The following is a 144,179-nucleotide window of genomic DNA, read 5'->3' on the forward strand; positions in this document are numbered from 1 at the left end:
TCAGTGTTCTAGCAGATGCTTAGTTGCTTCAAATCTAAAGGAAAGACTGTGTTGATAGTGGCAATTCAATGCCAGTTGGAGGCAAATAAAATTGTTATAGTTATTCAATTTACCAACTGACATTTCATCCATTTCCTGTTCAAACCATAAAGGAATCTCTAGTGTTAGGGAGCTATCAGATTCTCAATTATTATGTCATGCTACCAGCTTAGCTTTCCCAAGAAATTTTAAAATATGTTATCTAAAATTTTAAATACAAGCATTTCTATTTGATTTAGAATATATATGCTGAGACATTTTAGTTCAAAACAATCTGAAATTTCAAATTTCCCCTTTACCAGATTTATCAATGTTATACACTCTAATCAAATGTTATCAGCAAAGCATAAAATGAAATTTAAGATATCAACAACAAAAATATCTGAAACTTGTAAGAGTACCTCCCCTTTTAACATTTACAAATTTCAAAATGGAAAATTTTTACTAAAATGGTTTTTGTTGAATATTGGCCAGAAATTTGAAGAGTTGTGCCTTGGAAAGAGATTTGGTCAAAATTATTATTTTGATATGCTATTCACCATTTAGTTAAAATCAAACAGCATTATTGAGAACCTTCCTTTTACTATAATAAAACAGAATGTATATTATATTTTATAAAAGAATTTCTGTGTGTATCAGTATTGCTTCAAATATAGTTTTGTAAACTTTATTTTATACCTTTGTGAAACCAATGCTTGAGAATGTTATAGTACTATAATTTTGATTATCTGTTATTGCTTTAAAATTTACTTATATGGGTGAAATGGTCATTTTTTCCATTCATTTATTGTTTATAGCCATTGTCTATATTCCCACTAAACTAGGGTTTTGATTTTTTATGCCTTTTATTTGTTAAACTTATTCAGTGAAGTATTAAGCCTTTTTACTATAATGTAAATTTAGAATATTTTATCTAAAAAACTAAAAGAAGAGAAAGAAGTGGAGAAGGATGGGGAGTAAGAGAGAGAGGGATAGGGAGGTGATATTATTACATTCTTAGGGTTGTATCTAGAAAGCACACTGCACACTGATTCTGATAAAAACTAATAAAAAGTAAAATCATTATTAATTTATTTCAAAAGCAGAGAGAGGGAGGGGAGAGAGAGAGAGAGTGAGATTTTCCTTCTGATGATTCACTCCCTAAATCTCCACAACAGACAGGGCAGGGCCAGGCTGAAGACAGGAACCAGGAACTCCATCCTGTTCTCCCACTTGGGTGGCAGGGACCCAAGTACTTGGGCCATCAATGCAACCCTCCCAGTCTCATTAGCAGGGAGCTGGATTGAAAGCAAAATATCTAGTACTCAACTATAAGATGTGGGTGAGGTGAGTAACAGCTTAACTAGCTGAGCCACAATGCCAGCCCCATAGATGTCATTTTTTAAATCTGGATTTGCACATGAATAACAATCCTTGCTGTACTCATAGGTGGATTTCTATCAAAACTATCTCATCTTTTTTTTTTTTTAAGATTTATTTATTTTTTGAAAGGCAGAATTACAGAGATGCAGAGGCAGAGAGAGAGGGACAAGTTTTCCATTCACTGGTTCACTTCTCTAATGGTCTGAACAACAAGAGTTGAGCCAATCCAAAGCCAGGAGCCAAGAGCTTCTTCTGGATTTCCCACGCAGATACAGGAGCTCAAGCACTTGGGCCATCATCCACTACTTTCCCAGGTCATAAGCAAAGAGCTAGATCTGAAGAGGAGCAGCCTAGATAGGAATGAAGTCCCTGCAGCACTGGCATTACCCACTGTATCACAACACTGGCCCCCCGTCTCATCTTTTCGTGTTTTGTCTCCACTGACCTTGACAACCAAAGTTAGAGTCGTTTACATACACCGACACACACATAGTTTACATGAAGAAATAAACTCATTATTTTAAAATTAGTTTCATCTTTGGTCCCAAGATACCTATGATTGCTCTTTTAAAATATTTTTGATGTTGTGTTATGTTAATCAATATAATCTTTTGAGGAAATACTATAATAACTTTAACAGGTTATAAACAATAGTCAACATCACAAGAATACTTAAAAATGAAATTTAAAGGAATATGTTCACAAAACAGATTTAAGCAAAGATTTTTAGGAAAATGCCAAAAAAATCACCAATCAAAAAACACTATTTGGATTTATTCAGGATCAAATTCTATGCAACACAATAAACATCATATAAAAATGAAATTGCTCAACAAAATGAGTTGCCTGAGGAAATTAGTTTTCAAATTGAAATCATGTAAATGACTAATAGAGAAATCAAAGGGAATCAAGTGTTGTGAAGGCAGTACTACTGGAAATCTCATAATTTTATGGAGAATTAGCAAAATTGTATAATCATCTTAGGAAACTATTAGTTTCTTACATAACTAAATATGCACCTAATTTCTCCAGTTTTACTCTTTTTTTAATTTTTTTTTTTATTTTGACAGGCAGAGTGGATAGTGAGAGAGAGAGACAGAGAGAAAGGTCTTCCTTTTGCCATTGGTTCACCCTCCAATGGCCGCTGCGGCCGGCGCATCTGATCCGAAGCCTGGAGCCAGGTACCTCTCCTGGTCTCCCATGCGGGTGCAGGGCCCAAGGACTTGGGCCATCCTCCACTGCCTTCCTGGGCCATAGCAGAGAGCTGGCCTGGAAGAGGGGCAACCGGGATAGAATCCGGCGCCCCAACCGGGACTAGAACCCGGTGTGCCGGCGCCGCAAGGTGGAGGATTAGCCTGTTAAGCCATGGCGCCGGCCTCCAGTTTTACTCTAAAGTACTTATTCGGTATATATGAACATATAATTTCAAACAAAAAAGACTTACATATGAATACTTATACCAGCTTAATTTATAACAGAAAAAAAAACCTAAATGATTAAATTTTCACTAACTTACATATGAAAAAAGTTGGTATATTCAGTCTATTGAATTCTACTTGATAGGGGCCGGTGCCATGGCTCATTTGGTAAATCCTCTGCCTGTGGCACAGGCATCCTATATGAGCACTGGGTTCTAGCCCTGGTTGCTCCAATTCCAGTCCAGCTCTCTGCTGTGGCCCAGGAGGGCACTAGAGGATGGCCCAAGTGCTTGGGCCCTGTACTCGCATGGGAGACCAGGATGAAGCACCAGGCTCCTGACTTCGGATCAGCGCAGTGCCAGCCATAGCGGCCATTTGGGGGGTGAACCAGTGGCAGGACGACCTTTCTCTCTGTCTCTCTGTCACTAACTCTGTCAGATTAAAAGAAAAAAAAAGAAGTTACTATCATTTAAAAAATAAAAATATAAAAAACTAATAAAAAAGAATAAAATAAATGAATTCTACTTAATAAAACAAATAATTAAGTACTGACATTCACAATGTAAATGAATCTTAAAAATCTTATATTGAATAAAAAATGAAAAAAAATTATGAATTATTTCAATTATAGGAATTTCAAGAACAGGCAAAACTAATTTATTGTGAAATAAATCAGTTTTTTAAGGATTTATTTATTATTTCTTCCATCCTCTGGTTCACTTCCTAAATGACAGCAACAGCTGGACCTGCGCCGATCCGAAGCCAGGTGCCAGGAGCCTCCTCTGGGTCTCCCGTGTGGGTGCAGGGGCCCAAGGATCTGGGCCATCTTCTGCTTTCCCAGGCCATAGCAGAGAGCTGGATCGGAAGTGGAGCAGTCAGGATTCCAACAGACGGGAATATGTGATGTTGGCACTGCAGGAGACAGCTTTACCACCTATGCCACAGCACTGGCCCCAGAATTTTTTTTAATGCAGAGGTAAAGCATAGCATGAGTAGTCTGAGTGGAATTCTTTGGGGTTACTGAAATACTAGGTATCTTTTCTGACATTTTTTCTTTTAAAACTTGATATACAATGCACATACCATAAATTTCTGCCTTCAAAAACAGAATTTTTATTGAGTATAATTAATATATTTACAATATTACACAAACATAATCATTACCTAAATCTCTCATCCACTATAAAGTCTATTTCAGTTTCTGTTTCCAGCCCCTTGAAATCACTAAGTCTACATTCAGTCCCTATGAATTCCTTCATGGAGCTTATGTTTTAATGAGGGACTGTACAGGGGGAGGTTCAGTAAATAAGCGCTGAATTGCACTGTATCGTAGAAGGCATTGTGACAGTGATGGAAAAGAGAAGCAGAGCAGGGCACAAACCATCAGAATAGAGGAAGCAGATTTTGGTGGTCAATAGGTGGGTTAGGATCATTGTTTTTAAAGGTGACATCGCAAGTCCAGACCTCAGGAAGGAGAAGTCATCACCATAGTCCTTCAGAAATTATCTTGATTCTCATTTTTTACTTGTGAATGGATTAAACATCCCTCATACTTGGTGGACATTTGAATTTGGGGTCTTAAGAATAATGCTGCTGTGGACATTTACATTCAAGATTGTGAATATATTTAGGAGCGGCTTTGTGGGGCACACGGAAAGTTAATAGATTTTAGAAAAATTTTCTTAACATTTTATAGTCATATGCATTTATGACGCACATGTGATCATCTGACACATTTTTATAATGTATCATGATTAAATCAAGACTATTAGCGTTTCTGAGTTATTGAATATTTATCATTTATTTTATTGGGAGTTTGAACTCTCTTTTAACTCTATAAAATGTACAATATATCGTTTTGACGGTAGTCATTCTACAGAGCTATACAACACTAGAACTTATTTCTCCTTTGCAAGTCTATTGTGGCAGCTGTTTTCCATCTTGATTCAGATATTGATTACATGAGTGTGTGAATGTGGAAGATGTTCGGATTATGCGCTGAAGATGTATTCATTTCAGTATATTGAATTTTTTAATTAATTTATTTGAAAAGCCCAGAAGCAGAAAGGGAGTGGAGAGAGAGTGAGAGAGAGAAAAAGAGAGAGAGAGGGATGGAGAGAGAGAGAGGAGATCAAGCTTCCACCTACTAGCTCACTCTCCAAATGGCCACAGCAGCCAGGTCTAGGCCAAGTGGAAGTCATCAGCCAGAAACTCTATTCTAGTCTCCCAGCAGGAAGCTGGATCAGAAGTGGAACATCCAGGATCCAAGCATGGCTTTAACCTGCTGTGCCATTTATTGCACCCTGATTTTTAAAAATACACTATAGTGAAAAGTAGGTGTGAAATAATTGCAAATCTAATAAAACCAATAACATCCAAACTCTTTACAAACTTTTAATTTTTTCTTCTTTGAATCTTCAAAAATTTCAGATTATGTTTTTCAGTAAACTAGAATCTTGTTATATCATCTCATTAACTGCATCTCTGCTATAACTACAATTGTGTAGGAGCTTTATAGTTATGTTTAAATAAATGCTAAGTAAGTGAATATTACTTGTTCATCATAGCATATGTGTGTTATACATATATATATATATATATATAATTTATGGTTTCATCTTTTCAATAAAATTTCTTTCATGTCAGATACATGTTGTCAATTAAGAATATAACACACCGGGACGAGGTGATTTCCACAATATTTAAGCCACCATTTGGGATGCCTGCATCCCATATTAGAGTGGCTGTGTGGAAGTCCTGCTCCTCTTCAAATTCCAACTTCTTGTTAATGCGGACTCCTTAGGTAGCAGGTGATGGCCCAGGTACTTGGGTCCCTCCTACCCATCTGAGAGAACCTGATTGAGTTCCCAACCCCTAGCTTCAGCCTGGCTCACTCTAGCCCCAGTTGCTATTTGGGACTGAATCAGCACATGGGAGCTATCTCTTTCTCAGAGTAGCCTTTTAAAATAAAACAAATGAATAAAAGTCTTTTTTGAAAGATGTAGCAGCACAATAATGGAAATCCAAATTCACAAAATTTTCAGTTGTTACAATTGTTAATTTAAAAATTGTACAAATATTTTTGGTTAATATAAGCCATCTCAACTAAAATTTAGCTAAATTTAGATTAGAACAACTTGTATACAATCTTTATATCACATGAGCAATTGATAAGAGTTAAATAGTAATAAGATCATAGTGAATGAGCATTCTGCAAGTCATAAAAATAATATAGTGCAATAAATTGTGGAAATGTGTGATGCAAAGATTCAGCTGTTTTGTTTTCTTCTGAAGTTGTCAAAAGTCCTTAAGTTCTCTTGACTGAATGCCATAACCATCAAATGTGCACAAAGCCCATTTTTAATGAAATGTCACTCTAGCCCAATATGTACTCCATACCAGCACTGTTCTGTTCTCATCCAATCCATTCAAGCACTTTCTGAGCAGTATGCATTTTATCTTTCATCTGTTTCTCCATGAATTTTATTGTGACTTGTCTCATTTTAATCTTGCCAAAAAATTCTCTACTATGTGCCAAATTTAAAGGCCCATTTCAATGCCCTCATTTTAAATAGGCCACTTTCCAGTGTTAGTCACAGTTGTTGTGTACTTCCTTCTTGAAAATTGATTTTGTAGGACTATGTGGTGCCTCGCTCTTAGATTATCTCTCATCTTGTATAAACAATTCTTTTGGGAATCCATAAAGCTGGCTTATATGCTCCTTTTCTGTGCTCTCCAATAAATTCATACAACAATAGAAAACTGAATTATTGTATTTGCATTTTCATCTATTCTCCATTTGATTATCAGGTCTATGAGGAAAAAAATTGTCTTATTCATCTTTTCCTTCCTAGTTTTTGACACTACTTTAATGCTTACTAAACATGTTCCTAATTTATAAATGAATATATGAAAACTAATAATATATACCAGTTTTTAACAGTTTTATTATTTAAAAATTTATTTCTTTATTTAAAAAACAGACTCAGAGAGAACATGGAGGAGTACAGGAGTTGGGGAGATAACGTCTATCTGCTAGTTTATTCTGCAAATGACCACAATAGCTAGGTCTGAGTTAGGCAAAAACCAGGAGCTAGAAACTCCATCCTGGTCCTCCACATGGGTGGAGGGGCCGTCTTCAGCTGCTTTCCCATGTGCATTAACAAAAAAAATGGATCTGAAACAGACTAGCCAGGACTTGAACCAGAACTCCACTGCTGTACCACAATCCTGAAACCAGTATATATCATTTTTAGTAGGGTTTAACTATAATAACTTGATAAAGGAGTGATTTTAGATATGGAAAAGATTTCTTTTAGAGGTTACATTTTTATCCTGGTTTTTAAGAAAGCCATGCAAATGAAAATGAAAGTAACAGAGAAGGGGGACACTTACTTTTATTTTTTAATTAAAAATTTTAACAGATACATAAACATTGTGCATATTTGTGGATACCCTGTGGTATTTTTATGTATATATACATTGTATAATGTCCAATAAGGATAAATATATTTATCTTTTGATACATTTAATATTTACTTTGGTCGATAACATTCAAAATTCTGTCTTCCATTTTTATGGAAAATATACAGTACAATAATATTATCTATAGTCATCTTACTGGCTGAAGAGAATCCAGAACCTCATACTCATAACTTTAGATTAGTGCCCATTATTCAAAATTTTCCCAAATATGCAAAGCATGAATTTGTAAAACAATTAAGAGAAATACAAACAGCATATTGTTTCTAAAACAGTTATTATATTTTTCTCCTGTGCAATGGTGAATTTTATGTGTCACCTTGGATAGGCTCATAGTACCCAGATATTTGGTAAATATGGGTATTTCAGTTAAATATTTTATTTTTAAAGATTCTGGGGCCCATGCTTTGGTGTAGCTAACAAAGCCATTACCTCTAATGCCAGCATCCCATATGGGCTCTGGTTCAAGTCCTGGCTGCTCCACTTATGATCTAGCTCTCTGCTAGAGTCTGGGAAAGCAGTACAAGATGGTCCAAGTCCTTGGTTCCCTGCACCCACATGAGAGACCTAGAAGAATTTCCTGGATCCTGGCTTCAGATCAGTGCAGCTCTGGCCTTTGCAGCCCTCTGGGGAGTGAACCAGCAGATGGAAGACTTCTTTTCTCTGCCTCTCCTTCTCTCTGTGTAACTCTGACGTTCAAATAAATAAATAAATATTTTAAAAGATTCTATTTATTTGAAAGAGAGAGTTAAGACAGAAAGGGAGAGATATATATGTAGAGAGATCTTATATCTGCTGATTCACTCCCCACATGGCCACAACATTCAAGGCTGGGCCAGGCCAAAGCCAGGAGCCAGGAACTTTTTCTGGGTCTCCTATGTGTGTTTAGAGGCCCACACACTTGTGCCATCTTCCACTGCTTTTCCAAGACACATTAGCAGGGAGCTGGATCAGAATTAGAGCAGCAAGGACTCGAACTGGTCCCCATATGAGATGCCAGTCTTGCAGGCTTGTGACTTAAACCATTATGCCACAGTGCTGGCACCCAGTGAAAGTACTTTAAATATTATTTAACACCCAAATAAGAAGACATTGAATAAAGCAAATTACCTTCCATAATATGAGTGAAATTTATTTAATCACCACCACCCCCAAATTTGGGACTAAAACTTATCAAACACATGAGCCAATTTCTCTCTCTCTCTCTCTCTCTCTCTCTGTGTGTGTGTGTGTGTGTGTGTGTGTAGTACTGAGTCTATGGAAAACCTTCACTGCTTAACTATGCTTGAAAGTTTCTACTTACCCATGCCTGTTTGAAAGACATTAGTTCTTTCTATAGTCATAAAACTAGGTTTACATGTAATTAAACTGGATTTTGTTAATATAGCTGAACATCTGAGTTTAGAACTATATGTCACAGGTTTTTATATTTTTAAATGATATCTGATAAATTGAAGAGAATGTGGCTTAAGAGGAAAACTATTCATTTCTAATAATATGAAAGAGTGGGAAGGAAAAAAAGAATTTTGAGGGAATAGTGTTGTGGCACAATAGGTTAATCCACCACCTGGGATGCCTACATCCTGTATGAGGTTGTCTTATTTGAGTGCAGGGTTCATTGTGCTTCTGATTCATGCAATAGTGACCTTATTCAATTGAATTTTTATACAGCTATTATAATATTTTGGAAGCCTCAAGACACTACATTGTTAGAATATATAGTTATAGATATATAATATTTATCAATGAAAAATTTAATATTATCTTTACATTCCTTGGCAGCAAGAAAATACCTGGAAATCAGGTAATTTAGAGAAGTAATTCTTAGCACCCTCAAGTCCTGTATTGAAATTCACTTGAGTAATATAGTAACATAATAATAAAAAAAAAACCCAGAAACCCTAATAAGCAACTTATTTTAAGAATAAAATATAATTACTAGGTTAATAAAAAAAAACTCTATGGAATGTTATACAGCAGTAAAAAACAATGAAATCTGGTCATTTGCAACAAAATGGAGGAATCTGGAACACATCATGCTGAGTGAAATAAGCCAATTCCAAAGGGATAAATATCATATGTTCTCCCTGATCGGTGACAACTAACCTAGCACCAAAAAGGAAACCTGTTAAAGTGAAATGGACATTATGAGAAATGGTGACTTGATCAACCCTTGCCCTGATTGTTAATGAACAGCTTAATACTTTATCTCTTTTAGTATTTTTTTTTTGGGGGGTTGTTCTACTTAATACTATTGGTTGAATTCTGTAATTAATACACAGTTATTCTTAAGTGTTGAAACTTAACTGAAAAGTGATCTCTGTTAAATTTAGTAGTGAGAATAAGAGAGGGAGGAGATGTACAATTTGGGACATGCTCAAGCTGACTTGCCACAAATGGTAGAGTTAGAAACATACCAGGGGATTCTAATTCAATCCCATCAAGGTGGCATGTACCAATGCCATCTCACTAGTCCAAGTGATCAATTGCTGTTCACAATTGATCATAATGATAGGACTAAGAGTCAAAGGGATCATATAAAGAAGACTAGTGTCTGAGAATACTAAACAATAGAATAAAAAAAGGGAGAGAAAGATCCAACATGGGAAGCGGGATACACAGCAGACTCATAGAATGGCAGATGTCCTAAACAGCACTCTGGCCTCAGAATCAGCCTTTAGGCATTCGGATCCTGCTGAAAAGTCCATGAGAGTATTTCAAGCATGGAAAGCCAAGACACTCTGGCCAAAAAATAAATAAATAAATAAATAAAAAAACCTAAATGAAAGATCTCTGCGAGTGAGATCCCAGTGGAAAGAACAGGTCATCAAAGAAGGAGGTACCTTTCTCTAAAGGGAGGAGAGAACTTCCACTTTGACTGTGACTTTGTCTAAATATCATCAGAGTTGGTGAACTCAAAAGGCTTCCATAGCCTTGGCAACTCATGACAAGAGCCTAGGGAGATTACTGACGCCATAATCAAGAGTGTCAATTTGTTAAATCAACAACAGGAGTCACTGTGCACTTACTCCTCATGTAGGATCTCTGTCCTTAATGTGCTGTACATTGTGATTTAATGCTATAACTAGTACTCAAACAGTATGTTTCACTTTGTGTTGCTATGTGGGTGCAAACTGTTGAAATCTTTACTTAATATATGCTAAATTGATCTTCTGTATATAAAGAGAATTGAAAATGAATCTTGATGTGAATAGAAGGGGAGAGAGAGCGGGAGAGGGGAGGGTTGTGGGTGGGAGGGAAGTTATGGGGGGAGAAAAAACCATTGTAATCCATAAACTGTGCTTTGGAAATTTATATTCATTAAATAAAAGTTTAAAAAAAAGGTTTTTTAAAAGCGTCAATGAGTTGAGATAATAAGGCAATAGTTAATGATTCATATTCAAAAGAAAATAGTAAATGACAATTCCAAATTAATCCAGTTTTAAAAGTTAGTTCTACAGGGTAGTGTTTTCGCAGTTAAGATGCTACCTGAGACAGCCACAAACCATCTGTGTGATTTGCTCTCAGTTCCAGCTTCCTGCTATTCCCTGTTCTGCAAGGCAAAGGGTTCAAGTGGTTGGGTCTCTGCCTCCCATTTTGGAGACCTGGGTTGATTTCCTGGTTCCTGGTTTTGACTTGTCCCATCCCTGGCTACTGCAGGCTTTTGAGGAGTAAATCAATGGATTAAAGAGCTCTCCCTCTCCCTCTCTCTCTTTTTCTCTTTCTCTCTTCCTCTCTCTCCCCCACCTCCATTTCGAATAAATGAAAATGAATATCTGTTAGATAGACCTCCAAAAAGTTTGTGAAAAATACATATTACAAAAAAACTATGCCTGCATTTCAAATTTATTTTGTATAAAAATAAACCTTTATATTCCATTTTCCATGTCTTCCTGAAGTATCCCCATATACATCTCTGCCATTCCACATACCTCATCCCCCTTCTTTCTCTACTTCTTTGAATTAAGAATATTGGTTAGGATTGTTTTGACATTTATCTCATAGATTGTTAGAGATCCTTAGAAGATATATAAGATGGTTATTTCACTTGGAAAAATTAAACTGGGAATAGAATCAAGATTACCAAGATTTCTCCTAGATAAGGAGTTTAAGGCCCTTTCCTTACATGAACAATAGTTCTCTCTCTTATTATACAAAAGTATGTAGATATTCAAAGGTAATTAAGGAAACAGAGAGAGAGAAGAGGAAATGAAAATGAACAGAGTAGAAAAGGGATGGATTCTTACTACAGAGGACTTTTTTGTTTGACATTCTTCTGCTCTAACCTTTACTGCAGGGCATCTGACCGCATGGAAGACATTTCCCAGAGTTCTTTTGACAGTTGACTTCCAGCTTACTTTTTTTGGGTGGGGAGGCATGGGTGTGTTACACTGGAAGAGAGGCTCTGGTTGGAGCAGCATGGTCCACTCTCTGTGTTGCTCAGATCCACTTGCCACCATACTTGGGCATGTCTTCTGTAGCATTCTGGTTTGTCTCATTTCCTGGGTAATTTACAAGAAAACGTTGGTGCAATGAACTATAGCCCTACAAGCAATCTGAACCTTTTGCCTAATACTCATGAATTCATGTATATTTTCACCTCAGATCACTCCTGCCTCCATGTAAAGTAGATGACCAGATGCACTGTCCAGAGTTCTGTTCACTTGGAGGATTCGTCATCTTGGGGCCACCCCCGGATGGGGTTATGCCTTAGCAGCAGTCCATTATTAGCTTATGCTGACATCCTGGGCCAACACATACATGGATCAAGCTTAGCCCCCTCCTCAACTGGTCTTAAGGGACTTCTTTCATAGTCATAGGCAAGCCGAAAAAGAAACACTGGCACAACAATGATGAACAGCATAACTTATGTATATCCCTATACCTGCTTATGCCTGGTGCCATTTTCATTTGACAATGGGTTGTCTCTAGACCTTCCTGGCATTAATACAGAATGCACTGATGGAAGAGCAGGCCCGGCCATTTGGTCACTTGATGTTATATGGACAAATGATCTGTTGAACACAGTTGAGTAACATTCCAGGATCTGCTTTCCATATGGAGTAAGGTCTTCAGTTCAGATGACATGGCCTTGCTTCACGACCCCGGCGTTTGACATTGTATTTCTCCCACTGGGGTCTGCCAAACATTCACATGGATTCTTTATATTATGGGTCCACAGAAGGTGGTCAATTTAGGCTGACAGATAAGAGACAACAACCCACTGAAAGGCTGGCACGAATTCCAGCCCACCTAGACCCAACTAACTCCCTGCCTATTCACATCACACCATAGAACTCCGTGGCCTATTAAGGGAGAAAGCAGTGGAAGCCTGGAAGTCACTATGTGCCACTCTATATGTGGGGCAGCATCTATGGCAGTGACTGAATCTTCCACATGGAACCTGGTTTCAACAGGTAACAACAGCTTTTGGACTCCAATTCAAATAGCTCTTTCCTTTGGGCCAACCTTTCTACTGGTAGATGGTAACACATGGTTATGTGCTGCTGATTTCTGAGGTTTGTTTTTTTTTTTTTGTTTTTTTTTGTTTTTTTTTTTTTTACTGTTCGTTATTTGGATTATACATACCCCCATTACTTATGGAAGTATGTAAGTAGAATGTATGCCTTGAAACCTTTTTTTTAATTTTTTATCATATTAACTGCATTTGTTTCCCAATTAGACTCTATCCATATGGTAGTGCCTGGGTGCCATATACCCAGTATAAACATTTTGAGCATGCATCAAGTTAAATTACTTATAAAATAATACATAATCTGTTGAAGATATTACACACATTAAAAAGCACAAAAAAAAAGATATATCATGATTGCCTTACAATAATGAATTTGATTTAAGATTTGCTGTTTTCATAGTTTTCTAGGGAAATTATGCACTGAATCAGGCAAGTCTTTAAATGTAATTTAAAATAAACCTTTTCCAAATTTCCACAAATATGTTCTATTAGAATCTTACATGGTTTTTCTAAACCTGGAACTGTTAGTCTTGTCATGCAAATGATTTGTGATCTGGTTTTGGGCACTCCTCCAACTGGGTAGTTCATGACAAAAATCACAGTCTTATCACACTTTCATACATTCTAACACTTGTGGAACTCAGTAAAGTGTATATCAATATGCAATACAGTTTGAGTTGTACTTCTGTAGACAGCTATTAAAATGTGAATGCAGTACTCAACAAATTTCTTGGGGTGTATGGGATCCTGTTATGTGTATATATGGGCTTTATAATTGACAACTATGTGTCTGTAAATATACTAAGTAGAATAAGCCATGTTTCTTTATTTCAATTTTTAAGTATTTGTTTTGAAGTTATTTGCAAATGTGACCCTTCTTGATATTTTCCAAATTCTGAAGTCACACTCTTTGAATACTCAACTTAAGAAAAAAAAATTTGTTTTTGCTTTATGTGATAATAGAAAATCGTTTTTAATGTAATTCCTTATTTCCATGACTGAGGACTCACAATGGAAGGAATGACTAAAATTTATATTGAGAAAGTTGTCTTGGCACTCAAGTTCATATCATAGACCTTGATAATCAAAGCCATAAATAGATATCAAAGTGTCATTTTTATCTCTTAAAATAAAAAAAAAAGAAGCAACCAATTATGCTCACAGCTGAATTGAACAATGATTTTGATGATACTGTTCACTTCAGCTAGCCTGTTAGGTACTCCTCAGAGCTATGAAAAATAGGAGATCATTTTGTTCGTCTTGATTAGTTTTATCATTTTCCACCAACTATCTGGCACTATCTAGGCAGGATATTCTGTCTGTACTAAATGCCCTTCCCTTTTCACTAATATGTTTGCTGATTTTATATACAATGGAGTTATTTAAATAAAAATTCATATGTAGAAAATTTACTTCATCTTAGAGGGAGAGGGAAAAATATTTTACATGATATTACATACCATTTACCTGAAAATTTTCACATATAAAAATGTATGCAATCAGTTGGACTAGTAAGAAATAGCTCCATCTAAATATCTTCCATTTTATCTCTTGTGATATTTCCTAATAACTGCTTATAACTGGAATATAGTTGAACACATTTCTAAGACATTTTATTATAAATTATAACATTTGATTTTTTAAAGATTCATTAATCTATATGAAAGTCAGAGTTATACAGAGAGAGAAGGAGAGGCAGAGAGAGAGAGGCTTTCCATCCACTGGTTCACTCCCCAATTGGCCACAATGGCTGGAGCTGCACCAATATGAAGCCAGGAGCCAGGAGCTTCTTCTGGGTCTCTCATGTGGGTGCAGGAACCCAAGGACTTGGGCCATCCTCCATTGTCTTCCCAGTCCATAGCAGAGAGCTGGATTGGAAGTGGAGCAGCCTGGACTCAAACCAGCACCCATGTTGGATCCCGGTGCTGCAGGCAGTGGCTTAATCCGCTAGGCCACAGTGCTGGTCCCAATTGTAACGTATTTCTATAAGCTTCAACAAATTATTTTGAAGAGTTGGGGCCATGGTATCATCTGATCAGAATCCAGCATCTTTACTGCCAAGATGCAACAGAGGAAGAAGGATCTGACAATGAAGTTTGAAAATGACTGCAGTGGTCATTATCATAATAATGTGTTGGACACTGTGTTTTTCTAAAACAATGATTCTGACATCTAAAGTGTACTTTCATGAAATTGTTGGTTTTTTTAAATCATATTAGAGTAAAACAATAGACAAATAATTCTGATAAAATGAAATATACTATCAATATGAAGTTAAAATTTTATAAAACCAGGATGAGTTATTAACATAAATTTCCCCTCAAATATAAAAGTAATTATTCAATTATGGGAATAAATTGGAATTCATATCTTTAAATATAAAACAATCTTTAAGGTCTCCTTTAAATCAATGAAGTGTCAATCATGTAAATTATTGGCATATTCATTGTTAATTTATGCCTAGATTATAAAAAATAATAGCTTTTTAAAAAATAAACATAAATCATTATCTATTTAATATTACTCAAGAAACACTAAAATAAATACACCCTTAATGTGTCAAAATAAAATAATGATACAAGTAGGAAAATGTTCTTTATATTTTTAAAAAGAATAAAAATGTTAATTTGGTTTAAGGAGTCGTGGACTAAAATTCAATTTTAGATATAATTTGTTTCCTCTTATACAAAATACTGCATCATATTTTCTGGTTTTACCTCAAGTTTTCAAACATAAGGAAAGTAACATTCATTGGAAACCCACTAGCACTCCAAAATGATCACATTGTACATGTGCATATTAAACTGATACATTTTTCACCTATTAAAATTACTTTTAAAAACATCTTTTAGAGGAAATATAAAAAGCAAGTTAATAATACAAAGAGTGAAATTAATTTTTAAAAATTAGGATATATATGCAGGATATATATTTATTCATTAAAATACCACATAACGGTGTTGGTTCATTCTAGACAGTGGATATGCAGCAGTGAAAAACATAAAATGCTTATTCTGAAAAGCTTTCTTTAATGAAGGGATAACCAGGTATTAAATAATAAAAATATCCATATGTAATATGTTCTATAGTTATACGTGCATTAATACTATGAAACAAAACAGAGCAACAGAGAATTCTGAAGATAGGAAGGGGGACTCCTACTTTATAATAGAGGAAGTCTCTCTCAAAAAGTAAGCATGAATAAATAAGCTGCAGTTAATGTTGCAATCAGATGGTAGCACATTCTTGAGTGGAGATTAGAGAATACACAGGGATAACCATAAACACCAAAGAGGTCAATTTGGACCTATCACAAAAATCAAGAAGAAAAGCAATGGCTTGAAAATGTGTCACTATGATTCTGACTTTATATTAATACAAGAAATATATGTATATATAAGAATAATGTTAATTTTTATGTTCACATATTTCAGTATATGTATTGTTATTGATAGGAGCTTTCGCATGAGGTTGTTATTTACTGATCCAGAAAGATTGGAACATTATTGTTTGGGTCTCAATTTATGCTCTGAAGTTAATCAAACCAACTTAGCAATACTTTAACAATTCTAATGGAACAGAATATGATTTTCAAATGTTTTAAAAGACATATAAAGAAGAAAACTTGAAAATAACTTTCTATTAAGAAAAAATATGTATATAAATTAAATTATGAGGCATAAATGTTTTTGTGTATTTGGAGATATATTTTATAACATCAATTATAAAATAATCATTATTTATAGTCATTGATAAATTTTAGCTAGGGGAGTTTACTTTATAATACATGAAAAAGCGGCCGGCGCCGTGGCTCACTAGGCTAATCCTCCACCTTGCGGCGCCGGCACACCAGGTTCTAGTCCCCGTCGGGGCACCGATCCTGTCCCGGTTGCCCCTCTTCCAGGCCAGCTCTCTGCTGTGGCCCAGAGTGCAGTGGAGGATGGCCCAAGTGCTTGGGCCCTGCACCCCATGGGAGACCAGGAGAAGCACCTGGCTCCTGCCATCGGATCAGCGCGGTGCACCGGCCGCAGCACGCTACCGCGGCGGCCATTGGAGGGTGAACCAACGGCAAAAAGGAAGACCTTTCTCTCTGTCTCTCTCTCACTGTCCACTCTGCCTGTCAAAAAAAAAAAAAAAAGAAAGAAAGAATACATGAAAAAGCCAACAAATAAATTCAAAATAACTGCAAAAATTTTCTTTTAGTTTTGATAAATCTACAACAGACCTGAAGTATTTTTAAATGCATGCTTGAAATAAACAGAACATAATTTTGCTTTCTTTTGATTATTCCTTCAGAAACTCAATGTGGAAGGATTTGATTAAAATGCATTATTTGTTGCTATTTCAACATACATGTACAAGCCCACACAATCTCAATTATGCTAAAAGTTTTAAGGGATAATGGAAACAACATAAGCTTGTGGTTAGGGTTATGTTTAAATATTCTTCCAGGATTAAAGTATATTCACAGTATTGTAACTCTCTTAATTTTAACACCATTTGAAAAATGAGAATATTAAATACTTATGATAATTACTATCTTATACAAGTGATGCAAATGCTAGGGATAACATATATAATATAAATTAGGCATATATCAAACACATAATACATTTCAATTCAGATTCAATTTTAGTGTGTTAATTTTGTATTATTATGCTTTGAGAAATACATATATAGCTTCAAGGACTACAAAAACAAAGTTTGTCATTAATATACTTCTTTTGGGAAACTCCATATTTGTGAACATTATGGAAATAATATTTGCCACATTTTTGCAAGCTGATTAGAAAATAGTTTAGAGGATTTCTGATTTTCCTCTTCTACAATATTGAAAGATAAAGAATGTACCATTTTCCTTAATACCATGTTGCACTGAATGCTGAAGTACTTGGTATCAGCAATTGTTCAATAAATCATAAAGGAACAAATGAATTCAAATACTAATAAAAACCTGGGTGACTCTCTGAGATACGTGTAAAATATCTCTAAAGCAACATTAAATGCTTAACTTATGCAGCATGCATCACTGTCAGCTAAAAATTAAAATAATTCATTGTCTTTGTTTTCCTTTCTGCTTTGTGGAAGTGACCAGCAATATAAAGAATGCATTAGGCTTATAGTTCTGCTTTTATTGTTCTAAATCATTTTATATGTTTGGTTTTAAATAGACTCAGGCCCAAAGAGAGAAAAAACATGGTTCATTTTGAAACAAAAATATAAAGAAGATGTTCTGAATTATTAAAGGGTTGCATACCATAGCAATATATTATTAATGATTTACTGGATTTGGAAAGCATTTTAATGCCTTTCATTATATATTATCAAACTTCTATTTCTATACTTAAATTATTTCAAAGTGACATCAAGCTAAACAGAAATTAAAATGCAACTAATTTATTAAGCAAATTAAGAGTATGTCAGTTTGATTTTCAAAATAAAAAAAATGATTTGAAACACTTTTAATTTTTCTAAGCTCTCAGGTGTTTTCTTTTTCTCATTCTTTTGCTATGTCTATATAACACACACACACACATACACTATTTGGTCACTAAGCCCAGAATTAAAAATTGATTGTATCTTCTGAGGTTACCAGCAGTTTCTGCTGATAGCTGGGATACAATTATGACTAAGATTGCAGCATGGTTAATAGAGCACCAAGTACACAGCATGTGCTCAGGGAGAAATTCACCACTTAGTTTCTATTCTATAGTGATGGTGTGAGTATTTGCTTAAAAAAGAAAGATCTCAGTATCATTCAAAACACTGAAATATTGCCAGCACAGCTGCTCAATAGGCTAATCCTCCACTTGCGGTGCCGGCACCCAGGGTTCTAGTCCCAGTCTGGGCGCCGGATTCTGTCCCGGTTGCCCCTCTTCCAGTCCAGCTCTCTGCTGTGGCCCGGGAGTCCAGTGGAGGATGGCCCAGGTCCTTGGGCCCTGCACCTACATGGGAGACCAGGAGAAGCACCTGGTTCCTGTCTTCGGATCAGCATGGTACGCCGGCTGCAGTGCGCCAGCCGCAGTGGCCACTGGGGGGTGAACCAATGGAAAAGGAAGACCTTTCTCTCTGTCTCTCTCTCTCACTGTCCACTCTGCCTGTCAAAAAAAACAAAAAACAAAACACTGAAATATTTGTTGCTCATTACCTCTTTGAATATAATGAATAATGATAATAAGTTATTCAAAAGCAAGCTATATGTGTTTTAATATAAAAACAGAATTAATGTACTTCATAGATACCATTCTGAGAAAATAATGATACTTCCCTTCTTCCTTTCCTCTGACCTTCCCTCTTCCTTTCTTCTTTGTTCTGTGATAAAATATATTTAATTTTCTTAAAACTCAAAGCCTTAAAGCTCCACAAAATCAGGAGTTAAACAAGGAAAAACTAGAAAAACCACTGTTGAGCAGGATTATAGACAAAGGCTACAAACAATGATCATACCCAAAGATTGAATATTTATTTACTTGTTTGTTTGTTATTTATTTATTTCTTTATTTATTTGAAAGGCAGAGTGATAGAGAAGGGTACAGACAGAGATGAGGTTTTCCATCCACTGGTTCACCTCCAAATGGCCACTATAGATAAGGTTGGGTCAGGCAGAACCCAGGAGTCACGAATTCCACCCGAGTCTCCCTTGTGGGTGGCAAGCAGAACCTGGCATGATGTGGCCATGTGTAAAAACTGAAAACCATCATAAGAAGCTGGAAGAAGCAAAGAATGGATTATCCTCTAGAGCCTCCTTTACAAGGATGGCCCTTCTAACAGCTTAAGTTCGGTCCAGTAAAATGTATGGTGGTCATCTGTTCCTAAAACGGTAAGAATCAATTTTTGTTGTTTTAAGCAAACAAGTTGTGGGGATCAGTTGTCTTAGTCACAGGAAAATAACACATCTGCCTAGTTCATCTCAAATCTTACAAAGTGTATTGTATAATTAGCTGAGAGAAATGAAAAAAAAATCGTGGATATTGAAACGTGGATTTGGTTGGAAAATGAAAATGGTTAGTAGGTTGTATTACAGTTATGGTCAAGGGGTGATTATAATAGATAGAAGAAGGAGAAAATCTTGAGAGCTGTAAGTAAAACACTGTGTCACCCACTTTATGTGTAAAAAGTAGCCTAACTTTCAAATAAATAAATAAATCTTTAAAAAATAAAATAAAGTAAATATACATACCAATACCTATGCAAAGGCCAATGGCTTAGACATCTGATCATGGATTATAGAAAGTGATCATTATTAATATTGGAAACATGAAGCTCTGTGTAGAGATATTCCAGTGAATATGTGGGAATGAGCATGAGGTATGAAGATTTTTTGTAAGATTTATTCATTTGTTTGAAAGATAGAGTTACAGGGAGGGAGAGGCAGAGGCAATTTTTCCATCCACTGGTTCACTCCCCAAATTATGTAATAGCCAGATCTGGCCAGGCAGATGCTTGGAGACAAGAGCTTCATCTACATACAACATGGGTATAGGGACACAAAGAAGCAGGCCATCTTCCACTGCTTTCCCAGGTGCATTAGTGGGAACTGAATCAGAAGTGGAGCAGCTGCCCATATAAGGATGCCAGTGCTGCAGGTGGTGACTTAACCCACTACGCCATAGCACCAAGCCCCAGAGATTTTTATATCTGAACCTATCCACCATGGATCAGTCACTGAATAACCAAATGAACTAAATAACTCAATAACCAATGAACTAAATAACTGATTGCATCAACATGACAGATAAAAAAACAGAGTAGTCAAGGCAGCAGATGGAGGCTACATGTGAGACCAGCAGCACACACTCTGACATGCAAACACCATCTTACTGCTATATGTGAATGTGCCACTTGTAAACAAAAAGTAAATGCCAGTCCTCCAGGATGGGACTATTGTTTGCTGAAAAAGCTACTTGTTCAAAAATCAACTACATTGGGACCCTTCATTCTTTTAGGAGCTAATAGTTGCTTTATTTTCTTTTGTTTGTTTGCTTTTTGCTTTCTTATATAGAGATACTATTTCTCCATATGGAGTTCCTTTGCTTGCAAGCAGAGCCCAAGCCAACAGCTTTATCTGGAGGCTTGCAACATTTCTCATCCACAGACATGAAAAAAATTCCAAAAGAAAACAAAAACAAAAACACATCCAGCCAAGGAAATATATCACATAAAAAGAAAATGCAGAATAGGGTCCAATAGCCTTGAGTAAAGTTTAGTTGGTATTTACTGGTAGCTATTATCCTCAGCATTTGCCAAAGGTGCGCGCGCGCGCACACACACACACACACAGCACCAGAAAGGCATCCATTTGCATGAGTCACTTGGGCAACATCACTGTCAATGCTTAGCTTGTAGGCGTGATTTCAATGAAACATACAAAATGTGAAATTTTAAGGGCTTTAAAACAGATCCTAGGAGTGCACAGTACATGCAGAGGCTGCATATATAGATGTCTGAGAAGTCATGTAGGGAGGGAGGGAGGGAAGGAAAGAGAGGAGGAGAGAGAGAGAGAGACAAGAGACAGAGAGAGGGAAACTAGCAATATATTTAATGGAAATAAGTTGTGAGTCACTAGAAGTTTGCCAGAAAATTCATTATAGTCAATTTAAAGGAACTGCTGGCAAAGGAAGGAGCAGTCTGTGAAGAAGGACAGATGTCAATATGTTACTTTAACTTCTAAGTGACGAACCATTTGAGTGCAGTCTAGAACTGAAACTGTCAATGGTCACGAGAAAGCTACATCTGATTTCAAAAATAAATGACAAGCCAATATGAATTTTTATTTATTTACTTACTTAATTACTTTTTTGAGAGGGAGAGACAAGATGAGAGAGAATGTTCCCATCCTTTGGTTTATTCTACAAATGCCTGGATTAACCATGACTAGGTCAGGCCAGTTCCAGGATCTGTGAACTAGAAACTCAATCCAAGTGTTCCATGAAGGTTTTAGGAGTCCAATTACTTTATCCATCACTGTTGTCTTCTACAATTTGCACTGCAGAAATTTGGAGTCAAAATCCAGAGCAGAGAATTGAACCTGAACACTCTGATGTCAGATATTTCTTAACTGCTGAGCTAAATGCTACTGCTGAATATATGAAATTATAAGAATTCATGGCTGGTGCCGCAGTTCAATAGGCTAATCCTGCGCCTGTGGCACCGGCACACCAAGTTCTAGTCCCAGTCGGGGCGCTGGATTCTGTCCCGGTTGCTCCTCTTCCAGGTCAGCTCTCGGCTGTGGCCCAGGAGTGCAGTGGAGGATGGCCCAAGTCCTTGGGCCCTGCACCTACATGGGAGACCAGGAGAAGCACCTGGCTCCTGCCTTCGGATCAGCGCGCCGGCCACAGTCCCAGTTTTAGAAAGTCAATCATCTTTTTCAGGAGTGAAATATAAGAGTCCTTTTTACACAATGTAAGCAGATGAAGACTGGGGAGAAGACACAGATAGCCCAGTTAATAAACTTGTTATCTCTTGGCTTCCTCTTGCTGCATCATAGATTTGAATGCATGTGTGCAGCAGTCGTTATTGCGAAAAAGGTGTAATTTTTAGAGATTAGATCATCAAGAATGAAAGTTGAATGTATTATCTAGGACCCAATTGTAGCTAATATATTATTGAGTCATTGTGGTGATTTTTTTTTTCTTAATTGCAGTTTCTTAAAATATTATTTCACTCACTTTCTCTTTCCAAAGTGAATGTGTTGATATGCTTGATGGTGCTCTGCAGGTCACTGAAACTCATTTACTATTGCTTACCTTTGACAGTCAGAGTTAGAGAGAGAAGGAGAGGCAGAGAGAGAGAGAGAGAGAGAGAGAGAGAGAGAGAGAGAGGAGGTCTTCCATCCACTGGCTTATTCCCCAAGTGGCTGCAATGGCCGGAGCTGTGCAGATCCGAAGCCAGGAGCCAGGAGCCAGGAGCTTCCTCCAGGTCTCCCATGTGGGTACAGGGACCCAAGCACTTGGACCATCTTGTACCGCTTTCCCAAACCATAGCAGAGAGCTGGATCAGAAGTGGAACAGCCAAGACTTGAACCAGCGCCCCTATGGGATGCGGACACTGAAATGCAGTGACTTTATCTGCTATGCCACAGCGTTGGCTCCCAAAATTTCTTTATCCAGTCAACAACTGATAGATATCTAGGTTGATTTATATCTCCGCTATTGTGACTTGTGCTTCAATGAACATGGGAATACAGATAGCACTTTCATCTGCTGACTTATTTTGGTTTGAGTAAATTTCCTGGAGTGAGATGGCTGGATATTATGGTAATTTTATATTCAGATTCCTGAGGTATCTCCACACTGTCTTCCACAGTGTCTGCACTGGTTTATACTCCCAACAACAATGGATTAGGGTAACTTCTCCCCCACATCCTTGCCAGCATTTGTTGTTTGTTGATTTCTGTATGAGAGTAATTTTAACTGGAGTGAGGAGAAACCTCACTGTGGTTTTGATTTGCATTTCCCTGTTGGCTAGTGATCAGGACCATTTTTTCATGTGTCTGTTGGCCATTTGAACTTCTTCTCTTGGAAAAATGTCTTCTCAGGCCTTTTGCCCATTTCTTAACTAGGTTATTAAGAAATTTTCTTTTTTTTTTTTTTGACAGGCAGAGTGGACAGTGAGAGAGAGAGACAGAGAGAAAGGTCTTCCTTTGCTGTGGTTCACCCTCCAATGGCCGCCACGGCTGGCGCGCTGCATCCAGTGCACCGCGCTGATCCAAAGGCAAGAGCCAGGTGCTTATCCTGGTCTCCTATGGGGTGCAGGGCCCAAGCACTTGGGCCATCCTCCACTGCACTCTTGGGTCACAGCAGAGAGCTGGCCAGGAAGAGGGGCAACCGGGACAGAATCTAGTGCCCCTACCGGGACTAGAACCCCATGTGCCAGTGCCACTAGGTGGAGGATTAGCCTGTTGAGCCACTCTTGAGCACTTTATGGATGCTGGGTGCTAACCCTTTATCAGTTGTGTAGTTTGCAAATACTTTCTCCCGTTTGCTTGGTCGCCCTTCACTTTGCTGAGAATCTCTTTTTCAGTGCAGAAGCTTCAAAGCTGGTCAATTTTGGCTTTGATTACCTGTGCTTCTGCTGTCTTTTCTAAGAAGTCTTTGCTGATGGGAATGTCTTGAAGCGTTTCCCCAATGTTCTCTAGTAATTTGATGGTATCAGATCATAGATTTAGGTCTTTCATCAATTTTGAGTGGATGTTTGTGAAAGGTATACGGTATGGCTCTATTTTAATACTTCTGCACCTGGAGATCCAGTTTCCTCAGCACCATTAGAGAAGAGGCAGTCCTTGCTCCAGGGATTGATTTTTAGCTCCTTTGTCAAAGTTAAGTTGGTTGTAGTTGTGTGGATTAATTTCTGGAGTTTCTATTCTGTTTCACTGGTCTGGTATACAAGTCTGTTTTTATGCCAGTACCAGGTGTTTGGATAATAAGTGTCCCATAATATGTCTTGATATCAGGTATTGTGATGCCTCCAGCTTTGTTTTTGTTGCATGAGTTTGCTTTAGCTCTCTGTGGTCTCTTGTGTATCCATATGAATTTTAGCATCATTTTTTCTAGATCTGTGAAAAATGATGTTTATATTTTAATCAGGATAACATTAAGTCTATAAATTGCTTTTGGTAGTATAGACGTTTTGATGATGTTGATACTTCCAATTCATGAAAATGGAAGATTTTTTTTAACGTCTTTTATTTCTTGCTTTAGTGTTTTGCAATTTTCATCATAAATATCTTTGACATCCTTAATTAAATTTCTTCCAAGGTATTTAATTCTTTTTGGAGCTATTATGAATAGGAATAGCTATTATATGAATATGATTTCTTCATGTTGATTTTATATCCTGCCACTTTACCAAACTCTTTCGTGAATTCCAGTAGTCTGTCAGGGGAGTCTTCTGGATCTCTTATATATAAAAATCATGTCTGGGCCAGCACTGTGGCATAGCAGGTAAAGCCACCACCTACAGTTGCTGGCATTCCCTATAGGCACCCGTTCAAGTCCTGGCTGCTCCAATTCCAATCCATTTCTCAGTGATGGCCTAGCAAGGCAGTGAAAGATAGCCATGTTCTCGTGACCCTGCATCCACACTGGAGACCCAGAAGAATCTCCTGGCTCTTGGCTTCTGGCTCCTGACTTGGGATGACACAGCTCTAGTTATTTCAGCCATTTGGGGACTGAACCAGTGGATGGAAGACCTCTCTTTGTCTGCCTCTACCTCTCTGTTACTATGTCTTTCAAATAAATAAAGAAATGAGGTCTTTACTAATTACATACTGAAGTGATCTTCTGTATATAAAGAGAATTGGAAATGAAAAAAAAAAAACAACCTGGTGTTAAAAAGGAAATGGCATAGAAAATTAATTAATTTGAAAAAAAATTATGTAGGATCTCTGTCTTTAATGTGCTGTACATTGCTATTTAATGCTATAATTAGTAATCCAATGGTAGTTTTTTCACTTTATGTTGCTATATGGGCAAAATGTTGAAATCTTTACCTAATATATACTAAACTGATCTTCTGTATATAAAGAGAATTGAAAATGAATCTTTACATGAATGGAAGGGGAAAGGGAGCGGGAAAGGGGAGGGTTGCGGGCGGGAGGGAAGTTATGGGAGGGGGGAAGCCATTGTAACCCATAAGCTATACTTTGGAAATTTATATTCATTAAATAAAAGTAATAAAAAAAAAAGGATCATGTTGGCTGGTGCCGCGGCTCACTAGGCTAATCCTCCACCTGTGCTGCTGGCACTCTGGGTTCTAGTTGGGGTGCTGGTTGTGTCCCAGTTGCTCCTCTTCCAGTCCAGCTCTCTGCTGTGGCCTGGGAAGGCAGTGGAGGATGGCCCAGGTCCTTGGGCCCTGCAGCCGCATGGGAGACCAGGAGGAGGCACCTGGCTCCTGGCTTCGGATTGGCACAGCACTGGCTGTGGAGGCCATTTGGGGGGTGAACCAACAGAAAGAAGACCTTTCTCTCTATCTCTTCTCTCACTGTTTAACTCTCCCTGTCAAAAAAAAAAAAAAAAGAATCATGTCATCTGCAAATAGAGATAGTTTGATTTCCTCCTTTTCAATTTGTATCCCCTTGATTTCTTTATCTTGTCCAATGGCTCTGGCTAAAACTTCCAGGACAATATTAAATAGCAGTGGTGAGAATGGGCATTCTTTTCTGGTCATGAATCTTAGGGGAAAGGCTTCCAGCTTTTGTCCATTCAATAGGATTCTGGATGTGGATTTGTTATAATTTGCCTCTATTGTGTTGAGGAATATTCCTTCTACACTCAATTTGCTTGAGAATTTCAACATGAAAAAGTGTTGTATTTTATCAAATGCTTTCTCTCCATTTATGGGATAACCATATAGATTTGTTCTTCAGTTTGTTAATAAGATGTAGCACATTGATTGATTTGTAAATGTTGAACCATCTCTGCATACCAGGGATATATCTCACTTGTCCGGGTGAATGATTTTTCTGATATGTTGTTGGATTAGGTTATCTAATATTTTGTTGAGGATTTTTGCATCTATGTTCATCAGGGATATTGGTCTATTGTTCACTTTTCTCTGTTGAATCTTTCTCTGGCTTAGGACTTAATGATGCAGACTTCATAAAAGGAGTTTGGGAGGATTCCCTCCCTTTCAATTGTTTTGATTTGCTTGAAAATAATTGGATTTAGTTTTTCATTAAATATATGGTAGAATTCAGCAATGAAGCTGCTTGATCTCTTGTTTTTCTTTGTTGGAAGGGTCTTTATTAATGATTCAATTTCCATCTTGGTTACTGCTTTGTTTAGGTTTTTTTATGTCTTCATGATTCAATTTTTACAGATTGTATGTGTCTAGGAATATAGCCATTTATTCTAGGTTTCTCAGTTTGTTGGCATACAGCTGTTTGTAGTGAGTCCTGATTATACTTTTTATTCCTGTGGTATCTGTTGTTATATTTATTTTTGATCTCTGATTTTATTGTTTTGGGTCTCCTCCCTATTTTTTTTTAATATTGGGCCAATGGTGTATTAATTTTGTTTATTTTTTCAGAAAATCATCTTCATTTCACAGTTTTTTATTGTTTTGTCTTTTCAATATTGTTTATTTCTTCTCTAATTTTAATTGTTTCTTTTCTTCCACTAATTTTGGACTTGGTTTCTTTTTTTTTTTTTTTTTTTTGACAGGCAGAGTGGATAGTGAGAGAGAGACAGAGAGAAAGGTCTTCCTTTTGCCGTTGGTTCACCCTCCAATGGCCACCGCGGTAGCGCGCTGCGGCCGGCGCACCGCGCTGATCCGATGGCAGGAGCCAGGTGCTTCTCCTGGTCTCCCATGGGGTGCAGGGCCCAAGCACTTGGGCCATCTTCCACTGCACTCCCGGCCACAGCAGAGAGCTGACCTGGAAGAGGGGCAACCGGGACAGGATCGGTGCCCCGACCGGGACTAGAACCCGGTGTGCCGGCGCCGCAAGGCGGAGGATTAGCCTAGTGAGCCGCGGCGCCGGCCTTGGACTTGGTTTCTTATTGTTTTTCTAGGTCCTGGAGATGCATTGATAGCTCATTTATTTGTTCCCTTGCCAATTTTCTTCATATAGGCACCAATTTATATAAAATTCCCTCTTAACACTGCTTTTACTTTATCCCATAAGTTTTGATATGATGTGTTGTCATCATTATATGTTTCCAAAAGAATTTTGATTTCTCCTTTGATTTCTTTTATAACCCACTTTTCATTGAGAAGCATGTTGTTCAGTCTGCATGTGTTTGTATATGATCTAGAGATTCTTGAATTGTTGATTTCCAGGTTCATTCCATTGTGGTCAGAGAAGGTGTATGGTTCTTAATTCAATTATATTGAATTCGCTTAGACTTGCTTTATGGCCTAGCATATGGTCAATCCTAAGAAATATCCATGCATTGATGAGAAGAATGTGTATTTTGGAACTGTGGGGTAAAAAGTTCTGCAGATATCAGTTAGGTCCAATTGTTCCATAGTAGCAACATAGTTACTATATAGCATAGTAACAACATAGATCTGTTGTTTCTTTGTTGATTTTCTGTCTAGTTGATCTGTGCATTGATGAAAGCTGGGTGTTGAGTTTCCCCTTTACTATTTTATTGGAGTCAATGTCCCCCTTTAGATGTGTTAACATTTCTTTTATATAGCCAGATGTCCTGTATTTGGGTGCATATATGTTTATTATAGTCACATCTTCCTGTTGAATTGATCCTTTATTCATTACATAGTGCCTTTCTTTGTCTCTTTTAACAGTTTTTGTGTTAAAATCTATTTTGTCTGATACTAGAATGGCAACATCTACCCTTTTGTGCTTCCCATTAGCATGGAATACCTTTTTCTGTCCTTTTGCTTTCAGTTTGTGTGTATCATTGTTAGTAAATTGTGTTTCTTGCAGGCAGTAAATAGATGGGTCTTGTTTAATCCATTCTGCCAGTCTATATCTTTTAACTGGAGAGTTGAGGCCATTTACATTCAAGGTGACTATTGATAAGTAACAATTTGGCCCTGCCATTTTTCAATATTCCTATTGTCTACTTTGGATTTCTTTTGTAATTTTACTGGAGGATTTTCTACCTTCACATTCTTTAACCATGATTGCTATCTTTCTGTGTTTCTCTGTATAGCATCTTTAAACATCTTTTGTGTCAGCTGGCAACAAATCCTTTTGACCTCTGTTTTTTATGGAAGATACTTATTTCACTTTCATTCATAAATGAGAGCTTTTCAGGGTTCAGTATGCTAGGTTGGCAGTTATTATTTTTTCCTTTAATTCTTGGACTATATATCACCATTCCATTGTAGCCTGCAGGGTTTCTGATAAGAAGTCAGCTGTGAGTCTAATTGGAGATTCTCTTAAAGTCATCTGGTGTTTCTTTTGTGCACATTTTAGAATTTTTTCTTTATTTTTTACTGCAGAAAGTTTGACTACAATGTGTCCTTGTGAAGGTCTTTTCTGGTCATGTCTATTAGTAATTCTATGTGCTTCCTGTATTGAATGTCCCTTCTTCCTCCAAATTGAAAAACTTGTCTGTTATTATTTCACTAAATAGGACTTCTAGTCCATGCTCTCTTTCCACACTTTCAGAAATTCCCAAGATACGTACGTTTGGTCCCATACCATAAATCTCTAACACAGTTTTTAAATTTTGTATTTTTCTTCTTGATTTTTTTCTCTTTTTGGTCACACTGTAAGATTTGATTTCCAAGGATTTTTCTTCTAGTTCAGATATGCTTTCTCTGCCTCACCAAGACTACTTTTAGGGCTTTTAAGTGCATTTTTTATTTGATCTGTGTAATTCTTCATTTCTAATATTTCATTTTTATTTCTTTTTAAAATATCAATTTCATGGGAAAATTTTCATTCATGTCATGTATGGTTTTCTTTAGTTTGTGTATTTGCTTTTGATTGTGTTTGAGTAATCCTTTGGTTAATCTTTTGAATTCCATTTCTGGCATTTCATAAATCTCTTCATCTTCACATTCTACTATTGAAATGTTGTGGTCCTTTGGTGAGTTATGGTGTTTTCCTTATTGTTATTTCTTAAAATTCTGCTTTTATTTTCAAACACTTGTTAATTTGGTTTTTGTTTTTCTCCTCAGATGCCTTTTATCTTTGAGCTACGCCTCTGTAGCTTATTGAAACACCTGCACTTTTACTAAGAGCTGTGTGGTGAGTATGGCCAGGGAGCTCTGGTCCGTGTTCCAGGATGGGGCGAATATTCAGGATAAAACCCAAGTGGAGCATGGTAGATCTCAGCACCCAGGTGTTAGCCCCCAGTGTGTTCCACACTACCAAATGAACTACACAAATTATGCACAGGCCTTATTGTCAGCACAAGAAGTCGTAACTTTTTCAAATTGTGAACCATCCTAAGTAGCAAAATGAAACATTGTGCTCTACCTCTCTGTCCCTACCAGCATGTGAAACATTGCCCTTTTCAGCTTATTTTTGCAATGTATACAGTTCCCATCCATTAGTCACTTAGTAGCCATCTCCGATATAAGATCATATCAGAGTATTATTCAATAATGGCACCAAAGAAAAGATGATGCCATTTTGGATATGCCTAAAGAGAAGCCTTAAAGTGCTTCCTTTAGGAATCATTACATATCAGCATATGAAGAGTACAGTACAATTAGATATTTTGAAGGGGGGAGGGAGAGGGTGAGCACATTCACATAGTGTGATTTTTGTTATATCTCTAGTGCATTGTTTAAATTGTTGTATAATTAGTTATTCCTGTTAATCTCATACTGTACCTAATTTATGAATTAAGCTTTATCATAGACTAATATGTATGTATGTATAGGAAAACACACACTATATATAAGGTTGTGACACTATCCATAACTATAGCAATCCACTGAGGGTCTTGGAATCCATTCCTCTCACAAAAGAAGAGACTAGTGTAGTTATAATCATTAGTTACATAGAGTTTGTAGAAAGTTTGCACTATACATATTGAGTTTAACTTTGAATACGTCCCTTAAAATATTACAATAAATTTTAGCATTAAAATTAAATTATTTTGTGAATGATGAGAAGTAAAAATGAGTGAATGTGCATTTGCTTTGCATAAGATAAATATCTGTTATTGAAGAATGACTAAATTTCATATGCCCTAGCAAAGTACAAAGTAAGGATTTTATTGGACCAAGGAAAAGATTTTCAGAAATAGGGAAAATTGTTTTACTTTGCACTGTTGAGTTTCATGTAAACAAATCATCATACTCAACAAATTAAAGTATCATACCGAAAACTTGAAGTATGAAACTTGTTTCTTGGAAAAATTCCTAGGATACTAGTACATATTCCTTTATGAGAAATTGAATCAATAGCACTCTTGATGGCACAGAGAATGCTGCAGTAAGTAAGATTTTTGAAACTGAAAAAATAAAGTATTTCAGAGGAATCAGTTGTCACATAAAGAAGTTTTAGTGATACAATGGTCAATTTATTGTACTTAAGGAATTCTGTCTGATGTCTAAAGAGTACCAACTATCAAAGTCCCAGCTTTATCTTTTTAAAAAGATTTATTTATTTGAATAGTTACAGAGAAATAAGGAGAGGTAGAGGTAGAAGTATAGGTGGAGAGAGAGAGAGAGAGAGAGAGAGAGAGAGAGAGAGAGAGAGAGAGAGAAAGAATCTTCCATCCTCTGATTCACTCCCCAAATGGCCACCATGGTAGGCATGGACCAGGCCAAAGCCAGGAGCCAGGAGCTTCATCTGAGTCTCTTACAAGAGAGCAGGGGCCCAAAGGCTTGAGCATTCCTCCACAGGTGCATTAGCAGGGAGCTAGATCAGAAATGGAGAGCCAGGATATGAACAGCACCCCTATGGGATGCTGACATTGCAGGCAGTGGCTCCTCAGTTGTGCCAAAATGCAGGACCTTAACTTTATCTCGGTGAGTGTAAAATACTATTTCACATTGCATATTAGAAACATTTCATGAGATAAGAAAGTATGGCAAAATAGTTTAATAGGCAGAATTCTTCCCTTTCTTTCTCTGTGATAATGAATGTCTTATTCAAAACATTGGTGGTATATAGCTTTTTATTTTTGGTAGTTGTATTGTTGCCCATTTCTTATTTATTTATTTAGTTAATTAATATGCACAGTTTTTTAATCTATATAATTTTATGTAAATGCATTATTTTCACATTTGTTGATTTTAATATGATAATAAATTTTCATAAAAGCTATTGCTTGCAAAATTTTTTCCAAACATCTTATTTATTTCCTTTAATAATGCATTTATTATTGTTACATTTCTGTAAATTATTTTCAACATGAACTTCTGTAGCTATACTTCTATCATTTTGTTACACTTAAAAGCGCAGTGCAGGATGTGCTATGTTCTTTTTAACCATTGCTTCTACATTGTCTTATAACTAATCTCAAAGTTATCTGAACTGTGTGATGATTTTTTAAAAAAATGGTTTAACGAAGGTATAAGAAATTGTACATTTTGTGAGTTTTCTATGCTAAGCACATTTACATTTAAATGGAACTATTTCTGCATTTAACTTTCTTGGGCAATACTTTTTTTCATTAAAAGGTTTTTCTTGTATTAGTGTCTTCTGAAAACTAAATGTCACATTGGAGAAATGTGATATTAGCTGGATGTCCTTTCCTTGACTGTATGCCTGGCCCATGTTATGTTTCCTGATTCTTTGAAATTTAATTATATTATAATATTCTTGGGATTGATTTTCCTGTAGAATATTTCCCGTAAGACATAGAGGTCACATTTAAGCTGGAGATTCAAATCTTTCTTTGCTTTAAACATTTTTTTCAATCATGTACTTGTCCTTTTTCTCCTAATTATTCTCTGTTTAGTAACACAAAGGAAATATTTGATAATGACTTGTTACACTTTCCAATCTCAGTATTCTGTGTTATATTGTAGCTGATGATTTTTCTTATAATGGTTATGTTGTCAGTGCATGATATTCAATCTTGTCGCTTCTACATGACTTTAAATTTAGAACTTTCTTATTTTCTTTGTATGTCCCGAAACATGCAACATATGAAATATATGATAAGCTGTAGATAATCGGTGTGCTAAATTGTATCTATCTTTAGCTTTCTTGGCTTTCATTACAGAACCATTTTTTTTTTTCTGAGTCCTTTGTCCCCCTTTAATTTGCTTGACAATATTGACATTTTTCTGTCATCCTCCTCCTCTTTGTAGAGTTATCATTTTTAAGTATGATATCCTTCTTCACATTTGGATTGTTTTCTGCCTTTAGGATGCTCTGCCTATAGAAGCTATATGGGAACTTTTCTTTGTGTTTACTTGGTGAAAATGGTTTAATCTTAACTCTCTGTGTGTCAAAACATGCTGAAGAAGTAATGAGACACATGGAACAGCTGGAAGGTTTAAGCAGAATTTCAAACACTTTCAAATATTGGCTGTGTTTGTTTATCTTGATGTACAGTTTCCCTCAGGATTCAGGGTTATTTAAGGTTTATGTAGTATTTATGCAAAAGGAAGCATTAAAGAGAGAGGAGGAGACAGACAGAGAGAGAGAGAGAGAGAGAGAGAGAGAGATCTTCCATCTGCTGGTTCACTCCCCAGCTATCTGCAGCAGCACTGACTGGGCCGGGTCAAAGCCAGGAGCCCAGAGCTTTTTCAGGGTCTCCCACATGGATGCAGGGGCCTACGTACTTAGGCTGTACTGCACTCTTCCCAAAACACATTAGAGGGAGCTGGATCAGAAGCAGAGCGACAGGGACTCTAACCAGCACCCATATGGGTTGCTGGCTCTGCAAGCAGAGGCTTACCGTGCTATGCCAAAAGGCTGGCCACCCTTTTTTTTTCATTTTTCCCCCAGTTTTCTTTTCATCTTATAGGATTAAGAGGTTCTCATATAAGTCTTACATAATAGCTAAGTACAAGAATAGGACACATAGTTTTTAAAAATGTATATTCCTCTATTCAGTTTCTTCAGCCCCAAAGCAGAAAACCCTTTTAAGCTTTAGAAGGTATCTCAAAAAGCAAATAAACTAAATGTTATTTGATTTTCCATGTTTCTTTTGTGACAGTCTGAGTGTGGAACTCAGAGGGTCAATTTTTGTACATTGTTGGGGGACCTGTCCAAACTACTGAATTTTCATTGTTCTTATATTTTGCTTAGGGATTTGAAAATGTGCTATTTGGGATTCCAAGATGGTTGAATAGGGAAAAGACATACTCATTTGACAGGGGAAAATAGCAGAAGGAAAACAGAAGTATATTACCAGGAGAAAGTTGGAGATGATGCCAATTTCTGAGGTTGAGGTGAGAGCAGACTGGCAGTCTGTGCCACTGTTGATACTGCCTGAGGGAGAACCTTTTTGACCACATTGACTTTGAGTCCGGTCTGAGGTCCTATTGGGAGTCAGGGTACCCACCTATTTCAGTAAAGGAAAAGCACATTTCTTTCTCGCCATCTCGACAAGGGTGCCCCACATCCGGTGGAGAGAAAGCACCAGCTTGACTCCAGCAGAGGCTGCTGCAGCTCTCTTGTACACACCGACAGGGGAATTTTATGAAAGAGAAAACTCTGAGTTCCCCCTTTGACTGTGAGTCTGGCTGGAACAGTTGGCATGTGGCTGGGTAGCCACTTAAGATTGTGAGGCGCTCCCATCTCCTCAACATATCCCAGGCTCTGGGGCTCAAACTGCCATGGCAGATCATCCAGAGGCAGTTTACTCTGGGAAATTCTCTGTTCTCTCCATGCACAGGGAAGGCTCACGAGGCTTAAAGCAGATCCTCTGTACCCTGTGATTGTGGGAGCCTTGCACACTGTGATTGTAGGAATTCTGTGACTGCACAATATGACATGAGGGGTAGCTGAGTCTCTGGGCAATCACTTTGTTACCCTCAGAGGCTAGGAGCTTCCTGACTGCCTAGGGTGGATATTGGAGAGGTTTCCATGCTCACAATGAGGACTGCACAGATCATCATGCAGTTCATACATCTGCATGGTTGGGTTTTATTCCCCTTGTGGTCTAACCCTTATCATCGATCACTTTGGAAGACAGGAAATGAATTTGTGTTTCCACTGACAGACATGATAATACCCTCCCCCATTGCTGTCAACAGAGGTGATCTACCATGCCCAACTCGAGTGTCAACCTGGATTCTCACCCCATCCATGAGCACTGACCCAGGGTCCCTGGCTCCACCAAGCACATATATCTGGATATGCTCTGAAGCAGCAGATACTCCACTAAGCCACAGAATCATAATTCAAAGATAAAAGACAAGAGAAAACCAACAAATGTTTCTACAAATGACTAAAACTAAACACAGAAATTCAAGAAACAAAAAAAAGGAAGACATCATAGCTTCCTAAAAAGAACACAATACTTCAATATTAAAATGTGAAGATGCTAGAAAATGAATTCAAAAGAATAATCATAAGATTACTAAAAAAGAGAGAAACAAATTCATGAGATAAAGAATTCCATACATGATATGGATGAAAGATTTTGCTGATACAGATATTGAAGAGTAATCAAACTGAAACATTAGAAATTAATAATTAAGGCCGGCGCCGTGGCTCAACAGGCTAATCCTCCGCCTTGCGGCGCCGGCACACCGGGTTCTAGTCCCGGTCGGGGCACCGATCCTGTCCCGGTTGCCCCTCTTCCAGGCCAGCTCTCTGCTGTGGCCAGGGAGTGCAGTGGAGGATGGCCCAAGTGCTTGGGCTCTGCACCCCATGGGAGACCAGGATAAGCACCTGGCTCCTGCCATCAGAACAGCGCGGTGCGCCGGCCGCAGCGCGCTACCGCGGCGGCCATTAGAGGGTGAACCAACGGCAAAGGAAGACCTTTCTCTCTGTCTCTCTCTCTCTCACTGTCCACTCTGCCTGTCAAAAATAAAAAAAAAAAATAATAAAAAAAAAAGAAATTAATAATTAAACATGTAAAAAATACAATGGAAAGCATCAACACTAGACTTGGTGACAAAAAAGAAAGAATAGCTAAGCTAGAAGACAAATCCTTGGAAATAGTTCCGTCAGACAAAAACAAAGAAGAGGAAAAATTAGAAAACCTGAAAATAGTGTTCAAGTTTTATGGGATACGATCAAACAAACACATGTGTCTTGAGATTTCCCAAAGGCGTAGAAAGAGAGAAGGGATTAGATGGCCTATTCAGCAAAAATAATAACAGAAATATACCCTAATTTGTAGGAAAAATGGGGTATCCAAGTGTAGGAAGCCCATATAATTCCTAATAGACATAATCAGAAAAATCTTCACCAAGACATATTACACTAAAATTTTCAACAGTAAAACATAAAGCAAAGATTCTAAAGTGTTCATGAAAGAAATGTCAAATTATCTTCAGAGGATCCCATTAGACTGACAGCCTATTTCTCATCAGAAAACCTGCAGACAAAGAGAGAATGTAGAGAGACAGTCCAAGTTCTAAAAGAGAAACTGTCAACCCAGAATGCAATACCCAGAAAAGTTCTTATTTATAAATTAATGTGAAGTGAAGACCTTCCACAACAAACAGAAATTGAATAATTTGTTACTGCCTGTCCAGCCTTACAAATGATGATGAAAGATGTGCTTAAATTCTCCAATTAAAAGATACAGATTTATCAAATGGTTTAAAAAAAACAAGACCTATCTATTTGCTGCCTAAAAGAAACATACCTCATCATTATAGTTCTGAAAGTTTTAGTCAGAGCCCCTAGGCAACAAAAATAAATCAAAGATATATAAACATGAAAGAAGGAAGTAAAATTATCTCTGTTTTCAAATGACATTATTCTATTTATACTGAAACTGAAAGACTCCACTAAAATGGATCAAGGATCTAAGTCTGGCCAGATACTGTCATAATGCTAGAGTAGATCATTAGGGAAACTTTACAAGACATTGGCATAGGCAAATATTTCTTGGAAAAGACTCCAGAAACACAAACAATAAAAATTAAAATAAACAAATTGGACTGCATAAGCTAAGAAGCTTCTACACTACAAGGGAAGCATTCAACAAAGATATATATATATATATATATATATATATATATATATATATATAGAGAGAGAGAGAGAGAGAGAGAGAGAGAGAGCTCAAAAGACTCAATGACAACAGAATAAACAATCCAGTTGGGAAATGTGCAAAAGTCATGAACAGGCAGTTTTCAAAATTCCAATGGCCAACAGACACATGAAAAAAAAAAAAAAAAAAGCTCAGGATCATTAACCATCAGGGACTGTATGAAGATACCTCAGAAAGCTGAAAATAGATCTACCATATGACTCAGCCATCTCATTCCTGAGAATTTTCCTATAAGAACTGAAATTAGCATATTTTGAAGAGTTGTATGAACCCCCATCTTTATTACATCTCGATTCACAGTGTCTAAGATGTGGAATCAACAAATATGTCCACTAACTATAGATTATATAAAGAAAATGTGGTATATATACACTATGGATTACTACCCAATCATAAAAAGAGTGAAATCTTGTCTTTTGCATCAAAGTGGATGCAATTGGAAACCATTATATTTAGTGAAATAGGCCAGGCCCATAAAGACAAATATCACATTTTTGCCTGTCCTGTGGTACCTAATTAAGTACAAAATAATGTATTGTTTTTGAGAAAAATTGACATTTCTGTACTTGATTATTTGTATAGTCCTTGTTTCTACTCTTATGTAATAGTGTTATTTTCTTCTCACTGTTTGTTGAATTATTTTCTTAGTGGAGTGTTAAGCTTATGATCATAAAGTGAACTGAAAGTATGTCATTGTAAAAATTAAAAGAAAGAATATTAAAGGAAGGAGGAGAGAGTATATAATTGTGGGTAGGAGAGAGAGTAGGGTGTTTAGTATCACTATGCTCCTAAATTTGTATATGTGTAATCCATAAAATTTATTTACCTTATATAAATAATTAAAAAAAAACTACAAAGTAAGGGTCCAGAAGAAAAGAAAAGGTGCTATTTGTTATTAGAAAAACCTGTTACTTGTCACTTTGGTCAGTGTATTTCGATAACAAAAGGAATGTAGAAATATCTAATAGATCATATTTACCATGAGAGCTGTCATCTTGTTTATTTGATTCCCCTGTGTTCATGTCTCTCTGTGTTCTAACTGTGCAAGAACGTAAATTAAGTCCTTTATTTCCTTTTGCCCACTACCATCAGTGTAACAATAGAGTTAGTTTCAACCACTTGTAAGCGAGGGTGTAGAATTTCCAAAAAATGGGAGACTGGATCACTGGCAGAGGTTATGACAATTTACTCTCTTTCGTTTCTTTTTAGAGGGTGTAATAGGACAGTGTGTTTTTCAACATGCTACTCACAAAGGGACAGACCACTATGAACAAGGAATCATTTGAGTCAAACTTTTGAACATACAAAATATAAAGATGATATTACAACAGAAAGAGCCTGCTCATTCCCCTTTAATTCATCCTGGACACTGCCAAAGGCTAACTATAAAACCGTTGCACACTTTTTCTCAAGAAGGCGTATTCTTCAGGGAACTGTCCCTTCCCAATGTCTCCTTCACTTGTCACAAGCAAATAAAGCTTTCCTTTGAGCAACTCCTGCTTGAGACTGATTGTTTTGCAACACCACAAAAAAACAGACCATGTATGTCCACTAGGAGACTAAGAATTTATTCAACACTGTTTTTCATTCATTCACTAGGCAACGGATTTTTTTAATAGCCTGATGTGTTTTTAAAGTATTCCTGATGGTCAAACTTATTTGTGGGAATGACTGATAACAGCTAAATAGCTATCATATTTTACAGACTTCTAATGGTATTTTTTATACAGAATACACTCTAGCACAGTTTATTCTAAGACTATTTTAAAATCGCAAACAGAACCTGACATGCAAGTTCATACAGGTTCGACAAAGTTTCTCTCAGTCACCAAAATTACTACACTGTTCTATCTCCTCACAAAGAACTCCATTTTTTTCTTTTATTTATTTAATTTTTTTAGCTTTTCAATCAGTTTCTCACCATTCTCTGTTTGGGAATTCCATTGATTTTCAAACTGACAAAACACCAAGATGTTCTGTGGCTCACATGCTTGAAAATTACAGAAATAAATGAGTTGCATAAATTTACCGTGGATTCTCAGGCATTCCAAATAGGCACCAGTTAGTGTCCTGGCTTGTCTACTTCAGATCCAGCTCCCTGTTAATTGCCTGAGAAAAGGAGTTGAAGATGGCTCGTGTTTGGGCCCCTGACAAGCACTTGGGAGACATGGATGAAGCTCCTGGTTCCTGTCTTCAGTATAGCTAGCCTAGTGCTAGCCATTGTGGCCCTCTGGGACATGAGCCAATGGATGAAAGATCTTCTATCTTTCTCTCTCTCTCTCTCTCTCTCTCTCTCTCTCTCTCTCTCTCTCTGTAATTGACTTACAAAATAAATAAATAAATCTTATAAAATATTTCCCAACCTCTGAAGCAATGACACATACATTTTTATTATTTCATGTCACCTTACCTATAGTCTTTGGTTGTAGAGCTGGAATATATATTAAGACAACTTTTGGGGCCAGCACTGTTGCACAGCAGGTTAACTCCCTGGCCTGAATCAACAGCATCCCATGTGGGTGCCAGTTCCAGTCCCAGCTGCTCCACCTCCGGTCCAGCTCTCTGCTAGGGCCCGGGAAAGCAATATAAGATGGCCCAAGTCCTTGGGCCCCAGTACCCGCATTGAAGACCTGGAAGAATCTCCTGGCTCCTGGCTTTGGATTGGCGCAGCTCCGGCCATCTGAGGAGTGGACCAGCTGATGGAAGTCCCCTCTCTCTCTCTCTCTGCCTCTTCTTCTCTATTTGTGTAACTCTGACTTTCAAATAAATAAATAAATCTTTAAAAAGACAACTATTGTGAGGTAGACAGGAAGCAACTAAAAAGGAGGAGCCGCGCCGCGGCTCACTAGGCTAATCCTCCGCCTTGTGGCGCCGGCACACTGGGTTCTAGTCCCGGTCGGGGCACCGATCCTGTCCCAGTTGCCCCTCTTCCAGGCCAGCTCTCTGCTGTGGCCAGGGAGTGCAGTGGAGGATGGCCCAAGTCCTTGGGCCCTGCACCCCATGGGAGACCAGGAGAAGCACCTGGTTCCTGCCTTCAGATCAGCGTGGTGCACTGGCCGCAGCGCGCCTACTGCGGCGGCCATTGGAGGGTGAACCAACGGCAAAAGGAAGACCTTTCTCTCTGTCTCTCTCTCTCTCACTGTCCACTCTGCCTGTCAAAAAAAAAATAAAAAAAAAAAAAAGGAGGAGCTGAGATCATCTGCCCCTCCTTGCAGTCCCATCTGCCTCATAAAAACTCTCCCATTTCTGTGGCTGACATACCTACACTCATGATGCACTCAGTGCCATGACATTTCTAAGACAAAAAAAAAAAAAAAAAAACTGAAACAAGGAAACTGGTGGTACACATATCCTACCCCACCACACTCTACCCCTTATAAGTATTCACCACCTCTTACTTCTCCAGTTCATGTAACGATGAACCCAAACCTTGTAGAGGGAAGTTCTCTTTTTTTAATTTTTAAAATTTTTTTAAAGATTTATCTATTTATTTGAAAGTCAGAGTTACACATAGAGGGAAGGAGAGGCAGAGAGAGAGAGAGAGAGAGGTCTTCCATCAGCTGGTTCACTCCTCAGATGGCCGGAGCTGCGCCAATCCAAAGCCAGGAGCCAGGGGATTCTTTCAGGTATCCAATGAGGATACTGGGGCCCAAGGACTTGGACCATCTTATATTGCTTTCCTGGGCCAGAACAGAGAGCAGGATGGGAAGTGGAACAGCCGGGACTCAAACCAGTGCTCATGTGAGATGCCAGCACTGCAGGCAGCAGCTTTACCCACTACATCACAGTGCCGGCCCCTATAGTGTATTATTTATATAAGAGAATATGTCTTGCTTATATTATCACATTATCCCTTAACTTTCTATTATTTGTGTAAAATATGAGTGTTTTAACTCACTAAATTGCTTTATTTAACTTACTTTTTTTAAAGTTGACATTAATAATATTTTTATGAACTTAGTTGCTAGCATGGAATTTCCTAATCTTTCAGATAATTTGATTAGTTCTATCTTCAGACTTCAACCTTGGAAGTATTTCTAAGCACTTTCTTGAACCTACTTTTGAGGTTAAATCATTGTGTCATTAATATTTTAAAAAGACTAAGTGGAATGAAATGTTCATAAAGTCCAGACATCTCTGTCACTGATATAATGCGGCAATGAGACAATTTCCCTCCTAAGAACCGGAAGATAGTTCTGTCTGTTCTGTGTTGGCTCATTTATCTCTGTTACACTGATGAATTCATTTTCATGACAATACTTGGTCTGAATAATGAAATGCTAGAAGAGTGTCTGATGGTCAAGATGGAATTTTAAAATTTTCTTTCCAATTATAGCTAAGCATCTTTTTGAGAATTCTTTTTGAGAAGATCAATCATTTTGGGCGAACAAAAATGGTTCCATGATATTTTTCAGCTAAATTACAAGTCATTTGAATAATACAATCTCTTTTAAAGCTTTATTAAACCAGTGTGAACTCCAAGTCATTACAGCTTCTTAAAAAGAAATACATAAAATATAAGAATGTGTTTTTAACTTTTCATTTGCTTGCAATTTGAATATACATTAGATAAATGTTTTATTGAGAAAAAGGTAACCTTTAAAAAATGAATCAACTTTTGCTTACTTGCTCCTTTCCACATATGTTCACTAGTTAAATAAGCTTATTGATCCTGTTCTTAGTCAGAAGTGAGATATATCCATGTTCCTGTATGGTTATTTAAAATAGTCTTCTTAAATGTTAACATGCTGCTGAAGTAGCTGAAGATTTTGGTGGAGCCTGCGACTTTGCATCTTAACAAACTCTGTCAATATCCATACTGACTAGTCAAAATCTGCAGTTGAGTTCTCTCCCTGAAACATTTAAATATATAAATGCTTGGCAGTTAATCTGCATATAATCCTGAAAAAATAATGCATTAAACTATGTGAGAACTTACCATAAGTTTTATGGCAATCTCTGGAAAAATTGTTTCTATTTTTGAACTATGTTTAAACAAATTTTGATCATGAGTTTTAGTAGTAAATAAGATTAAACTGATTTCATAATAATTAAGTCAGTCACACTTATAGAGATTTTTATTGTGCCAGTGAATTTGATAAGTCTTCACATACATTTACTTCATTCTCAAAATAACTTATCAGTTAGGAAAAATAATTATTCCCATTTTGTAGATGATGAAACTGAGGCAGCGAGATCACAGAAATAAATCACAGATCTAGGATTGATACTTCAAAAGAAAATTGCATCTGGCCGGCGCTGAGGCTCAATAGGCTAATCCGCCTTGCGGCACCGGCACACCAGGTTCTAGTCCCGGTCGGGGCGCCGGATTCTATCCCGGTTGCCCCTCTTCCAGGCCAGCTCTCTGCTGTGACCAGGGAGTGCAGTGGAGGATGGCCCAAGTACTTGGCTCCTGCCATCGGATCAGCGCCGTGCGCTGGCCGCGGCGGCCATTGGAGGGTGAACCAATGGCAAAAGAAGACCTTTCTCTCTGTCTCTCTCTCTCACTGTCCACTCTGCCTGTTTAAAAAAAAAGAAAGAAAGAAAATTGCATCTATTTCAAAGTAGAAAAAAATGAATGAATTAGTCAATAAAGGAGGAAATGCAAGGGAAAAAGAAAGGATTTATAGAGATGATGCTTCAAAATTTATGTGGCTACTGCAATCTTCTTCCAGCTGAAAAAAAGAACAGAGGAAACCTGAACAGATTTTCATTAAGTATTGTCTCCATAGAACAGAAATTTCTCTAAACCCAAGGCTAACCTCACAGTATGCTAGATATTGCTAAATTAGATACATAATCAAAATAAAATAGAATAAGTGATAAGAGGTTCAAATAAATGAATTGCTATAAAGAGGAACCAGACAAGGAAGCATTCTGAAAGCTTCCTCCAGTCTCACTAGGAAGAGCGTGATGAGCTATGATGCAAGAGGAGTCTGGCAGTGTGTGTGAATATCCGCTCCCTGTGCATGGATATTGCAATTGACAAATAGACTTATGATGGATTATTTGGCTCTTTTTTGCTAAGGTATTATTTATAAAATATTATTTACTTTTATTTGATAGATTTTGTCTGTCCAGCGTGGACTTGTAGAGCATGTAAAAAACACATTCCTGAGGGCTATGAGCTCAAAAGGGTCTTGTGGTTGCTGTCTTGAGATTTTTACTAATTTTGTCTTTGTCTTTGAGTTTCCTAAGTAGAGTCTGATGAGATTATGAAGCATGTCTCAATACTTGGTCTATCAGAACTATCTCCTGCTTGTGCTATGGGACCTGGTCTCACATGCATACTATCCTATACCCGTGCATCCAGGTACCTCAAGGTCTTTCCCACTCTGCCATGACTCACAGACTATTGTAGCATTTCCCAGTATGTGGTGGGAGTGTAGGGTCATATTAGCACATCCCTTATCATTTTAAGAAGCATGATATGGGCAGTACGCACCCTGGGTTGGAAGTACATAGTGCATCTGGGGAGCGGCTAGCACTTTCCTGGAAGCAGAGCTCTCAGGGCCCTCTGGTTCTGCTCCTGAGCGTGTGCCTCTCTAGAGGATTAAACATCTTTGGGAGTTGTCTTCTGCAGGTATCGCTGTGTACAGGAGTGTTCCATAGGATAGCGATACAGGTTGCTTTGGGAGATCCTTTCTTCCTCCTTTCTAAGGAGTCTGGTTTTGCATTCCTCTCTTTGACTAGCTTGAAGCACACTCAGGGATGAATTGTGAAATAGGAATCACGCTAAGCATTTGGCATTTTAATTACACACTACTTAGACTATTAAATGAAAAAATAAAACCACCATGATGAATGAAAAGAGAGAGCAAAGGAAAAAAATCATATTATATATGTACCATTAACAGCATGTTTTTTTCTCAATTTTTGCACAAAAGGCTCTGCATCATTATTTTACACTGTGCCTCACAATTTGTGTACCTCATCCTGCTTAATGTCCTTTATTTTCCTTACACTGTTGGATGCAGGTTATAGATCACAGATTTACCACTCCTGGTCTGACTCCATCATTTCTGTTTGGTGCCTTTTTGGCATGTAGTTTTCTTCCTTGGTTTGTTACTTCTAGTCCATCTACTCAAAACTCAAAAAAAAAAAAAAAGTCTCAGTTGATTTGAAAAATCATATACCATTAATAGTTACAAAGACAATATTAAAATATTAAGGTGGTACTGAGATTTTAATAGATTAATAATCATGAACAATAATCTCCACTAAAGAGCTGTTGTTCTGAATATTTACACTACTTTTACTTTTCATGGGTAGAAATTTAATGATACAGCTTATGAGTCAAATTGTATTGAAAAAATCCTCATTTATTATTTAATATTACAAAAAAGCAAAAGTTACTAGAATAGGATTTCTAATGATATTCTGAGAAGATAATATAACCCAGGAGATATTCTTGAACAGTGGAGAGAGTTGGTATTGGGAAGTAAAAGGTTTATGTTTAAATGTAGGCTGTACATTTACAACTGGAAGATTTTTGTGAGATTTGAAACTACTCAAAAATCCATGTCCTCACCTATATAATAAGTGAGTGAGACAACAGTATTTTTCACATATTTGAAGAAACAGTCACACGAATATTAACATTTTGGAAATAGCAGGAAACATGCGAATATTTCCTTAAAATCATTGGAACATATAGAAAATTAGAATTACTTAATACATCCTCCATTTTTAAAAATTTTTCAAGTAGTGGGCCCAGAGGTCAAAATTTAAGTAACCCAGATTTTTTTCTGGTAACAATGGAACATGAAAAACTATATGATCATGCTCCTTTATAATTTTTTATTTAATATTGCATCCTTAACATTTTGTACACCATCACCATTCCTTTTCAGGTATTAGTATGCAATGAACCACAATGAGGTCACAATTAATTTAGTCAGTTCTTCCATTCAGATAATATGATTATTTTCAACTTTTCAACATTATAATCAAAATCATAATGAGCTTCTTAGGGCTACTTTTTATGCAAACACAATTATTTATTCAGATTTTTTTCTTAAAGAGTCTTATTACAAAGCAATTACCAAGGATGATCACAGAAAAGTTCAGCATCAGCTGTTTTATTTTTATCTTTTAGTGGATGAAAAAGTCATTGAAGTCAAACTTAACTAGTCTGTAACATCTTAGAAATGAATTTCTCATTCTCATTCATATTTAAGTGCTATATGACTGTTATTAGTTACTTAATTGAATTCACTACCAGTTATCAAACAAAATTAAAAATTATTGGGATATTTAAAAAGTCAGCTTCTTATGTTACAAATGGCAACTGGGTGAGCCAATTGAATAAACATTCATAATCTTGACAAATTTAAGAAAATTAAATTCAATAAACTAATTTTAATATTTTCATGCAAGATATGAAATATTGCATAGATAGAAAGGAGCAGGAAAATTATTTTATAAGGCTCCAGTATTAACAATCTTCTATGAATGTGAAGATTGTAGTTCCATCACTTATTTGCTAAAATTTCAGGATCATGATGAATAAACAAATGACAACTATTCTTGCTAACAACATCAGCACTATTGCCAAGATTGTTGAAAATAAATAAACCATGCATTTCTTAGTGTTTTTGCTCAATAAGCATATTTTAAAATCATTTCATGGTATGCCTCATCAAGCCACAGCTTCATTTCTTCTTGCATAATTTTGACAGAGCTGTTAGGAAAATCAATGCCTCAGAGTTGTGTTTGGATTTACTGCTGAATCCAATTATACTGTATTATCATAAAAAGCATCAAAGTGAAAATTATTGATGGTGCTTGTTTTGTGAGCATGCAACTGTTAACTCTAAATATAAATATTTTAATGGCACAATTTCTCACTATTATGGAAAAGAAAAAGAAATAAAATTTCTAATATGGAACAATAAACCATTTAAATTTAAACAAAATTCTGACTTAAAATCATGCAATGCTATTTTTTACACACTTCACAGACAAGAACACTTTGAGTGGTTATGATCAATAATACTTATCAAAAAGTATGAGCATCCTATTAGGCTAAGGAAATATCCTGTTTGGGGAGATTTTGTATTACAATGTTATGTGTCTTAACCACACTCCTGATGTAACACAGAGGAAAGTATGTTACAGCCCATGGGCAAAGCTGGCCCTCCTACACAATTACTTACAGTCTATGCCTGTTTTGTTCCATGGAAGCAGAGCTGAGTAGTTGAGACAAGACCATATGGCCAGCAAAGCATAAAATATGTACTATTAACATTTTTAAAACAAAACAAAACAAAACAGGGCCAGAGTTGTGGCACTGTAAGTTGAGACTCCATCTGCATAAGCCAGCATCCCATGTGGGCATAGGTTCATGTCCTGACTGCTCCTCTTCTTATACAACTCTCCGCTAACGGCCTGGGAAGGCAGTGGATGGTAGCACAAATGCTTGGACCCCTGAACCCACATAGAAGACCAGGAGGGCAGAGCTCATGGCTCCTGCCTTCTGATCAGCCCAGCTCTGGCCACTGTGGCCATCTGGAGACTGAACCAGCGAGTGGAAGCTCACATCTCTATCTCCTTCTCTCTGTCTATAACTGTGCCTCCCAAATAAATAAACAAATCTTTAAAAAATGTAAAAAAAATCATGTGCTTGAATCTTGAATGATTAAATATATTTTCAAATTTTAAAATTATAAGTTTGAACCTTTAAAATGAACTTAAATTTGTAAGTGGTATATAATTGAGACTTTGAAATTTTAAGTATAAATTTAATAAAGTGATATATGTGTGTGTGCACAGTATTTGCAAAGTAAAATGAGCATATTTTCCATTACTATTCAGTATGATTCTTTAACTTAATTAAACTTTGTTTATTTATTTATTTATTTATTTATTTGGACAGGCAGAGTTAGACAGTGAGAGAGAGAGAGACAGAGAGAAATGTCTTCCTTTTTTCCATTGGTTCACCCCTCAAGTAGCCACTATGGCTGGCGCATTGCGTCCAGCACGCTGTGCAGATCAGGAGCCAGGAGCCAGGTGCTTCTTCCTTGTCTCCCCTGCGGGTGCAGGGCCCAAGCACTTGGGCCATCCTCTACCGCACTCCAGGGCCACAGCAGAGAGCTGGACTGGAAGAGGGGCAACTGGGACAGAATCTGGCGCCCCAACAGGGACTAGAACCCGGGGTGCCTGCACCACAGGCAGAGGATTAGCCTAGTGAGCCGTGGCGCCTTCTCATTATAATTATTTATAAAATGGTTAGCCCTTTACAATCCCCTGTTGTGTCTTCTCTCAGAAAGCTATATTTTAAAGAATGCGAAATTAACATACTTACTTGGATAAAATGATGATAACAAAAGATAGAATTAGATATAAAAATCATGAACTCAAGGAACGGCTGGTTCATCAAATAGCTACTAGAATATCTGAGAATTAATATCTAGAGCTCTGTCATTTTTCCAAATCTAACTTTTCTAGTGCACAATTCTATTCCTTTATCTCACTTCTATGACATTAGTTTCAATGATAGAATAGCAGATTCCTGTAGGGAAAGTAGGACAGCGATATAAGAAAAAATAAGTTCACCCTGTATAATGCCACTGATTTTATTGGCATGAGGCAGAATAATTTCAGATTAAAAGAATGGAGACCGCTGGCGTCGCCGGCTCACTAGGCTAATCCTCCGCCTTGCAGCGCCGGCACACCGGGTTCTAGTCCCGGTCGGGGCGCCGGATTCTATCCCGGTTGCCCCTCTTCCAGGCCAGCTCTCTGCTGTGGCCCAGAGTGCAGTGGAGGATGGCCCAAGTGCTTGGTCCCTGCACCCCATGGGAGACCAGGAGAAGCACCTGGCTCCTGGCTTCGGATCAGCGCGGTGCGCCAGCTGCAGCACACCAGCCGTGGCAGCCATTGGAGGGTGAACCAACGGCAAAGGAAGACCTTTCTCTCTGTCTCTCTCTCTCACTATCCACTTTGTCTGTCAAAAAAAAAAAAAAAAAAAAAAGACCAAAATAAATCCTATGTTCATGTGTAATATGAGGTTACTTCATAAAATTCATGAGCAGTGGTACTTAGCCCAGTGGTTAAGACCCATGCATTACATATTAGTAAGTGTGAGTTTAATTCCCGATTCTGGCCTGATTGCAGATTCCTGCTGCTGAAGTTCTTCAAAAGCAGCAGAAATAGCTTAAGTAACTGGTTTGCTGCTAACCACCTGGGAGATCTGTACTGAGTTCTGGGCTACTGGCTAATGCCAGGCCCTCCCAGAGTTGTTTGCAGCCCTTTGGAGAGTCAGACTACAGATGAGAGGTCTTTCAGTCTGTCTCTTCGTCTCTCAGATTTAAAAAGACTGCATGGAAGATGGAAATAAAGATGAATTTATTTTGTTGTAAAATATTTTTCAAATCTGTGCATATGCTTTTCGTAACATGCATCATGAACTTTTTGAGGAACCTTCATATATTTGATGTATTATGTTTGATTTACTTCTCATTTTAAATAACCCTCAGAAAGTGTTAGCTGTATTTGGCTGAATTTTTTGAATTTTAGTTCTAGTGTAGCATGCTTTAACTTTTCCTCTGAGAAGCGATAACATTTATTAAGTGAGCGAAAATATGGTGAATTGCAAGTTCCCTCTTATCCCTTGGTTTTAAATCAAATTCATTTTCTATGGTTTGCTTGGCTTATTTTTTGTGTTTGAGTTTATCATGAATCAATTTTTCTGGATTCTTGGACACCAACTTAATGGAAAACATAAAGTGAACAGTTTTTACTAAACGTGTGATTTTAAGCTTTTCCTAGAGAAAAACAGTACATTTTTTCCCTGAAAAAGAAAAACGAAGCACAAAGAGAGGTAAGCAGAACTGTCATTTTTTATGGATTATAATAAGATTGTGTGAATTGTATATATGAACAAAATCTATGAATTTTTGAACCCATATATATATATATATATATATGATATACACCCAAAAGTCAACTAATAATTGATAATTGCTTGCAAAATCAAAAATATCATATCGTTCATCAGGTAACATGTTCATTACTTTCCATCATGAAGTTAAATACTTAGCATCAAATTTAATGTTATTTTACCTCCTTTGTTACAAGAGCTTTATAAAGACTGTATGAAAGGAGAAATCGTTGACCTTAAAGCCTATAACAACCTTGCTGATACTAATATTCCATGATTTCTACATGTAAGGTCACCTTTGCTTTCTCATTTTTAAATACTTAATTAATTATGCAAGTTATAAACAGAAATTTAATCACAAAACAGATGAATCCACAAGATCTGTTATTTCCTTTTTCAAAATGGTGGCAAGACTTGCATTCTCTCTAAAATTTTACATTTTCAAATATATAAAATCTACTTCATTGCAAATATATAAATATACATTTATATATAATATGTAAATATACATAAAATCTACTTCATTTATTTGTCTTAATGAGTGATCAAAGTAATCCAAATGGAAACATTATTGTATTTTAAACATTTTGCAAATAAATTTTCTCATGATCATTGTAAAATCTTTGGGATCATCGGGAATAGAAAGACATGCATTGTTCCTGTTGTTGATACATTATTTTTAGTGTGGGCTTATATTATAAAAAGCAAACTCGCCAGTGCTACGGCTCACTAGGCTAATCCTCCGCCTGCGGCGCCGGCACCCCGGATTCTAGTCCCAGTTGTTCCTCTTCCAATCCAGCTCTCTGCTGTGGCCCAGGAAGGCAGTGGAGGATGGCCCAAGTGCTTGGGCCCTGCGCCGGCATGGGAGACCAGGAAGAATCACCTGGCTCCTGGCTTCGGATTGGCACAGCGCACCGGCCATAGCAGCCATTTGGGGGGTGAACCAAAAGAAGGAAAACCTTTCTTTCTGTCTCTCTCTCTCTCTCTCACTGTCTAACTCTGCCTGTCAAAAAAATAAATAATAAATAAATAGCAAACTTGTTAAATTAGTAAAGGAGTGTTCATGTTCAAGGACCATTTAACTCATTTTAAAAATTTATGTCTGGGGGCCAACATTGTGGCACAGCAGGTTAAGCCACTACTTGCAATTAATGCCAAGCATCGCTTTTCTGAATGTTCAAATCTCAGTGGCACTTCTTCCTATCCAACTCCCAACTAATGGACCTGGAAAAACAACATAAGATGTCCCAATTACTGAGGCCCCTGCCATCCATGTGGGAGAGTAGATTGGAGTGTCTTGCTCCTAACTTTAACCTAGTTTCTCTGTGCCCCCCACTCCCCGGCTCTCACTTTACCTGTCAAATAAATACAATTTAAAAAAAAATTCAAAAAGTCAGATTTGCCTTAATATCACAGGAACCTGTTGTTTATTAAAGTTAGAAAATTAGTGATTCATTTAATTATGTTAGCTTTTAAATTGAACAAGCCCAGAGCCTGTGCTGTGGCTTAGCAGGTAAGGCCGCCTCCTGCATTGTTAGCACCCCATATGGGCACCGGTTTGAGTCCTGGCTGGGCTGCTCTACTTCTGATCCAGCTCTCTGCTGTGGCCTGGGAAAGCAGTATAGGGTGGCCCAAATCCTTGGGCCCCTACATCTGAGTTGGAGACCCAGAGGAAGCTCCCGGCTCCTGGCCTCAGATAGTTGGAGCTCTGGCCATTGCAGCCATTTGGGGAGCGAACCAGCAGATGGAAGACCTCTCTCCCTCTCTGCCTCTGCCTCTCTGTAGCTCTGTCTTTCAAATAAAAGAAAATGAATCTTTAAAAATAAATAAACAAATAAATAAATTGAACAAACCCAGTAAGGAAATATGAAGATTCAGTTTAAAAAACACAAGTAGGGCAATTACAAATTTTAATCCAATAGATATAAACCATTGAAGAAGAGTATATTTAGATCCTTACTTCCCTACCATATGAAACTTAAGACTATTCATTTGTTAATTTGTGTTTGTATTTTGTTTAGGAAAGATGTAATTAAATATCCTTAAAATAAATGTGCAAAATCATTATTTTCTGACTTCTGGAAATTATTTCTCATAAATAAATTAAAACCATAGTATCTTCATAAAAATAGTAACAATCTTTCATTTTCTTTTTAAAGTTATAACTGCAAACACAATAATTATATAACTATATACATCATATTGACACTATTATATTTCATAATTTATATAATTATATTAATAGTCGCTAAATATTATAGCCAATGCAGATGTTAATTAAACTGAACATCTGAGAAACATAATTTTGAAAGTAAAAATAATTTAGTTTATTTTCTACATTGCTTTCATGTATACATTTGAAAAGATTCAAATCATAAGAGTTGATGAAATGGACTTGGAAAGGATAATGTAAGATTTTAATGTTTTTTGACAGGTTAATTGGCTAGTGAAGCCATTATAAATCCACAAGAAACATGAGATTCAAGTGCAGATGAGCTACTTTATGTTTCTATGCACATGAAAGCATTAAGGTTATAAGAAGTTATAAAGTTATGATTGCCAAAAATGAATTTGATAAGTGAACAGACATTATTATCATAAATGGTCAAAAGTCTGAATTAAATTGAACTAAAAACTGATTATCAATTTTCTGCTCAACTATTATTTGGCCAAGTATTTGTCAGATATAAAATATGAGCAAATGATTTCTCTTTTCCAGAAATTTACAATTAGCATATTAAATGTCCAAATCCAAAGCTAAGATGAGGGCAAAACAAAAACAAAACCTCTTTGGACTATGCATTTATTTTGTCTTTTTTGAAACTTAAGTACTACCAGTGTCAGAAGTATAACTCTCATCTTGGATCTTCATATTTTCTTTATACCTTAATAACTTGGTATCACTTTTACAGGACTGGTGCTGTGGTGTAGTGGGTAAAGCCACCACCTGCAGTGCTGGCCTCCTGTGAGTGCCAGTTCTAGATCCAGCTTCTCTACTTCTGATCCAGCTCTCTGCTATGGCCTGGGAAAGCAGCACAAGTTGGCCCAAGTCCACAGGCCCCTGCACCCACGTGGGAGACCCGTAAGAAGCTCTTGTATCCTGACTTCGGATCAGTGCAGCTCCGGCCTTTGTGGCCAATTGTGAAGTGAACCAGCGGATGGAAGACCTCTCTCTTTCTCTCTCTCTCTGTCTCTCTTTCTCTTTGTGTGTAACTCTGACTTTCAAATAAATCTTAAAAAAAAAAAAAAAAAGGAAACTGGAGCTGTCTCCACAGAAACATATATTAGTGACAAAGCTGGACATATTTACGAAGTTTGCTCACCTTGTTAAAAAAAAAACTTAGTATCACTTTTACATATTTCATTTTACTCAACCTTTCAGGAAAACTTGTAAATAGCTTAATTGATTTTTCATTACAGGCTTATAGCTTAAGATATCTTTCTAAGAGACCATTTAAATATAACATTTTAAATGTTGGCAAGTTTATTTATGAAAACCTACAGAGAATTTTGAATATCTTTAAATCTTCACATTCATTCTCATTTTTGAATGAATGTATTTTGTAATTTCAAAAACAGCACAATTGATTATTAATGACTAGAACCAAAATGTCATCCTGTGATTGAAAGTTTTACCTGTTAGTTTTTATTTTAAAGATTCAGGTGGATTTCAACATAAGGATTTTTTTTTTGACAGGCAGAGTGGACAGTGAGAGAGAGACAGAGAGAAAGGTCTTCCTTTTGCCATTGGTTCACCCTCCAATGGCCGCCGCGGTAGCGCGCTGCGGCCGGCGCACCGCACTGATCCCATGGCAGGAGCCAGGTGCTTCTCCTGGTCTCCCATGGGGTGCAGGGCCCAAGGACTTGGGCCATCCTCCACTGCACTCCCTGGCCACAGCAGAGAGCTGGCTTGGAAGAGGGGCAACCGGGACAGGATCGGTGCCCCGACCGGGACTAGAACCCGGTGTGCCGGCGCCGCAAGGCGGAGGATTAGCCTAGTGAGCCGCGGCGCCGGCCCAACATAAGGATTTTATGTACTTTACTCTTTTTTTATGTATTTAGTGATTATTACCATGCATTTAATGATCAAACAGGACTTTCAGTAATGATAAGTAGTACCGTTATCTGTATAAATAAACTTACAAAACCAAACACATAATTGAGCACAGTGTTTAAAACAAACAAAATGTGCTGGACCCTAGGGATGGTATTGATTCTGAAGAATGAAATTTCACTGCTCAGTTGAAATAGCTTACAAGTGCTGAATTGACTCAATTACTTCTTTGCACCATCAGCATTTAGACAACCCAAATAGACAAGTTCATAGGGTTACAGTGGAGTCAAACTGAAATGCTAATAGATATTTGAGGGCTTATATTATGAATTTTTAAAGTTTTTTTTATGTTTTTGTTCTAAGATTTATCTATTCTGACATTTTGGTAACCAACTTATAAATTTAAAATATGTAATGTATTTAGTATTTGCTAAATAACCTTTGAAATATTAAGAAAAAATAAGCTGAACCCTGCTTTATATATGTCAACTATTTATACCCTTACAATTATTTTCAGCTGTAGATAACATTTTGTCTCCTTTTATTCTTGATTAAATTAAACTCAAAAATAATTGAGGTTTCTAGTAAGAGAAGAGCCAGGATTTGACCAACATCGTCTGGCTCTGGAGGCTTCACTGTCAAGCTCTGACCCCTGATACCTCTTTACTGACCGGATGCAATAGGCAGAACTGAAGGGAGAAACTTCTGTGGTTTTGACCAACTATTGGAGATTTTGCAAGCTCACTTCCTGAAAAACACTTGGCCCTTCAGGGAATGCAAAGAGCAGAGCTGGCTTTTTAGTGAAGATTCATAAATTTTACCAGCCAGCCCTGTGAATTTTGGTGACATTCTTTATAGGCCCATGTCCTCATCCATAGGGTAAGGACATCAAGACACTAAGTAGATTGCTGTAAAAATGGATTGGGCCAACCTGGAAGTCTTGGCATAATGTCAAATATTCAGTGTTAGTCATTTTCACAGAAGAGAGGGGAAAAGAAGAGAAGGAGGGAGAATAACATATACATGATTGTTAGAACTCATATCCCACTTTTACCTTTTTAAAATGTACTAAGTCTACCTATCTGTGAAGGACATCAAGCAGTTTAAGTCAGTAAGACACGGACACTTTTTATTTTAGGTGACCGCAGTGGTCAAAAAGGAATGTAAAGTATTAGCAGTTTCCTGAAAGGCTATAGTGGCATGATGTACTTACTGACCTTTAAGGAGTAAATGAGGAATCATTCCTTCTTCATCTTCTGGTTATCTTTTTCCTCCATTCCCTTCATTTTCAATGTTTCATTTCCTGTTTTCCATTCACTCTTCCAATGATCTGCCAATGGTATAGAGCCTCAGTGCTCCTAGATTTTTATTCTAAATGGAATATATCTGACATTTTGCACTCATTCAGACATGAGAACACATTAGGGTTCTTTGTTTACCATAATTCTGCTTATGTTAGTTAAGAACAAAATTACTCCATGATCATTCACTTAAAAGTTGTCTAAAGTGCTCACTTCGGCAGCTAATTTATTGAAAAAAGGTTGCATAAATACAATGCTTTCTATTCAGTTGTCAATGTAAGTATTTGTGTTATAGTGTCATTAAAAATGTTTGCTTTTGTAGTAATAGTTATGCTTTTAGAAGAAAAAGCATATGTGGAAAAAAAAAACATAAGGAATTGAAACAATATGGATAATTCTGTGAATAAAACAAAATTTATTTTCTTATTTTTAAAATTTTTAAAATTTTATTTAAGGTATACAAATGTCACATAGTCCATATGTACAGATTTAGGAACATAGTAATACTTCCCACCCTACCTTCCCTCCTGGCCATACTCCAACACTTACAATGTTTCTTCATAATTTCTTATTTTAAATAAAAGTAGACTTTATAAAATAACTAGGAACATTTTGCTTATTTTCTCTGTGAATGTTCTTGTCTGATTTGAATGTGAAGGAGTTGATGAATGTCATCCAGAGTTAGTATCTTTCAGACCTTGCTGAAGTCATATCCTCCAGATACTATTATTGTAATATCTTCTAGATAAAAGCACAAACATAATTTAACTGGTTTTTAAGTTTGCCCAGTTTTAAAAGCTATATTAATTATTTTTTTACAATTATTAATTAATATTAATAATTATTAATTATTAATTATTTTTAATGATTTATTTATCTATTTGAAAGTCAGAGTTACAGAGAGGCAGAGGCAGAGAGAGAAAGAGAGAGAGGGGTATTTCACTTACTGGTTCACTCCCCAAATGCTGGCAAAGGCCAGAGCTGAGCCAATGATCCAAAGCCAGGAGCCAGCAGCTTCCTCCAGGTCTCCCAAGCAGGTGCAGGGACCCAAGCACTCAGACCATATCAGAGAGCTGGATAGGAAGTGGAGCAGCCTGGACTCAAACCACCGTGAATATGGGATGCTGCCACCACAGGTGACAGTTTTACCCACCATGCCACAGTGCCAGTTTCCCAATTGTAATTGATTGTAAGTTAGAAATATCATGAACAATAGCTATATGTTAGGAAATTGAACAGGTGTCATAATTTCCAGATAAAAACCACATTAATAAGAAAACTACTGGAGGAAAATTACTACATTTTTGTTCGTAATCTACAGATAAATCAATAGTTGCTATATAACCAATTAGTTGCAGAATGTTGCCTCATAAATATTAATTTATCTTTTTGTATCAAACATATTATACCATGGCTGACATTTATGCAGAGTGGGTTAAGATGCTAACTGTGGCCGGCGCCTCAGCTCACTTGGCTAATCCTCTGCCTGCGGTGCTGGCATCCTATGTGGGTTCCAGAGTCTGTCCCAGTTGCTCCTCTTCCAGTCTAACTCTCTGCTGTGGCCCAGGAAGGCAGTGGAGGATGGCCTAAGTGCTTGGGCACCTGCACCCGTGTGGGAAACCAGGAAGAAGAACCTGGCTCCTGGCTTTGGATCAGTGCAGCGCACTGACCACAGCATGCCAGTCGTAGCGGCCATTTTGGAGGTGAACCAACAGAAGGAAGACCTTTCTCTCTGTCTCTGTCTCACTGTCTAACTCTGCCAAAAAAAAAAAAAAAAAAAAAAAAAGATGCTAACTGCAATGTTGGCATCCCATATGGATGCTGGTTAGAGTCCTGGCTGCTTGACTTCTGATCCAGCTTTCTGTTAATGACCTTGGAAAAGTATTGTAAGATGGCCCAGCTGCTTGGGATTCTGCCATCCACATGGGGGACCGGGATGAACCTCCGGCTCCTGCCTTTAGCCTGTCCCAACCTGGACCATTGCAACCATTAGGGAGTGACCCAGTGGATGGAAGAACCTAGGACCCCATCCAAGTCTCCCACACAGATGAAAGGGACCAAAGTACTTGCTTGAGTCATCCCATACTGCATCCCAGGGTGCACATTAGCTGAAAACTTGTATTATGTGTACGGCCAGGACCCGAAGCCAGGCTCTGATATGGATTGTGATGCAGCTCCTCCAAATGATATCTTAACTGTTACATCAGATGCATGCCCCAACTTCTGTCTTTTAGTAATTCACCGAGCTAATCTGAACCAGTTTAGGGGCAAGCAAGCAAATTATATCACTATAATTATGCGACTACCAGATGAGTGTCCCAGCATAATTCATTCTTCCCTGAATCAGTATTCATAAACAAAAGCAAGAAAACAATAAAGAAAGAAAGGAAGGTAGGGAGAGTGGGTGGAAGAACAAAAGGAGAGATAAAGACAAGGAAGAGAGGAAGGAAGGAAGGACTGAACAGAGGGATGGAGGGAGGGAGGTGAAGGGAAGGAATGGAGGAAAGAAACAAAACAACAGAAAGGAATAGTATGGAGTAGAAGGGAAATAGAGAATAAGTAAACACAACAGGTACTGTAATTTTCCTATGAAATAAAATCTTTTATTATTGACAAGTAAAAAAAAAGATTTCCTAAAATGAGACTTTTAACAAGCTAGATTTCAAATTATATTGATAGTCTACCTATAATGGAGCAAATGGTTTACACTGGCTTTTCTTCACTATTGCCTTTGTACATTTGGTACACCATACCAAAATGTCAAAATATCAAAACCTGGTTGCTTTAAAAGTATACATATGTTTCTCATATTTCTGGAGGCTTTGAAGTCCAAGATTATAAGGGACCTCTTACTGTCTTGTAGATAACTGTCTTCTTGCTATGTCCTCACATGTTAGAGTACATGAGAGAGAAAGAGAGCTCAAAGCACTTCTTTTTATTGACAAGTAGTAATTGCACATCTTGATAGGGTATAGGGTGATATTTTAGCAGATTTGCACATTGAACATTAGTCGAATTGGGATATTTTGTTATCTGCCATCTCACTTGTTATTTTTTATGATGAGAATACTCCAAATTATCTCTTCCAGGAATTTTGAATTATATGATATTGTTCATTGTAATCACTCTGTGTAATCAGAGCAGCAGAACATATTTCTCCAATCTGATGCTAACCTTGTGCTGGCTAACCAGTGTTTCCCCATGCTTCCTTTCTCTGGTAACCACTATTCTGCTTTCTGCTTCTGTGAGGTCAATGAAATTATTTTTATCATTACATGCTTGGCATATTTCAATTAGTGCAGTGATCTCCAGGTATATCCATGTTGCCATAAATCACACAATTTCATGCTCTTTTATGACTAAATACTACTTCATTCCCCATTATATACCACAACAACTGTCTTCTTATATGGGTACTTATCCTACAATGAGGATCCTACCCTCATGAACACATTAAACTTATTTACCTTAAAACGTCTACACCTCCAAATATTATCATATCAAGAGTTAGGGCTTCAACATCTGCATTTGGAGGGAGAGGGTAGACATTTCTCAGTCTATATAGTCATGGGATTATTACTTTTAAAACTCATATTGAAGGACCAGCGTAGTGTCACAGAGAGTTAAGATGCTGCTTGGGATGATGTTCTCCTTTATGAGAACACCCATTTAAGTCTAGCTGCTCCATTTCTGATCTAGCTTCCTGCTAATATGACAGGGAAGGCAGTGGAAGATGACCCTAGTATCAGAATCCCTGCCACCCATGTGGGAGAACCAAATTGAATTCCTGGCTCCTGGCTTCAACTGTGCCCACCTTTCTTGTCTGTTGTGGCTACTATGAAGTGCACAAGCACATAGAAATGTTCCCTCCTTTGTTCTCTCTCTCTTTCTCTCTCCACCTCACCCCCCCCCCCCATTAAAAATAAATAAATCAGATGGAGTTCATTGTTGCTCTCAGGTGTAGAAGGTGAAAGCATCTGAGTAAAATAATCCAAATACAGGCTGGCACTGTAGTGCCAGCAGTTTGAGCCACTGCCTATGATGCTGGCATCACATATGAGCTTAGGCAAGTCCTAGATGGTCCACTTCTGATCCAACTCTTTGCTAGTGCACCTGGGAAAGCATCAGAAGATAGTCTAAGTGTTTGTACCCCTGCACCCATATGTGATACCTTGATGGATTTCCAGGCTTCTGGTTTCTACCTGGTCCAGCCCTGGCATGGCAGTCTTTCATCTGGTGAAACAGCAGATGGGAGATTCTCTCTCTCTCTCTCTCTCTCTCTCTCTCTCTCTCTCTCTCATTTTCTCCCTCCCTCTCTCTCTCCATGTCTCTCCTTCTTTCTCTCTCCCTATCTGTCTCTCTCTCACTTTGTAACTCTGCCTTTCAAATAAATAAATGAATCTTCAAAAGAGTCAAAGTAATTCATTTGTATGGTTCATTGTTGGACAGCTTTTTTTAAAAAACTTCTATATTTCATTTGTTTTTATGTATAGTTGAATTTTTAACTTCTCTTAAAAGCTAGTGCATTGTGATTAATAACTTACAGAGTATAAATATATAGAATTTCAGCTGAGATACATGAGTCTGTCTAGAACTCATGAACTCATTTGTAAATATCCCACTTATGATGTACATAGTTTTTTTAAGATTTATTTATTTATTTGAAGGTTACACAGAGAGAGAAGGAGAGGCAGAGAGGGAGAGAGAGAGAGAGAGAGAGAGTGAGGGAGAGAAGTCTTCCATCCACTGGCTCATTCCTTTGTTGGCCCAACGGCCAGAGCTGCACCAAGCTGAAGCCAGGAGCCAGGAGCTTCTTCCGGTTCTCCGAGGCAGGTGCAGGGTCCCAAGGACTTGGGCCATCTTCTACTGTTTTCCCAGGCCATAGCAGAGAGCTGAATCGGAAGTGGAGCAGCTGGAACTGGAACCGGCACCCATAGCAGATGCCAACAGTGCAGGCGACAGCTTTACCTGCTATACTACAGTGGCAGCCCCATGTACATAGTATCTTTAAAGATTAAAATAAAAAATAACAATTCAGGCTGCCCTTGAAATTTTTGAAGACTCACAGAAAGGTTTGAAGCACTCCTAATTACTTCTGAATAAAAAATATGACTGGCTATTTCAAATTGCATATAATTACCAACACTGAATTTGATTACCTACTATTAACCCAAATGTTTTAGACAGTTAAAGATCATTAGTTATAAAATAATATTTGTCTCTATATTAATTTTATTATATTCAGTTTAGCAATGTACTTATATTACTTGTCTTCATAGATGAGCAAGAACTTGTGCATTGTCAAAACAAATGGTGAACAACCAGACTTACCAGACTTACTTAACATGAGAAGTCTGGGTGACTGCCTAGGGCCAGGATCACTTTTTGAAAGAACAATTATCTAAAAAGGAAATAGTTTGAATTATCCTGTCAATTGTGTATTTCTTTTCTATTGAATATAAGAAGCTTAGATGTGGCAGTGAGCTCATATATTATATTATTTGAAGAAGATATCCTTTTAGAACATAATAGACCTGTGACATTCTGCTGGATCAAACAGAGATCACTATTGTCCTCTGTTAAAGACAGTCCTTCCCTTTCATTGAATAAAAATGATTACTAAAAACTTGCTATTTATATGTGCTACTTACAGAAAACCTCTACCTATGATTTCATTTTACTTTCTTCAAACTCTGCATAATAGACAATGTGGATACACTGTTACCAGTTTATAGATAAAATCATGGCTGAGAGAGATTCTGGCTTTTTCAAGATGTCATATCCAATCATTGAAAATTGAGACAGAACTCTGGCTCTTGAGCTTACTATTAATAACAACAATTTTACTCCATTCCCTATTGGCAAATATGCCATTAATCATCCTGGTTTATTTTATGTTCTTTTTTGTTGTTGTTGTTGTTGGAAAGAAGAGACAGAATTAAAACTCTTCTGCACAGGCATTTTCTGTTATTAGACAACCATTCTCATAGTAACTCTTCAATGATGTTTTCCATGTGAACTGCACATTTTTCCCTTAATTATGTTGATATCCTGATGTTACCTGTTTTCTCTTTCTTGATACCCCTTTCTGAGAGGTTACCAATACTTCAGTTTCTCTCATAGTATGAGTCAAGATACACACACCAGCTGACATGGTCAACACAGAATGGTTTTTTACTGGCTTTTTGTGATGTTGGACACCTTTAATGAAAGCACACCATTCACTGTATAAAATTCACCTGATCTTATTGTTTCATATTCAGCAGCATATTTTAAAAGCCCTTTTGGTAAGTTGTAGAAGTAGACCAGTTCTTAGCAACTTTTGTACTTTCAGAACTTCTTTAAACTTAAAACATTTCATTTACATCTATCCTCGTTAAATGAGTTCCTTTTGAATTCTCCACATCAGTTTATTCTGTCACCCTCCCGAATCTTAATTTTGTCATCCATCATAGTATGTCTTTCTCTGCTTGCTGTCATCTACAAAATTGATAAATATGACTTCTTTATCTTGATCTAAATTGCTTTGAAATATAATTTGACAGAAAAAGTGTGAATTTTAGACAAGAACATTTAAACTTTGGTTTCCTCATTGTTAAAAATGATAGTGCTGAGCCAGATTATCTCACTGGTCCTTTCTAATTCTGATATTCTATGGCCAGAAAATGCTAGCTATATTGTGCTGAAAAAAAAATTCTTTATAACCTATATACTACTTAAAATACTTAATTGTTATTTCTTAAATAATTTTATCATTTATCATTACTTTTTAAATGTAATGTGTATGAAGAACTTTATAAAGCTCATGAGAAAAATACAGTTAAAAGATAGCTTTCATTCGGCACTTTTTTTTTTTTTGAAAATGGAGCATAGGTATTTTACAATGTTCAGTTTCCAGGAACTTTTTGGAGGCTTCATTTATACTTCAAGGTTCTTTTGTTGTTGTTGTTGTTGTTGTTACATTCTAATAAATTTCTTGAGTTGGAAAGAAAGGAATAAAGTCACAGCTAGCAAGAAATTATACCAAACATGCAGAATTTGCAGATAGAAACTCTAGACTACTTAAGCACAATGTAATGGGGAATTTGATGTAATTACATGCAACTCTTAAGCTCCTTATGCAACATAAAAATATTATTTTTTGAGTATTTATTTGTTTATTTTAAAGTCAGAGTTAGAGATAGGGAAAGAGGGGGAGAGAGAGTTTGGAAGATCTTCTATCCGCCAGTTTACTCCCCAGATTACCACAACAAACCAGAACTGGGCTAGACTAAAGTCAAGTGCCAGGAGCCAGCAGTTTCTTCCAGGTCTCCCATGTGGACTGTGGGACTCAAGTACTCGTGCCATTTCCTGCTGCTTTCCCCAGGCCATTAGCAGGGAGCTGAATCAGAAGTGGAGCAACCTGGACAGGAACCAGCACCCAGGTGACAGCTTCACCAACTCTGCCACACCACCAGCCACTGAAATCTTATTTTTCCATGGTATCTCTGAAATATATCATGTATTTGACACTTCTGTTTTATTTCTTACAGGTAATTAAATGGACAGATTATTTGAAGAGACATTATTTAAAGCAATCCCTAAAGGTTCACTTATCCAAAAAAAAAAAAAAAACTGAATTTTTAATCACTTCATAATCTAGCACTTTACTTGACACAGTTTTTCTAAATAATTTTTTCATGAAATCGTATATATATATCTATCTAATGAAACATTTTTGTTGAAGTTACATACCTATTCCTGTATTTCCTTACATGTATTTTCCTTACATCTGTAAGGACAAACTAAAACTTATTCTCAGCCGGCGCCGCGGCTCACTAGGCTAATCCTCCGCCTTGCGGCGCCGGCACACCGGGTTCTAGTCCCGGTCGGGGCACCGATCCTGTCCCGGTTGCCCCTCTTCCAGGCCAGCTCTCTGCTGTGGCCAGGGAGTACAGTGGAGGATGGCCCAAGTGCTTGGGCCCTGCACCCCATGGGAGACCAGGAGAAGCACCTGGCTCCTGCCATGGGATCAGTGCGGTGCGCCGGCCGCAGCGCGCTACCGCGGCGGCCATTGGAGGGTGAACCAATGGCAAAAGGAAGACCTTTCTCTCTGTCTCTCTCTCACTGTCCACTCTGCCTGTCAAAAAATTATAAAAAAAAAAAAAAAAAAAAAAAAAACTTATTCTCAAAATTCCTTTTTTTCTTTTCTTGATTTATTTCATTTTTTATTTCAATCTTAATAAATTTTTTAACAGATTCAATGTGATAACATGATTTGCAATTACAAGTCTAAGAACATAATGATATTCCCATATTCTCATCCTCCCTCCCTTCCTCCTACTCTCTTTCCTTCTACCTTTCTTTCTTTTTTTTTTTTTTTTAGTGTTTGAGATAATTTCTTTTTTTTAAGATTTTATTTATTTATTTGTGAGGCAGAGTTACAGATAGTGAGAGGGAGAGACAGAGAGAAAGATATTTCATCTGTTCGTTCACTCTGCAAATGGCCGCAATGCCCAGACCTGTGCAAATCCGAAGACAGGAGCCAGGAGCTTCCTCTGGGTCTCCCACGTGGTTGCAGGAGCCCAATGACCCTGGCCATCTTCTACTGCTTTCCTTTTTTTTTTTTGAAAGGCAGAGTGGATAGTGAGAGAGAGAGAGACAGAAAGGTCTTCCTTTGCGTTGGTTCACCCTCCAATGGCTGGCGTGGCTGGCGCACCACATTGATCCGAAGGCAGGAGTCAGGTGCTTCTCCTGGTCTCCCATGGGGTGCAGGGCCCAAGCACTTGGGCCATCCTCCACTGCACTCCTGGGCCATAGCAGAGAGCTGGCCTGGAAGAGGGGCAACCGGGACAGAATCCGGTGCCCCGATCAGGACTAGAACCCGGTGTGCCGGCGCCGCAAGGCGGAGGATTAGCCTGTTGAGCCATGGCGCTGGCCATTCTACTGCTTTCCCAGGCCACAGCAGAGAGCTGGATTGGAAGAGGGACAATGGGGACTAGAACCGGCGCCCATATGGGATGCCGGCGCTGCAGTTGGGGATTAACCTACTGCGCAAGGGCACTGGCCCTTAAGATAACATTTTAAAATTACATTACACTTAAAAAGGCTTAATATATCACTGGATAAGAAGTTTAACAAGTATAAAGTATAAAGCAAAAAGACCCTAGTTCTTTATCTGAAAACTCAGTGGTAGAAAAATATTTATTTGCTGAAAAAATCAAAGACTGAAAAATGCATCATTCTAAAATAATATATTGTACTGAAGAGTTAGTTATTTCCCTGTTATTAAGGAAAGAGGTTGGTTGCTAGTGATTATCTTCCACTAGCCTATAATTCTGATTGAGATATATTGAAATGTTATATCATAGAAAATGGATAAATTATAACAAATTTTATTTTAAATGCACTGCTGAACTTGCTTAAAAGGAAGGAAAATTTTCCAGGAGGAAAAAAAAGCTACAGTTAGAACAATAGATAATTTTTAAGTCATAGCGTCCTGATAATAAATTCATATAACTTAGCTATTTAGAGATTAGCAGATTTTTCCAATGGACTAATAGAATGCATCTGATAGCTTGTAAATTGGGGAATCTAGAATCTGGGACTGTTTGTGAAGTGGAGTGGTGGCTACTGTAACGAATTACTGGAGACTGATGACTAAAACTTTATTCTTTTGCAGTTCTCCAAATCAGAAGTCTTAAATGAGTATAATTGGGATGAAATCCAGGGGTCAACAGGGCCATCCTTGCTCTGACATTGAAGAATCCGTTCTCAGTTTCAGCTTTGGGTGACTACTGACAGTCTCTAGCTTGTAGCATATGATATCCACATCTACTTGTCTAGCCACATTGCTTTCCTCTTGTGTGTGTGTGTATGTGTGTATGTCAAATTGCCCTCTCTCTTTCCTTTATGTGCATGTATGATTACCTTTGGATTACATTTGGGCAATCTGCAAAAATTTTCCAATCTCAGTTTACTTAACCTATTCACACCAGTAAATACTCTTCTTTATTCCACATGCAGTAACATTCATGGGTTCAAAGGATTAGGACACAGGTGTCAGCTGATGATGGCTATTTACTACCATCCATGTACAGGGCCTTTAAAAGTTCATGTTCATCTTCCAGAAGGGCAGTGAATGCACCTTACACCAGCATACTCAAAAGTCTCAACCCATTCGTTACAGCATCAACCAAAGTCCAAATTCCCATCCCCACCTTGTCAGCTTGGAAGTTCTAAATCTCATCATTAGTACAGCGAACTATGATCCATTCTGGAGAAAAAAAAAATTCCTCCTCATCAGTGGACCTGGGAAACTAGATAACAAGAGATCTGATATCAAAATACCATGATGGGACAGACGTACTACAACATTTTTACAATTCAAATAACATAGAAACCATAAAGAGGTCACTCCACCAAAGTAATTTAAAAAAAAAAAAAACAGCAAACAAAAATCCATTCAATTTCAAGACCATGAGGGTAATAATTCCCTTTAGGTCAAGGCCACATCCTCTGGACCCATGACCTGACATTAAAATGGTCCTTCTTTTTTTCCTAAAGATCAGTACATGGCCACAGCTGAGTAGCTTTATCAACTTGTTTCTGTTTGTGTGAATCCAGCAACCTTCATTTGTTTTGTTCCTTCACTGTTTCTCTCAACTGTGGTTGCCCATGTTTCTGTTGATATAATATTTTCAAAAGCTTGTGTTCATGCATTATGGGGTTTCATGAATTTAGAGAAAATTGTTCTTTAGATATCTTTCATGGATAATCCCATCTGTATTCTTGGCTCCATGATCAATAGGCCTAATTTTTTCAGCACTAGGAAAATGTTGTCCAGTCACACACTTGACACTCTAACAACAAAAGCTTTCCAAACAGTCAATCTCTTTAATTTTAACATCATTTTCAACCCGAATAGGCAGAAAACATCAATTCATCAAGTGTCCATTCCTTCTTACCTAATAAATCTTACCTCAATCTATCTTCCCTCTCACATTTTACTGTAAGCAGTAAGAAGAAATTAGGTTGCATCTTCAACATTTCCCTTAATCATGTCAGAAGCTAAATATTGCTCATACATTTTCCTTTCTACAAAATTGCAGGGCAAAATTCAGCAAAGTTTCTCTCACTGTATAATAAGGATCACTTTTTTAAAGATTTTATTTATTTACCTGAAAGTCAGAGTTACTGAGAGGCAGAGGCAGGGAGAAAGAGAGGTCTTCCATCTGCTGGTTCACTCACAGATGGCCACAAGAGCCAGAGCTGTGCCTATCCAAAGCTGGGAGCCAGGAGCTTCCTCCAGGTCTCCCACATGGGTACAGAGGCCCAAGGATTTGGGCCATCTTCTACTACTTTCCTAGGCCATAGCAGAAAGCTGGATTGGAAGTGGAGCAGCTGGGACTCGAACCGCTAACTATATGAAATGCCGGCATGCAGGTGGCAGCTTTTCCTGCTATGTCACAGTGCCTGTCCCAAGGATCATTTTTTTTTATCAGCTTCTTTTTAATGTCTTTTATTTATTTAAAAGGCAGAGTTAGAGAGAGAGAGATAGCTTCCATCCTCTGGTTCACTCCTCAGATGGTTGCAATGGCAAGCTCTGGCCCAGGCTGAAGTAGGATTGGAAGTGGAGCAGCTGGACTTGAAACTGGTACCAATATGCAATGCCAGCACCCAAGGTGGCACCTTGACCTGTTATGCCACAATGCCGGCCCCTTCTTTGAGTTTCTGGTAACACATCCCTCTTTTATTAATAGCTTTTACCTGAAATTCACATGTTTATGTTTCTATTATGGTATAGTCATAGGTATTCATTTATAGAGCACAGGCTTTAGCTACCACATTATTTTCCTCACCATCCATCAACATCAGAGTGTTTATCATTCTTATTTCTATCTTTCAAGGAAATATAGGCTTTAGAATTAAGATTCTCAAAATTTTCCCAGGCTCAGGGCTAGCATTATGGCACATTTATGTGACACCAGTATTTCATTTCAGAGCACCAGTTTGAGTTCCATTGTCTCTGCATCTTATCCAACTCCCTGCTAATGCCCTTAGAACCTTCGAACCATGAAGGAGAAAAGAATTGACTTCCTGGTTCCTGCCTCCAGTCTGGCCCAGCCCTGGCCATTATGGCCATTTAGGGAGTGAACTAGCAGATGAAGATATCTTTCTTTCTGTCTCTCCCTCTCTCCCTTTGTCACTCTGCCTGTCAAATAAATAAATAAAGGATTTTGTCCAGGCTCTAAAGTTTCCAAATTCCATATCCATACTCAAAATTTTAATATTTTACAGTAGCACTCTACTGTCTAAAACAGTATACTCAAGCTGGCGCTGTGGCTCACTAGGCTAATCCTCTGCCTGCAGCTCCGGCACCCAGGGTTCAAGTCCCAGTCAGGGTGCCAGATTCTGTCCCGACCGCTCCTCTTCCAGTCCAGCTCTATGCTGTGGCCTGCGAGTGCAGTGGAGGATGGCCCAAGTGCTTGGGCACTGCACCCACATGGGAGACCAGGAGGAAGCACCTGGCTCCTGGCTTTGGATCGGCGCAGCTCGCCATCTGCAGTGCACCGGCCATAGTGGCCATTTGGGGAGTGAACAGAAAAGGAAGACGTTTCTCTCTGTCTTTCTTTCTCACTAACTCTGCCTGTCCAAAAAAAAAAAAAAAAAAAAAAAAAAAAAAAAAAAAAAAAAGGTATACTCATTTTTGAGGCTACCACATAGAAATTTAATTTACCACATTTTAGAGGCATAAATTCCAAAATTAGTATCATAAGCTGAAATCAGTACATTGATAGGGCTCTCCCTGGAGGATCTGGGGAAGATTTGTTTCTGTTGTATTTTAGGTTTGGGGGGTGGCTGGCAGGCTTTGGCTTATAGCCAAATTATTCCAATCTGTGCTTTGTTTGGTCACATTGCTCTCTCTCATCTCTGATATAAAATGTTCCATTGCTTAGGCTGGTGTTAAGCCACCATGTTCGACACTGGCATCCTACGTGGGTGCCAATTCACATCCGGGCTGTTCTACTCTCAGTCCAACTCCCTGATATAACAGCCTAGGAAAATCGGCCAAAGATGACCCAAGTGTTTTGGCTCCTGCCACCCATGTGGGAGATCCAAATGAAGCTCCTGGCTCCTGGGTTTAGCCTGGCCCATCCCTGGCTATTGTGGTATCTGGAGAGAATACCTCCAGATCGAGGACCGACCTCTCACTCTCTCTCTCTCTCTCTCTCTCTCTCAATCTCATTCTGATTTTCTAAATAAATAAATAAATTAAAAAAAAAAAAGTTCCACTGCTTCCCTCATATGACATATGTCATTGCATATCTGATACACCTGGATAATTCAAGAAAATTTCTCCACTATTTAATTGTATGCATAAAGCTGCTTTCTTTGCCACATAAAATAAAATTTATGTAATTTTGATATTATAACATGGATTTTTTTTTTTTTTGTGAGGAACTCTTAACTACCTCCAGATGCGTCATCAAAGAAATAGACTTGGGAGGCCAGTGCTGTGGCGCACTAGGTTAATCCTCCGCCTGCAGCGCTGGCATCCCATATGGGCGCCGGTTCTAGTCCCAGTTGCTCCTCTTCCTGTCCAGTTCTCTGCTATGGCCTGGGAGGGCAGTGGAGGATGGTCCAGGTGTTTGGGCCCCTGCACCCGCATGGGTGACTAGGAGGAAGCACCTGGCTCCTGGCTTTGGATCTGCGAAGTTACAGCCGTGGCGGCCATTTGGGGAGTGAACCAATGGAAGGAAGACCTTTCTCCCTTTCTCTTTGTCTCTCTCTCTCACTGTCTGTTACTATACCTGTCAAATAAATAAATAAAATCTTAAAAAAAAAAAAAGAAATAGACTCTGGTTGTGCCTCTTTATGTGTGCAAGATAAGTTCATATGTGAAACTAAGCATTTGAAAGACAGACTCCATTGAGCCCACAAATGTGGGCTCAGTCAAATACGATTTTCTAATAAAAGTTATTGTATATGCAAAAAAGTAAGACCACATGAATCAACTGAAATAAGAAAACATAGATGTTGAAATTATCAGATGCAGAATATGATTATACACTGTTTAAAAACAAGAGTCAAAATAAGAAATACGGAGCTGAAGTGATGTATAATGAATTGAAGTTCTATACACAAAAATGAAAATGAATAGAAAACAAAAAACTTTGAGAGGCCAGTGCTGTGGCTTAGCAGGTAAAGCTGTCACCTGCAGTGCTGTCATCCCATATGGGCACCAGTTCTAGTCCTGGCTGCTCCTCTTCCAATCCACCTCTCTGCTATGGCCTGGGAGGGCAGTGGAAGATGGCTCAAGTCCTTGAGCCCCTGCACCCGCATGGGAGACCCAGAGAAGCTCCTGGATCCTTGCTTCGGATTGGCTCAGCTTCCACCATTGCAACCAATTGTGGAGTGAACCAGCGGATGGAAGACCTCTCTCTCTCTCTCCCTTTGCCTCTCCTCTCTCTGTGTAACTCTGAATTACAAATAAAATAAATAAATCTTAAAAAAAAATCTTTACTCCAATGCTGGCCCCTGGATATTATTGTTAATGATAGTCATTCTAATGAGGGTGGAGAGAGGTTGTTCATTGGATACAAGGCTACCATTGGCTATGGGAAATCATTTCTGGAATTCTATCAGTTTAAATCTATCAAAAATGATAAATATGTGAGGCAAAAATTTCCCTGAGGATGCATTTGAAAAGTCAGAATGAAACAATAAACCATGACCATTAACTGGAATTTTTAATATCATAAATGTACATTTTTTTCCTCGAATAAGGTTATATATTCAATGTCATGCTGATTGACTGGATGCTTTGGATTTGCCACTAGAATATAAAATTTGCCAGTTATAATTCATCACTTAGAATTTAAAATTTACACATAAATGCTAAGAACCAGAAACAAACATTTTTTAAAAATAATAATATAAAGAGGGACTTGCTCTGTAAGTTATGTAGACCTGTTACCAAGTGTGAGATTGGTATAGCAATAGGCTAACAGAATGAGATATAATAGGGAGCACAGAAAAAAAGAATCTTAAACATACAGTTGGTCTTCATTAATCACAAGAGGTATATTTTACAACATCACCTTAAGCACTAAATTAGTTTAACAATGTATTCCGTTGTTCCTTTGGGAAATAGAGGAATACGTTCAAAAGAGACTCTTTACAGCATTTCATCAGCTGATCAATATAGAACTTGTTTTATGTGTTTCTCTATTTATTTTGCTTTATTGGACATATACATCATTGTTTCATTAACGCTGAATTCACAACACCACTATTACTCACCACTGAACAAAGCTTACTTAACATGTTTTTGGCATAAGGCATATAACATGTGTCTTGCATTTAGGAGCACTAGACAGGCCTTCAACACTATGCTGAGAAGCCTTATCAAATGACAAATGTCATTATAAAAAATACAAAGTGGAAAATGTGGTACCCCAAAAAAGACACTCATTTACCACATAAGATCTGAAACTGAAGACATCCTCTGGAAAAGTATGCATCAGAAATGCATTTTTCACTGCTCTGCATATGTCTACTGATGATTGCAAAAACATCAACAGTTTTGATTCGGTGGTTCCCAATAAATTTTAGTTAAGTAGAAAATTTCCAAGTACAGATTTCCCACATAATGAGGATCTACTCTTTACAGAGATTTGATAAATCACTGAATTATTACTGAAATCTGTAACAAAAAGCATTACACTGCGTGAATGTCTTTGGAATGAATGAAAGCAAGAAAATATTAAACTCTAAATTGAATCAAATTACATAATCTTATTGTAATTTCTGGGCAAGTGTCATACAGAAATTTTCCCTCGAGTATTCTCATGTAACAAATACATGAATATGTTTATAGTAACTTACTTTTAGAAAAAAAAATTAAAAGTTTATCTCATATATAAATAGAAAAACATACACATAAACTGAGTTGTATTTTTTTTTTAGTTTTTTCTACCAACAATTTTATTTTATTTTTTTTCTTTTTTTTTTAAACTTTTATTTAATTAATATAAATTTCCAAAGTACAGCTTATGGATTACAGTGGCTTCCCCCCCCCATAACGTCCCTCGCACCCGCAACCCTCCCCTTTCCTGCTCCCTCTCCCCTTCCATTCACATCAAGATTCATTTTCAATTATCTTTATATACAGAAGATCAGTTTTCAGCCAAGATGGCGGAAGAGTGGGGGCACGCACCAACAGTTCAGGAAAAGATAGTTTATCAAAAGTGGAGTTACTGTACCCTCAGGAAGAGACTCAGAAAAAAACTGCAGAGGAAACTGTTCTGGATCTAGTGGATGTGACGCGGAGGACCTACGGGGAGAGCAAGGTGGCCCACTGCTGCACTGAGCCGCACTGAGCCGCACAGAGCTGCACGGAACCGTGCCGCAGACATTGGAGCCCAGCCACAGAAGGCCAGCCACAGAATTTGAGCCCTGGCACTGGAAGGAAAGGTAACCGGAGACATTGGCTGGGAAGGTTAGAGCATGGTCTGAAATCACACGGGGGGGGGGGGGGGGTTGGCAGGAACTGCACCAGGCTTACTGGAGGAGAGAGAGAAAAAAAAAAGCGAATAAATAAGGGGAACCAGCAGGGACACTAGCCTCTCTGCACTCTCCTTCCAAAGCCCAGCAAGACAAAGAGCAGGCACCACTTTACATAATATGTAAAACAAACTCCTTAGCCTAGGCAACCCGGTGAGCTGTGTGGAATTTCTTCCCAACTGAGTCTAAAAAAAAAAAAAAAAAAAAAAAGACAGAGAACAAGAGAGCAAGCCAGAGAACAATCTGCCTGAGTTACCCTGGGCCTTAACCCTGAAGAACCAAACAGAGCTCTTTGGCCACACCTCCAAGATGCCAAACAAACCTAGAAACCAAGGTAACAAGAGCAAGGAAGACACTATGATGCCCCCAAATGAAAAAAGACACCCAATTCAAGATTATGAAGATGATGAGATACAAGAAATGCAAGAAGCAGATCTCAAAATATTGGTAAGATCATTAAAAAGCTCTCAAAAACAAATTCTTGAACTACAGAAATCCTTAATGGACAAGATAGAAAATCTGGCACGCGAAAATGAAATATTAAGGAGGAATCAAAATGAAATGAAACAACTAGTAGAACAAGAAACAGTGATAGTGGTGAGAAACCATAATGAAATGAAGAATTCAATAGATCAAAAGACAAACACATTAGAGAGCCTTAAAAACAGAATGGGTGAAGCAGAAGAGAGAATATCGGACTTAGAAGACAGAGAACAGGAAAGGAAACAGGCAAATCAAAGAAAAGAAGAAGAAATTAGAAATCTAAAAAATATTGTCAGGAATCTACAGGATACTATTAAAAAACTGAACATTCGGGTCCTAGGAGTTCCTGAAGGCATGGAGAGGGAGAAAGGATTAGAAGGCCTTTTTAGTGAGATACTAGCAGAAAATTTCCCAGCTTTGGAGAAGGACAAAGACATCTTAGTACAGGAAGCTTATAGAACCCCTAATAAACATGACCAAAAGAGATCCTCACCACGACACATTGTAATTAAACTCACCACAGTGAAACATAAAGAAAAGATCTTAAAATGTGCAAGAGAGAAACATCAGACCACTCTCAGAGGATCTCCAATTAGACTCACAGCTGACTTCTCATCAGAAACCCTACAAGTGAGGAGAGAATGGCAAGATATAGCCCAGGTACTAAGAGAGAAAAACTGCCAGCCCAGGATATTATATCCTGCAAAGCTCTCATTTGTGAATGAAGGTGAAAGACCTTTCATAGCAAACAGAAATTGAAAGAATTTGTTGTCACTCGTCCAGCCCTGTAAAAGATGCTTAAAGATGTGATACACGCAGAAACACAGAAACACGGTCACCAATATGAAAGAAGGTAAAGGAAGGAAACCTCACAGCAAAAGATCACAGGAAACCCAAAAATGATAGGGCGAAGTTACTACTTATCGCTAGTCATATTAAACGTTAAAGGCCTGAACAATCCAGTTAAAAGACACCGACTGGCTGATTGGGTTAAGGAACAAAATCCATCTATTTGCTGCTTACAAGAAACACATCTTTCTAACACAGAGGCACACAGACTGAAAGTGAAAGGATGGAAAAAGATATACTATGCCAACAGAAATGAAAAAAGAGCAGGCGTAGCCATCTTAATATCAGATAACATAAATTTTACCACAAAAACTATTAGGAGAGTCAAAGAGGGGCACTATTTAATGATTAAGAGATCCATTCAACAGGAAGATATAACGATTATCAATGTATATGCACCTAATTACAGGGCACCGGTTTATTTAAAAGACTTGTTAAGGGACTTAAAGGGAGACTTAGACCCCAATACAATAGTACTGGGGGACTTCAATACTCCACTCTCAGAACTAGACAGATCAACAGGACAGAAGACCAACAAGGAGACAGTAGATTTAAATGATACTATAGCTCAAATGGACCTAACAGATATCTACAGAACTTTTTATCCTACACAGAAAGAATTTACACTCTTCTCAGCAGTACATGGAACCTTTTCTACAATTGACCACATACTAGGCCATAAAGCAAGTCTCAGCAAATTCAAAAGAATTAGAATTGTACCATGCAACTTCTCAGATCATAAAGGAATGAAGTTGGAAATTAGCAACTCGGGAATCCCTAGAGCACGTGCAAACACATGGATACTGAATAACATACTCCTGAATGAACAATGGGTCATAGAAGAAATTAAAAGAGAAATCAAAAATTTTCTGGAAGTAAATGAGGATAACAGCACATCATACCAAAACCTATGGGATACAGCAAAAGCAGTGTTAAGAGGAAAGTTTATATCAACAGGTGCCTACATCAAGAAATTAGAAAGGCACCAAATAGATGAGCTTTCAGTTCATCTCAAGGATCTAGAAAATCAGCAGCAAACCAAACCCAAAGCTAGTAGGAGAAGTGAAATAATTAAAATCAGAGAAGAAATCAACAGGATTGAATCCAAAAAAACATTACAAATAATCAGCCAAACGAGGAGCTGGTTTTTTGAAAAAAATAAAAAAAAATTGACACCCCATTGGCCCAACTAACTAAAAAAAGAGAAGACTCAAATCAATACAATCAGAGATGAAAAAGAAAACATAACAACAGACACCACAGAAATAAAAAAGAATCATCAGAAATTACTACAAGGACTTCTATGCCAGCAAACAGGGAAATCTATAAGAAATGGATAGATTCCTGGACACATACAACCTACCTAAGTTGAACCAGGAAGACATAGAAAACCTAAACAGACCCATAACTGAGACAGAAATTGAAACAATAATAAAGGCCCTCCCAACAAAGAAAAGCCCAGGACCAGATGGATTCAAAGCTGAATTCTACCAGACATTTAAAGAAGAATTAACCCCAATTCTCCTCAAACTATTCAGGGCAATCGAAAAAGAGGGAATCCTCCCAAGTTCTTTCTATGAAGCCAGCATCACCTTAATTCGTAAGCCAGAAAAAAGATGCAGCATTGAAAGAGAATTACCGATCAATATCCCTGATGAACATAGATGCAAAAACCCTCAATAAAATTCTGGCCAATAGAATGCAACATCACATTTGAAAGATTATCCACCCAGACCAAGTGGGATTTATCCCTGGTATGCAGGGATGGTTCAATGTTCACAAAACAATCAACATGATACACTACATTAACAGACCGCAGAAGAAAAACCATATGAATCTCTCAATAGATGCAGAGAAAGCATTTGATAAAATACAACACCCTTTCATGATGAAAACCCTAAGCAAACTGGGTATAAAAGGAACATTCCACAATACAATAAAAGCAATTTATGAAAAACCTACGGCCAGTATCCTATTGAATGTGGAAAAGTTGGAAGCATTTCCACTGAGATCTGGTACCAGACAGGGATGCCCACTCTCACCACTGCTCTTCAATATAGTTCTGGAAGTCTTAGCCAGAGCTATTAGGCAAGAAAATGAAATTAAAGGGATACAAATCGGGAAGGAAGAACTCAAACTATCCCTCTTTGCAGATGATATGATTCTTTATTTAGGGGACCCAAAGAACTCTACTAAGAGACTCTTGGAACTCATAGAAGAGTTTGGCAAAGTAGCAGGACATAAAATCAATGCACAAAAATCAACAACCTTTGTATACACAGATAATGCCAAGGCTGAGAAAGAACTTCTAAGTTCAATCCCATTCTCAATAGCTACAAAAACAATCAAATACCTTGGAATAAACTTAACCAAGGACATTAAAAATCTCTACGATGAAAATTACAAAACCTTAAAGAAAGAAATAGAAGAGGATACCAAAAAATGGAGAAATCTTCCATGCTCATGGACTGGAAGAATCAACATCATCAAAATGTCCATTCTCCCAAAAGCAATTTATACATTCAATGCAATACCAATCAAAATACCAAAGGCATTCTCCTCACATCTGGAAAAAATGATGCTGAAATTCATATGGAGACACCGGAGACCTCGAATAGCTAAAGCAATCTTGTACAACAAAAACAAAGCCGGAGGCATCACAATACCAGATTTCAGGACATACTACAGGGCAGTAGTTGTCAAAACAGCATGGTACTGGTACAGAAACAGGTGGATAGACCAATTGAACAGAATAGAAACACCAGAAATCAAGCCAAACATCTACAGCCAACTCATATTTAATCAAGGATTCAAAACCAATCCCTGGAGTAAGGACAGTCTATTCAATAAATGATGCTGGGAAAACTGGATTTCCATGTGTAGAATCATGAAGCAAGATCCCTACCTTTCACCTTACACAAAAAATCCACTCAACATGGATCAAAAATTAAATCTATGACCAGACACCATCAAATTATTAGAGAGCATTGGTGAAACACTGCAAGATATAGGTACAGGTGAAGACTTCTTAGAAAATACCCCAGGAGCACAGGCAGACAAAGCCAAAATTAACTATTGGGATTGCATCAAATTGAGAAGTTTCTGTACTGCAAAAGAAAAACTCAGGAAAGTGAAGAGGCAACCAACAGAATGGGAAAAAATATTTGCAAACTATACTACAGATAAAGGGTTGATAACCAGAATCTACAAAGAAATCAAGAAACTCCACAACATCAAAACAAACAACCCACTTAAGAGATGGGCCAAAGACCTCAACAGACATCTTTCCAAAGAGGAAATCCAAATGGCCAACAGACACATGAAAAAAATGTTCAAGATCACTAGCAATCAGGGAAATGCAAATCAAAACCACAATGAGGTTTCACCTCACCTCGGTGAGAATGGCTCACATTCAGAAATCTACCAACAACAGATGCTGGAGAGGATGTGGGGAAAAAGGGACACTAACCCACTGTTGGTGGGGATGCAAACTGGTTAAGCCACTATGGAAGTCTGTCTGGAGATTCCTCAGAAACCTGAATATAACCCTACCATTCAACCCAGGCATCCCACTCCTTGGAATTTACCCAAAGGAAATTAATTTGGCTAATAAAAAAGCCATCTGCACATTAATGTTTATTGCAGCTCAATTCACAATAGCTAAGACCTGGAACCAACCCAAATGCCCATCAACAGTACACTGGATAAAGAAACTATGGAACATGTACTCTATAGAATACTATATAGCAGTCAAAAACAATGAATCCCAGTTTGTTGCAACAAGATGGAGCAATCTGGAAAGCATCATGCTGAGTGAATTAAGCCAGTCCCAAAGAGACAAATATCATTTGTTTTCCCTGATCGGTGACAACTAACTGAGCATCAAAGGGAAACCTGTGGAAGTGTAATGGACACTATGAGAAATAGTGACTTGATCAGCTCTGGTGCTGACTGTTGATGTACAATGTAATACTTTATCCATTTTCGTATTTATTTTTTAACTCTGTAACTAACACACAATTATTCTTAGGTGTCTAAGTGTTAACTGAAAAGTGATCCCAGTTAAATATAAGAATGAGAAAAAGAGAGGGAGGTGATGTACAATTGGGGACACGCTCAATCAGACTGATGGAGTTAGAAAAGTGCCAGGGAATTCCAATACAATCCCATCAAGGTGGCATGTACCAAGGCCATCTCACTAGTCCAGGTGATCAATTTCAGTTCACAACTGATCACACTGATAGATATAAGAGTCAAAGGGATCACACAAACAAGACTAATGTCTGCTAATACTATCTGATAAAACCAAAAAAGGGAGAGAAGGATCCAACATGGGAAGGGGGAGACACAGCAGACTCATAGAATGACAGATGTCCTAAAGAGCACTCTGGCCTCAGAATCAGCCCTTAAGGCATTTGGATCTGGCTGAAGAGCCTATGAGAGTATTTTAGGCATGGAAAGCCTAGACACTCTGGAAAAGAAGAAGAAGAAGGAGGAGGAGGAGGAGGAGGAGGAGGAGGAGAAGAGGAAGATGAAGAAGAAGAAGAAGAAGAAGAAGAAGAAGAAGAAGAAGAAGAAGAAGAAGAAGAAGAAGAAGAAGAAGAAGAAGAAGAAGGAGAAGAAGAATACCTAAATGAATGATCTCAGCGAGTGTGATCCCAGTGGAAAGAATGGGGCCATCAAGGTAGGAGGTACCTTTCTCTGAAGGGAGGAGAGACCTTCCACTTTGACTATGACACTGTCACAATAAGATTGAAGTCGGCGAACACTAAAGGCTTCCATAGCCTCAGCAAATCATGACTAGAGCCTAGGGAGATTACTGACGCCATAAACAAGAGTGTTAAATTGTTAAATCAACATCAAGAGTCACTGTGTACTTACGTCCCATGTGGGATCTGTCCTTAATAGGTTGTCCAAGGTGAAGTAATGATATAGCTAGTACTGAAACAGTATTTTTACACTTTGTGTTTCTGTGTGGGTGCAAACTGATGAAATCTTTACTTAGTATATACTGAAGCGATCTTCTGTATATAAAGATAATTGAAAATGAAAAAAAAAAAAAAAACCTCGGTGTTAAATTGGAAATTACATAGAAAAGTAATCAATCTTTTTTAAAAAACATCATGCAGGATCTCTGTCATTAATGTGATGTACATTGTGATTTAATGCTATAACTAGTACTCCAACAGTATTTTTCACTTTATGTTGCTATGTGAGGGCAAACTGTTGAAATCTTCATATATACTAAACTAATTTTCTGTATATAAATAGAATTGAAAATGAATCTTGATGTGAATGGAAGGGGAGAGCAAGTGGGAAAGGGGAGGGTTGTGGGTGGGAGGGAAGTTATGGGGGGGGAGCCATTGTAATCCATAAGCTGTACTTTGGAAATTTATATTCATTAAATAAAAGTTAGAAAAAGAGAAAATTATTTTTGAGAGAAAAATTAAGAGGAAAAAATTTGTGAGCCTTGTATTTGATAAAAAGTTATAACCAAAATACAAAATTAAATACACACAAAGCCAAAAAAAAAAAAAAAGAAGATGATCAGTTTAGTATATATTAAGGAAAGATTTCAGCAGTTTGCCCCCACATAGCAACACAAAGTGAAAAAATACTGTTGGAGTACTAATTGTAGCATTAAATAACAGTGTACAACACATTAAAGCCAGAGATCCTATATGATATTTTTAAAAAATTGATTAATTTTCTATGCAATTTACAATTTAACACCAGTTTTTTTTCATTTTCAATTATCTTTATATAGAGAAGTTCGATTCAGTATATATATATATTTGTGACAGGAGACTTGTCAGATATGGAAGTGAATGAAATATACTACAAACATCAATATCATGAAAATGATAGACATAAAACTGGGTAAGAAAAAATGAGAATGCTTGACTTCTAAACTATTAAAACATTCATAATACATCATTTGTAGAAATATATATATATATACAGAAATATATGAAAACTTAAAGTACATATATATACAAAAAGATGGCATATTGGAAAGAGGGGAAAACAAATACAAAACACAGCTAATTTAATGCCTTCAGCATGTAGGGAGAGAATGATTTGATTGAATTTGCAGGCTTGTTAATTTCAATAGTTTCATTCTTTGATTTTAAATTCTATTACATGTAAACATTTTCACTATATTTCTTGATACTTCAAAAATTATTATATTATATATATAAAATACTTCTAGTAAACAGAATTCAAAAAGTAGGATAAACTTGTATGTAATAATCATATTTCTGAAAATAATGATATATGACATGAGAATTTAAAGGAAGAAAAAAACTGAAGGCTAATAACAGCAAAAAGATCAGAAGTATTGAAAGCCATTCTGGAAATTATAAGGAGACAGATATCAATGATATTTCCCTAACAATATTTGAGCTTAGATGTTTATCTTTCTTTCAATGAGACATATCTGATTTTATGTCTCCTAATTTCTTTCTTTCTTTCTTTCTTTTTTTTTTTTTAGTGGTGAAGGACTTGTGGAAAATTGTAAAAATTTACCAGAGTTTAACCTGCTGAAAGTTTCAAGGAAGGTCAGTTTCTGGGAAACTGCAGCTTAGCAGATAACAGGGAATAGCAGTTTGGAAACCCCCCCTTGTGCAATGGTTAAGATAAGTAAAACTGATGTGTACTGATGAACAACCCTGACAATGGTCACGCCATTTTAACTACCCCAGCACCATCTTAGGGAACTCTAGTAAAACATTTCCTGGAAATTGGGCCAAAACCATAAGTCAAGGGCAGGCAGCTGCGGTTTGAGATAACGGCGCCAGATAAAGGCATGGGAAGCACCCAACCGCCCCTTATCTGTGGGTCCCGGCAGATGGCAAAAGTATGCAAGGTATTTTCTGCATGCCCCCACCCCATTGTCTTATTGAAACCCTGTAACCACGCTTTTTTCTGCTTCTGTATCCCCCGCTTCTGCTATCTCCCAGGTATATAAGCGCCCCCCAGACACTACTACGCACGCCTCTCTCCTGCCTCCCGTTGAGTTGGGTCTGGAGACGACGTCCGTGAGCGCTTGTGAAATAAAGCCGCCTCTTGCATTTGCATCGTCTGGTCTGAGGATTTTTGAGTCTGGGGTCACAATCTAAAGGGCCCAGCGGGGATTAGGGTCCTTCAGTGGGAGGTAAAATAGCAATGTTTATTAGGGAAGGAACATCTGTAAGGATGGATGGGCACCTCTCCCGACAGAGTCTGAGAGACTAGGGAGGAGGAAGGAGGGAGGTTACATGTTGAGTGGAGAGATTACACCTGACCTGGCCAGGCGGGTGGCTCAGCAAAGATGCAGAGAGCTGAGTGCACAGTCCAGTTGAGGCTGGGGGTTTTAAGGAGGTGGGTCTTGCTTCCCCACCTCTGCTCCTCTTGGAACAAAAGGGCTTTTTGGATGTAAATAGAAAAACTTTTCTTGAAGGACTGAAACAAAGGACTGTATGGATGCAAATGTTATCAGACAGGAGGAAGGGAACAGGGTGTTTGAGATGCAGATACTAGACTGCACCTGGGAGATTGTGGAAGATTGTCAGGCAGAAGGGGGCAGGGCAGGATGCGAGGGCCAGGCTGCCCCTGAAACATTATCAGGATGACTTTGAGATGCAGATGCATATGCTGGACATAGATGTCTTCTCTTTAGGCCTGTTGTACACACATAAGCTCATAACTGACTTCCTACCTAACATTCCCCCCTCAAGAGGTAATACCCAAAATTCTTTTTTGGGATTATGGATGGAGTTCCGTTTTCTGTAACTTCTTCAAAGCTGGCATGTGGGCGTCGAGGAGGATTTGGGTATTTTCCTCTTGCTATCTGTCTTATGGTGTGCAACAGTGGCCTTGGAAAGACTGTCCTGTTCAGTTCAGAGGGCTGCTCAGGTCGTCCAATGGAATGGGCTGGAAGCCTTGTCTGACCACCATTTGGAGTTGACAGCCTTTAGTCTGTTAGAGGCAAAAGGAACAAGGGCATTAAAAACACACAGTCCAAAGAGAAGCAGCAAGATAACAGATATTATTGGGCCAAGGAGAGGAAATAGTCATGATTTCCATGACCAGATGTCAGGCCAGAAATGCCAGCCCTGCTTGGCCTGGTCCTGGAGCTGTTTGGAATTGTCCAGTAAAAGTACAAATTTGGGTTTGTACCTGTCCAGTCTGATTGACCCAAAGACAACATTCTTCCTGGAGCATGGCACAGATACTTTTCGGAGCAGCAGTTAGCATGTCCAATATTTCTTTTTTTTTATAACCGTTTGTGATTTTTACACACCCTCTTTAACTTACTTTAAACATTTTACTATTTTTATTGTAGTCTAGAGTAAACTAACCATCAGGATAAAGTCATTTTTACAAACCATGTCCTTTTCTTATTTAAAAGGCTCTTTCCTTTTTAATCCTTCTTACCAACAACATTTCAAAAGTCATTATTTAATATAAAGTTATCAATGATATTTATGATTTATTAGATTACTTAAGAGGATTTTAAGTGGTGGAAAAATATTTTTTCAATGAACCTAAATGTGTTAAGCTAACTAATAAATTTATCCACAGAAAATCATAGCTGGATATTCTATTTTTCATAAAATTTCTTTGGGTTTGCTATGAAAATTTTAGCATGTATAATTGACATACAATATCTGAAAAGTGTTCCTCTTCCTATGCTTTTTAAATTAAACAACCGTTCCCTGTAAATTGGTCTTTCCAGCATTTGAATCTTGTAACTTCTCTCTTCTGCACCATGGTATCTCTTCCTGTAAGGCTTTAATTTCTCTTTCTCCATTCTCCTTCCATTATCTGTTGTTTCTCTCTCTCTCTCTCTCTCTCTCTCTCTCTCCCCCTCTCTTTCTGTGTGTGTGTGCGTGTGTGCGTGTGTGTGTCTCCTTTGTCTTCTTATTCAATGTAATTTCATTCATAAAATTCTTTAATGGCTGCCAATTTAATAGAATTTTTACATGAACTTGGACTTTAGCTGAAATTCTCTTATGGCACAGGTTTAATTATAATCACTTGTGAACTTTTTTGTCTTGCTAAATATCAAAATTCTTAAAAGCAAAAACCACTTCTTTTTCATTAATTCCCTGTAATTCAGAGGTTACATACATCAGTTAATGAAAATTCATGATTTGAATTGAATCTCAGTCCAAGTTTCAAATTATTATCAAAATGACATCACATGAATTCTATTTGCATTAAATTTTCCAAAGCATACATCTCCTAATATTTTTCAATATCTATGTATTTGTGTTGCTGTTACAAATACTTCTGTGATTAGTGTTGCTTATTTGTGAGCACAGGCATGTACTACACATACACACAGAGTCCTACAACGCTGGCATCCCATATGTGCACAAGTTCATGTCCATGTCCTAGCTACTTTGCTTCCCATTGAGTTCCCTGCTAGTGGCCTGGGGAAAGCAGTGGAAAATGTTCCAAGCGTTTGGGCCCCTGCCACATATGTAAGAGACCTTGATGAAGCTCCTGGCACCTGGCTTCAGCCTGGCCCTTCCCTGCCTATTTTGACTATCTGGGAAGTGAACCAGCAGATGGAAGGTCTCTCTGTGTCTTTCAAAATTAAAACATAAAACAAAACAAAACAAAATTTGTTTAAGAATGAAATTAAGGATGTTTATTTTGATAAATTTTAAAATGATGCATTAAATTTCCATAATATGAATTTTACATGAAAATTTGGGGGTTTATCTATCAAAGAAAGAAACATTTATAATATTTCATTTGTTTTTAGCTACAAAATGTAATAGACATACCTTTGTCTCAAATTGAGCCAGGGATTTTATATTTCTACCATTTTGGCACTCTCAGTCAGGGTCACAACCACTCCTAAAGACTGAGCTCCAAGTTGTGAAAGTTGTGTAATAGTAGCTTTACCATAATCTGGAGACGAGTCTCAGAGGACCTGAAAGACAAACAGCTTCCGTAATTGGAGACTTCTCAGTGCTTCAGTGGAATCTCTCCTGAATCAGTCACTCTGCCAACTTCCTGATTGGTTTATATTGAATGCCTCATTTGTAGCTCTCTTGACCAATCCTGAAAATGTTCTTTTCCAGCCTTTCAAATCCCCTAGACAAGCACCCCTCAATAGTTTCTTCCTCCAGGCACCATTACCTGAAGCTTGAGAATTCCTCTGCTTCTTTCACTAAACTACTGCTGCTTTACACACTCTTCTTGTCAGGAATTCTTCATGTTCTTGAGTCATGAACTTGAGCAATTAGAACACTGAAAAAATCTGCAACATTTCTGGGATGCTTGTCCAGGATTATCAGAAGGGAGAGTAAAGACAAACAGCCTCTGCTTCCTCCTACCCCAGATATTCTGAACTATCAATTAAAAATATCAGGACTCAGCCAGCGCCACACTCAATAGGCTAATCCTCCGCCTGTGGCGCTGGCACACCGGGTTCTAGTCCTGGTCCGGGTGCCAGAATCTGTCCCGGTCGCTCCTCTTCCAGGCCAGCTCTCTGCTGTAGCCCAAGAGTGCAGTGGAGGATGGCCCAAGTGCTTGCTGTGTGTCTATATATATATATATATATATATATATATATGGACTCTGTCAGTTAACAGCAAGACTGGCATCCAGTCTTAAATACTCAAAGGGCAGTATTGCTGGGGGAGACCTGATTAATCCCCTTGCATCTCGTGACACTGGGAATGTTGGTCTTGTTCTGCCTCAGTTTTCTTTCAGAGAAATGTATCTGATGTATAAAGCTTGAGTAAATTCTTGGAATAATTTAAGATTCCTGGCCAGGTTGGCTCCTCAGGGCTCCTGATCAGGTACAGATTCCGACTGTCCATCATATATTGGAGTAAAATTTGCATGCCTCACCCTCTTTCTTTCTGCTGAGTACCTCTGGCCACTCAGACTCAAATGTCAAGAAGGGAGGAGAGGTGTCTCCTGCTACAGCTGGCCAGTTTCTGCAGCTAAGCTAGTAACAGAGAAGTTTTAATCCATTAATCATTTTGAACCTGATAGATTTTTCCCCCTTCTCTGCAGTTTGCATTTTGTTGATTACTTTATCTTCTGGTCTTGACAACAGGACTATCTGATTTTCTACCTCCTTATTCCATGATGTATTTATCTGCTGTACTAATGAGACTATATGTTAATGTCATGCGCTAGTCCTTTAAATCAAGGATAATTGACCTAGAAAACCAGAATTTTACTCATCTTGGGGGAAAATTTCATGTGTTTTCTGGTATCTCTATTGATTACTTGAGATAACAGTTTTACAGAAGCTAGCACTATCTTACTATTTTTAATTGTTTGAGTGATTACTGTACCTGATTACATCTGGGCCATGGCTTAAGTTAAAATGCTGAGATCAAATGGGTAACAAAAAGAATTGTAAGGTTCTAAAAGGATATCAAATTCATGTTGTGCTCATATATGTGCTTATGACCTGGAGTCCATAATACATGCTTCCAGAATGGACTCATTCCACGTGGCTTTGTACACCAGACAAGCAAAAGTTTTTGGGTCAAGGATATGAGGGCCCAAAGCTAGGGAAGCCAGGAAAGAAGTGCATGCACAGGTAAGGGCATCTATTACTATAGTTGATTTCTCCCTACTGTGGTTTCCCTGATGCGATGCTCCCACAGTCCAGTAGCTTCCTGGATGCCTGAAGTGGGCAGAGGCAGAAAATCGGGAATGCCTTTGTTTCTTCTCCTCTTATTTCAGATGGGTAATAAGCCCTCTTTGGGATGCACCCTTTTGGAGTACATTGTCAAGCATTGGACTTCCTTTTATCTGCAAACCTTGAAAAAGTGAGTCTTTTTGGACCATGACATGGCCAGCATACCAACTGGAGGTAAGAAAGCCTTGGTCCATAGAGTGAAGTATTCACTGTACACCATGCTCCATCTAAACCTCTTCTGTTGCAGAACATGGAAATGATTTGAAATTGCTTAAGTCCAATCATTGTTTTTGTCCTACAAGATCATAAGATCTTTGAAAACTCTGTCGGGCAGACCTGGCACTTTTAGCAGCAGTTACCCTCAAGACCCCAGCTGTCCCTCTCCCTCCAACAAGTGGGGGGACTGCTGAAAAGTCTACATGGATCCCTTTACCTACTGCTCCTTGTCCCTTATGTCTGCTCCCAAATCTGTCAATCTAGCAAGATTGACATCCAGCCACCAAATGCCTTTTACCTGTCCACAAGGCTCCTGGAGGGTTCAATGGCCAAGTCCCCTTTTCTCTGCAGCATCTTACATAGAAAAAAGCAGACTTGAGAAAATTTTTAGATAACACTGACAGATATACTGAGATTTTCTAGAGTTTGTTCTAGGTCAAAAGTCTTACCTGGAAATTAGATACAAATCAGGGATTGAAAATAATCTGTTCTCTCAGCTACAGAAACTTTTGTGAATGAAATTCCAGGGAGGCCAGCAACAGATAGATCCTATAGTCAAATAGGCTCTTTCTTTCTTTCTTTCTTTCTTTCTTTCTTTCTTTCTTTCTTTCTTTCTTTCTTTCTTTCTCTCTTTCTTTCTTTCTTTCTTTTATGACAGGTAGAGTGGACAGTGAGAGAGAGACAGAGAGAAAGGTCTTTGTTCCATTGGTTCACCCCCTAAATGGCCACTGCGGCCGGCGCACTGCACTGATCCGAAGCCAGGAGCCAGGTGCTTCTCCTGGTCTCCCATGCAGGTGCAGAGCCCAAGAACCTGGGCCATCCTCCACTGCACTCCCGGGCCACAGCAGAGAGCTGGACTGGAAGAGGAGCAACCAGGACAGAATCCGGCGCCCCGACTGGGACTAGAACCCGGTGTGCTGGTGCCGCGGGTGGAAGATTAGCCTAGTGAGCCGCGGCGCCAGCCATAGGCTGTTTCTTAAGAAGAGTCTCACCCTAAATAGACATGAGATGAACATGTGGATGAATGCAAACAAAACACTTCATTGCTGAATCCTGGAGGGATTGAAGAGAACTAGAACCAAGTCCCCAAACTATTCCAACCTGTCCATGATAGACCAAGGTCCAGAGGAGAATCCCTCTGCCTTCCTAGACAGACTGAGGGAGGCATTGTCCAGAATTCTTCTCTATCTCCCAATTTGATAGAAAGAAAGGCAATCTTAAAGGATAAATCATTATTTAATTAGCCCCATATATTAGAAGAAAGCTTCAAAAACAAGCTACTGGAACAGAATACTGTATAAAACCTCCTGAAAGTTGCCACTTCAGTCTTTTTACAATTCTAACCAGGAGGAGACCCAAAGATATAGAAGGCATAAGAAAAAGGTGGTAGTCATTGTAGTGGACTTACAGCCACAAAAACCTGAGGGTTCACAGAGGTGTCCAAAGTGCGATGGTCAGGCATTTCAAGAAGGAATGTTCATATTCTAGTTGCCAGAGAAAACTCTATGTCCCTGTCCTATTTGCAGTCGGGATCATTGAAGGGTTGAGAGCCCCAAAGACCAAGGACTCTGGATTTGGGATCTTTTTCTTATATGACCCAAAAGGAGGGAATTGGTCCAGGGCTTCTGCTACAGGTTCCTGCGATCTCAACCATCAGCACTCAGGCACCCTAGGTGGTTCTTATCATTGAAAGCAAAAAAAGTTGACTTCCTCCTAGAAACTAGAGTTGCCTTTCTGTCCCTCTCTCAAGTGCAAGTCCTGCCTCTTCCATTAGTACTTCCATGAAAGATATCTCAGGAAAATTCTTAGATATTTCACTCAGATCCCAAGCTGTAACTGGGATAACATTTTTACACATGCCTTCCTAATAATACTTGAGAGTCCAACACCCCTTCTATGGAGAGATTTCTTAGCCCAGATAGGAACCATCATTGTCATTCTCTATGGCAATCATTTTGCTGCCCCCTAACTGATACAGATATAATTCCAGAGATTTGAGCAACCTGGGGAAAGATTGACCAAGTAATAACTGTACAACCGTTATAAATTCATATGAAGGATCCCTCTTATTTATACCATCAAAAATAATTTCCCTAAAAGCTGGAGACTAACAAAGGTTAAAAGCCATAATAGAATTTTCTAGGTTCACCTTATCTCAAGACGCTCAGGCACTGGGAGAAGATAGGCAATTGTCTTTTACTATACCAGACATTACTACAGGAGACCTGCAATACAGCTCAAGACTTGATCCTCTGTCAATCCTGCTACATTTATCCCAGAGGGGATGGAGAGTCCAGAACATGACTGTAAACAGATAGTGCTACAGACTTATGCAGCCAGAGAGGACCTCATGGAAACCCATTTAGAGGGCCAGTGCTCAATTTTCTTTAAAGTAGCAGTTCCTTTGTTGAAGAAGCAGTCTTCCAGGCTGGATATGTCATAGTCACCCTAGAGACTATTGAGAGGTTTTGTTTTCTCCCTGCCACAAGAACTCCGTTGGCAGAGCTAGTGGCTCTAACAAGAACACTTGAGCTCAGCAAGGAGTACTGGGTAAATATTTACATTGATTCTAAGTATGCATACCCAGTTTTAAATATTCATGCAACTATTTGAAAAGAAAGGCACTTCCTCAACACAGGTGGGATGTTTTCCTCAGTGTTTTTCCCCTAGGAAGAGGAAGTTATACTCTGTAATAGACTCTAAAAGGCAAGGAATGAAAGAGATGAGGCAAATAATTGGCCAATGCATGCCAACATCAACAGCCAAGGAGAATCCCTCCTTTGAGCCTTTAGAGGTTTCTTTGATTTGATAAGATCCCCCTTCAGAAGATCAGGCTGCTATAGTCTTCTGAAATGGTACAGTCGGAAATCTCTAGAGGTTTTAGTACCCAGCCCAGGGATAGCTTCATTCTATAGTAGGAAAGATCTATCTTCCTTTCTCCTGCAAGTGGAAGACACTTAAAAGTCTCCATCAAAATTTCCAGCTGAGAGGGATAATATTTTTCAGCTGAACCAATCCTATTTATGGGAAAGGGCCTCCTCATGGCTAGAAAACAGGGTGTGGGGTCCTGTGAGATTTTTCCTAGATATAATCCCTTAAAGCAGAGGCTTTATCTCCTCAGTTTAAAAAGAAAAGGAACTGGAAATATCCATAACTTCTTGCTGTGGAGAGACACTTTCACTAATTGCGTGGTAGCCTTCATGTGTAGAGCTGAGAACTCTATGGAAGTAGTAAACATGCTGATCTTGGAAATAGTCCCTTGGTTTGACTTCCTAAGAGCCCACATGGTGACCATGGCCCTCCTTCAGTTCAAAAATCATCTCTAAGGCAGCAGATGTACAAAATCACCTCCATTGTGGCTAGAGGCCCCAAATTATCAGGAAAGGTAGAAAAGACTAATGATATTCTCAAGACACACCTCAAGAATCTATCTTGGTAACTTCTTCCCCAGATTTCTTGCCTGCTCATAACTTCCAAGAATTTCACAAATATGCTTTCAAAGTTAAGTTTAAGTCATTTTGAAATGTTATATTGGCATTCTTTACTTAATAATTATCTCCTAATGGACAGTGAGATACCATATATGACCAGAACCATTACAACACATATCAAATTCCAACAGGTCTTTAAAAATCTCCTGAAGACAGAAACAAGGAGATTGAGAAAACATTAGTATAACCCAGGAGATTCCGTGTTCTATATGACCCTACTAACTCCTTCTCACTCTTTAGAGGAGGATTGGAAGGGACCCTTACCGTGATTCTTTCTACTCCCACTGCAGTAAATTTCCAGACTAGACTATTGGACCCACCGTCCTGAAGCATAAGCTTGTGTTTCCAATTAAACTTCAGATCTTATCCTGGAGGACAACTTCACTGCCTTCAAGGAAGACGAACAATCCTTCCAAGTCATCAAAGGATTCAAAGCCATTTTATTTTAAAAAAGGTAGTGATTGTTATGTACATTCTTCCCCCCTCCCCAAGACTTCATCTATCAATCCCATCATCCCTCAATACCATCATCATCAAGCTGCATTTATTTTGGGAATAGCCTTGCTTTCAGGATGCTAATTCTTTTCATCTTATTGTTCATTTGCTTACCTCCACTAACTGTAAAGATGTCATGTCTTAGCCTTGTAGACTGTATGTAACACATTGAAGGTTTACATGCATTCCATTTGTGTTGGTGGACATACATATTACAACCCTCTCTTCAGAAGTACCAAAATGGGATACTCCATTTAAAGGATGCTTTCAGTTTATTGGCACTCCTATCCTGTAGATATCTATCTTAAACCTCATTCTTTTGGTTCAGCAGGGTGGGAGACCATGATAAGACCCATTGAGAGTCAACAAGCATCTATTAGCTCTGAGTTCTATGACATTGCAAAAATCATTGGGCATTAGACATCATCACCATCCTCCAACAAAACTGAATATGTACATTATCAAATGAATCATGTTGCTTTGGGATTAATACCTTTACCAAGTGGAAGAAAATCTACAGGTTCTAAAAGATAATATCAGGCTCAGTGATAACCTAGGAGAACAGGCAGGTTCAAGTCCTAGCTGGCTATAGTTGTTCTTGTCCTCTTTAGTACTCTTTAACATGAAGTTTTCACTTTATAACACCATTTTCCATTTTTGTGTTTAGGCTAGGCCCTATATGCTCAGTCTCCTTGTAAAGATTATCTATTCTTGTTTAGAAGCTATCAAACTACACATGGTCCTACAGATGAAACCATGAATGCAAGGCTTTTATCAGGACCCATTTATAGATATTTGGAGAAGGAGCCATGACTGCTGATCCCATTGTCACACCTATTCAGTTCCAAGTAGGCAAAGTTGTCATTGCTCTTTTTCCCTGATGGCAATTAAGGTTACCTGTTCAGAGGGAGGATTGATAAAGAGCTAGATTCCTGCCTAAGCAGATAGATTCCAGAGGGGTGCCTCTCCACCATCTGGAGATGATGTTTGAAATACTTTAACGAAATCCAAACTGCTGGCTTCTGTGAAGGGCTTCCTTAATTGAACACTTAATAATACCTTATTTTCATTTATCCAGAACTAATCAAGCTCTGCCAGTTCTCTGATTGGCTTATTTTTAGTGCTTCATTTGCATCACCCTGAACAAGCATGACAACATCCTATGTTAGTCTATAAAAACTCTTCAACTGGTCTGTCTTCCTGGGACTCCTCCTGGATTCTTAGAGCTTTCTTTGCTTCTTTCAATAAACTGTTTTGCTTTACACACTTTTTCTTGTCCATGCTCGTAATTCTTCACAGTCATGAGACATGAAGTGAAGCAATTAGGACACTAAAAACATGCAATAATTTTACACAAAATTACATAATTATATTGATTATAAGGTTTTATACAAATACAAAATAAAATTTGACATATTTAAATATTTGATAATGCTTTCTAAAACAACTCAGGTGTAGAGCAATTAAAAATCCCAAAAAAGGTCAGTGTTGTGGCATATCAGTTTAAACCTTTTCCCGAGGCACTGGTATCTCATATGGGTGCTGGTTCCTGTCCCAGTTGTTCCTCTTCCAATCTGGCTCTTTGCTATGGTATGGAAAAGCAGTAGTAGATGGCCCAAGTACTTGGGCCCTTACACCTATATAGGAGACCTGGAAGTAGCTCCTAACTCTTGGCTTTGGATCAACTCAGTTCTGCTGTTATAGCCATTTAGGGAGTAAACCAGCAAATGGAAAACCTTTCTCTCTGTCTCTCCCTCTCTCTATCTGTAACTCTACCACTCAAATAAATAAAAGCATTCTTAAAAAATTTTTTAAATCTTCTATTTTGTGAAATGCAAAGCTATCATGAAACCAATAACTATGAGATGAATGATCCAATAACATATAAGAATAATGCATTAGGTACATTAGATATAGCTATCCATTTTACATTCTCATTCAAGCAAGCCCTTTGGAACTCCAATTTCTGTATATATTCCAGTGAAAGGTTCTACTTTGTCTTGTGATCACTGCCAAGTTCAAGCACTGTCACTGGGGACATTGAGTATTTTGGTAGGGTAAATATTATATATTCATCACTGAATTTTTACTACAAAATATGGTTTTATATGACAGAAAATTCTACTAGGATAGAACAGAGTAGGAGGATTTTAATCTCAATGGAAATCCTTCCTTTGGCATAGGATATTTTTCCTTAAATTAAATTTCAAAAATATGTATGTCTCAAAATACCATTATTCATCAATAAAGAAGAAAGAAAAGATGAAAATGGAACCCTTTCCAAAAAATATACATCACATGTTTAAATCTATTAAAAAGACTTACTTAACTTTTCCTTTTAAGGAAGAAAAAGAGTTTTCTAGGAAGTGAAGTTAGTCCTTTATTGTTCTATTTGCCCTAAACTGTTCTCTTGCGTACATCAACAGTGTCCATTCATGGTCTTTCATGGCTACAGTTGAGAGATGTAGCAAGATGAATATATGATTTTGTTGGGTAAGAAATTATGTGATTACAAGAAACTCTGGACTAATAAATTAAACAATAATCTTTTTGCAAAATATTTTAATGTGGATCTTGTACAGTATAGTTCTAATTCAGCAGCAGGCAGCACTCAAATAAAAATAAAGTTATTTTAGTAAACCTAAATTACTATAAAATTAACATACAAAAGGTATCAAATTTATCTCCACCTAATTAATTTTTAAAGACTTACTTATTTGAAAGTTTACAAAGAGAGGGAGGGAGAGACAAAGAGAGATCTTCCATTCATTGTTATTCACTCCCCAAATGATCACATGAGTGCAGGGACCCAAACACTTGGACTATCTTTTGCTGCTTTCCTGAGCATATAGCTGGAAATTGATCGGAAGTGGAGCAGCTAGAACTTGGAACATCACCCATAAGATATGCTGGCACTTCAGACTACAGCTTAGCCCACTATGCCTCAGTATAATTTTTACATAGTTCCCATACAAATAAACAATTATCTCAAATGAAATAAAAAGTGGGAGTATAAAGATGTGAATAATTGAACAAAATAATGCTTTCTCTTGAGAATTATGCCATAGATTTTAAAAATGAAGTATTTAATTTGTGATACTGTGCTTTTATATGACCAGTGTGTATTATCAGAATAATTAATGAAATACTAAATAAAGAAAAATGATCTCAAAAAATAAACTGGTAAATTATTTGAGTAGGTAAGTCACATGAGAAACACAATTGATTAAAATCATAGGAAATTATTCCACTCACAGAATAATTGGGATATTTTAATAAGATATAGTCTTTATTAGTCAAATCAAAAACATTAAAATATGCAAACCTGTGGTATAGGTGTTGTGATACACAAGTTAAGCTTCTACTTGGGATACCTGCATCCAGAACAGGTGTGCCAGGGATGGTCTCCTTAATTGTGCAGTTCTAAATTCCTAATAACTGCCAACCTGGGATTCAGAAGATAGTTATTAAAATACTTGGGTCCCTGCCACCCATATGGGAGATGCTGATGGAGTTCCTGGCTTCTGGTTTGAGCCTTGCTCAGTACTAGCTTTGGCAGGCTTTGGGAGAATGAACCAGCAGTTGGAAGATTTCATTCTCTTCATCTTGTTTTCTCTGTCACTCTCTGTTTCTGTATATTTCTTTTTCTCCCTGTTTCTCTCTGTCTCTTTGTCTCAGTATATCTCTCTCTGTTTCTCTCCCTCTGATGCATGCGCTCTATCTTTAAAGCAAATAAAAATAAAAATTAAAAAAAAAACATATTCAGTGATAACTACCTCTGAAGATGGGATACAAGAGCTTTAGTATGCAATAAGTGTTTTTTTTTTTTTTAAACGGTCTACATTTTGGTCTCTCTATTAATGTTTAAATTTAAACAAAATGGAGTCACCATTAAAGCTGCCACCTGTGACACTGGCATCCCATATGGGTTTCAGTTTGAGTCCCAGGTGCTCCACTTCCAATCTAACTCCTTGTTAATGTGCATGGAAAAGCAGTGGAACATGACTCAAGTATATGGGCTCTTGCTACCCACATGGGAGACCCAGAGGAAGCTCCTAACTCCTAGCTCCTGGCTTCAGACCAACCCAGTTCTGGCCATTGCGGCCATTGGAGGAGTGAACCAGAGGATGGAAGATCTTTTTCTGTTTCTCCCTCTCTCTTTCTCTCTCTGTAACTTTGCCTTTCAAATAAATAAATATTTAAAAATAAATAAATAAATTTAAATAAAAGAGATTATTCATATCATTGAAAAATAGTAGCTTCCACTATGTGTGGAAAAAGGGAATTATACATCATTGTAAAATCAGCAATTTGACTTCTATCTTATTATTTTAATGCAGAAATGTAACCAGGAAGCATTATGTTAAATAGAGCTTTAGGGTGAGCTGCCACCTTTCTCCCTCTTCTTCATCTTTTGATTTTGATTTTCCTTAGTTTTGGTTTTGAATTTTACAAAATTTTCCATGCTGTACCTATTTTTTGCAATAAAAATAAGTAAAAAATATCTTTGCCATAATGTACTTGGTATATTTAAACCATACCTGATTGCTGACAGATTAAAAACAAAACATCAGTATAACACCTTTTTTTTTCATATTATCATTATTTAACATTTTCTTTTTTTTCTTTTTTTTCATTTATTAAACTTTTATTTAATGAATATAAATTTCCAAAGTACAGCTTGTGGGTTACAATGGCTTCCCCCCCTCACATAACTTCCCTCCCACCCGCAACCCTCCCCTTTCCCATTCCCTCTCCCCTTCCATTCACATCAAGATTCATTTTCAATTCTCTTTATATACAGAAGATCAGTTTAGTATATGTTAGGTAAAGATTTCAACAGTATAAAATATATTTCAAAGTATAACACCTTTTAAAGAATATTTTGTCCCATTTTACTTTCAAAAATTAAAGAAGAGTTCCTCAAAATTTGTTCTACTTGGTAATAGATGTTGGAGCATACTATAATGCATGCATTCTTTTTCACAATAGAATATATGTATCTTTATAAAATAAAAATATGGGGTAGGGCGTTGTGACATAGTGGGTTAATCCACTACTTGGGACACTCACATCCAATATTGTAGTGCTAGTTTGAGTCCTGGCTACTCCACTTCTGATTCGATTCCTGCCTAATGCACATGGGAATACAATACACTGTGGCCCAAGTACCTTGTTCTCTGCCATCCATGTGGGAGAACCAGATGGATTTTCAGATTTCTGCTTCAAGTTGACATAGTCTAGGCTGTTGCTGGCATCTGAGAATTGAAAAAGCAAATGGAATATGTATCTCTCTCTCTCTCTCTCTCTCTCTCTCTCCTTGTCATTCTGTCTTTCAAATAAATACATAAATCATTTTCACAAAAGAAAACAGGCTGGAAATGATTCCTACATTTGTGGTATTTTACTACTTGTTTTGTGCCTATGAATTTCACTATAGATAAGTCAAGATATGTTGTAATTATATAGCTAGCTTAAATCAATAATCAAAATGTATATATAAGCTATTGTATTACTTCATGAAATATCAAATGCATTTATTTAAAAATTTATAATTTATACTGTAAAATGTATTTTATTTGGTGAACAATAATACCTCCCTTTCAGACCAAAGGGAAAGAAAGTTTTAAAGTGAGAATATAATTTTCCTCATGGGCATTGTCTACCTTAGAAAAACTACTACAGAACATGCCTGTGACTATAGACTTGTAGTTCAGGCCACTGAAGATTAGAGACGGGACTTGGGCACTCCCTTGACTTGCATCCTCTGGTCTGCTTTAACACAAACCAGGAGGAAAAGAAAGCTAGGCATCAGAAGCAATGGGTGGCAGGCCTATTAATGGCTGATCTGTACAGTGATCTGCCCTCAAGCAGACCCAACAGGCCAGTCCACTGCAGTGGCTTTCAAAATGGTAAGCCTGGGCTTCGGCAGAAGTCAGCTTGTGAAGAGCCCTGGCAGCTCTGCCAAGAGTTGGATCACTGGAGGTGGACCTGCCCTGGAGTCGAAGGATGCCCAGGTCAGAGCCACAGATCTTATTGGCTCTAAGCTGAAAAGCCCTTCACTCAGCCCAACTTCCAAAGTGACCACTGCAGCTGAGGGTATGGTCAAGTAGGGTCAGCAACATTGCAGGCAGAACTGTCAGTTTCTTGTTAGAGATGCCCCCTGCCTTTACCTGGCCAGCTCTCCTCCCAGGCCAGCCAAGTAATGAAAGTCAACAGAGTGCCTTCCCCTAGGAGGTTCACACCTCCCTTAGGATATACCCCATGTGAAGAGATAGATAGGTCTGGGCCTCTTAACTTACAAGGCCTAAAGCCCACCAGATTATTATCAAGCCCCTTCTGTCAGGTTCTATTTGCCTCTCAATCAGAAAACTTAATTGTAGCTTAGACAGCACCTTTCTTAGCTCCTCTAATAATGACTCTGTCCTTTGTTCTAGGCCCTGTCTAGCGCACTTGGGCCTCATTCCTTTGTAATCATAACCTCTACTCTACCACCAATGGCTCTACTCCCAACCTGTGTGTACTGATGGTCCTCTTCCCCACTTAATGCTGTATAATTGTTCAAACCTGGTAAATGCCACTCTTAGGATCATTGGTTACTATCCTCACTCTGTCTTTTATGACCTTGTCTAAATATGATCAGAGTCGGCAAACTTGGAAGGCTTCCATAGCCTTGGCAACTCATGCCGAGAGCCTAGGGTGGTTACTGGTGCCATAAACTAGAGGGTCAATTTGTTGGGTCAACAACAGGAGCCACTGTGCACTTGCTCCTCATGTGGGATCTCTGTCCTTAATGTGCTGTGCATTGTGATTTAATGCTATAACTAGTACTCAAACAGTATGTTTCACTTTGTGTTTCTATGTGGGTGCAAACTGTTGAAATCTTTATACTAAATTGATCTTCTGTATATAAAGAGAATTGAAAATGAATCTTGATGCAAATGGAAGGGGAGAGGGAGCGGGAGAGGGGAGGGTTGCGGGTGGGAGGGAAGTTATGGGAGGGGGAAGCCATTGTAACCCACAAGCTGTACACTGGAAATTTATATTCATTAAATAAAATTTTTAAAAAAATAATAAATATTTATTTCATCAAATTTGCATGCATTAAGTAAACCTGTACTAAAAGATGAATTATTTTAAAACTATCTGCTTATCTGTTCAATACACAATTATTTATGATTAATTTACACATTCTTCAATAATAAATGATTTATGCATTAAACAGTATAATTTGAGAAACTAATTTTTTAAGATTTACTTGTTTATTTCAAATTAAGTATTACAGAAAGAGGAGGAGAAATGGAGAAAGAGAGAGGGATCTTCATTTGTTGGTTCACTCCTCAAATGGCTGCAATGACCAGGCCTGAATCAGGCCAAACCCTGGAGCCAAGAGTTTCATCTGGGTTTCACATGTGGGTGCAGGGGCCCAAGCAAATGAATCATCTTCCCCTGATTTCCCAGGTGCATTAGCAGGGAGCTGGACCAGAAGCGGAGTAGCACCCTTATGGGATGCTGGCACTGCAGACAGTGACTTTCACTAAGCCACAGTAAGACCCCAAGGAACTGATTTTTTTTTTTTTTTTTTTTTTGGACAGGCAGAGTGGGCAGTGAGAGAGAGAGAGACAGAGAGAAAGGTCTTCCTTTTGCCGTTAGTTCACACTTCAATGGCCATTGCGGCCAGCACGCTGTGGCCAGCGCACCATGCTGATCTGAAGGCAGGAGTCAGGTGCTTCTCCTGGTCTCCCACGGGGTGCAGGGCCCAAGCACTTGGGCCATCCTCCACTGCACTCTCGGGCCATAGCAGAGAGCTGGCCTGGAAGAGGGGCAACCGGGACAGAATCTGGTGCCCCGACCGGGACAAGAACCCGGTGTGCCGGCACCGCAGGTGGATGATTAGCCTGTTGAGCCACGGCGCCGGCCAAGAAACTGAATTTTAAGAATACAATTCATGATTCTAGTTTTTTAAAATGTATTTGTTGATTATCTACTATTCTTCAGAGGCTTTACTAGCTTACAGATATGTAAAGCCTTTGTTGCATTGAAAATGGAGGAGGTGGCCGGCACCCAGCTCACTAGGATAATCCTCTGCCTGTGGTGCAGGCACCCAAGATTCTAGTCCTGGTTGGGGTGCCAGATTCTATCCTGGTTGCTCCTCTTCCAGTCCAGCTCTCTGCTATGGCCCAGGAGTGCAATGGAGGATGGCCCAAGTGCTTGGGCCCTGCACCCGCATGGGAGACCAGGAGAAGCACCTGACTCTTGGCTTTGGACCAGCGCAGTGCGCCGGCCGTAGCAGCCATTTAGGGGGTCAACCAACAGAAGGAAGACCTTTCTCTCTGTCTCTCTCTCTCTCACTGTCTAACTCTGCCTGTCAAAAAAAAAAAAATAAAGAAAGAAAGAAAGAAAAAAGAAAAATGGAGGAGGAGGAGCTGGTGCTAAGGCATTTAGCAGGTAATACCACTGCGTGCAGTGTAGACATCTCGTCTGGATGCTACTTTGAGTCTTGGCTGCTCCACTTACGATCCAGCTCTCTGCTATGTCCTCAAAAGCAGTGGAAGATGGCTCAGGTCTTTGTACCCCTGCACCCACGTAGGCAACCCCGAAGAAGCTCTTGCTCCTGGCTTCAGATCAACGCAGTTCCAGCCATTGCAGCCATCTCGGGAGTGAACCAGCAGATGGAAGACCTCTCTCTCTCTCTGCCTCTGCCTCTCTGAAACTCTGTATTTCACATAAATAAAATAAATCTTGAAAAGAAAAATAACAAAAATGGAGGAGGAAGAAACGTGGGAGTATGGAAGGAGGGAGGTGGGGGGGGGGAGAAATATCATGTTCCCAAATCTGTATATATTAAATACATGAAGTTGTATTACTTGAAAAAAGTTAAATATCTATTTATGATGCAAAAATTGCTTCCCTCTAAAAAAATTACCTCTGTCTCTCTAAAAAGATGCAGTTTAACATAACTGTTTTACTAAAGCACTGTTAAATTCAAATAATTATTTGACTCTACTTTGATAAAGATAATTAATTACAGTGTATTTTTTTCAACCTGAGCCTTATATAAATATAGGAAGCTTAACCTATTATCTCTTTAAGTCTTAAAGAATAATTTATTATCAATAATGGTTTTAAAACAGATAATGATATAGGATGACTTGCTAACCTGCTTATTTTTATTAATTTGTTCTCTGAATATGAATTAATTTGTTCTCAGAATATGAATTAAGAACAAAATATCTCCAGTAAGTGCTTTCTGTTTAGCAGATAACACATCACTGGTCACATCTTATGTACCACTAGTGAAATAGAGAGTCCATACTTCAAAACATGACAGCTCTTTCTAAGCATGTGAAAAATATGTTTTAGCAGTATAATCACATATCATAGATGCTTTATTTAAAAACACATTTTGAAAACACACCTTAAAATAAGTATATATGAAATTTTTCATATATATGTATCTTAGTTTAGTTAAGTATTTTAGTTTACTGGAAGGCACATGACATATGTAATACTTGATGTTACAATCTTTTCTCACCTAAGCTATGTGTAGGAGGAAGAAGTCAGTAATACTGCAACTTTTTTTTAGAGGAGATAAAACTGTCTTGAGAGTACATACAATATATTGGTAGGTCTAAGTTTTGTTTGAGAGCAGATTTTTGCAGCCAACTTTAAAAACCTGTAAATGAAATGGAAATTTAAAAACCCACAACTGTTAGAATCAAATTATAGAAGAAACTGAATTCAAACCAAAACTTTTAGAAGTGTAAGTTAAAATTATTTTGATGCTTTCTGAATATTAAAATCTGGCCAATGTTTTGATATTGCTTCTTTTTTCGTGAGCATCCAATTCAAAACTCTACTCCTGAATTTAATTCCTATCTGGTTTTCATGATCCTTCTCTGTATTTCTTTATTTAAAATCCTCCTTTTCTCCTACAACTTAAAAAGTCATCTCTCTTCAACCTCTATTCATTTCAACCTTCTTCCATGACCTTTACAAAAACGTCTTTAACTAAACACTTTTCATGGTCCAGTGTTTTTTGTTTGTTTGCTTGTTTTCCTAGATAGAACATGTTTACATACTTTTGTCTTTCTGATTATGGTAGATAATCTAACCCATGGGTTCATCTGAATATAGAGAAATCCATAGTCCTGGCACCAATTCTGTAATCTTACTTCTCTCTATCCTGTTTCTGATATGTAAAGAACCAGAGTGATTGACTAGTCTGTCATTCTCTTCTGCAGTTAATCTGATTCTGGAAAATAGAAGGAAAAACTTCAGCTCACATTCTGTAGAAATGGTAAAGATGTTTCACAGTCTCCTTGCTAGGGCATTACCCTAGACTTCTGTACTGCTTTTCATTCTGAAGATGATACATATTTAATATAAGCATATAAAGGATACGTAAATGAAACAAAACATGTGTTCTTACAAACATGCTGGTATAAAATAGACTCTACATATGATGTTAAGGTGGGGATATTATTCTGGATTATCCAAGGAAACCAATGTAATCACAAGGGCCCCTAAAGCAAAAGTGGAAGGCGAAAAAGTCTATTAGGGATATTTCCCACTAGAAGACTGAGAGGTTGAAAGCTTTAAGGGGACTGACACTCAGAGTTGTTGAATGGAAACCCCGTGGAATGAGTAGCAAGAAATATGGGCACTCTCTGTGAGCAAAGACTGACCATGACTGACAGCCTGAAAGGAAATGGATAGTTTCATTCTCCAATTGCAAAGAGCTGAATTTGGCCTTTAACCAGAATGAGCTTGGAAGATTCATCCACATAGTCTCCACAGAGAAGCACAGCATTGCCAATATCTCAATTTCTGTCTTGTGAAATCTGGAGTTATAAGAACTAGCTGAACACAGAAACCATGAGATAATAAGTGAATAATGTTTTAAGCTTCAATATTAGTGATAATTTGTTGTAACAGTAGAAAACTTAAACTAGTAATCATGCTATTCTTTCCTTAAAAATGTGATGAGAAGCTATATTTTGAATTAAGTCTCAGATACATAAATTTTCTTTTACCTCAACATATGTGAAATAAAATTAAAAGCAGAGAAAGGGAGAAGCTAAGTGAGAATTAGACCGTCAGGGCTCCAGAGTCATCATTCCTATCAGTTTTTGACAAGCTGAAAACTATAATCAAAAACTTCCCATAAGTTCTGGATGAAAAAAAAAAAAAGGAGGGGGAAGATCCATTTAGCTTGCAGAAAAGGACAAAATAAGAGAGGGCCTGTATGCTGCTAACAGTCATAGATTGGTTTTAGACTAAACAGAACTCTGTAACTGAAAACATTTGATCCACAAAACAATAAAGGTTGCTGCAAATTTCCAAGAAAAAGTTGTGACAAAGAATTCATCCAATATGTACGTTCTCCTTTTTCATTCATTATCTTAATTCTATCAGCCCTTACAGCATTTTCTGGAATAGTGTTTAACTGGATCACCAGGATGAATACCTTTATAATTGCGCAGTGTTTATGAGTCTTGCAATCCATGTGGTCAAAATCTTTGATACAATAGTGATAACTATGGTAGATGTCTATAAATTCCCCATAAGCCCAGATACACTAATTTATTATTTCTTCCTTTAGTAAATAATGATTGACTGCCTCTACTGTGAAAGGCACTGTGATTGCCATCAGTGATATGGTGATAATAATGTAGATATTTTATTTATAGTTTTTGAGTTTATAGTCAATAAATATGTAGATGCATAGAGAACAAGTAATAACAATTTATGAAGGAAAAGAATGGGGAATAACCTATAGTTATTTTCACTAAATTGAATTTGAGAAGTAGACTTAGAGACAGAGAGATGGAGAGACAGAAAGAATGGTCTTCCATCTTCTGGTTCATTCCTCAAATGGCTGCGACAGCCAGAGCTTAGCTATTTCAGGAGCTTCTTCTGGATCTCTCACATGGATTCAGGGACCCAAGTGCTTAGGCCATCTTCTACTGTTGTCCCAGGCCATTGCAGAGAGCTGGGTCAGAAGAAAAGCAGCCTGGACATGAACTGGCACCCATATGGGATGCGGGCATCACAGGTCGAGGCTTAGTCTACTATACCACAGTGCTGGCCCCACTAAATTAAATTTCTAGTGAACAAATTTACTGAGTTTATTTAACAAATATATTTCCATCCCTAAAACACTTCAGGGACTCTCAGGGGTGGCTATTTGGTCTAGCAATTATGAATCCCATGTCTCACATCAAAGCATATTCTGTCAATACCTAGCTCTGCCACTGGTTCCTACTTCCTGCAAATGCAAAAGTTAGGAGGCAGCAGTGATGGCTTAAATGTTTGGATTACTGTCACCCACGTGTGACATGGATTGAGTTCCCTGCTCCTGCATTCATTCTGGACCAGCCCTAGCTTTTGCAGACCTTGGGGAGTGAACAAGTGAATGTGAGTGTTCTCTCTCTCTCTCTCTCTCTGTCTCTCTGTCTCTCTGTCTCTCTCTCTCCTCTTTTTTCTATTTGTCTCTCTCTTTCTGTTTCTCTTCTTCTCAAGCACATTTTTTTTCAAAAAGAAAGAAAAAAGAAAACTCTCCAAATTTCAAGTTTTTGTGCAACTCATCCCAACTTTGCCATTAGTCTTGATCACATAATTACCAATGATGAACTTCAGTAGTGCTAAGTCTATGCCGTCTTTCCTCAAACTTCTATTCACCCCAAGACAACTTGAGACAGAGTTCAGATCACTACTCTCTTTCTTTCTTTCTTTCTTTCTTTTCTTTCTTTTTTTTTTTTTTTTTGGACAGGGAGAGTAGACAGTAAGAGAGAGAAACAGAGAGAAAGGTCTTCCTTTTCCTTTGGTTCACCCTCCAATGGCCACTGTGGCCGGCGCACCGTGCTGATCCAAAGACAGGAGCCAGGTGCTTCTCCTGGTCTCCCATGCGGGTGCAGGGCCCAAGCACTTGGGCCATCCTCCATTGCACTCCTGGGCCACAGCAGAGAGCTGGACTGGAAGAGGAGCAACTGGGACAAAATCTGGCGCCCCAACCAGGCCTAGAACCCGGTGTGCCGGTGCCGCAGATGGAGGATTAGCCTATTGAGCCGTGGTGCCGGCCCAGATCACTACTCTTAAGAAAACATTGACTAAACTCTTCAGATTTTATCATTTCCCTATTCTCTGTGCCTGGAGCTTACTGCACATAACTATGATACAGCATAGAGTATTATAAGTAATTTTCTTTGTCTTCCTCCACCACAATATTAACTTATTCAAAGGTGTAGACTACATTTTATATCATTCTGACTCATTAACTCAGAATAATGAAACTACCAGATAAAGGTTATCAAAGACTTCTGAAAGAAAGAAAAAAGGGAAAACAGAGAAAAGTAACAGAGCCAGAGAAGAAGAAAAGAAGAATGGAGAGTGGAAAGGAAGAAAGGAAGAAAGGAAAGGAAAAAGGGAGAAAGAAATTTAAAAAAAGGGAATACATGGGATTTGACATACTAATAATCCATGTGCTAATTCCCATGTCTTTCAAGGATTTATTTGTAAAATATCCTGACTCTGTTTTGAAAAAAAGATCAGTTTATCCAATTTCACATGTGAATTTCACAAAGAAAGAAAAAAACCTTAATATCATTAATAAAATATTTTTTAGGATTGCTCTACTATTTAAGTGACTATTTCATCTCACTCATACACTGACAATTTTTAGTTTTATCTTTCAAATTGTATTGACTGATAATTCTTTTTTAGTATTTATTTTATTTATTTGAAGGCAGAGTGAGAGAGAGAGAGAGAGAGAGAGAGAGAGAGAGGTCTTCCTTCTTCTGTTTTACTCCCCAGATAGCCACATTGGCCAGGTGCTGGGCCAGGCCAAAGCCAGGAGCCAGTTTTGTCTGTATCTCCCATGTGTGTGCAGGGGCTCAAGGATTTGGGCCATCTTCAGCTGCTTTCCCTGTCTACTTACCAGGGAGCTGGACCAGAAGTGGAACAGCCAGGACTAGAACCTTCCCCCACTTGGGATGTTAGCATTGCTAACCCAGAGGCTTTACCCACTATGGCACAACACCTGACCCAAGTGATACTTCTTAAAACCCAGGGTGAACTATAGTCATTCTTCCTAGATAAAAAATACCAAATGTCCAAAGAAATTTTTTGCAGTATCATTGACATCACTTAAAATATCACCAGCAATTTTTTAAATTTTTTTAAAGATTTATTTTATTTATTTGAAAGAGTTACAGATGGAGGTAGAGACAGAGAGAGAGGTCTTCCATCTGCTGGTTCACTCTGCAGATGGCTGCAACAGCCAGAGCTGCACCGATCCAAAGCCAGGAGCCAAGAGCTTCTTCTGGGTCTCCCACGTGGGTGCAGGGGCCAAGGACTTGCATCATCTTCCACTGCCTTCCCAGGCCACAGCAAAGAGCTGGATCGGAAGAGGAGCAGTCAGGACTAGAACCGGTGCCCATATGGGATGCAGGCGCTTTAGGCCAGGTCTTTAACCTGTTGCACCACAGTGCCAGCCCCATCCAGCAATTTAAATAACTACAGATTGTAGTCTTTAAGAAATTTCATTTTTAACTTTGACCGTTCGATTGGTAGAACAAGTTCAAGCTGAGTAGAATAAACAAGCTAGAGCAAGAGGACATGTGTTTGACCTCTAGGGTTCTATTTCCATATAATTTCACCATTAGTAGTGACATTTTCTTGGATACCATGCTTTATGACTTCTAAATAATGATCATCTCAGAACATCTCATATTTGCCTGCAAATAGTATTCTGTTGCACTTCCCCTCCCTCATTCTATTTCCTTTTTTGATATTAAAAATGTTCAAAGGTGCAATTTGAAAATGAGATTGTCTACATCCATCATCTCTGCCTTTATGAAGCAAAAAGTACACTCGGTTTTGTGCCCCATTGGCAGGTTAGGTTACAATATTTCATGTATTTCTTGGAGACTATTAAAGTCAAACATCACATACATCATTGATAAACCCCAGTATCTCTTCTCCTTCTCAGGTTGGAATGCAGTTAGTGTAAAAGGAGCTTGTATATAAAAGAGAGTCCCCTTATATTGGAATAAATCAAAACGAATATAAGTTTAGAGGGTGAAAATTATTTTATAGGAAATAAAATAAAATGACTAAAGACTAAAATATTCAGGTTGGCTTACTTCGTTGAGAATAATTAGAATTCTGTCTGCATATTTTATTTTTTCAAGAGATTACAAATTCATTTTCTTCATTCTGTGGTAGATAATTCTTATGCATATTCCTTGGTTCTAATTTTATTTTCCAAGAGGTTTTTTATCTCCATTGGGAAAATAAGAACACTGACAACATTCTTCTAAAAATTCTCCCACTGTTGATTTTCTGTTGATCTCAAACCAATGAATATAATAAGAAATGAGTCAATATCTGACTCAATGCAATATATTCCTAATATGAATTCTGCATTTCTTCACATTTACCTTTGGTGAAAGAAAATAACCTTGTCTTGTATCTAGTTCTTAGTGCTTGAATTTTCATCTCTCCCACCTCAACCCATAGCATCCACTTCACATCAAACCCAATTCCATCTATATATCAGAGACAGGCTCTCAAGAGAATAAGTTAAACAAAAAAATAGGATCACAATTGACCTAGTGTAGCAATGTGGCAATCTCTCGCTGGACTGTAGACTTGAAATCAAATAGTGACAACAAAATGCCCCTGAGATAACTAATTAAGGAATGATCTGATTGAGAAGAAGAGTTCAATTATTATGTTGGAAGTTGAACAGAAAATGGGATTGACAATGTGAAACTTCAAAGCTATTATCATGCTTATGATATAAGCCATACATTGAATTGTAAGGTTAATTTTATTGCAAGGTGATGCTTACTGAATTCGCAGGCAATAGAGGTGTAACTAGGAGAATAAGATCTTACTAGGAGGACCTCCATGATCCTGGACTTGGGAAATAATAATAATACCAGAATACAGATAGAAATTAAGGTAATTCCCATTGTGTATTTCCCTGCGATCGGAGAAAAAAAAAGCACATATTGAAAGAGAATGTAGGGGGCTGGCACTGTAGCGTAGCGATTGGAGCCACGGTCTGCAGTGCCAGCATCCCATATGGACACTGGTTCAAGTCCCAGCTGCTCCACTTCTGATTCAGCTCTCTACTATGGCCTGGGAAATCTGTAGAAAATGTTCCAAGTCCTTGGGCCCCTGCACTCTCATGGGAGATCTGGAAGAAGCTCCTGGCTCCTGGCTTTGTATCAGGGCAGCTCCAGCAATTGCAGCCAATTGAGGAGTGAACCAGAGGATGGAAGACTTCTCTCTGTGTAGCTCTGACTTTCAAATAAATAAATAAATCTTTTTAAAAAAGAGAGAATATGGGGCATTTAACAAGGAATCAAGCAGATAGAACTTTGAAAAAACATGTGAAAGCCTTGAGAAGGTGACTACTATGAAGAATCCATATCAGGATAAGTTTCATTCTATGTGAGAGTAGTGCTCAGAGGAATATGATTCAAACAAATTATCCCTCTAGGTATTATAAATAATAATAAGGAATAGTCACTTTTAAAAATTGGGCAGACTTGAGACTTTTCATTATTCATTATTTTTGCTACAGTGCTATAGTGAATGAGGTTTATAAGTCTTTTGTTCTCCACTTCTAAAGATGTTTTTGCTCAATTGGGTTTAGCTATTTCTGAAATTAGTGTATACATCAAAAACATCACTTTCTGAAAACAGGGGATGATTTTGAATCTTGGTCCAAAAATATCTGTGATATAATGATACAATAATGTGTTAAATTACTTTTGTCTCTATTCCATTTTTTTCTTTTTATTTATTAATCAGAAAGCCAGACTTTCTGATACCTTGCTCCAGATGATATTTTCAATGTGACAAGATGAAAAAAGAACACATTTCTCACTCTCCCTACATTTTGTAAAAATCTAAATCATTTAAGCAGGAAAGTTTTAAGTTGGAGCATAAAGATGAAAATTTAGGAATTTTGTGACACAAATGACAAACATTACCTTGTTTATTTTCACTTAGCTTTAACTATAGTTTAGCATTTCTTTCAATTGCATGTGTAAAAACAAATTCAACAGTACAGACAGTATTTAGGACTATGTCATTGATAGAAATCACGTATATTTTATATCATATTACACTAGTTGCCGATATAAATATTTGAGTTGAGAATATAATTTTCCTCATGGGCATTGTCTACCTTAGAAAAACTTCTACAGAACATGCCTGTGACTATAGACTTGTAGTTCAGGCCACCGAAGATTAGCGATGGGACTTGGGCACTCCCTTGACTTGTATCCTCTGGTCTGCTTTAACACAAACCAGGAGGAAAAGAAAGCTAGGCATCAGAAGCAATGGGTGGCAGGCCTATTAATGGCTGATCTGTACAGTGATCTGCCCTCAAGCAGACCCAACAGGCCAGTCCACTGCAGTGGCTTTCAATGTGGTAAGCCTGGGCTTCAGCAGAAGTCAGCTGGTGAAGAGCCCTGGCAGCTCTGCCAAGAGTTGGATCACTGGAAATGGACCTGCCCTGGAGTCGAAGGATGCCCAGGTCAGAGCCACAGATCTTATTGGCTCTAAGCTGAAAAGCCCTCCACTCAGCCCAACTTCCAAAGTGACCACTACAGCTGAGGGGATGGTCAAGTAGGGTCAGCAACATTGCAGGCAGAACTGTCAATTTCTTGTTAGAGATGCCCCCTGCCTTTACCTGGCCAGCTCTCCTCCCAGGCCAGCCAAGTAATGAAAGTCAACAGAGTGCCTTCCCCTAGGAGGTTCACACCTCCCTTAGGATATACCCCATGTGAAGCGATAGATAGGTCTGGGCCTCTTAACTTACGAGGCCTAAAGCCCAACAGATTATTATCAAGCCCCTTCTGTCAGGTTCTATTTGCCTCTAAATCAGAAAACTTAATTGTAGCTTAGACAGCACCTTTCTTAGCTCCTCTAATAATGACTCTGTCCTTTGTTCTAGGCCCTGTCTAGCGTACTTGGGCCTCATTCCTTTGTAATCATAACCTCTACTCTACCACCAATGGCTCTACTCCCAACCTGTGTGTACTGATGGTCCTCTTCCCCACTTAATGCTGTATAATTGTTCAAACCTGGTAAATGCCACTCTTAGGATCATTGGTTACTATCCTCACTCTGTCTTTTATGACCTTGTCTAAATATGATCAGAGTCGGTAAAGTTGGAAGGCTTCCATAGCCTTGGCAACTCATGACGACAGCCTAGGATGGTTACTGGCACCAAAAACTAGAGTGTCAATTTGTTGGGTCAAGAACAGGAGCCACTGTGCACTTGCTCCTCATGTGGGATCTCTGTCCTTAATGTGCTGTACATTGTGATTTAATGCTATAACTAGTACTCCAACAGTATGTTTCACTGTGTGTTTCTATGTGGGTGCAAACTGTTGAAATCTTTATACTAAATTGATCTTCTGTATATAAAGAGAATTGAAAATGAATCTTGATGCAAATGGAAGGGGAGAGGGAGTGGGAGAGGGGAGGGTTGCGGGTGGGAGGGAAGTTATGGGAGGGGGAAGCCATTGTAATCCATAAGCTGTACACTGGAAATTTATATTCATTAAATAAAAGTTAAAAAAAAATAAAAAAAAATACTTCAATTATCTTACTTACTCAATCCACCTCTATATCCATTACATTTATTGGTTAATGAAGATGATCATATATTACCGTATCATAATTTTGCTTGTGATTTTTGATAATATCTTTCAATATAATTAATTTTCTTTTTAAATGTGCACATAAAGCCGGCACCACAGCTAGCAGTGCCAGCACCCCGGGTTCTAGTCCTGGTCGGGGCGGCGGATTCTGCCCCAGTTGCTCCTCTTCCAGGCCAGCTCTCTGCTGTGGCCCTGGAGTGCAGTGGAGGATGGCCCAAGTGCTTGGGCCCTGCAGCAGCATGGGAGACCAGGAGAAGCACCTGGCTCCTGGCTTCGGATCAGCGCAGTGCACCGGCCACAGTGTGTCGGCTTCAGCAGCCATTGGGGGATGAACCAACGGCAAAGGAAGACCTTTCTCTCTGTCTCCCTCTCACTGTCTAACTCTGCCTGTCAAAAAAAAAAAAAAAAAAAAAGGCACATAAACCTTTATACTGAGAGATCTATCTATCTATCTATCTATCTATCACAGAATGTTAAATGGGTCTATGGCAAGCAATAGGCTAGGATTTTGACTAAATGATTATTCTGAAATGTCAGTCACCTTTAGAGAGTTCTTGAACAGAAAGGACAGAACAGTTCTGTGATTATGAGAAGTCTAGATGCTAACGTCTCAGAAGATAATGGCTGAATTCAGTATCCTGGAAAAATGGATTTCAATGTCAAATGTCTAAGATTCATCAGTGAGATGTCCTTAGAATGATACAAAATAAACAATGGGCCACTACATCTAAAGGAACAAAATGCAAAAGAATGATTGTCTCAGGGAAGACTAGAACGGGACAATAGATTACAACAAATGTGTTTTCTTGGGAGCTTCACAACTTCACTAAGACCAAATGCCACACTTCTGGGATGGCAAAATCTAAAAATATCTGCATTCAAAATAACTATTGTATCAGTACATTGGGAACACCAGGTAACACAAAAGTTGACTGAAACAAAAATTGTACAAAAATTTGGTAACATTTTTGTATTTAAGAACTGAATTATAAATTAATACAGATAAATATGTCATTAAATCTGGGTCTTTTGTACCATTAGTGTCTTACTTTCTATGTTTGATAATTTATACAAAACTTTTTTTTAATTCAGCAAAAGCAAACTTTACTAAAATACGAGACTGCATGTAAAAACTAAAACTTTTCAACTCATTCAGTTTCTTGAGTGTGTGTGCACTTTAGTTAAATGAGTAATTTATCCTTTCTATTAGAAGATCTGTGTTAGCCAAACTATTTGTCTTGTAGTATATTAATGAATTCACTAGCTGTTTCATTCTTTACCCTGCAGGAAAGACATATTCATCTTTTTTCGTCTGTGGTCATTTTCTACTGTGCAATAAATAAAAATCAAGAGTCTTCTTTATCCCCCTCCTCAGGTGCTCTGCATTGCTCTCCTAGAGCCATTATTACATTGAAGGAAGTGGATGCTTAGTGCAATTACTCAGAATTTGCTTTCAGCTCCACCAATGAAAAGAATTAATAAGACTTTAGTTCTTCAACTATGTGTTTTCCTTCCACACACAAGTTTATAAGAAATGCATTCTCATTTTTACTTTGTTGCTTTCTTTTCTAAGTGAGATTTTGCCTTGTCTCTCAAAAATCTCGAGTATAAAATGTCTTCCAAAGTCAGAGAAATATCAATCTAACAAACACTTTGCATGAGAAATGTGTTCTTACTATCATAACTTTTCTGTTTTCTTGTTTGCTTATTTTTTTTCCTGTTCAGCCATGAATTTTGTGCTTTCATAATTAGACAATAAAACCTAAAAAAATTTGATTATAGTTTTTGGAACATACTAGTAAGTTTTGTATGAGATTACTGGATATATCTGCCAAATGTAATCATTTATCTCAAACCTATTAGTCAAAGAAATTCATGTTGTGTTACACTTGATAGGCGGGAAACCCTTGAATGCAGTAATGATTAGAGAAAAAGAAAATGGTGCCATTTTATGTAATCTCAGGAGTTTGCTGTTTCAGAAATGCCAACTTCACTTGCCTTTCAATTCATGTATTATAAAAAGAAAGAGAGAATTGATAATACTGAATGGTAAATTTTTATATTATTTTATCAGACACCTAAATTTATGCATATTTGTAGGCACCATGTGATATCTCTATGCATGTATATATTGTTTAATGTTCAAGTAGGATAAACATGTGTATCACTGATTTAACTTTATTGTGAAGATATTCAGAATCTTTTCTTCTATTTTTCTTAGAGAAATAAACAATGTATTACCAGTTATCTACGGTCACACTACTCTGCAAAGGCACACTAGAATTTTTAAATCCTCCCCAATTCTAATTTGGCAGCTCTTAAATAATAGCTACTTATTCTTCCTTTCCTCCTAATCTTCTCAGCTTCTAGAAACCTTCATTTTACTCTTAATTTTGGTGAGATCACTTTGATTAGGTTATATACATGAGTAAAATCATGCAATTGGTGGAGGGTAAATTTTAATGGTAGGAGAAAAATGGAGTAGAATATTTTAATAACATGTCTTTGGACATACACACTAAGGATTATGAAATTTACTTATTTTAGAAAGCATAGAGCTAAATCACCCAGTGCTCTTTTAATGTCAAGATTATTTCTGATTGATCTCACTAATCTTCATCTTGTTACTTTTTCCTCAAAGAAAAATCAACAGATTTGAAATTTAGAATTTTTAGTCCATGTCAAATAAGCAAAGTATAGAAAGAAAAGCTAATGAAGTTAAAATGAACCCAGCCACATGCTTATTGCTGAAAACTAAAATTTTCAGAAAATGGTCCAAATGGTGAAGTCATTACTTCTGGACGGTCATAGTTTTGCCAAACAAAGATCAACCATTAAACAAACAGCCACAACAGGAGTTGTGTAATTGATCCTGCATGTTTGTATGAGACACTTGCTCTCTGGTACACATTACATTGTCCCCCTGCTGGCCAAGGAGGGGAAGCAATCAGAGCAGGTTTTGCAGCAGATGGGTAGATTCTGTAATTGTGGTTCATGGAGAGCTGCAAGTGCAACAGGGGTAGAATGGCAGATGGGAAGAGAATGACAGGAATACCAGGGAGCCATGAGTATTTTCCCAAAATAATAGTATTTTGTTGTTTGCTTTGGCACATATGTAAGGGATACTGACCACTGTGATGAAATCCAAGTGTCTTTTATGGTATGTACCAAGTTTTAGTGTTCTAGAAAATTATTTTATTGGTGATGTAACATTTTTATTTATTTAAAATTATTATCTCAGCTGAATTTTGTAGAGCAAGTTCAGTTATTTTTCAATACCAAAAAAAAAAAAAAAAAAAAAAAAAAACGAGGGAAGAGATACCTGCCCATTTATTTTACAAGATGCTGATGTAATCCACTGAGGACCCATTATAATGACACTTGAATTTTGAGGTTTATGAGATAATCTGAAGCGACTCTGCATAGCTGAGTCTTCTTAAGCACAATGTAGACAGAAATCACAGGAGATTTCAAGTAAAAGTACCATATGTGGTAAAATTCACATTCTTGAGTGTATTCCAATCCATGTTTACAATCCTAATGGCACAAGTTAAGGGCAGGGAGAGACAAGGAATTCTGTATTTTAACATTCGAGGATAAAAACCAAACATCAGAGCTGTGATATATTAGCAAAGTATATTGATTTAGATATGCAACAACTTAAAGACTAACATGCATATTTATAACCCCACCAAAATATTAAAATATAATTTCCATTTGACATACGTTTCTATTCTGTATGAATGTTTGATTAATTTAACAGCATTTGCAAGATATCATAAAAGGGGATTTTGCAATAAATTCATCTTATCAGATATACTACATTTAGAGCTTTGTGGGACATCTGTCATTCAAGATACAACATGAAGTTAATATGACTAATGATGCTTTGGAAAATTAAAGAAATTCTTTAACTGCTGCTCACCGCAAAGTTTTCATAAGTCAGTTCACTTTCAATCCTTCTGAAACGTAACTATTAATTTGTTGGAAATTCTCAATGTATGATTTGATTAAAAGGGCTCACCTCTTTATCTCTCTGATAAGTTTGCAAAATTTTCCAAAGTCCTGTATTAATAATTAGTTACTTGCTCTTTAATTCTATCCATTCTACAGTTTTAGGCTAGCTATTCACTTTACAAAAAAAATTATGTATTACTATTCCAAGTTACTTTTTTTAAAATTTCATATATTTATTTCATGATATCTTTAATATATCTTCCCTTTAGCCCTTTGAAAGACTCATTTTCATATGAGATTTTTATAGTTTTATTTTTTATTTATTTCTTTTTTTAACTTTTATTTGATAAATATGAATTTCCAAAGTACAACTTTTGGATTATAGTGGCTTTCCCCCCCCCCCATAATCTCCGTCCCACCCGCAACCATCCCATATCCACTATCTCCCATCCCATTCTACATCAAGATTTATTTTCAATTATCTTTATATACAGAAGATCTACTTAGTATTTACTAAGTAAATGTTTCAACAGTTTGCACCCACAGACACACAAAGTATAGAGTACTGATTGAGTAGTAGTTTTACCATTAATTCACATAGTACAACACATTAAGGACAGAGATTCTACATGGGGAATAAGTGCACAGTGACTCCTGTTGTTGATTTAACAACTGGCACTCTTATTTATGACGTCAGTAATCACCCTAGGCTCTTGTCATGAGCTGCCAAGGCTATGGAAGCCTCTTGAGTTGGCCAACTCCGATCTTATTTAGACAAGGCCACAGTTAAAGTGGAAGTTCTCTTTTCCCTTCAGAGAAAGGTACTTCCTTCTTTGATGGCCCATTCTTTCCCCTGGGATATCACTCACAGAGATCTTTCATTTAGGTTTTTTTTTTTTTTTTTTGCCAGAGTGTCTTGGCTTTCCATGCCTGAGAAGCTCAATATGAGATATTTTCTAAAAGTTCATTGAAAATTCATATTTTAATAATATTATGCATATATTTCAAAGCATATTCTCACTGAATAAACTTTCTATTTCAATTTCCCTTTTCAATAGACTTGAAGTTGTGCTGTATACTTGCCTACACACTATTGAGATTTCCTTTATTGTGTATTTTACTGATGCTTATTTTTCTGGTATATATCCAAAGTTTTCTAATATATGTCCTTAACACAATCCGTGGAAGTTTTCCACAGATTATTTCTGGAATGGGAGTGAGGTTTTGTTTATCATGATTCCATGACAGAGCTAAGAAAGGTTTCTTAATTTAGTAGTTTATTTCATGGTTTATATAAGAAAAAAGTACTAAAAATTTTCTCAAGTAAAGTCTCAAGCTCCATTCCATGTGGCAACATTTGTCCTGACCCTAACCAAAAACCCACTAAATGTTCCTGGTCCACAGACCAAGTGTAAAATAAACACTAGTTGCAATAGAAGTTCATAGATGTGCTCTTTAGGTAGGTGCCCTTGTACACAATATGAAAGTGAGGACAGGATTTCACTAAATGATTAGCATCTGTCAATAGTTGTAAATAAATATTCAAGCTTCATTTCCCTGTATTTGATTATATTGTGTGGGCCTGTTTTATACTTTTTGTTTTTGAAGCTGAATATATGTTGCTTCTCAGATTTTGAGTTTTCTTCTGCAATTTTGGCAATTAATTAATGGATATTTAAAATGATAACAAACATTGCTTAAAATTATGGTTCAGAGACTTAATATAAGAGAAACAGATTTTTATGTAATGAAGGCTTTATTTTCCAATATCATTCTGTCATAACCAACTCAACAATTAGATCAGATCAATACATTACACTCAATTGTTATGTGTTTTTATTTTCTTACCAGTTACATGGGTGTTTAATTGACAAATACAGTTTTATATACTTAATGCACACATTTTGATGTTCATACACATCATGATATGATTTCCTTTACCAAACTAATTATCATAGCCATCATTTCATTAACTTAACTCCGTATGTGTGTTTGCAGAGTGAGAACATTTAACATATACTCTTTTAACAAAATCCAAGTACACAGTACAATATTACTAACTATATTTACCATGCTATACACATTGCATTTAAAATATTTTTAAATAATTTCAAATTTATTGAAAAGGCAATGAACTTGAGCACTCACTAAAACTGACACAGAAATTTTGAAATATGACATATTTTAAATAAACTACTTACATAGTTTGTCAAATTATGTTTCACTTAACCTTCAAAGTTCTAAGTGTTTCTGATGTAATGTCGCATATGCTATGCATTCAGCAGATCTTCCTTCTGCTTCTACAGTAATGTAGACCTTACTTTATGAAGGAAATATCTGACCTGGATTCCTGTCTCTGGTATTTATTATCTGAGTGATTTTTAGCAAGTTACTTAACATTTGTATATCTTAATTTTCTTACCTGTAAAGTGAGTATTCACATGGTGCTTATTTTTTATCTCTTACAATATATGATTTCTCTCAGGATCTTGCATTGCTCTTAATGCTATAGCTCTTTGCACTCCTTTAATATAGAATAAATTCACTATCATTTATTAGAAACCTGTGATACTGATTATAATGGAATTATCATATTTATTTCCTGATTAAACATACAGATATTTCATCTCTGCACAGCAGAAGTACTTAAAAACTGTGAAATTAAAATTGCTATGAGTGCATTAGAATTGGGATTTTAACACTGTTATAAATTATGGCACCAGATCTAAAATAGAAAATACAAAATAAACCAGGAATATCCTATTGTTGTAGAGGGCAATAATCTTGCTTAGGCAAATAGTTGAAAGATGGTATAAACACTGCTGATATTCTTAATTTTGTCAGCATATTTAAATCAAAAGAATAATCACTGTATTGAATTTTGATGTTGTGTTAAAAAGAAAAACCTCAGTATTCCTTAGGAATGAGATAGAGTGCTAGACTGGCATAGAGAAATTATTTTTATTACACAAGTATGGCAAGTTATAAGTGTAGAAGAAATGATAAAAATAGGGGACCAATGTTGTGATGTTGTGGGTTAAGTTGCTGCCTGTGATTCCCAAATCCCACTTCTGAGTTCTGGTTCTAGTACTGGATGCTCAACTTCTAATCCATCTCCCTGTTAATGCACCTGATAATGTAGCAGTATATGGTCTAACTGCTTGGACCTTTGCCACGCATGTGGGGGATCTGGATGGAATTTCTGGTTCCTGGCTTTTGCCTGGTCTGGCTCTGGCCATTTTAATAATTTTGGGGGTAGAGCAGCAGATGGAAGATCTCTTTCTTTCTATCTCTCCCTCTTTCTCTCTCTGTCATTCTGCTACTGAAATGAAAATAAAATAAGTTCTAAATAGAGAAATGATAGAGATTGACAATTTTCATCCATCAGTGTAAACTGTGACTCAGCCAAAGAATCAATTTATGCTAAAAACACTGTGGAAAGAGTTGCTTGAAAATGATTCCAACTGTAATAATTTTCTTATTATTTGTAAAAGGATAAACTATCACTGAAGTTAAAGAAATCAGATAAATACATCATTAGGCACATCACAAATGTAACATCATTAACATTGGCATAATGTAGTAAATGTTTCCATAATCTTCCTAGAGTATATCACATCGCAAGAAGAATAATTAGTATTATTTTATTACTAACCTATTATTTATTCTTTCCCTCAAAGTAGGAATATGTTATGGACATTTTTCTTAGATAGTACAATAAGCATAAAATAAATAAGATCAATATAACCCCCTTACTTAGCAACTTAATTGGGGTATAGAGTGTATAGAGAGAACTAAAAAATTGTTCTGAGGATGTATAGGCTTTAATAAATAGAAAACGTGAATTTTCATAAAGATGACTAAAATGATGTATTTTAAGATAAGCTTTAAATATTCAATTTTATCACAATTAAATAGCATTTTAATATGACAATGAATTTTCAAAAACATTTTCATCAGCAGGCATACTGAAGTTGTGAGCTGGAGAGCTAGTTGTTAAGAGTGTGTTTACATTTATTTGTATCCATCTTTAATTTTCTGTTTTCCTACCTTTTGCCAGCAAAGTAGAACCTGAAAAGGCTTCAGTGCCAGCAAGGTTTCTCCTGATATCCTCCAATAAATTTAAGTCACAACTGTAGGAAGGTAGAGCATATGAAAAGCCACTACTTTCTGGCCATGATTTCAAGCCATTTTGACTACCACGTAGGTAGTATTTTCCTGTTCCAAACATGTGAGACCCTTTGAAGTGGCTTCCCTTTAGTACCACAGGTTGTCTCAAAGCAGCTCCCTTAATACTTGCTTCCGAATCTTCAAAGTGATCCTATAGTTCCTCAAGTTACCTCTTCTTTCTTTAAGAGTTCCAGTCATAATTGCAAAAATTAGAAATCATTCAAGATATCCCTAAATACATGAATAGATAAACTGATATGCACAGAAAATGGGATATTTTTCAACAATAAAAGGGTAAAAAATGGCTGCCAGTTCATGTCCCTGCTTCACCATGTCTGATCCAGCTCCCTGCTAATGGCCTGGGAAAAGCAACAGAAGATGTTCCAAGTACTTGGGCCCCTGCCACCCACATAGCAAATCTGGATGAATCTCCTAATATCTGGCTTTGGACTGGCACAGCCTTGGCTATTGGCAGCTAGCTGGGAGTGAACCAGTGGATGAGAGATATCTGCCCCTATCTCTCTCTATCCCGCTCTCTCTTTCTTTCTCTCCCTTTTTAAGATTTATTTATTTATTTGAAAGGTACAGTTACAGAGAGCAGAGGCAGAGGCAGAGAGAGAGAGAAGTCTTCCATCTGCTGGTTCACTCGCCAAATGGCCGCAACAACCAGAGCTGCACCTATCCGAAGCCAGGATCCAGGAGCTTCCTCTGGGTCTCCCACGCGGGTACAGGAACCCAAGGATTTGGGCCATCTTTCACTGCTTTCCCATGCCACAGCAGAGAGCTGGATTGGAAGTGGAGCTGCTGATTCTTGAACCAGCTCCCACACAGGGTGCCAGAACTGCAAACAGCAACTCTACCTGCTATGTCACAGCACTGGCCCCTCTCACTCTCTTTCTTTAACTCTAACTTTAAAATAAATAAAATAATGTAAAAAAGAGAAGTGTCAGGTTCTCTCTTCTTATTTGAAATAATCTATGTTTTGCTGTTTTTTGAATCTTTCTGGTCCTCCAAAAGCCATCTTGAAATTGTATCTCCAAAATATTTGCATACATAGGAGACTTTTCAGAGATTGGAGGCAGGAGGGTCTTATCCTCATGCATGAGATTAGTGTTCTTATAAAAGAGATCACAGAGAGATACTATTCCTCTCCATCTCTTATGCTATGTGAGGACACAGCATTCATTCTACTCCACCACATTCCATCAAATGAGGTTACATCAGAAAGGTATCACTTTGGGAGGAGAGAACAAGTTTACCAGATACTGAATCAGCCACTGCTTTGATCACAAGCTTCCCCACCTTCAGAATTATAAGAAATATGTGTTGTTCTAAATTTACCATTCTAAGATATTGATTTGCCTTTTATTTTCCTGATCAATTAATAAAATATCAGGTACTTGCATTGGTTATAATACAGTTCACTATGACGACTGTAATAAAAACAATGCTAACAAATTGAAACACTACTAATTCATGTTTATGAGGCAAAATATTTCTTTAAACCATCTCCCATAATTTGCTTGGATGTAGTGCCTGTGCAAGGCCACACTATTGGATGTCAATTATTAGAATCCATTGGTAACTATGATGTCCACAAAATGTAGGGGACTGATTATTAATAGAATTATGAGAAGCATACATTTTTTTTTACTGTTTATGATTAAGCTACCTTGAGTATTCTATTCCAAAGCTGTGAACATAGAAAACCAGTATTGTACCTCTGCTCTTGCAGCATTCTTTGACACACTGACCATCACTTGACACATTGACTATCATTATAGAGTGGGTGCTTATAGAGAACATGGACATAAAAATAACAGTAAGGTATCCACAGTGTTTCAAACCAGCAGTCAGATGGGGTATTTGTGAAAAATTTGATTCTCTAGATTGTTTATCAGTACTACTTTGTCTTCAGATAAATGATAATGAAAGATCATATCAACGCAGCAGAACAGATAACTTATGATTGACTTTCAGCAATTAACTTTGGTAACACACATGCTCAAGAACCATGTCAAAGATGTTGATCGAAACCAAAAGGATGAACTAAGAAGTGGAAGCATGTTTCAGTTAGCAGCTAGAGATTCCTTTCAGGGTAAGGGAATAAGAGCTGCAGTGTCCATAAATGTATTTCTTTTTCATTATATACATATTTGTATTTGTTAACCTTTCCTTTTTGTTACCCTTCTCCCTGATATTACATCTATGGCTGCTGTCCTTCTGAGTCAGTCAGTTCATAAAGGTTAGGATATCAAAAGAAATTGCCCTAGGGAGGCGCTGTGGTATAGCAGGTTAAGCCACTACCTGCAGTGCCTACATCTCATATGGGTACCAGTTCCAGCTCTCACTGCTCTCCATCCAGTCAAGCTCCCTTCTAAGGTGTCTAGGAAAGCAGCATAGGATGGATGGAGCAAGTGCTTGGGTTCCTGCACTCACATGGGAGATTTGGAAGAGCTCCTGGATTCGGCCTGGCCCAGCCCCAGCTGTTGTAGCAATTTGAGAGTGAATCAAGATCTGAAAGTTTCCCTTCTCCCTCTATTTATCTGTCTCTCTCTCTCTCCCCCTAAGTCTTCAGTCTTTCAAAATAAATAAAACAAATCTTAAAAAAAATGGGCCATAAAAGAATGAATATCACTAAGAGGTGAATATAGAACTTTGCTTCTTATATTTTGGAGAAGTTGAGAAAGTTTTTATTTAGAAGCAGAAGAAATGTACAATATTAGGCAGAGGCAATATGGTACAATTTTTTTGTGATTGCTTGCAAGATAAATATAAATACAAAGGCACACATGAACAATGAGTATCCATAGATAAAAACTCTTTTGGATATTTTCAGTCTTCTGAATTCTGCTCTGCACCTCAGAACCAAAATCCTGAAAATTAAATTTCTTCGAATCCATTTGAAATCAGATTTCTTGCTAGGTTCTGTCGCTGGCAGTACATGCACACAGATCTAGAGTTTTGCTTTTAATTTTTAAATATTCCACTGAGAACCATACTTTTTGGTACTGTTGGTGTTAAAACCATTGGGAGCAACTACTGTAATCACTGCACTTTCAGCTTCTCTGTATGATTTATTCTATAAAAAATCCCTAGAAAAGTATCTGATTCACTGAAACACTATGCGTTAAGCAGAAGGCTCTAGCCAAGTCATCTGACAAAGCAATTGAAGAGCAATCTAAGATAAAATTTGTGTTTTCTTAGTCTCTTTTTCTTGAAAGAATAATTTTATTCAAGCGATATATGTTTTATTGAAGAAAATATTCCTTGTTTATCAGGAAATCTCATCATTATAAATAAAAATGTATGACAACAGTAGGATCTTCATGTTTGCTTTAAATTAGAAAATCAAAGCCCATAGAAATTCGGGCACATTTTCAAGGTGGAACTGATTCAATGTTCACTTTTGTAAGAGCTCAATTTTCCCGATTTATAATCCAAACTTCTTTCAAAAGTTACTAGTCACTTTTAAAGGAAATGCAATCCACTGATTTCAATAAATAAATAATATATTAGTATATTTTGGCATTGGAATATTGGGTGGAAACAAGTTAGGAAATGTATCTTTTAAATTAATTGGAGGGGGAGGGTGTTTATTAACCTGTTTTATAGGAAACACTGAGAAGCAAGAATAATGTACTGGTAATTTTAATAATTATTTAGTTAATTGAGAGAGAGAAAGAGAGAGAGAGAGAGAGCTGGTTTACTCCCCAGATGCTGAGGATAGGCTGGGCTGAAACCAGAGCCCAAAACTCAGTCTGGTCTTCCATGTTGGTGACAGGGACACAAGTACCTAAGCATCAGCTTTCGCTTCCTAGGCTCATATCAGCAGAAAGCTGGAATCAGAAGTAGAGCTTGGACTGAAACCCAAGCACTCTGATAGAGGATGAGGCCTCCCAAGCAATGCCTTCATCACTGCATTCAAGACCCACTTTAACCCATACTTTTCAATTTGATGCAAGTAGATTTTGTCTCATTAACTGACTATAAGCTACAATAAGGTTAAATAATTTTAAATTACTTAATGTTTTTAAATTTTAATCAAAAGCTTCCTAACTTACAGGAAACAATTTAAACTTTATAAAATAGGATTAATATGTTATGTTTTGTTTAATTGATTTAAATGCATGGATGTATCACCGGGAGTGGCCATCTAAAATATTTTTTAAAGATTTATTTATTTGAGAGGTAGTTTCAAAGAGGGAGAGGGAGAGACACACAGGGAGAGACAGAGACATAAAAATCTTTCATCAGCTGGTTCACTCCCCAAATAGTTTCAGCAGCCAGTTCTAGGCAAGGAGGAATTCAGGAGCTCAGAAATCCATCCCATCTCCCATGTGGGGGACAGGAGCCCAAAAACCTGGGCCACCAGAGACAGAGCAGCTGGAAATCCAGCCAGCATTCAATAACAGATGCATCTTTCATAAGCAGTGGCTAAACCATGTGAGCCACAATACACAGGAGCCTAAAACTGATATCTTTAAAAGGAGCTGATGTTTAGAGAAACTGAATGGTCTCATGCCCTCATAGTCAAATATTTGGCCTGTTACCACAACTTAGTAATGTCGAATAGAAATCATTCATTTATCATTATTTATTTTATTAATAACTAAATATTTCATTTTTAAAAGTAGAAAGACTTGCTGAAAATTTTCAGTTTCTGAATATTTTACTTTGAGTCCCTTAAAACATAGACATAGCCCGAGAGCAAATATAGGCAGCTTTGCTTTATTACAAACACAGAAGCATTAAGGTTTCTACAAGACCACTGGTTTACAATAAGCTCCTACACAAAGCCCAGCCAGCCACGCAAAACAGAGTTATTCATGCTGAAGTTCCATGCTACCAAGCCAAATATGAATACTTTACCTGACATTTCAGGAAGTGACGCGGGAGGGATAATAGCCAAACTCCCCCAAAGGTTAGGAAGTCCCCTTGCTTTAACTGTTACGGGGAAAATGATTTTGAAACAACCAAACCTCTGTTTCATTCGGCTTCCTTTCCTGTCTTGGAAGCCTACCTCCTCTGCTCAGCTCACTGGGATACTCATTCTTTTTTATAGAGTACATACTGCATGACTCTAGAATTATCACTAAGAGACAGTTATTATTTCAAGCTAAATTTGTGGTAATTTTATCTTTTGATAGAATGAAAACAAAATAAGATAGTTTGTCACCAAGTCCACGTTTCGTTAGAATCCACAGCTAGATTGCTGTCATGAGAGAAGACTCCACCAGAGTTGTATGCAAACATTAGATCTCAAATCATTTTCTCAGCAAGGAGGGAGGGAGAATAACTTATTCAATACTCATTTTTTAGTCTCCCACTGGTCGTAGTGCAAAGTGAGGTGCAATCAAATTTTGCTAGCAGCAGCATGGAAGCTGGGTGAATTTACTGGTGTAAGCCCAGCTGGCAATGCAACAGAGATATTGCTCATGCTGTCTGAAGGCAGTACCAAAGCTCAAGGCCTTTCTGTAGTAAAGATCCAACAATTTCCTTCATGGTCCAAGAAGGGTTACATACTTGGCTGTATTTAGTGCAAAATGAAATGTGGGACCCTTCAAGCAAAACTTTTTACCCATTTCAAAGTGGCACAGAAGAATATTAAGCCAAACAAAGTGCCATTCTAGGCACAAAGTCCCTGGCAACTGCAAAGATCAGATATACACAAGCCAGCTCTGCGCTGGCCTACACAAAAGCTTGGGTTCCAGAGGATCTTCCTGGAGGATCTTCAGTAGCACTGCCCAGAAAATATCTGGAAGAAATAGTTCCTAAAAGTAAAAGCAAAAACAAAAACAAACAATCAAAAAACCAGCTAAGCATTACACATTGTGCAATTTTTATTTCTATGATCAAAACTATGATTCCAACAGAAAAATGACAATTAATTCAAAGAGGTGCAGTTAACCTGGGGAGATATTATAGTGTCCCCAAAGGGACAAATATCATATGTTCTCCCTGATCGGTGACAACTAACCTAGCACCAAAAAGGAAACCTGTTAAAGTGAAATGGACATTATGAGAAATGGTGACTTGATCAGCCCTTGCCCTGACTGTTGATGAACAACTTAATACTTTATCCCTTATAATATTTTTATTTGGTTGTTCTACTTAATACTATTGGTTGAATTATGTAATTAATACATGGTTATTCTTAAGTGTTGGCCCTTAACTGAAAAGTGATCCCTGTTAAATATAAGAGTGGGAATAAGAGAGGGAAGAGATGAACAATTTGGGACATGCTCAATCGGACTTGCCCCAAATGGTAGAGTTAGAAACATGCCAGGGGATTCCAATTCAATCCCATCAAGGTGGCATGTACCAATGCCATCTCACTAGTCCAAGTGATCAATTGCTGTTCACAATTGATCATAATGATAGGACTAAGAGTCAAAGGGATCACATAAAGAAGACTAGTTTCTGAAAATACTAACCAATACAATAAAAAAAAGGGAGAGAACAATCCAACATGGGAAGCGGGATACACAACAGACTCATAGAATGGTGGCCTCAGAATCAGCCCTTAAGGCATTCAGATCCAGCTGAAAAGTCCATGAGAGTATTTCAAGCATGGAAATCCAAGACACTCTGGAAAAAAACAAAAACAAAAACAAAACTCAAAAAACAAAAACAAAAAAACCTAAATGAAAGATCTCTGCGAGTGAGATCCAAGTGGAAAGAACAGGTCATCAAGGAAGGAGGTACCTTTCTCTGAAGGGAGGAGAGAACTTCTAATTTGACTATGACCTTATTTAAATATGATCAGAGTCGGCGAATTTCAAAGGCCTCCATAGCCTTGGCAACTCATGACAAGAGCCTCAGGTGATTACTGGCGCCATAAACAGTAGTGTCAATTTGTTAAGTCAACAACAGGAGTCACTGTTCACTTACTCCTCATGTAGGATCTCTGTCCTTAATGTGCTGTACATTGTGATTTAATGCTCTAACTAGTACTCTAACAGTATGTTTCACTTTGTGTTTCTGTGTGATGCAAACAGTTGAAATCTTTACTTAATATATGCTAAACTGATCTTCTGTATATAAAGAGAATTGAAAATGAATCTTGATGTGAATGGAAGGGGAGAGGGAGCGGGAGATGGGAAGGGTGCAGGTGGGAGGGAAGTTATGGGGGGGAAGCCATTGTAATCCATAAACTGTACTTTGGAAATTTATATTTATTAAATAAAAGTTAAAAAAAAAGAGGTGCAGTTAACCTGAGGAGACATGATGGCATCAGTGGGCCGAAAAGATTTTTTGAAAGAAAGCACCTTTAAATTAGATAGAAATTGCTTATTTTTCACACAGCCACTATTAGTTTCTTAGCTATTATTTCTTTAAAATATTCATTGTTGTTAATTTTTTTACTGAGTTGACTCTTGTAGTCATGAATCATTTACAATTATGACAAGGTAAGGGAGCGTTTAACTTATTGGATTTCCAGGCAGCAAAGTCCTTTGCCTTTCTTCAAATTCATTTCTAAATTTGTCTGTGTCATATTTGAAGCATAGTACATTTCTGAGACAATATTGGTAATGTGTAATGGAATTAAAACATGAAGACCATTTGTCTTAAGGGTTATATATACCTGATTCAAATATTTATGTGATTTTCCCCTACATCATATAGACAACTTAAATATACAATCTCTACCACTAACCTTGGGTGTCAGAAAAATAGCAGACTTGTTCATATCTTAACCCTGTTCAATATATATGAAATATATGTCTAAGAGATTGGAAAATGGCATTTTTTAATATTTACCTTAAATAAATACATTGAATGCATTAACTTCAATAACATAGATGACAGTTAAATAACATTTAACATGTTAATAATTTATATATTTTTTTAACTTTTATTTAATGAATATAAATTTCCAATGTACAGCTTATGGATTACAATGGCTTCCCCCTCCCACAACTTCCCTCCCACCTGCAACCGTCCCCTCTCCCGCTCCCTCTCCCCTTCCATTTGCATCAAGATTCATTTTCAATTCTCTTTATATACAGAAGATCAATTTAGCATATATTAAGTAAAGATTTCAACAGTTTGCACCCACATAGAAACACAAAGTGAAACATACTGTTGGAGTACTAGTTATAGCATTAAATCACAATGCACAGCACATTAAGGACAGAGATTCCACATGAGGAGCAAGTGCACAGTAGCTCCTGTTGTTGACCCAACAAATTGACCCTCTAGTTTATGGCACCAGTAACCACCCTAGGCTGTCGTCATGAATTGCCAAAGCTATGGAAGCCTTCCAAGTTCGCCGACTCTGATCATATTTAGACAAGGTCATAAAGGACAGAGTGAGGATAGTAACCAATGATCCTAAGAGTAGTATTAACCAGGTTGAACAATACTACAGCATTATGTAGGGAAGAGGACCATCAGTACACACAGGTTGGGAGTAGAGCCATTGGTGGTAGAGTAGAGGTTATGATTACAAAGGAATGAGGCCCAAGTGCGCTAGACAGGGTCTAGAACAAAGGACAGAGTCATTATTAGAGGAGCTAAGAAAGGTGCTGTCTAAGCTACAAGTAAGTTTTCTGATTGAGAGGCAAATAGAACCTGACAGAAGGGGCTTGATAATAATCTGGTGGGCTTTAGGCCTCGTAAGTTAAGAGGCCCAGACCTATCTAACTGTTCACATGGGGTATATCCTAAGGGAGGTGTGAACCTCCTAGGGGAAGGCACCCTGTTGACTCTCATTACTTAGCTGGCCTGGGAGGAGAGCTGGCCAGGTAAAGGCAGGTGGCATCTCTAATAAGAAATTTACAGTTCTGCCTGCAATGTTGCTGACCCTACTTGACCACCCCCTCAGCTGCAGTGGTCACTTTGGAAGTTGGGCTGAGTGGAGGGCTTTTCAGCTTAGAGCCTATAAGATCTGTGGCTCTGACCTGGGCATCCTTCGACTCCAGGGTAGGTCCATTTCCAGTGATCCAACTCTTGGCAGAGCTGCATAGAATTAAAATCTGATTCTCTGTTAAAGCAATGTGTTAAAGTAATCTATTATGTTCTCTTAATGTCTGCTAAATTCTAATTGTTCAGAAAAAGCTGAATTTTTATTAAAAACTATGGGTTATTTAAATATGTGCTTATTTTCAAAGATTTGAATAATCACCTTGTAACAATGATCAAATTTGGTCTATATTATGTCATGATTTTAAGGAATCTTATTTCAACCAGATATTTTGGATTTTGAGCCTTCTTGGTATTCTTGACAGGCATTCAAAAAATCAAAGTTTCAAACAATCTGGACTCTAAAATTTCCAGTAAATCTTGGACTTTGGTTTTTCAAGTTTGGGCCCAACTGAAAAAATCGAAGGACCTATGTCTCTCATCTTATAGAGACACCAACTAATCAGGCTATTTGGATTATATTAGAAGTACTGTCAAATGTGACGTGGTACTAAATTTTAAGTTTCTATAATGGAAAATGCTATTAATAAAAATGTTTGAGAATTAAAAAGTCTCATGATCTTGTGTTACTAGACATGATAGTTATCTTAATGAGAAAGCCCCAGAGACCTAAAGGGTTAAATATTTGTAAAATCCTACAGGTGCTTTCAAAAATACTGTGAAGTAAGCAACTGCCTCTTATTGGTTGATGAGTTTATAATTTTAAACATGGCAACTTAAAGTCTTTTGTCATCCACAGTTATATATGATTTGCTGCTCATAAAACTAAAGCGTTGTTGGTTCTGTGTTTAGCTGTTCTCCTATAGGTTCCTATGGACTTTTTCCAGTCACTTCTATTGTATTCAGTACTTTGGGTTGGCTCTGCAAACAGATGAAGCTAATAATGTATTAACAGTGCCAACTGAGAGAAAGTATGGTTAACTGAGGTTACTAAAAACAAAAAGCAATTCAAATCAATTGGCAATTTACAAAAAGAGTTAAAGATTTTAAAAGCTATTATTAAAATTGCTATATTGGTTTATTATGTTATGTTATATGTGTGTACATATCGTATGTCCACATAGGAAAATTTTATTAGGAATTTTATTTTAATTGGCTTATAGATAAGATTGTCCATAAATTTAAGCTGCTAAAATCAATCAAAGATACATTTTAATTCATGTGACCTGAATCTCTGTATCATATGTTTTAAACTTGTTGGTAGAAAGAAACTAAAACCATTTTATATGTTTGTGCTTAAGTTTACTGGCTAAACAAACTACACCATGTTAGATATTTAAGAGGTGTTTCCAAATACATGATTCTTAAAATTTATAGAAGGCATTGGACCTTCTGGTACATGTTTTCTTAAGTTGTTATCTAATGGTTGAAAGTGTTTGCTAAGTATTCATGTAATATTGCTATTCTCAGCAAGCGATCTAGGACTTGCTCCCTCATTTCTCTATTCTAAGCCCAACTTGTTCTTTCATTTCTCTATTCTCTTCAAGGTAGGAAACTAATTTTATTATGAAGAAATCTGTAGGACACACAATTTAATCTTTAGACCTTATAAAAGAGATGGCTAACATTTTTCTGTAATAGCATAGCCAAAATAAGAACTTAAATAATAATCTCATAGCTAGATTCACTTCGCCATCAGCAAAGTAAGCAGTAAGTAGAAAAAACCTCCCTTTCAGACCAAAGGGAAAGAAAGTTTTAAAGTGAGAATGTAATTTTCCTCATGGGCATTGTCTACCTTAGAAAAATTACTACAGAACATACCTGTGACTATAGACTTATAGTTCAGGCCACCGAACATGTTAATAATTTAATAAATAATATTTATAGGCATGAGTTTTTACAAAAATTTTTAATTTGCAATTCCACGTATAATTTTTTAAATGACAGAGAAAATCACTCCAGTTTTGCATTGCTTTCACTACTAATTATTTGCTTCCAAATTTGGATAATTTAAGTAACAACTTATAGATTTACAATGGCTCTCTACTACTGCAAATACAATCCATAATGTCATAATGTCATCTCCTTTAATAATTGTTATTCTTTAGTTTTGATTACAAAAGGTTCACAATTTATAATGCTTTCTTAGGTGTTTCTTCTTCTTCTTCTTTTTTTCCCTAAATCTTCCTTCCGTTTGTTCACTCTCCAAATGGCAGCCATGGCTGGCGCTGTGCCCATCCAAAGCCAGGAGCCAGGTGCTTCCTCCTGGTCTCCCATGCAGGTGCAGGGCCCAAGCACTTGGGTCATCCTGCACTGCACTCCCGGGCCACAGCAGAGAGCTGGACTGGAAGAGGAGCAACCAGGACAGAATCCGGCGCCCCAACTGGGACTAAAACCCGGGGTACCGGCACCGCAGGCAGAGGATCAGCCAAGTGAGCCCTGGCGTCGGCCAGGTGTTTCTTCTTTTAAGAAATAACTAGGCCTGGCGCCACTGCTCACTAGGCTAATCCTCCGTGTTGCGGCGCCAGCACACCGGGTTCTAGTCCCGGTCGGGGCTCCGATCCTGTCCCGGTTGCCCCTCTTCCAAGCCAGCTCTCTGCTGTGGCCAGGGAGTGCAGTGGAGGATGGCCCAAGTGCTTGGGCCCTGCACCCCATGGGAGACCAGGATAAGCACCTGGCTCCTGCCATCGGATTAGCGCGGTGTGCCGGCCGTAGCACGCCTACCGCGGTGGCCATTGGAGGGTGAACCAATGGCAAAAGGAAGACCTTTCTCTCTGTCTCTCTCTCACTGTCCACTCTGCCTGTCCAAAAAAAAAAAAAAAAAAAAAAAAAAAAAGAAAGAAAGAAATAACTATCCAAGATATTTCATATAGTACAATAAATTGTGATTATCTAAATTTGGGGTAAAACCTATATTCTTCATCAGAAAATAAAATAATATAAAAACTGCTTGATAATTTGAACAAGTTATCAACAAACTTAAAATGTTTTACAGAGCAAGAATTTAGCCATTGACAACTTAACTATAGTCTTTGCATTCAAATCTTTTCTTATTATTTCCCCATAATTTAATATAATTTATTGACCAGACTCATCATCAGACTTTATGTTCTGTCAAGTCTTTTCTGGCTTGAATGAGTAGTTTATAGAAGATTTCAATGAATTTCTTGAAATGTTGATTAAAAGGCTGATGATATTCTCACCAGCTATGTAAACACTCTTAGTGAAGGGAAAATAAAAAAAAAAAAAAAAGGAGTTAGAAGATTGATATTTTGTTTGTTTTTATGTTTGGGGAAGAAAAGTAGAAGAAGAAAGTGGAAATTAATGGACAATTCCAGGTATGAACACAGAAGCAATTATATATTTCTAGTCATCTAGGAAAATGATTACATGCTATGATCCTCCATATCAGAAATAAACAAATAAGACCCAATCTGTTTTTTATTACTGATAAATCTTTCAGCATTAAAAGCATACTAAAATTAATAATAAGAACAGGCTGACAGCTTTAACTGTCTCCAGTAAGTCTGTCTGCATTTTTACTTCTACAAGGTAGACTCATATTTATTTTCAAAGGACGTAGAACTATTTCATGAAGCCTAAATCTTGAAGTTCAAATATGAGGCATGCAATACTGTCAACTCAGTGTTTACTCCTATGTTTCTTAATGCGTTTTGATCACATGGCTTCATTTTCCCTGAATTATAATGTCTGAGATTTGAAGTAGCTTGGATTTCCGTATTGCTCTTGCCTGTGTGTTAAGTCCTTTGTCTAATTCTCTATGGAAAATAAAATCAGGGGAAAAGTGCAGTACATTACTGTGAAAATAAAACCTACTCATTGGAATTAAAACATTACATTGCATAAAATTTTCAAAAAATTTTATGTAATGAATTCAATATCTATAATAAAAAGACTTATTGAACACATACTATATGGTAAGAGCAGAAACAAAGGTGGATACAGTATGAGACCTATATTCAAGCAGTTAAGGAATTAGTGTCAGCAGCCTTATATTCATTCAAAATGCATGAAGTATTTTAATGAATATGGAGGCTGGGCCAGAGACATAACCTGAAAGGATAAAGAATAATATATAAAATATCTTTTAAAATAAATAAAAGTTTATTAAAAATGATTGGATTATTTGCCATTGATTACCCAGGAAGCAGTTGTTAATACAATAGCAACAATCAGATGTCACTGGTTCCTGCTACATCTATTCATATATTGACTTTAGACTCCTGCAAAATCTTATCCAGTTATGTTAAAAGTTAGTCTCATGTGTACACACAAAAAACACTTACTGTTACAGTTCTCTTGCTCCAGTGCTTCATTTCAGTCTGCCATCTGGGGAATCTCAACCTTTCCACTGTACCTTTTTGCTGACTTCATAAACACTGATGACTACACAAAAGTGGTGCCTCTCCATGAACACAATGCTGGTGACTGTAAAAGTACCAGATTGTCACTGCGTTTTTTGGCACACTCCATATGTTAAAGCTCTGCTGGGTTTGTCCAAAAGTAGACCAAGCATCATATTCCAACATATGGCAGCAAAGCAGAATGATCCAAACGATGTCGTGTGATAAAGGCCATTTCAGGTTCTGCCTTGAGCCCCTTCTCTGTGAGGCACAGTGTGGGTGTCAGCACTGGGCTTGGAATGTGACAAATGCAAATAATCCCTCCCTTTGTTCATTACTGCTTCCAGCATACACACCTTTAAATTGTTATAGATTAGTATTAATAGAATAGATGACTCACAGTTAATCTGTTGTGTACATGGGCCTGAAATCCATCATTGCACTCAATCTTTGTTTACACTACAAAATTAAGATAATTTAAAACTGATTAGCAAATTAATGTTTTGCTTTAAATTGGTACTGATTCTCTTTATACCATTATATAGGATCGAATACTAATAATATGTTACAAGTGGAGAGTTTATTTTGACTACATGTAAAACCTAAACATAGAAATCAGGTCCTTTAAAGTTCAATATAGAGGCAGGCATTTGGCTCAGCACTTAAGCTACTACAAAGAGAAACACATTTCATGTCAGAATATCTGGGTTTGAGTCTTATCTCTCTTTCCAATTCCAAATCATTACTAACACACACCTTAGAAGGTAGTAGGTGATTGTTCAGTTAGTTAGGTCCCTGCCACACACACACACACACATGGGCAATTTTAAAATTCCAAGTCCCTAGCTTCAGAGTGCTTCCACCATGACTGCTGTGCATTTTGGGGAGGATTCTCCCTTTCTCTCTCTCTCTCTCTCTCTCCCTCGTCCTCACTTTCTCTCTCTCTCTCTCTCCCCATTTCAAATAGCAAGTTTTGCAAAGCTGAAGTTTCATTTATCAACCATAATAATTAAAAAGAAAGAAAAGGACTCTACTTACATTTGAAAAGAAAGGGAAAAAAGGCTCAATGTAGATGAATAGTCTTCAGATAATCTTAATGACAACAGTGGCTTCCTATAAGATTGATATCCTCTAATATATCAATAAGTTCAGGTTTTATATTTTACAAAAAAGATAGCAGGTAAATAATTCAACTCTGAAAGGAAGGAGAATATGTGATATGTTAATCAGAGATAAGACTGATTAACATATCATTGTAGCTGACTCATAAAGGTCCATCTATAGTCTGCTAGATCAGAAGTGCATGAGAAATTTGAATAACAAAATTAAAAAATTGATAATTGAGATGTCATAGGCTTTTGCTTCCTTTCTCTACGTGGAATAATTGTTTTAAGTCAAATGAGAATGTATTTCTTCCAACTAAGTTCTAAAATATACCATGGCGCCCTTGTGAAGTAGGTTGAGGAATTTGAAGTGAACGGCATAGTTAAGGAAATTGATAGCTGTTTGAGGTACATAAGCAAAAAAATAAGGTTGTTGTCAATGTGGAAAGTGATCTACAGTGGACAGTTCAAGTCCCTGCCTAAACTCTCTTAACCAAGCATTTTTATAGGGCTCTCAATGAGAATAATAACTGTGTACAAAAGATTTATGATTGCAGAGAAGTTCAATATATATATATGATTGCAGAGAAGTTCATATAGAAGTAGAGAATCAGCATAAAAGAAATTCTTTATATGCAGGGGCAACAGAACAAACTGAATGAAAAACAATAAAATCATAGTACCATCTTTATTTCCACTGCAGTGTAGACATGCTGATGAACAGTCAGTTTAAAGCAAACCTTAAGGAATAATTAAATACAATATAAACCAGTAGAATAATTGTTTGTCAGATACGGTAGTGAGTTAGAAATATCTTTTGAGAATTAGTGTGGTGTTCTCTCTTCTACTTAGATGCTAAAAAAAAAAAAAAAAGCAATTGGACCACCATATTCAAATCTGGATATTGGAATATGGGAAGAACTATTTTGCACTGAACTTGTCTTGGGTCCAGTGACAAAAATTTTAAGGAAAGTGAAGACAAATATATAAACAAAAAAGCTATTTTTAGTGATTATCTATATATTACCATATATTCTTTTAAATATCATTTCATTTACATTTCACAAATGCCCTATAGGATAGGTAGTATATTGTTTATTGATAATAATCTCAGATATAGAAAATTTAGGTAACTGATCATGGTCACATTTTTGGTTGAGAGTTGAAGTCAAGTCTGAACTTGTATCTACCTGGTTATTAGCAATTAGAACATTGACATTATTATGCTGCTCATTTGCTGTATGAAATAAAGGATGTTAAATGAGTCTCACATTAATCTAAATTTAATCAACATAATTGAATGCTTATCAGGTGCTGAGAATATTCTCTGCTTTGAAGAGCTCATGATATTGCCCTGAGTCCTGACTTTAAAATATTTAAATTCTAAAATATGAGAAAAGTACTTTAATCCTACTCAATTCTCCTATTAAGTATTTCATTTTGCTTGTTTATTTTGTTGCTGCTTGCTTTGCTTAAATTTGTCTCTCCTGCACCCATAAAGCCAGAATTGAAAATATGCATATATGTGAGGCAAAATTGGAATTGATTTGTGGAATGCTTTGCTTCAGACCCAGAGTTTGGAGTACCTCAAGAAAAGAGGCATGTGTACAAAGATGTGTATTGTCTAGCTGCTGACAATCATACAAAGTTTAGAAAACTCAGAAAAGCAGGATATTATTGTTTCTCACTGGGTTTTTTTTTTTTTTTTTTTTTTTTTTACAGGCAGAATTAGAGAGAGAGAGAGAGACAGAGAGAAAGCTCTTCCTTCTGTTGGTGCACCCCTCAAAATGGCCACTATGGCCAGCGTGCTGTGCTGATCCGAAGCCAGGAGTCAGGTGCTTCCTCCTGGTCTCCCATGCGGGTGCAGGGCCCAAGTGCTTGGGCCATCCTCCACTGCCTTCCTGGGCCATAGCAGAGAGCTGGACTGGAAGAGAAGCAACCAGGACAGAATCTGATGCCCCAACGGGGACTAGAACCCCGGGGTGCCGGTGACGGAGGCGGAGGATTAGCCAAGTGAGCGGCAGCACCAGCCTCTCACTGCTTTAATAACTGAAGTGTACACAAGTAAAGGGGGAACAATATTCATCAGATTTGAGCTAGTCTGTCCATCAGCTCATTGCCTGTTCCTACAGTGAGGTGAGATTGAGAGGTAAAGTACAATATACATAGCAACTTTGACATTCAAGATCCATTCTCACATAATAAAAACTTCTATTTTCCTGATTTCTTTTTGATTATGTATGTGTACATAAATTGAATTTTCCAATTACATTCAATAATAAAAGGTTTGAAAGGAGACACTTAGATGAGCGCAATACTCCTGTTACATTTTGCAAATTTCTGCTGATAAGCCAGGTTGCACAAATGTGGGCATTCCTGTTGCGCTATTCCTAAATCTGGACACCAGTGTGTGGGTGTTAAGGAAGCAGTTGATTTCTTGCTTCTAGCTTCCTGACCCCTGAACCAGCTTATTTCTAAACTAGTGATTTCACTGTTGGCTTCCCCATTCCTTCTCATCCTGTTAGAGTAATAATCCCTGGCAGGTTTGTTATATGGTACTCTTGGAAATGTTTTGTAGACTTAATCAGTCTTTCCTAGCATTGCCAACCATTTATATACATCCAACTCTATTTAACCATTTTCTGTCATAAATACCAGGGTAGTCTAGTTTCTTTCACATAATATTAAATGATACAGTATTGATGATATCTCCTCTAATGTCACAACTGAAAAGGAATTTGTGTCTTCTGGACAGTCAAGAGGTTGTGAGACAGGAAAAGACAGTCCACGTACAATGGCTATGCTACAAATGACATTAACAATTGAATGATACACAAGTGAAGAAGCTTTTCATCTTACCTGCAGGTTCAGTAGGGGCTTTAGAGTAAACTTGATATTTGAATGTGGTATTGGAAAATCAAAAGGGATTTTCTCAGGGTGACCTGGTGGAGATAGGATATTTTAGCTTAAAGAAATAGTAGGATTAAATGCACAGGAAATTGATAATTTACTACATATTTAGGGAGGTATGAATCTGCTTAGGCTATTGAGTTACTGGAAAGGCATGGATGTTGTGAGGCATAACACTTGATAGAATAATTGAGGTCATAATGCTAGGTGCTTTAATCTTATTCTAACATCAAATAAATGATTAAGGTTGAAGATACTGTTTTCCTGGAAAATATGTTGGGATTCTTAGCTCATTGCCTTCAAATAATCAAATATCTATGATGGTAAAGAACTACATCATTTCTGTGTGACTGCAGAGATAAATATATAAGCTACTAAGGAAAAAATTATAGGAATTAGATGTAGTAGGTTGAGAAATTTATCTCAATTTTTTTTTCTTTTCTATGATTGAATTATTTGTTAATATCAAAAACCATGTGTCCCTGCATACTTTTCCACATAAAAAAAGATGGTACATTTCTTTTTTAACTTTTATTTAATAAATATAAATTTCCAAAGTACAGCTTATGGATTACAATGGCTTTTTCCCCCCCATAACTTCCCTCCCACCCACAAACCTCCCCTCTCCCGCTCTCTCTCCCATTCCATTCACATCAAGATTCATTTTCAATTATCTTTATATGCAGAATATCAATTTAGTATATATTAAGTAAAAATTTCAACAGTTTGCACCACACAGAACAACAAAGTGTAAAGTACTGTTTGAGTACTAGTTAGAGCATTAATTCACATTGTACAACACATTAAGGACAGAGATCCTACATGAGGAGTAAGTGCATAGTGACTCCTGTTGTTGACTTACCAAACTGACACTCTTGTTTATGGCATCAGTAATCACCCGAGGCTCTTGTCATGAGTTGCCAAGGCTATGGAGGCCTTTGAAATTCGCTGACTCTGATCATATTTAAATAAGGTCATAGTCAAATTAGAAGTTCTCTCCTCCCTTCAGAGAAAGGTACCTTCTTCTTTCATGGCCTGTTCTTTCCACTGGAATCTCACTCACAGAGATCTTTCATTTAGGATTTTTTTTCTTTTTCTTTCTTTCTTTCCTTTTTTTAATTTTATGTATGTATGTATTAATTAATTAATTAATTTATTTATTTATTTATTTATTTTTTGCCAGAGTGTCTTGGCTTTCCATGCCTAAAATACTCTCATGGGCTTTTTAGCCAGATCCAAATGTCTTAAGGGCTAATTCTGAGGCCAGAGTGCTGTTTGGGAAATCTGCTATTCTATGAGCCTGCTGTGTATCCCGCTTCCCATGTTGGATCCTTCTCTCCCTTTTTGATTCTATCAGTTAGTATTAGCAGACTCTAGTCTTGTTTATGTGATCCCTTTGACTCTTAGTCCACTTAATCTAGAGTCATGGTATAACAAGAAAAACCACCACAGCGAGGAAAAAAAAAAAAAAAAGAATAAGAAACCAAAGAAAATCTCCACAATGCCAAGCAACAAATGCAGAAACTGAGGAAACAAGAACAAGGAACACGTTATGACGTCCCCAAATGAACAAGACACCCCAATTCAAGATTATGAAAGGGAAAATACCTCAATGGTGTTTACTATTGCTACTATTTTGACTTTTCTTTCAATAAAATTTATTTGCAAGCTCAAATTCCCATTGTAGCAAAAAAAAATAAAATGACAAAAAACAGCAATATTCTGTAAAGGGCATACCTAAAATGTCATTTTTAGGTAGGTTTCTGAAAACAGTAATGTCACTTTTGGATAGTAATTGTTTCATATTATATTGTAAAGATATGAATATTATGATGTTATAAACAGTTTAACAAAACTGTTTCACTTTAACCAAAAATGCAAAATGAAATAGAACAAAAAACAAAAAGCAAAAACTGTACTTTTGGTATGCTGAGTAAGAAACAGTTTTCTTCAATTTGTCATATCTTCGATAGAAATATTGTAAATTTGTTTGATGTACAGAGCATTTAAAACATACAGGAAACTAGCAATCTGGCATATTAAAGTCACCATCTGAAGGCCAGCATCTCGTATAAGTGCCAGTTTGATTGCTGGCTACTTTACTTCTGATCCAGCTCCCTACTAATGCACCTGGGAAAGCAGCAGAAGATGTCCCCGGTACTTGGGCCCCTGCACCCATGTGGGAGACCTGGAAGAAGCTCCTGGCTCCTGCCCTCAGATTGACCCAGATTTGGCCATTTCAGCAATTTGAGGAAAGATCCAGGGGACGGAAGATCTCACTCTCTTTCTGTGTGTCTGTGTGTCTCTCTGTGTGTAACTCTTTCAGATAAATAAATAAATTTTTAAAAGAAAAGACTACATAGAAAAACTTTAGTTAATATTTCATAGACAATTGTTACTACCTTGTCACTAAGTTAAATAAATATTGTTTATCAGAATTAAGCACAAATAGATTCCATGCATATTGTTCAGATTGTGCAATCTATGTTGTGTAATAAAACACTATTTGATCCTACTTTTTTTCATTTTTGTTGACATTTTTATTTTCAAGATTATTTAATGTTTGTAGCTGAAACATAATGCATTTCTGAACAGATATAAAAGAAAGAAAATGTACAAAATGGAAACAAGAACATGAATGTGATAGTGTATCATTTACTTCTATATCTTGTTCTCAGAATTTTGTTTGACTTATCCTGACTGTATGCTATTGCTGAGTAGACTCTGATATTAGATCACTTATTCCTTAGTGTGTAAAGTAACTATAATAAATGCAAAATATAGATGTATAACTAAAATATGGTTGTTATTTGCAAAAAAACCCTATTCCATATTAAATAATTGTTTATTTGTATCAATCAGTGCATTATATCAAAATAATTTGGTAATTTATTTAAAACAAGAGTTGTAGTAGTTATTAAATCCAAATAAAGAAAGCCAAAATGTCTCTAATAATTCTTTTCTCAGATTTAGTCAATGGAATTTGTAAAGGTAAGTGTTTAGATAGTGACATCGTAAAATTTTCTTGTATGTTTAATCTTTCATTTTTCCAGCATATTTATGATATTGTAATGCTTAAAAAAGATAAAATATATAATGGAAACAAAACTGTTCAAGAAAAAGAAATTATAGGTAGAAAAAACCCTGAATGTGTTATGTAAAGTGGTAACTGTAAGAATGATAGAGAAAGTTAATTGAGTACAATTGCTGATACATGCAATTTGGAACATAAATTGCCATTGCAACTACTTGCATATCTACCTTTTTCCTTCATTATGTTTCCTCTATACCCATTTTAACTTTTGTACTATGTGGTTAAAATAACAAACTACTCAGAACAAAATTTGAAGATTGGGATTTCATATGCCACATTGCATAGAATGAAAAGGATTGTTGATCCTACATAGCTCCTGTTTATAAAGAATTTCAAGTATTTCCCTAGTTCTATAGAATATGTAACACTTAAATTCATTTATAGAAATACAATCATGCACATTTAGAATGACCATACTATTAAAAAGCTATTAGTGATATGTCATTTTCTTGCAAATTGCATTCCACCAAAATTAATGACAATCCTGATATGATTTACTCCACATATATAGTTTAATTTTTGGTAGTATTGTTACTACAGAGAATGAAGGGAGGAACAATTTGTCATATACCAATGCATAATGGAACTTACTAAGAATAGCAAATACTTCTTAGAACTTCCAGAATTCAAGTACCTTGCCTATATAGTCACATCAATAAATAGCATTTTAAAGAGAAAATTGAGGACGGTGCAATTTACCTAAGGAAACACATCTATTAAAGCAGGAGCTTAGATTCTATTTCAGAACATCTAACCAGTCTGAACTATTAAAAATGGTGCTAAATAAAAGAAATGTGAAGGAAAATGTAAAAAGGGAGAGAATTCTGGTGGAAGGAACGTGAGATCAGATAGGAAGAAACTATGAGAGGGAAAATCAGAAAATATTTGGCTGTCAGATTACTCTATTCAACTTAAACTGTCAGCAAACTAAGAACAGTGATGTTTGTTTTCTCTTTGTGTCTCTAGCAGCATTCCTGCAGGATCATCTATTCAGAATCTCACACAGGGGAAATAGCTCGAGTAGCATAAGCGAGGCAGTGCAGGCTCTTCAACCACACATATCACACATATCACAAGCAGTAAAGCAAATGCATTCATTGTTAATGCAGGTAATTTTAACACCTTTGGTTTTCCTCTGATGGATGAGCATAAGTCACTAACCTCTTCCAGAATGATTACCTTGCATAAAAGAACTATAGTTTAGAGTTATTTTACTATGGAAAACAGCTTTTGCCACGGTCACTGTAGGTTTTATTTTTAAGATTAATCGCTTTGAAGGTGAAAGATAAATGTGTTACATAGTACTTTCGAATAGTTCCCATAATGTGCAAAATTAACCAGTGGTGATGCTTATTGATGCTATCAAAAACAAAACCTGGGGTTGCCTTTATCATCCAAGGGATTACAAATAATCATACACACTCTTTAGTTCTAGACATCATGAGTCCAGAATGAGGGATGGAGCTTACCATATCCTTTAAATGCAGAAAAGGAGCAGTTCACTGCCAACACAGCTATTGTTGAATTTTCCAAATACATATATTTCTACAAAATAATTTCTCTTAGTTGTTTCAGATTAAAAATGAAGCTGTGACATTGGGTGAGAATTTGCTCCAGGCCAATTACATACATTATTTTGGAAGATACCTCTCCCATTGTTTGCAAAAATGACATAGTGGCATTGAAAAATAACTTCATCTAATGATAGATTATATTAAATACAGTACTTTAATGATTTAAAATTTAAAAAATCAATTTTACACTTGTTTTATACTTTTACATTCATCTGAATTCCCACAATAGCTAGACTACATTATATAGGTTTTTTTTAAAGATTTATTCATTTACTTGAAAGTCCAAGTTACACACAGAGAGAGAAGGAGAGGCAGAGAGAGAGAGGTCTTCCATCTGCTGGTTCACTCAACAATTGGCCACAAGGGCCCAAGCTGCGCCAATCGAAGCCAGGGGCCAGGGGCTTCTGAGTCTTCCACATGGGTGCAAGAGCCGAAGGACTTGAGCCATCTTGTACTGCTTTCCCAGACCACAGCAGAGAGCTGATCAGAAGTAGAGCAGCCAGGACTTGAACTGGCTCCCATATGGGATGTTGGCACTGCAGGCGGTGGCTTTACTGCTATGCCACAGCGAAACCCCCGTTATATAGTTTTTTAATTTTTTAAATTTTTTTTTAATTTTTAAAGATTCACTTATCTATTTGAAAGGCAGAGTTATAGAGAGGCAGAGATATAAAAAGAGAGAGGTCCTCCATCCTCTTGTTCACTCCCGAAATAGCCACAACAGCTGGAGCTGGGCCAATCGAAGCCAGGAGCCATGAGATTCTTGCTGGTCTCTCAAGCATGTGCATGAGTCCAAGAACCTGGGCCATCCTCCACTTTCCTTCTAGGTTATTGCAGAGAGCCAGATTAGAAGAGGAGCAACCAGGACTCCAACCAGCTCCCACATGCGATGCTGGCACTGCAGGCCATGACCTGTTAGCCCTGCATTATACAGTTTTACCTTCATCAATCTATTCAACCTATTTTCTAAATTCTCTCTAGACACATCTGGGAGGGCAGCTTTTACTACGTGTGACACTTGGTGCACAACACTCAAGATGAGATCAAGGGAGTCAAGGAGGAGTATTTTAGGTTAGGCCAAGCAGGGTACAATGCTGTATTCATGGAGTAAAACATCATTGACCCTTCCTTATTCCTCTTTAAACTGTTTGTTGTTGTTACTGTTTTTTTTTTCCCCTCCAAGGAGCTCATAAAAATCTCTGTTGGCCCATCCTAGTAATTCAAGAGATATGCATAATCACGGTTAATGCTAATTTCTCATGAGAATCCAACCCAGGGCATGAAATAATACCATGAAGGGGATTTGGAAGGACAAGAATGAGAAAGCTTGAAAGAAATACATGATCAAATACCTTGAAAAATGGGAACATATGAATAATCACTAAATTGGTTGAGATATTTTTGGTGAGGATGAGGTGACTGTGGTGAGGTAGGTGAGTAAGACATGAAGTTAGAGAAATATATAGTGAGCAGATTTTGAGTAGCTTCTGTGGATACGCTCAGAACAGTCTTCTGAAAGTAAGAAATTTCATATGGGGGAATGGGGAGATATAATGTAGAAAGAAATCAGAAGCGCTACATATTTGATCAGAAAAAAACCAAGGTCACAAATAGTGCATCTGAGCATGAAGTATGAATCAGTTGAACAACTTGAGTCATTTTTATAAATTTCTGTGAGAAATGACAAATTCATTAATTAATACAGAATTCGTGTGGGAGAGAGTGGCCATGAGAAATAGTCAAGTGCAACTGGCAACAAATGGTACATTATTGAAAGCAACTCCCCATCTATCATGTATCATAATACTTCCATTTTTCTAGATGAAAATATGCTGGCATTTTACTCTTAAAAGACACTAATCGGTGCCACCATTGTGGTGTAGCAGATAAAGCCTCTACTTCTCTTCACAGATTTCCAAAAGTGGCTCAGGACATTAAAGCGCCTGCCTACTGTTCTAGCATCCCATATTTGCACATGTTCAAGTCCTGGCTGCTCTACTTCCAATCCAGCTCCCTCTTAATGTGCCTTGGAAAGCAGCAAAAAGTTACTTAAGTACTTGGATCCCTGAACCCATGTGGGAGACCTAGAAGAGTCTCCTGGCTCCTGTCTTTGGATTGGCCGAGCTCCTGCTGTTGTGGCCATTTTAGGAGTGAACCAGTAGATAGAAGATCTCTTTCTCTGTCTCTCTGTCTCTCTCTGTCTCTCTCTCCCTCTCTTTCTCTTTGTAACTCTCAGTTTCAAATAAATGAGTATATTTTTTAAAAACCACCAATTTAAACAAAGGAAAAATAAACAAAGCACTCTCCTGTCCCTACTTTTGTTTTCAATCTACTTAATTTTCCTTCAGTTCTGAAGGAAGTTTCTATCCCCACTACTTGCGCATCCTCTCAATATATGTTTTTTTAAATTCATTCACTCAATATTCAGTTTCCATTAAACTGAGCTTTGCAGATGCACTGATATTTTGAATCCCTTCCTTCACTTGGCTTTGAGGAACCAACACTCTCCTGAGTGTCCAGATACCACTGATCTTACGTTCTTCCCTTTGCATACTACTGTGTACTAATTTGTCAGACTTCTGATGTTGGAGTCCTCATGGCTCAGTCTTTACAGACGATAGTGTTTTTATCCAGGCTCTGGACCTTCCATGTCATCTCTAGCTAATGATCCACAATTTCAAATCCATTCAGACATCTCCCTTGAACTCAAATTTCTTGCTTCTATATTTAGCTGCCTCTTCCACATGTCACAGCACCTAAAAATTAATATACCCAGAAAGAAAAATTCCAAGTTTCCTCTCCAACAACCTTCCCAGGCTCAGTTAGTCAGCCTCCCACACAGCCTCATCCAGTTATCACTTGAGTTGGAACTAACCAACCTCTTCTGGAATGTAGATTCCAAAAGCCATAATTTTATTTTATTCACTGATGTATAAACAAAACCCTGAATAATGCTCAATTTCCTTTATGTCCTTAAAAATGTTTAATTATAGTGAGTATTTATCTTAATGTTTCTATTAATTAACAAAGGACAGGTTTATATATTTATTTAAATATCAGAATCTAAGTATTTCTTACCTTATTGCCAAGTATATAATTCTAGTCCAAGACACCATCATGTTATGGAAGATTATTGCAATCATATGCTTTCTCTACACTTTCTTCACAGTTCACATATTTTTAAATGTTGATTTATTTATTTTCATCTAGTTGAAAGGCAGAATCACACACATGCACACACACACCCAGGAGAGACATGCACACATGCATAAACACACACACACACAGAGAGAAAGAGAGAGAGAGGGAGAGAAGGAGAGAGGGAGAGAGGGAGAGAGGGAGAAAGGGAGATCTTCCATCTTCTCATTCACACCTCAAATATCCACATCAGCAACAGCTGTTTCAGACTCAATCCAGGAGCCGGTGACTGCATCCAGGTCTCCCACATGGGTGGCAGTGTTCCAAGCACTTGAGCCATCATATGCTGCTTATAAGCATGCATTAGCAGTGCTGTGTCACAGTGAGTTAAAGCCCTGGCCTGCAACGCAGACATCACATATGAACACCGGTTCGAGCCCCAGCTGTTCCACTTCCGATCTAGGTCCATGCTAATGCACCTGGGAAAGCAGCAGAGGATGGTGCAATCCATGGGGCCTCTGCACCCACATGGTGCAGAAGAAGCTTCTGGCTCCTGGTTTTGGATAGGCTCAGCTCTGGCCATTGTAACCACTGGGGAGTGAATCAGCAGATGGGAGACCTCTCTCTCTCTCTCTTTGCCTCCCTCTCTAATTCTCAAATAAATAAAGTAAATTAAAAAAAAAATGAATGCAGTAGCAGAAAGCTAGAATGGAGGTGGAAGACCAGGACCTCAAATAGGACTCTGAAGTTCTGGGACCCCAAGCGATGGCAAAACTCACTGCATCAAAACACCTGTCCCTACAGTTTATTTTTTAATTCAGTTGCTAAAATGATGCTACTAAAATGTAACTGACTGCTGTATCCAAGTTCCTCTGATTGCATAGCTTACCACTATGACCAACACTTAAGTACTTAAAACATGTTCTCTTCATGATCTTTTTTTGAAATTTAGGGCAGGTATTATAGCATAATGCATAAAACCACTGCCTACAACCTCAGCATCCCATATTGGTGCTTATTAGTATCCTGATTGCTACACTTCTGATCTAGCTCCTTGCTAATGTCCCAAGAAAGCAGCAGAAGATGGCCCAAGTGCTTGGGTTCTTGCCACCCATGTGGGAGACCTCGAGGAGCCTCCTGACTCCTGCCTTCAGCCTGACCTGTTACTTGCCATTGCAACAGTCTGGTGTGTTAATCCGAGAATGGAGGAGCTCCCTCTGTGTCTCCATCTGTGTCACTCTGACTTTCAAATGAATAAATAAATATTTTTAATTGAAAAGCAGAGAGAGAGAGAGAGAGAGAGAGAGAGAGAGAGAGAGAGAAATTATAAGCTTCCATCCTCTGTTTCACTCCCTAAATGCCCACAATAGCTGGAGCTGGGCCTGGCAGAAACCAGGAGCCAAGAATTTAATCTGGGTCTCCTATATGGGTGGCAGGAACCCAAGCACTTGAGCTATTATCTGCTATCTTCTCAGTACATTAGCAGAAGGATGCATGAGAAGTGGAGGGGATGGATTTCTGGTATGAGATGTGGGTGTTCCAAGCTGGGGCTTAACCCCCGCATGGCAATTCTGGCCTCTTTTTTTGAATTAATCTCTTAGTTTCTACATCACTCACTCTTCTCCAACGTGACTCAAGAATGAGCTATTCTTCCTCAAACATAAGGCTTATTTCTACCCTATGGCCTTTGTGCTCACTATTTCTTCTCTCTGGAATGTTCTCCCCTTAGATGTCTGTAGGACTTCTTCCTTCAAATCTTAGGCCTCAGTTTAAATTTATGAGTGGGAATATCATTGTCTATGCCATTCCAATCTGACACAATTTTCTTGCTTTTTTTTTTTTCTTTGTCACTTATGATATCCAAATGCATTCTAATTTACTTTAAAAAATACTTACTGGGGCCAGTGCTGTGGTGTAATGAGTTAAGTCATGGTCTGCAGCATCAGCATACCACATTGGTGCTGGTTTAATTCCTTTCTGCTCCACTTGTGATCCAGCTCCCTGCTAATATACAGGGAAAACAGTGGAGGATGGCCCAAGTTTTTGCGCCCTGACACCCACGTGGGAGACCCACATGAAGTCCCTGGCCCCCGGCTTAGGTTTGGCCAAACGCTACTCATTTTGGGGGTGAACCAGCAGATGGAAGACTTCTCTCTGTCTCTGTCTCTCTATCTCTCTCTGTAACTCTGACTTTCAAATAAATAGGTAATTAAAAAAAAATGTCAATCATCTCCACTAAAATATAGGCTCCAGGAGAATGCAAATTTTTATTTACTTAGTGATGTCACTGGTACTAAGAATATTGTCTGAAACAAAATATTAATATGTACAGTATTCTTTAAGCTCAATTTTTAAATTATTTTATTTATTTATTTATTTATTTATTTATTTATTTGAAAGGCAGAGTTACAGAGAGAGATCTTCCGTCCACTGGTTCTCTCCCCAAATGGACGCAGTGGCCAGAGCTGTGCCAATGTGAAACCAGGACCTTCTTTGAATCTTCCTTGTGGGTGCAGGGGCCCAAGGACTTGGTCCATCTTCTCATGTTTTCTCAGGTACACCAGCAGGCAGCTGGATGGAAAGTAGAGCAGCTGATACTTGTACCAACATCCATATGGGATTCTGGCACTGCACTGGCCCCTAACCTCAATTTCTTCCTTAGATTGCCTTGATAATCATTTTTGATTTATTTCATTAGCCTTCTAACTGATATCTCTGGGGACAGTGTTGTGGCACATCAGGTTAAGCTGCCTCTTATGATACTGGCATCCTATATAAGAGTGCTGGTTTGAATTCTTGCTAGTCTTCTTCCAACCCAGTTCATTGCTAATGCACCTGGGAAGTCAGCTACAGATGGCAAAAGACCTAGGTCCCTGCCATCTATAAAAATTCCAAGAGAGGTTCCTTGTTCCTAGATTCTGCTTGGTAGAGACCTAGCCGTTGCAGCCATTTATTAGATGGACCAATAGGTGAAAGATTCTCTCTCTCTCCTTCTCTCTCCCTTTTTTTCCTTTTCTGAAAAATAAATCATTAAAAAATTATAACTGGTACCTCTGTTTCTAATCTGTATAGTCAAATGCCTACAAATAAATCATCTTTTTCAATTGTAATTTTTCCCACTTGTTCGCCATCTCTTACCTTTTACGTCTTCTTATTTCCTTTGCTTCTCCAACCAACATCCAAATTTATGTTGTTAATTACATTTTCCTTTTTGTGAAAGAAAGAATAGAAACAAAAAAGGGATTTTTCCTGATTCATTGTTTGCCATATCCCTGTCTGTTAAAGATTGATTGATGAATAACTGTCCCTCAAAATAATTTATAGAATAAATAAATGATAATAAAACCACAACTATGCATATGGCTTATTTGATGTGATTATGGCATTTTTGAAATAAGATGAATCTCTATAAAAATAATATGCATTTTTAGAAGAGAAAACTTTTGAATTGATGCAAGTTCTATTATAGTCTACTTAAAATAAACCAGTTTAGAGATAAAACATAAATTGGAATTAAAATGAATGCTTAAACATGATCATTTTGTTTTTCTTGAACATTGAAATTAAATTTTCAAATAAAGTATTACTTTTGAAAGTTTCACATCTTTGGCACATTACATCAGGAAATAATTATGATGCAGCTATAGTTTGTATCTTAGAGAGGATTCAGGATTGTGAATTGTTAAAAGATGAGATGATCGAAGATAGCTTAAAATAATATCATATTGATGAAAGTATGCAAAGTGTGAAGTGATCTCAACATATTTTCATTTGTTTCAGTTGCTTGGCCTTCCATCCCTATAACAAATTAGATTTTGATCTCATATAAATCTCCATAAATTTGAAACCTATGAATTTAGTTATAAAGTTTTAAATGAATACATTTTAGTATGTTTCTCATGGAGAACTACTTGTATTAAGATAAGTTCTTTGGAATAAGATTGTCTAATTTAATGAAAATGTAATAACATTCTACTTCATCTTATGTGTAGTTAACTGGACTTCAAATTTATAACTAGGATCACTCTCTTTAAAAACCGTGAGAAGAAATCCCAACAAGCAACAAAAGAGAATAAACATCCGGCTTTGTCACTGTGGCATTAGTAAGAAGAAAGATAAATCGATATTTGACACCCTTAGGTGTCTGGATAAGTTGGAACCTAAGATGTTACTCTAATAAAATGCATCCAGGATGTAAAGTTCTTAATTTTCTGCTCAGGTATCTCCCTTGGACTTAGAGTGTCTGGAAATAATTCTGTGAAGATTTGATGAAGCATCTGAATATTTTGGTTAGTAATATAGATATGAAAAATTACTTTTTTCCAATTGTAAATGTGAGAAGTGGTGAATGAAGAAGAACAGCCTCTTCCTATTATTAGTATTATCCTCTAGTATCTCAATTTTATTACCTCTTTTTCTCCCTCTTTACTATACCAAAGATGCAATGGAATTATTTATTATTGACACTATTAAAAATCAAAATACTCTTGAGAAACCAATAAAATCACATTTTATCTCATTGACCAATTAACTGTACCATTATGAACTGAAAATGTCACACTAAGTTTTTGATTTTATAGTCTATTGACTTCTTTTGTCCATCAACATATATTGTGGAAAGTGAATTTGATAGCATTTTCCAAGATCATCCAGAGTGGTTCTATATTTTTTAATTTCAGGAACAGGTGCAGCCTCTCCAGTTACTCTTTCCACATCAGCTGAACCAAAATTAGCTCAGCCTCTATTGTTGTTCCCAGTGTCACAGCAACACCCAGGGAATCACAGCAGGACAATGGTTCTGCTTTATTGCTTTAACTCAATTGACAGCTTCCCCTTCCTGTGTGGCAAAATAAAATACTGAATATCTCTTTGAGTCCCCCAAGTTTGCCATTAACATAAATAGTATTTATCTGTTCGAAGACAAAATTTATTGAAAACAACATGGTAATCTTGTGTCTGATTCATCAAGAATTATTGCAGCTACATTACTA

This window comes from Lepus europaeus, chromosome 3 (assembly GCF_033115175.1).
Source record: "Lepus europaeus isolate LE1 chromosome 3, mLepTim1.pri, whole genome shotgun sequence".
Lineage (NCBI taxonomy): Eukaryota > Metazoa > Chordata > Mammalia > Lagomorpha > Leporidae > Lepus > Lepus europaeus.